The sequence below is a fragment of the Pezoporus flaviventris genome, unplaced genomic scaffold (assembly GCF_033815535.1).
Source record: "Pezoporus flaviventris isolate CSIRO_AGI_PZ_B2104156 unplaced genomic scaffold, CSIRO_AGI_Pfla_v1 ptg000047l, whole genome shotgun sequence".
Classification (NCBI taxonomy): Eukaryota; Metazoa; Chordata; class Aves; order Psittaciformes; family Psittacidae; genus Pezoporus; species Pezoporus flaviventris.
Window position 1 is genome coordinate 7,703,829 of NW_026892595.1, and position 130,951 is coordinate 7,834,779.

Genomic DNA, 130,951 nt, shown 5'->3' on the forward strand with positions numbered 1-130,951 from the left:
CTATCTATCTATCTATCTATCTATCTATCTATCTATCTATCTATCTATCTATCTATCTATTTATCATCTATCTATCTATTTTGCTTCTTTTAGCTGCTCATGGGATCTCTTTTTCTGAGCTGTGGTCTTCCTTTCCTCTATCCCCTCGTACTTCCCTTTTCCTGAATTTTGTTTCTTCTATCATGCCTCCCAGCCCCACAGCCCACCACCCTCTGGACCACCTTTGGGCCCCTCACTTCCTACCTGTGTTCCCCAGATACAGGCTGGGGTGACTGTGGCTGTCAGCAAGCAAATGCATGTTGTAGCTGCTGTGAAGGTTTGTATCTGGCAACAAAGTGGTTGGTACCACAGCCTGTATTGGTTGCAAATACACACAAATGTGGAACAATTCTTTGTATAATGGAGCAGTTGTTTCCATCAGAGATGATGCATTTTTCTCTTACGTATACATCGGTACTGTCCTTCAATAGTTAATTCGGGTTTTCTTATTTAAGATAGTACTTACAGACAGTTACTTATAGATAGTTTTAGTCCATGGGGTTTTTTTTTCCAGATCAGCTCATAAAACCCTGTATGTAGAGATCTACTCTACATAGTAAAATAGTCTTTTCATTTCTGTATATGAAGAGGAAAAGGGCACAATAAACTCAATGCATTTTAACAAATTGAAGAATATGACTCTGAAAATAGAGCTTAATCCACTTCCTAGTACAACTCTCCTTAAACACACAAAACCTGCTTGCTAATTCACTTTCAATCTTTTGTCAACATTTTTTCCATGGAAGTGGTTGAATTGATGAATAAAATTTTGTTTGCTGAAATGAAAATGTACAGCCAGGTGTTTGAAAGCTAATATTAACATGGAATGATATTGCTTTTCATCTTTTGTGTCTTGGCATTATACTTTAAATATAAGAATTAAAATCAAGATGAAAGAATCTGCTGACAATTTTTGGTCTCTGTTCCTTATACATATTGTGTGAAACATGACAGTTCACTAATAGCTCTTCAAGAGCCTCTCCTGTAATACTGAAAATAAGCCAAATGATAATTGTTAGTACCCTTCATTATCCATACAAAATTATTTCTTCATTTATTTTCAGCAGTGCAAATTTCTTTTGCCTGTTTTCGAGAACAGACAGACAAAAGAACTATCAAGAGACTTCTATGTCTCTTGACAGGTCAAGGATGTTACAGCAGCAGTCACTATCATGACAACAATTTACATGAGAGGTAACTTGAGTAACCCAAAGTGCTTAGACCCAGTCTTGGGTAATTTTCCTCTTGTCTCTGTTTCCTCTGCACTGCTTGTGTGACTGGCATCATGGCTCCCACTATCTGTTCCAAACTGCTAGCTATTAGCTTTTGGTTTTGGTGTCTTGGGACACCAGAACGTCCCCATGTTGCATAACCTGACAACTCCCTGCACAGAGGATTCATGAAGACTTTGCAAGAAAGCCTGTCACCAAATGCATGAAGTATTTTCTATTTACACACCCAGCGAGAAATTTTCTCTCATGCATGCCATTTTCCTACCTGACTTCCTTCTCTAAAAACAAAGTTCTGCAATATTATCATGTTTTAACTAACAAATCCTCAAGCCCCACTGAAACTCATTTCAGGTGATGAAAAATTGAGACCCTTGATTGGTTTTTGCTTTGCTCAGCAATTAAAATCCATTAAAATGCTGGGATTTTTCCTGTGTTGAACTCTAACACAGAAAATACAACAGCTGAGCAGCCTGGTGTCACCCTGTGAAGTCCAGTCAACTCCTCCTCCTCCTCTCATGACCCATGACTGAAATAGATGTTCTCTGGTGTAAATATCAGGTGTCCACTTGCAGAGATAATCACAAGCTAATCCACCAACAAGCGATCTAAATAGAGCAGATAACTGCTGGAGCACTGACCTGGGTCTCCATCCTTTGTGCAGCCCCCAAGTCTTAGGGGATGAGGAGGAAGAACCTCTCTGGAACCCTCATCCTGCCCCCATCTGACTGAATAGGCACACAAGCTGGAAAAGGCACCGGCTGGAGGAGAGGTAGGGAGTCTGACAGGCAGAGTGCAATCACATGAACCTCATTTCCTTTGTAAAGCAGACTCGGCCAAAAGTGTACAGACCCTGTTTTGTTTTTTCTAGAGATGATATTTTTTTTTCTGCAGCTGCTAGAAGCCTAAAGGAAAACTTCAGCTCTTTTGGACTCCTCTTTACCATTTGAGCACTTCTGTGTGTATTCAAATCTCATTATACATAGGCATTATGTGCTGGCTTGAACCAGGAATTCAGGACTGGAATGTGGTTGGATGCTGCTCTGACAGGACAGCAGCTGTGAAGGCGTTTGCCTTTGCTGTAGTGATGGGCTCCCTGTCCATGGGTGGAGCAGCCCATCAGTACCCCATCTAGGGTTTGTGCTCAGGGCCCAGCCTACCACCTGGCTCATGAAAACTGTAAGAAAGGCTGCTGCTTCTTCAGAAAACCAAAGGCTGTCGCCACAAACACCAGGGTATTGCATACTGCTTGCAAAAGGACCTGCCAGAGGGCCTTCTCCCTTCCCAGGCAGGAGGGATCATGCTGTACTTTCACCTCAAAACTCTTTTTAGTTGTAGGAATGCAAGAAAGATACAGAAATCTGCTGTTATTTGTAACCCTGCTCAACTTTTAGTTGTAAGGTGTGGGTGTAAGACACGCAGCACAAAACCACAGGCCATATAACGTACGTAAATGAGGCTGTGGGACTGAGTGTGAGTTGTGGAGAGGCAGTGTCAGTGCTGAAGGGGTGAGCAGGGACCCTTGATGAACTCAGAGTCAACACTGCCTACAGCATATACATGCATTTCCCATCCAGGTGGCTTGAGCAGGGTTGTGGTGGGCATGCCATCCATTCAGCTCAGCCAACCAACTCCCTTCAGGCTCCATCAAGCTAGGTGGATGACACAGAGTTTTTCTCCTTTCTTGCTTGCCCCAGAAGACACATTTTGTTCCTGTGCCAACCACAAACAAGAAGTGGAGTTTCAACATAAGCTCTTTGGTGAAATCAAGACAATCACCCCAAGTAAGGGGCATATAGTATACTCTACCTTACGGAGTGGAGTGCAGCTTTGGAAGGCAGTACCTTATCATAAACCAAGCTATTGTTTGTTTGCGTGCAAGCAGATTACTGATGAATCAGCTTTTTATGAATGCTTCTTTTCATCCCTTCCACGTCCCTCACCCATGTCTTGTTTTAAGACAGATGGTGCAACTTCCTTTGCGGCTACAGTTCCCATTGCTCACTTCTAGTCTTGCCGCTGGGGAGCACTCCCAGGTAGGGCAGCTCATAAATAAATCTTTGCCCACAATTGCTCAGTGACATGTGCAGCCTATAAACAATGCAGCAATGTTGAATAAGGAGCTAATTCAAACTGGTGACCCTAAAGCATGAACTGAATATACTGGATAAAGACAGCTGGGTTATAGGTTTTGCTACTTTTGTAAAACATGCTTTAAATTAAAATACATATATTAAATGTGAAATTAGATATGATTCAGAACAAAGCCCATGTTGAGTAGAAGCCTGAATTCCCAGAAACACAAGACTAGCAGTCAGCTGCTTAAACAGGGTAACTAAATCAATAAGCAATTGTCATTTCAGGATTAAAATGTGTAATGTAATGAAATTACAGAAGATCCTGCTTCAGTCTTATTCTGTTCCAAACTCATTGCTCTGAATCAGCATTTCAAAGTTTCTTTTTCTGACAGTAAAGAGGAGTGCAATTTGCAATATGTTTCTGCAAACAGCATATGCAGTTCCTCAGGACTTGCACCATTAGGGTTGTGTTAAAAAAGCCTCTATACTGCAGAGTAAGGATTTCTTTTGCAGTATGGAGCCCTATTAAAAGACAAATTTTTTTCCCTCTGAAGGTCATGGGAACTGTTTCCTATATAGTTCTGCCCAGGAGTTTCTAGTTAAATGGCAGCCTTTTTATTAAAATGTCTGTTTTCTGTCAAGGAAACTTAGCACATCTTTAACTGTCAGAAAACGCTATGCACACATGTGCTGTAGCAGAATGCAGAATTCATAAACACTTGCTAATAACACGCTCTGACTTCACAGATAAAGACAATTTTTCAAGTCCTGGAGTTACCACTGTCATCGTTAAGGAGCCTTGCACTTGGCCAAGAGCTGACCACAAAGTACTGCAGGAGTAGTATCCCCTCTTCCCTTACCTTCGGGTTTGGCTGTGGTACATGCCATTGCATTTATTATTACTATCATCTTATTTTGAATAATGCTTGTTATAGCAGGAAGATATGGGGTATCTTTTCTTAATTGCAAAAACCTCTCAAGCCAAGAGCCTGGAGTCAGAGTTTCCGGGGTCCAGTCCCACATCAGTACAAAGTCATTCTTCATCCTGGCAAGCCCTTCAGCTGTTCTGTCCTTCCTACACTGAAACTTAGACACTCCATCACCACATCTGAGCATGTCTCTCTCCTGACACCCTGCTGGGATTAGCTTCTCACATGCTTGCTTTCTTTTAGTCTCTCTTCCAACGTATACAATGATTTGAATTTTCTAACAATCCACACATGTTATTATACACTTAAGAGAAGGTAACATCAAAGAAACAGAGTTTATACCGAGGGCAGAAGGTGATGAGGTATTTCCTGGGGAAGTTCATACTATGGTCTTAGAGCTGCTAAATATTGTTGTTCTGAGGAGTTAAATATTTGGTAACCGTAGCAGTTTCTGTAAGTTTATGTGTGGTGTTCTTTAACCAATGTTTAGTATGCACTTATGAGTTATTTGGCTGGGAATTGTATGGCAACCCAGTGACAGGAGAGCAGAATAGAGACTAAATTTATGGTACGCACAGGTTTCTGAAGTTCCCACTTGAAAAGGCAGTGTTCTGCAGTTACAGCAACGGGGCCCTTTGGTACGTGCTACCCTGAGGTGCTCTGCTGAACCCACCTTTGGCAACTTCTGTCAAGCTGAAGATCATTTCCCTTTGAGTTTGTACAGCAATTCAGTAAAGCCTAATTATTAGTTAAGATGCTAACACTATAAATATTTACTGCTGTTACTGAGTTTCAGAGACAGCTACAAAGCTTGCAGCTATGTATAGCTGGAACTGGAAAAAGATGTTTTGTAACTGCAGAGAGATCCAAGAAGTAGCAGGAGAGAAGGCAGGAAAGGTGAGAGAGGTGCTGTACTTCAGCAGAGGTCTGGAGAAAAGGTCGAGGCAGGGAGTCTCTTGGTTTGTACAGACTGTCAAGAGACAGAAGGCACAGGAGCAATGAACAAGCACAGAAAGGGAGGTCAGGCTCAAACCATGGATAAAATCATGGAGGAAAGAGAAAGAGAAGCAGGAGCAGGCAGGAGCAAATATGATGTGATACTGAAGCTGAGAACACTCAAGCATCATCCTATAGATGGCCAGGTTCCAAGTACTGCCTTTAATATAGCCATTTGTGAGGAGGGGCATGTAGGGGTATATAGCCTGAGGTAGAGTAAGAGAATTTTAACACCACAGCGGGCTGTCAGCTTTGTAATCCTAAACAAAATTTCATTCAAAAGAGCTATATTCTCCCTTTCTCATTATTGCAAACAATAAGAGAGCTGCCCAATATGTATATGCTCCTACATGGTGGCACTCTTTGAGGGACACACAAGGAAATCATGAAACAGAATAAGCACTAGAAGGAGACAGATGGAGCTGCCTGATGGAGCAAAAGAAAGGAGCCCTAAGAATAACATGGGGAAAATGCAAAAGGAAGCAGAAAGCCAGGAGGAGTTGGAGGACACATTCAAAAAGGGATTCAGAGAGCTTAGAGAGCAAGCCAGGCTGGGCACTGGAAGCTGCTGTGTACCATAACAAGTGGGACTTGTCACTGGTATGTCTGGGATATTTCCAGGAAGCTTTTTTCTTCTATGGGGTGCTGAGGAGCTGCTGCTCTGGATCACTCTTGCAGTCCAGCACTTCCTGTGGAAGAACAGCCAGAAGCTATGGCCAGAGAGAAATGAAGTCTGAAGCTGACATTGAGGAAAAGTTGTTGCAAGAAAAGGTTTTCCCTGGAGCAAGGTTGGCCTATGGCCTCAAAGTCTAAATCCTTCCCATTGCTCTTTCAATTTTATTTGGTTTAACATTAGAATGTAAGGGATTATTATTGGTTTTAAAACCAATGCTTAATCCTTATATTTGAAAATCTCTTTACTTTAGAATAATACTGCATTCCCATTAATTACTGCACCAAATAAAATTTATTTCAAAGTTCAGAAACTATCAAGTACACACATTGTTATTGTCAGGAATATTGTCAGGAATTCCCACTTTCCCCCTCATTTCCATCTCAAAGTTGCATTCTTCTGCTGAAGAAGTAATTTCAAGATTAGTTGTAAGAAATATCCAAGATGATCGCTGATTGAGACACTACCCAGCCCTGTCTCCACAGAAGTTTCTGCTGACCTTACATGTCTTGCTTTCGCTTTATTGTTTAACAAATTTGCTTTTACTAGTAAGAGACACACTCACATTTTGTTCCGACATTATGTTTTCAACAAGATACTTTACTAATGCTCTGCAAGAAGATTTTTGATTCTTTTCATTATCTACAAAGATTTTCATCTGAAGTTGCTATTTTTGTTTCATTTGGCATCTACATTTGGGAAAGAGTCAAGGGAGGAAGTGACAAATCTATCAGCTTAAGACGGGAAGCCCTGTGATTACAGAGCTGCTCATATCTCGTTAGAAGTTGTTTTTCCCTTTGGCTATTTCATACTAACATCCTTTCATGGGATAGTTTCTCCATTCACATCATTAAAATATAACATAAAAATATTTATTCATCAAGCACTGACTGTAATAAGTCTAATCTTGCCTGTTCTATACCATGCTTACACAGCACCGAAACAGCCAATTTTAATGGGACAGGGAGGCACGACTGTATATTAAATATAACACAGCAACAGCAGACTTACAAAAGGAATGGATCAGCCATCTAACTGCTATCTTGCTTATAAACTATTTGCCTGGAAGATACTGTGTCAGTCTTGTGTACCACCTTGCATGTGTATGTTCCTAACTTATTTCTGTAGCATCTTTACTCCTTTGCCAGAGGCACAGAGGAAATAAGCAGCAATCATTCACTGTCTCCTTTCCTGTGAAAAACACGGTGTATTTGAGCAACAAAGAAAGGGAGCTTTTTAATTTGTTTCTCTCAATAGCAATTTTCAGGGTCTCAAGATGCTTATTACAGTAGAAAAGCACATGAGAGTAAGTGCACTGATTAATTTGTGCCTACCAGAAACCCTGGATAGCAAATAAATAATAATAACAACAACAACATTGCAAACCAATGTAAATACCACTGTGATTAAAAAGCCTCCCTCTAAAGCAAAAAAGTCAGAGCCCACAGGAGGAGTGTTACATCTAATAGCTGCCCCGAGTTGTACAGTACCTAACATCTCCTATCCAAAGCTCTCACCATTCCTCAGAACAACCTTCAGGAAGCAGAAGGCATTTTAATCCCCAGTCACTGGTCCCGAGAGGACCTTGGTGCCTCCATGTACCTCCTTTAACTCTTCCAGTTGCATTGCAACACTTAACAGGGGAACCACAAGGATGTGGACAATTAACAGCAAAGCTTGAAGCAAGGCTGCCTGAAAGAAAAGGGAGGTTAGGATGAGGGCTGTATTGAACCAGAGCCAGGCAGTCAAACCATGGTACTTACACAGTAAATAACTGCGATGACAACTTTGCTCACCTTTCAGCACTTGCTCCTTTTAAACAATTCTGTAGTATCTTGTGCCCTTACTCCTAACAACGTATCACCATGGGTGTTGACATTTAACCTGTTTGTCAACAGATCCATTTACATCTCATTTCACTGGCACCCCATGCAAGAGGCAGTAAGTGAAGAGCATTTTAGCACAAGTGATGAAAGATGTCATTGCTGGTGCCCTTTAGCACTGCCTGCACTGCCGTGAAGTATAGCTACCATTAGTAACAGAGGTTTGAATGTAATGTCTCCTTTCACCCAGCAAGGTCAAAAATTTATGGTTTTGACCTTTTCTCTCTCATTTGATGTTGGAGTGGGTTCGGGTTGTGTTGCCAAAGAATAACATCAAATCAAATAGAGTTGCTGCAGGTTCAGTGTGAAGTGATGCAGAGAAAGAATTCCACCTCTCCCTGATAAAAAGTACTTCAACGACTTTAATAACAAGGGCCATAAAATTTCGCAAACTTTACAGAAAATGTTGTAAGAGCGTTAAAACTTTCAAGGGGGCACACAAGAGAACGCAGTGATTCCAAGACGACCTACCTTTATTCTTGTCACTATATGGTTTCCCCAGGTGTATTTCTCATGGTCTCAAATATGTTTCAAGAAGAGCAAGTTTTGTTTTGGTATAAAGGTCTGCGTTTGTTAAACCAGCGTAACTTTAAAGTGGTGTGCTTTTAGCAGGCTGTAAACTGTTTTGACTCAGTTTGGGTTGGTCACTTTGCACATGCAAGCTAGAGAGGCACACAAGCCCTTGTGCTGCATTCCCCTGATTTGACCAAGTTGGCTTAGCCAACTACAGACTTCTGTCTATAAGCCTGGGAGGTTTAATGAACTCTTAAACTTTTCCCTGATCCTTGTTTTTAGGGCCAACCAGACTTGAACAATTTGTCTGAGTCACTTTTCAGCACTGGAGTCCTCTGATGTGCAAAGCTGCCATACGGTCTCCAGCACTCTCTTCTTGCCCCATCACCAGCGACTCAGCACGTGAGGAGCAGGAGTGCTGCTTTCCATACACACTGCTGACAGAGGCCAACTGCCCAGCCACTGGGGAAAGGGACATTTTAGGGACTGCTGGCTCTTCACTCACTAAGCATGACAGAGTTGCAAAGCTCACCCAAGATCAGTCCTGCAAGTGTTTAGGATTGGGGATTAACTCAACCCACTGCAGGCTCAGTAAGAAACTATTTTTCAAATAACAAGTTGCTCTGCAGTCTCGTTATCTGGAATGTTTTTTTTTTTTCTACCCCTCCCCGCCTCCTTTCTTTTTTCTCTGCAAAGAAGCATTGCTTAAATGTATGCATAATAACTGTGCAGAGATTCAAACATACCTTCTGTGATGCTGCAGTACTGCTGGCATATTGCATTCAATTTTGGGATAGTTTGGCTTACTTTTATTTTCTTCCTGGTTTCAACAGGAGAAATACATCACTTTGACATGGAAGGATTTAGAACAATTCTGGACACTCATAAAACATGCTGATATGAGAGATCTTCAGATAACCTCCAAATTTTTGTGCTTTTGGGTTTGTTTTGTTTCGCATCTGTAGATGCACTACCACAGCACCCTGGCTGCAGTACCACCAGTCTAAGTAAATGTAGCCTTCCTCGAAGATCATCTTTCTCAGACTTTCTGCTAGGATGCATAACTTCATCAATTCCCCAAGTTCTGGATCTGAGTTTGGGATTTCTACCAGAAAATTTAATGTCTATTTGCATTCAAACTATATATTTTAGCGTGCACACAAGCTGTCCTCTGCTGTCAGGGACTTTGGCAGGAACTGTTGCTTAACAGTGTCTTTGGAAATATAAAGTCATACATAAGCTATGAAATAGGTTGTTATTGTTATATGGATATTTTTAACACATTTGAGCATTGAGTAACTAATACAACATCTTTTTACCCTTATTGGCTAAACCCAGTATGCTTCCTCTCTGGCTTTTGTAGTCTAGCAGGAGATATAATTTGTGCCAGCCCACACAGGGCAAGGGGGCAAGAAATAAACTATAAATTGCATATCATTTTTTTGCTGCTTCTCACTGCTACAGTGACCTTTCTGCCTGCTGTGAAACTTCATGTCCAAATTTCCTCCCAAATACTACAGGATACTGCAAGTACTAACTAAAAGAAATGCAGAGAGGCAGGGAACAGAGCAGTTAAATGGCCATTAGCAAGGCTAACAAGACAAATAGGAATAGCTGTTACAACACAGGTTCTTACCCAAGCAAGACCACTATGAGGGAATATTACATCCAGTAATGTTCCTTGTCAGACTTAATGGATTATAAGTACCCAGGTTGCTCCTTATATAGATACTTCAAATTCACTTTGTAAAACCATGAGACAGATACACTAAACACCCACCTCTGGCTGCAGCTCATGACTGCTTTGCATACCACTGTGGTCCACTATGTCTGTGCTCAGCCCTTCATTGCTGGTCAAGAACATGGAGGCATGGAAACTCTCCTAACTAGAGGATAACTTCAGATATGTGGGTACTTCCCCAGGACCAGCGCAGTAGCCTGTTCTTTTTGTTACTACAGGTGGCCAGTGCTTTTCCAGGCAGTCTGATTCCTCCAGGGAATGCTGTATTTTTAATGCCACTCAATTTTCCCAGTGTTGGCTTTATATGGTACGAGTTGACTCCTAGAAACTACAAGAAAACAGAATCTTCTAAGTTTTGCTGTTCCTAAAGTGCTGCTAGATTGAGCCCTATGCATTGGATACTCTGTCCTCCCCAACCCCCCCCCCCCCGCCCAGACCACCAAGCCTCATGTCACATAGGGCCTTCTATGCGTGTTTTAACACTTCCAGGGACAGTGTTTCCACCACTTTCCTGGGCAGCCTGTTCCAGTGGCTGACTAATCTTTCAGTGAAGACAGTTTTCTGTGTTCGGTGTTTCGTGTTTTGTTTTTTTTTTATATATATATATATAAAATATATATATATATATATATATATATATATATATATATATATAACATTATTTAGTATTCTACCTGCTTGCTGGTTATCGGCATTTGGAACCTCACCACCACAGTATCTGCAGAGCATTGCCACTAGTACAAGAACATGACCCCATGCTCAGAAATACAATCTTAAAGAAAGGGTTACCTCACTGAATATTTTATGCTCTTTGTTTTTCTTTTTGCTTAGCAATTAGAAAGTGCCCTTTGTTTGTGTTTCGACAGAATTATTGTAGTAGGACACTACCAAAAAAGGCAAGGAAAGAGTTTCCATGCAAGTCAAGATTTCTCTTTTATTTTTCTAACAATGACAGAGTCACAAAACAGGAGCATGTCAGATGTGGGCAATCTGGAATTTGGTTAAACAGGAATGAAACAAAATCTGCAAGCGACAACTTGCTGTTGCAACAAGGATTACCTCAAAACCAGGAAACATTACAGAGTAAACCTCTTTTTGTTTGCATTTCAAAACAGTTGCTAAAATACTGCTTCTCAGGACTAGAAAGTACCCAGTGCATATATTCCTTTCATGCTCTCCTCAGCAGAGCTTCAGTATGGATTGGCCCCACTTCCTCACACCTGAGCTGCCATGCACATTTATCAGGGGTTTCTCCCCCTGTCTTTTGGTGTTGGTGTGGAAGGAAAAGGTGGAGCAGTTGGGTGAAGCCAGCTCCATCCCACTCCCCCAGCCACAGCCAGCCTAGCCCCTGAAGCAGACTATTTTCTCATTATCGCATGACTAATATAACCACAGGCACTTGAAGTGCATGGGAACTTTTCCAGCCAGTGTTCAGAGGGCAGCGCAACCTTTCTGCTGAGGAGGGTCTTTTCTACTTTTTTCCTTTCAGTAAGTAGTTTGCCATCACTGTCAGTGCAGCAAGACGGACCCCAAACCAGGCACCACTGGAAAACAGCTCTTCTTGAATCCTTCATATAACTTGAATTTCATGCCAGCACCACGCTGGTGACAGCAACAGTCCATGCATTTTCTCAGGCATGTTCAGCATGATAAGCTGTGCCAAAAATGGTTGAACTGATCATTTCGTGGTTACTGCACAAGAGCTCACAAGACAGACAGTGAAGCCTTGCTAGGCTATGTGATATGTTCCACAGCACAGTACCTGCAGCATGTGGTGGCAGCTCACAAGGCTGGTAAGAGCCTTTTTAACTCTTGCATGTACTGACACTGCCTTTTTGGGTTCTCCTCCAGTTAGTCAGGAGCCTGGAAGCCCCTGAGCAGGGTTAACCAGCTCCCTGCTGGGGCTCTCATTAGGAGCAGCTGGGGCATTGCTGTTTCTCCTGTGTCTCTTTTTCCATCTGTTTCTATGTTTCTGAAAAGCCTTGCCAAGAACACCCCAATTTATTCAGCTCTCAAGTCTGATTTGACTTGAAGCCTCTCAGCCCCCCACCCTTGGGTCTGACCAGATCATTGGAGCAGAAGTCACAGGATTTCAAAAAAGAAAAAACAACAGCAAGAAAGCTGATTAGACAAAACTGCTGAAAATCTCCAAGAATTAATGTACAAACTAGATGTGATAGCTTCTCAGAATGGCATCTTTCCAACTGCAGTGTCCATATCACTCCAGTCAATGATGAGACAGATTAGGCACTGAATTCCTGCCAGCTGATGCACTAGGGCATTCTTATTTATGAGAAATGTTGTAATTTGGTAGGGTTTGACCACTCCTTTGAACTTTGGATGTTCGCATTGCCTGATTTTGGCAAGTTTGCACCTCAGTGAATAGCTGTGTGCTGTTCAAAATCTACATGACCACAGCAGCGATACCTTTCATTTATAAATGTGATCACACATACTTAGGCTACACAAGGGCTGGTAAACAGAGAATGCAATTACACTTAAGCATGAGAGGAGACACAAAGCTGGACTAGACTGGGAGAAATTTGAGGATGTTTTGCATGTTTCAATTTCCATGCTGTCTGACAGAAAGCTTGATAAAAATCCTATGTCAACCACAAAAACTGAACGGCCAATTAATTACTAACACTGTTTCAAGTGACTTCTAAATGAAGGAGAATATGGCTGCCTTCAAGGCTGACATTTTAGGTGTGAAAATCAGTTTCACGTCAGAGGTCCTCCACTCTGCTCTGCTGGGAAACCTCTGCACGGCCAGCTCAGCTGCTGGCACTCCGCCTTGCCAGCTCACTGGGAATTCAGCTCTGCAAAACCCCCTGAAGGATGCTACTAGCTTCAGCCCATAGCTGATGCCTGCAAACTGGGAGCATCACTAGCTAGTCTGTAGGACAATTACACCAGTGAGCTTTACAGAAAAAAAAAGAGTTGAAACAAACCTCTAGCTGTGAATTCTCTATTGCAGTGATAGTGTGTGGCTAAAACCCCAACTATCAGTGGCTAAAAGGCTCAGGCCAAAATCAGATCTTTGTACTTTTGAAATACAGGGGAATTCATATTTAAGCCTTCAGGCCTAACTCCTGCAGACTTACATTTCCAACTAGATCCACCGTGTCCAATCCACAATAAGGAGAAAACAAGTCTTTGGCAAGCAAGGAGAGAAGTTCTTGTGACTGGCTTTCCAATTTTTGCACAATAACTTCTGAAAATTACAGTCTTTTCCCTTGCTTCAGTTTATAACTGGATTGCTGGGATAAAAACACAGATTTGGGATCAAACTCTGCTTCTTGCAGTAGAAGAGGTTGTTTTGTTTGACTTGTCTCCTATGGAGGTCGAAGAAGGGCAGTTATTTTTTCACAAACCTAAATGGGTATTGAACGATGGTTAAAATAGGAGAATACCCCCAGAGCTCTGGCCTCTCTGCATAGGTGCAATTCTGTAATTCAGCTGCACTCATTCCAGAGTTATATTAACCTGACTGCAGGTCAGCAGATGGCAAGCAGGACACAAGGGCAGAGTGGGACAGGAGAAGAGACCTGTTAAACCCTGAACTCGCAACCGGATCTCTGCCAGCGGCTGTTCAAAGACTCTGGACACTGCAGGCAAGCCGGGGGCAGGCAGGGCTCTGCACCAGCGCAGGCAGACGCTGAACCAGGGCCTTGTGCATTGGTTTATTTTAGAAAGTTCAGGATGCCGTTACTGAACAGCCTAAATATAGCTCTATCAAAATGGAAAAACAATCTGGGTTCAGCCATGTACAATCACAGACCTCTTCACACTTCAAACAGCAGGACATGCTGTACAACGTGCAAAAACTAAGGTCTTTGTGGGAGCTGAGGAGGAAGGAAGGTGCCAAAGGAGGGAGGGCAGACCCTGAGCACGAATCAGGTCCCCCTGGCAAACACAGCAGCAGGTAGGTGCAAGTCTCTGGGGCAAGCTGGCTTCTACCAGAGCAAGAAACAGCTGCACCGCACTGACCAACAAAAAAGAGAAATCTGTAGAGAAAGAAATGGTAATTACATGTTTCTAGAGCTCTGGTTCTCCAAAATCTTACTCTGAAGCAAGATGTGAAGGAAGTCTGTTTTTAACTTCTGCAAGCAGTCCTGGCCAAACATCTTCCCTCCCCCTTCACTACTGGCTAGAAATCCCCTTCATTACTCACACACAAACAAGGCTGTTGCCATAGAAGTCTTCTTGACTTGGTTAAAAAGTGATTCAAGAGGATCACCCGGTGGCTGAACTGGCTTATGCTGAGAGTAAGACAGAAGAAAACAGGCCCTCTCCAGTGGCTGGGGCTGTGGGGAGAGCCCCAGCTCTCCCGTTGCAGCTTGCCAATCTTGATCTCTGGTTTTGCTCAGAAAGTGAAGCTGAACAGGAAATTATTGTGCTGTGTGACAGAGCAGTGTATTATTCAGTATTAGGAGGATCATGTTCATGAAATGTTATTTTTCTACTTTAACAGTTAAACCTTTGGACTAGTTTTTTTAACGTAATTTTCATTTTTTGCAGTTATTTATGTTTTAATGCTCTCCTCCTCCAAAGGATAGCATCCCCTCCTGTTGCACTAGTGCATAAACTCTGTGTCTCCATGGCAGCCCAGGGGCCGAGGGAAGGGAAGGCACACACCAAGCATGTGGTAGAAATCATCCCCATGTGCCTCTTCACTACCAACTGATGCCAGGCTTCTGGTCATTGTGTATGGATTTGGTGACACAGCGTGAGGCATAGAGGGGGAGGCAAAAGGAAGGGGCCAAGTGGGCCTTTCCTCCAGTGGGCAGAGATGTGGTCTCACCTAATGTATCTTTCAGAAATGGTCTGTAGCAAAGTGCTGGCATTGTAAGGGGACGTGTGACCCAGAGAGTGCAGGATGGAATAATTCATCCATCTCCAAGAGTAAGGCTAAAATAAAATATACACTGCTCAGCTCATTGTAAACATTAATAACCTTCCTTGTAGATTTTCTGATGGGCTTCCTCTAGCCACTGCTGTGTGCTGGAGCAGTGGTTTGGCATGGCCATTGCAGATACATGCCCCTTTCTGGAATATTCACAAGATTAAAGGTCCCTCTTGCCTCAGAGGAATCACACTTCTTGCATGCTTGTTAGAGACAGAGGCTGCCAGACTCCAGAGGTGGCACAGCAGCAAGCCTACCCTGCTGTTCCCAAATACCCCTTTGCCAACAAAGTAGCCAGGGGTAGGATGCAGCATTCTGCCTTTAATGGAAAGTGAAGGATGGAGAGAAATCTGTTTGGCCTGCCAACAGGATGGGGTGATGGTGACACAGAGGAAGGAGCCAGGTTTGTTGGGGTGGATGGGGATACCTGGAGAAGGCAGGAGGACAGGCACATCCTCACCAGCTCCCCTCGGTAATAGCAACCGGCTGCTGAGCTTCCGCTGCAGGGTCTGTGGTCTGACCCTGCCCTAGGCTAAGCACACTGCAGTACCAGAGGTGCTGGGTTACTCTCGAGGAACAGGATTAAACCAGTCTTTTTATTAGTTAATAATAAATATGTTGGTTAATTAATAGTAACCTACTGTACCCTAGGTGAGACAAAGTTGCTGCAGGAGATGTTGCTTCTGGCTGTGTGACCGGAGGCTCTGCCACAGTGCAGGACATGACACAAGGAGGCACAGGAGGGTAGGACAGGCACTGGATATTGGCTTTTCCTGTCCCAGGGGCTTTGTTTGGTAGCTTCAATAGTAGAAATGTTTTTCTGTTATTTTAAAACACACCCTGAAGTTCAACATAAACCACTGTCACAGGCCTGAAGTTGAAAAGGAAGACAGTGCTCATGGTGTATTGTGCATGCATATGGATCTAATTATTGGGAGATCATTAACAAAACAATGTCTCTCTGCTGACTTTACTAGGTCTCCAAAGACGTCGTCTGAAAGAAGTATTTGACATCTTTAGAGTGTTAAGGCTACGGATTTTTCTTATGTTCTTTAGAATCTGAACATGTGGGATGCATACAATGCATTTTTCCATTCTAATTAGCATTTTCATTGGCTAAACTGTGCCTGGCCCTGATACTTTTAAGAGACCCACTGATTCCACATGCCACAAGAGCCACTGAGGAAAACATATGCTAAGACAGTGTAATTATGCAGGATCTTAAGCAGCTTCCAGTTAACCAGTGAATGGTGTAATACTAATCTAAAAGCTTTAACCAGTCTTTGATGGAAAATTTAACTGTTGAAAGAGGAAGACAGAGAGTGGAAGGGGGACAGAGAGAAAAGAAAAAGCCCTGAACAGACTTTGCAGAGTGGAGCAGCATAAGACCCACTGATCGAAAGCTGTTTGATGAGTTGAGTGCCATGATTTGAACAGAAGAACAGAAGAGGAAAGCTTGAAAGTTGTTCCCTTTGCAGATGCAAGCTCAAAAGATCACCTGTCCGCTTGGTATTTAATTTGCAATATTGATGTGCTAAGCTGCTCGCACACACAGTAAATCAAGGAGCAAAGAGCAGAAGGTAACAGCCAGCCCATACGGACAGCGACTTGCTTCATTTATTACTCCGGGAAGTGTGTCCATTTTGCAAACAGAAGTGGCATTTTCCTTGCTCGGTGGCACTAAGTGTCTTATTACAGCAGGACAGTCAGGGCAAGAGACTTATTGACAGCTTGGGTTTAAAAGTGCCCAGTGCCCCGTGACTCAGTGAAAGCCAGCCTGATGCAGACATGGCCACTGATACCTCTTTAAAGGACATGAATATACTACAGTGATGCCAGAAGTTCTCGGGCATTATTTATCTGGAAACGATGTTCTGAAAGGGAAAATAAAAGCATTTTGACAAGCTGTCCATGCCAAATGTGAAGTGCTTTGCTGTCTGCTGCAAGCAGGCAGGGTAAGAATGAGGAGGTACTCTTCCCAGGCCTGCTGTGAAGCAGCTGGGCTGTCAAACCCAGCTTTTGCCTGTGCTAAAACAGGCTAGAAGCTCAAGAGCTCAACAGACAGAAAGCAAGAGAGACCTGTTCTATCACCCACAACAGCACTTCTCCACTAGCACTTTTCAAGCAGCTAATCAAAAAAAACAAGTACAGACTGGTAAAACACTTGAAACATGCCATTGCCTTTGCATGTCACTGTCATCCATCCTCATGTGCTCCAAAGCCTACAATCTGGCTTTTAGGTGAGGCACTGGAAAAGCTATTGCTGGTGAAGCTGAGCAGAACATCATGCAGTGATGAAGCCCTGTAGGACAGCTCTGCCTTTCTCAGGCCAGAAGCTTCACACTTAATTTGCAAGGCCTCAGGACTGAGGCTTTCTGCTCTGTCCGAACTTTTCTTGACCTGCTTGCAGTTTTGGTTTACTTTGTTTTGTTTCATTCAGCTGTGGCAGCAAGTTTGCTAAGTGACTGCAAGTGCAAAGCTTATTTGTTTTACTTTTGTGTGTCTTTGCATGCTACAACCATTTATAAGCTTTATAGAGATTGCAGTTTTTCTGTGCAGAATGAGGTACTTATGACTAATAGAATAATGTAGTGTAGGGGAGGACAGGTCTGCTACAACAGCTGTTGAGAAGCAGGCTGAGGTGCAGAGAAGCACAGGCCTGGGACAATGAGAGATGTGGCACAGGCTGGCACTGGTGATCCCACAGCTATAAACATCTCTCCCATATCAGTTCAATAAAAGTGGAGCTAGACAAAACTGGTTTTAGGGTAAAAAAAAGAACAAAGAAATAGTAACCAACATATGTAAAAGGCACCACATACAGTAAATTCCAATGAAACATGGAGCTGCAGACAAGTAGAGAAAGATAAATGTGTAAAAAACCATGTTAGCTTATGAAAATTACTCCAAGTGGATCCTAGATCAAGGAAGGAAAAACCATCAACCTGAAATCCCATCCCTGGCAGTGTTCAAGGACAGGTTGGATGGTGCTTGGAGCAACCTGGTCTAGTGGAAGGTGTCCTGCTTGTGTCAGGGGGTTGGAACTGGATGATCTTTAAGGTCCCTTCCAACCCAAACCAGTCCATGATTCTATGATTCTACAAACATCAAGCTCCTCTTCACAAAGCACTTCAGATTCCCCCCATTCACTGCAACAACCCCAGCCCCACCAGACTGAGACCGTCCACCTCAGGGCACAGAGGATCACCCTGACACCAGGAAAAGGGGGAGAAATTGAATGTGTAAAATGATTTTAACTGCACTGTTATTCTTTCTTTTTCTGTAACAGATCTAGACTTGCAGTGACTCTTGAATTACTGCTAAGGTTTCTGCTAGTGTAAGGTGAGCTTCCTTTTCACCTGTAAACAAGACTTTTAACATAAAAAATTGCTGGAATTAATGAAATGAGGTGACATTGAAATGACAGAGGCCATGGATAGGAAAGAGCCTACTGATCTTCTGTGGGTTTGCTCTAGCTGTCACAATCCCTGTGACTGAACTGCGGTACAGGGTGACTTCTGGAGGTCAGACGAGGCATGTCTGGGAGCTTCACAGCACAGCATGTTCCTGGGTGAGGGACAGCTATTTCGGCAGAGAGCAGCAGCAGGGGCATGCTTTCACCCACTACAAGCAAATCACTGTCTTTCCCGGGAAAGGGAACAGGAATGGATCCCACCAAGGAAACAAGAATCTTGGTACAGACGAATTGCAACACACATTATTTATGTTAAAATACTGAAGATCAGGCCAGAAAATGCTATAGCCAAATTGATTTGGAAGGGCCAAGCTGGATTCATGAGGAGGAGGCTAGCAGAGGACAGTATGTGTATAATTTGTAACTTAACCCAGGCTGCAGTGGTATGCAGACACCAGCTGTCATACCCTCAGTAGATGCATAGAAAACATTTAACATGATTTAACAGGACTATCTGGATCAAGTGATGCTGAAGTTTGTTTTTCACAAGACCTTTGCTGATAGTGTTTTCTTTATGGACCTTTCCCTGCCAAACTGTCACTAAAACTCAGCAGGATGCAATTTCTTCTCCATTTTCCCTGGGAAAAGAAAAGTACTGCAGTTCAGTGGGTCTCTTCATTCTAGTAGGTATCAAGTCCCTGACAGTCTTTAACCACGTTCTCTTTCTTTTTTTTTCTTCACAAATGGGGAAAGGGGTATTTGCATCTTTTAGGTTAAAGCACCTGGGAAACACCAACCACAAAAACCCAGAGGCTTGGGAGGCCTGGGGAGGAGGGGTGTGTAACTTGCAATGCACTATCATGCAAACTGCATCAGCATAGAGCACCAACTACCAGTTCTGTAATCAGAGTTTTTATGAACTCCAGGAGTTGCAACGTGCCTTGGATGGATGTACCTGGATGCTGGATCCAAGTCCGCCTAACCAGCTCTGTGGCATGAAACTTACGGATATCATCAAGCTTTGGATCAATAGAAGCAAAAGACTCTGGCAACCCTTCAGATGGGCAATATTTTCAAAGGTCATTGCCAATTTTGCAATACCAGATTTTTAGTCTAATGTTCAGACCTATGGCACCTGCTTTAGATACACAGAAAAGCTGGTCTTTGCTCCAAACACCTTACTCTTTAAACACATGGATCTCATAAAGGCAATGCTGCTGCTAGAATTAATAGTCTACTAATCATGTTAGCTTTTACTTTTCAGCATATGCTGATGCCGTATTTCTGCGGCCAAGTTATCTATAACATGATGAATAGTTTTGTCTGCTTCTAATTTTCAAGTAATACTGGGAAAATTTTCGATTGAATCGGCAGAACTTGACGTTATTCTATGGTTTTGTTCTTAGCATTGCTCTCACAATTCAAAAATATTCCCAGTGCCCCTCTTTCAAACTCTTAATAGCAATGGGGGTGGGTATATCCAAGATTTCCTGTCTCCATCATTAAGAGTGGGACTCACTCATGACGTGAGTCAGTTTCCCATTACTTGCTGCAGAGACTGAACTACCTGTGTCACCAGCCCAGCACCCGGGCTGTTGTCACAGTATTTGACCCAGCAGTCACCCTGTGGCTTAGACAGGGACCATGGAGCAGGAGAGAGGCTGCTGCTGGAGAGTACCCCTCCCTGAGCCTTTCTGGAAACCAGCCTAACTCTGGGACCCACTGCACTGCAATATTGCACTTCCAAAGCAGCTGGTGGTGGGGAGGGCAGGCACAGTGGCTCTCCTGTGCTGTCAGAGGGGTTGGGAGGGTCTAGTGCCCTGCAGCATGTCCACAGTCCTTGCATGATTTGGACCACGCACTGTTAAAGGAAAATGCTGGGGCATGTTTTGCTGTAATACATTCCCTTTCCCATCCTGGCAAGATAAGTCGTATTGCATGGTGAGTTCATTATGTTCCATGTTTGTTGATCTAAGTGAGACAGAATGAGCTAAGACTGATTTTATTTGGCTGGAAAGGGCTGAACAGCAGCTAATATTAAACACCTCTCATGTGAAGCAGGAACATTGGTACTGAAAGAATTATAATGACTTAATGTGAACTTTAATAAAGTGTTCATGAATAATACATTTTAAATTATTACCTAGATATTGGCTGGCTGGAACACCAACCTTAGTCCATATTTCTCTGATACTATTTAACCTTGTCACCAATTTAGGGAATTAAGGCACTAGAAATCCTAGCTGTGGGGGAATATGGATAGACCTCATAGCATAATCCTTGTCCCACTCACACATTGTTTTGCTTTTGCTCCTATAAAAGAGGGTAACATATAAAATGAAATCTATGAATGCAGTCCATAAAATGAAGCCTATACTGTGTCTGTGGCCTCTCCACACGATGACATGGGGCTTCCACCAACCCAAGCCATGCACTCTCCATAGAAGGTTGTCAAAAGTGCAGGAGCCATTTTCCTGTGAGGCTGCAAGTACCTCCAGCAGGTGCCCACTAGTTCCACGTGTTGCTGGTGTGGCCAATAACTTCATTGTGTCTGACAGAGCAGACAGCAAATTCAGCCCATCTCCCTTTGGCTGTGAGAGTCAAGATTAGGATTCATTTGGATTAGGACCAGGATTCATCCCACTAGGCACAATTTTCCAAGCAGTGGATAGAGGAGGCAGGTAACACTGTAATACAGAGGCTTGTAAAGTGACACACTGGGCTTCTCTCCACTTTCCCTGTTGGCTGCTCAAGTAGCTGTATCCATTTCCAGTACCCAGCACACTCCCCATGCACCTCCTGCATGGCTGCTTTGTGCAGCCATGAAACTGCACCTCTAGCAAGTGTACTACTAACATAGGGTACAGCTACCCAAGCAGTTTTTTCTGAATGAAGGTGTACATTTACAATATAAGTGTAGCTGCTAGTGGCAAGTTCTCAGAGGCAGCCTCTTGCCTGGGAGAAAATTTCCCTCTATGATTAGGCAACTTTTCACTTACCATAGTCTGTGAATGGGATCTTGCTGTGGAAAACATGATGTGATATAAATGCACAACTCCACAGTCACTTGTTTGTATAGGTGTACCTTTAGAAATGAGAGTTGCAACCAGAGTAGACCTTGAAAAGAGCCCTGCTGCTGGCCAAACAATGCTTTCAAAGGACTTTCAAACACTGACTGCCTCATGTGGGATTTGTAAACTGTTTTGCTATATGAATCACTGCAGCACCCGAGCCTGGGTCTGGAGCAGTTTATAGTTAAAACACCATGCAGCTGTAATATAATAACAAAGCAGCTCCTCTGACTAAAACTGGCCGCAGTCCTGGGGGCTTTTCTCTTGCTTTCTCAGTCACACCCTTCCCTTAAATCTCCTCCTGGGTCATGCAGCTAACCCCAAGTTGAGGGCCTTTAATGGTTTGTCTAAACCAGCAAAATGAATTTCCAGACCAGAAGATTTAGGGTTTGATATATAGATAAAGAGTGAGCTTTAGTACTGTCTCAGTTTTGAATCATGAGCAACGCCTGACCTTACTGATGTGCCCCCAGCTGGTTTTCACAAACTGAGCTATCAGGGAAAATATCCATCCTCAGATTCCCAAGCATCATAAGTGTCTTGTGGATGTCACCAGAAGTCCATGCTTAATGCACACCCACACTCCTCTCCTCTGCCGGATCCCAAACCACTGTGGCCTCTCAGGAGCTTAAACATCTGCGGACTTTTTAGTGCTCTTGGGTACATCTATAGGTGATGGCTGTTGGATTTCTTCTGGCAGTGCAAACACCCAGAGAAGGCAGCCAGCAAGCACCTTGTGCATGATCAGGTACAGCCACATCTTCCCAGCCAAGCAATGCTATGCAGCACTGTACTTTAACTGGGATTGGGATTGGGGTAGGGCAGCAGAAAGGACATGTTCTTCTTTCATCTGATTTCATCAGGGTTTTTTTGAAGACTGAATTAAAGTAAGGGAATGCCTAGAAATACATTTTTGCAGTAACCCAATTTGAAGTTTTGAATTTATGTACATGGTCATTAAAAAAAAAAATCCTCTTTTTTAAAAAAAAAAAACTCAAAATCTGCAGAGAAATGTTACCCAAATTTCCTCAGATTTTACCCACACCAAAATTCCTGTCCAAGTCAGGCACTTTCAGAGAAACAAAAGCAGTTACAAAGCTGGATCATTAGCATTGTGTAGAAGCCCAGTTTCAGCTGTTTGTATTGGAAAAGTTCATGCTTTCTTTTTCTTCTTTACCAGTTCTAATAAACCGTGCACATAGCTTAGGAGAAGGAGATACTACAACACCCAAACTCCTTACAGTTCTCAGTGATCAACGATGTCTCTTTAGCAAGCCAGGTGTCTGGTTTTATCGTCTATCCAGATGTCACCCCACCATGCAGTCCACCAGGCAGTACACAAAAGTGCTTATGTGCTGCACTAGCTCTGCCTAGACCAGCATCCACTTTAAGTGATGAAAGTCCACAGGACCAGGTGTCTCTAGGCCAAGCATTCCAGTAAGTGAAATTTATTGTTTTAATATTCCTTTCTCCCATTTCTCCATCAAGGGATCTTCCATCACTAAATCAACATGACTCAGCCTGCTGCAGGAAGATAGAAAACAGGACAAGTGCAGGCTGTCTAAAAATAAAATGGAGCCAAAGAGGTCCTCTGCAACATTGAGCTTTACTAAGCACCAAGATGACTCAAAAGAGCTACTCTGTGAGGTCAACGGAAGAAGCAAGTAGAAAGAAAAGCTTGTAATTGGTGTCAATATTACAAGAATGGGTGAAAATCGTCCTGGACTCCATAGCTGAGATAGAAAACTGATGTCCTGCACACAGCAGGAGCAAGCCATCAGTTTTCTCCATCCCAGTGCCTTCGTCATCACACTGCCTGAGGAGAGCAGGAAGGTTTGAGGGTGAGCATTTGCCTTGTGCTTTGCCTTCTGTCTGTGTCCAAGGCCAGAAAGATAAAAGCATCTCCTGTCTCACTGTCCACTGGCAATTTCTCACTGCCAGAGAAAAATGAACTCTGACACACCCTGTCTTACAGATGGTCCAAATCTATCACTCAAGGAAAAGGTCACAAATAGCATCTTTAGCCTTCCCACATCAGCCATACATGTGGGAGCCAGTAGATCCACCATTCCCTGTATGTGGTCCTTCCAGCTCCTACAGGATACCTAGAAGTGTTCTATTTCTAATAATGCTGAAGGAAAGTAGTCTCTGATGGCATGCAGTGCACAAGAACATGGTAAAAACATGATCCAGAGGGTTTACAATCTCATTAAAGAGTTTAATTCTTTATACACACTGTAAAACTGAAAATCCAGGGTAGGTCCATTGAAAACAAAGCAAACCAGATAAATGTGAGCTGTTTCACACTGGGCTATGGGTATATTTATGTGGAAGGCTGAACAAATAAATTAGTGGTTTCTTTTCTGATAATGTAAATACTCCAAGAACACTGGAGATCCCAGTGAAGTCATTTGGAAGGGGTTGTAATGCAGTGCAGATGTGAAAGTGCTTGAAGGGAAAGAGGGAGCGTCCAAGCCTTTCCTGAGACTCTCCTAACACCCTTATGACAGTGATCTGCCTCAGTGTTGTTGTTGGCATGGCTAGCTCAGCAGCCGTCACAGCCCAGCTTCATAATTGACGATACAGGCCCAATTCATTAAAAGAAGATTTACTGGTGTTAAGAGGGTTTTGTTACAGATCTTGTTTTCATAAATGGGGCTCTATAGTGCATTATGTGTGTGATTTACAGAGGAAAGAAAAAACTCTGACTTATGGGGAGAATTGCATGTGAGCAAGTTTCTTGGAGTGCAAATAGTTTAGTATGGAAACGAGATACAGATCTAGGGGAGAAGGAATTCATTCTCCTCCTATCTGCTAGTGCCCCTGGAGATTCACAGCAAGACACAACCACATTGGCGTTGTTACAGTGCTCTGTACACCACTCTGCTCCCGCTACTGTCCTATGTGCTCCACCAGCTCCAGGGAAAGTGGCAAGTAGCAGGGGGGACCAAGCTCCCACTGCTCTCTGCCTCCTATGTGTAGTTCCTCCTGTCTCGGAGAACTGATCAGTTAAGTGATGAGGCCCTGCAGATGTTTTCTACGCTTGGAGTGACTTTTCAGCCTGACTTATGAGTACAGCCCAGCCTGGTTAGCACGGGGAGCTGCCAGCTATAGTGCAAGTTACTATGGGAGCTATATTGCAAGAGACATGCTAGACACTGTAGCTATGGCATAATAAATACTGTTTAGCAAATAGAGCAATATTAAGTAGTGTAGTCTTGGGCATGTCATGTCTCATTCTAAAATGGATGTTAAAAAAAACATGATTTCCTATTGCTCCCCTCTTCCCACTGACTACAAAGGGAGCTAGGGTGACTGGGGCCCAGTTGAGACAAAGTGCCTCTTCAAGTTCTAGTTAAGACTAGTTGCAACGTTCAGGAGCAGGTTGCCCACTTGGCTAAATACAAACAGCATGGCTATGTACAGTGCTGTCTAAAAGGCAGAAGCAACACAATGGCTGGATCCAGATGGGGAAATCCTGAGGACAGAGCAAAACTCTTCTCCTTCCATCTCCCATAAAATTGTTTGTGCCTATTAGCCTATATGCCTTTATGAGTGCAAAACAATGGAGTAAAATATCTTGTTCCTTTACTGAACCCTTTAGACTTTTGTTATTAAAAAAGCAGGTACATTATTTCGTAAAAAAAATCCGTGGAAGCTTTTAATTTTTATGGGTTTTGTCTCTCAAAATGTATAAAAAGCTATGGTATAATTAACAAACTTAGTGAGTAATGCACAGCTTAGTATCAGCCCCTGTGGAGCTGCTAAAATCCATGACAGCCAGGAGTTAACAGACCTATCATGGTCAACAAGGGAAATTGCTGTATGCTTTGATTTATGATGCTATAATTATTTTGCTCTTGCAATATCTGATATGCTGTAGTGACCTATGAGTGACACAGGGCTCTTCCAGAGGGTGTCATGCACACAACCAAGCAATTTCCCTGGCCAGATCTTGTGCATAAAAATTAATTTCTGGAAACATTCATTCATATTTTTACAAGTGATTCACTTACTATAGGGATATCATAAAGGCCAAAAAACTTTGTAGGCATTTTAATAAAAATAAAGTGTGAGGTGAAGCATTTACTGCCTTTAATTTAGGTTGTTCATGTTTCTCCAGCTATCAGGAGCTGGTTTCCAGAGGCCCTGCAGGTGTTCAAGTGCACATTGGAACTGTCAGTGTCTATTGTTTGTGCCAAGCAGTAGGTTTTTAAGCAACATTTGGAAATGTTCACAGAAAAAAGCAATTTTGGACTTGTACAATGGGAGTGATTGTGCACAAAAGCTGAAGCTAAGTTTCACTTGCCCAGTGGGAGACCAAGGAGCAAAACCATTCTTATGAGTCATAAATTCAGTCAACTCAGTCAGTGTCCAAATACTGAATACTTAGATATAGACTTCTCGCAAATTGCTTTTGAGCAGGGAGTTATTCACTGAGTAAGTTTGATTAAGTAAAAACGTTCTAAATGGTCATAACCTGCTTGTGGCCAATTCACAAAAAAAACCAAAACCAAACCCCAAACATATATATATAATATCAATCTTTATTTTGAGAAGTTTATACTGTTCTAATCACATGGCAACGCTCAGATATATGCAACCAGTCACACCCTACTTGCAAGCCATCAGCAAGAAGACACCAGGAAAATCAGCCTTGATGCTTCAAACCCATGTTTTTAATTTTCAAACCTCTAAAGAAGTATGAGACAGCCACAAGCTGGCTGACAACAAGCAGTTAACTTGGACAGTCCCTGTGGGAGTCATTTCAGAGACCCACAGATGATGGCTGAAAAACATAGTTTTAGATCAATCATATTTGACAACCCAGTTTCAGGGCTGGGCTTGTTCTGTGTTGGAACTGTAAAGTCAGAAAGAGATTAAGAATCTTGCCTAATAGGTGGCATTCCAGACTGTCAGAGTCATGCTATCACACATAAAACTTCTATTAGATGAACGATACAAAGGTTGCCCAGTATTCAAATGCTAGGCACTGCCAGAAATAAGGTTATTATGCTCTGTTTTAGCACTTTAAATGACACATCCATGTTATCCTCCTATGGCAGTCATCACTGTAGTGTCTGTCCCCCACAGAAAACAACTATTATTTTCAAGACAGTCTGTGAGATTAGCATTTCCATGAGTGAAGATCCCATCTATACTTACCCATGACAGCCAGAGCTTGCCAGGAAACATATTGCTCTGTTTGAAGTGTTTCTCACCTGATTTTTCAGGATTTTTAGACATGGCACCTTATCTGCCCAAAGCACAGCTCTCACTGGCTTTCAGTGGCATGATCTACCTCTTCAAAGACTATTTGGACAATGTGCACTGTGTCACCTGGGGACAGAGAGACAAGCACAATCCAGACCCCAGACAGCCTGGGATGGTACTGCCCTTCCTATCCCCAGTGCTTCTTTTCTGCAGTGTGCACTTCCCTTCCGGTTTTGCTCAGAGAAGATGGACCCTGGGAGGTCTGTAAATGTACATTGAAGACGCCTCTGGTGTTTCAAAGGTTGTTCTTTTGCTCCATATTCTGCACTATAGCCAGTTTTGCCACATTGCAATCTCTCTCTGGGAGAATGAAAGAACTGTCACTCATCTCATACCCTACCCAAAAAAAGAGCACTCAAAAATTTCAGGCCATGATTTTTTTTTTTTTTTTTTAAAGTTCATTCTTAACTTGGATCTTGGAAGCAGCTTAAGCTGGATGTCTGGCATGGAAAATCTCCCGGCCAAACATTTTCAAAAGTTTGGCAAAATCACAAACAAGGAAGACTGGGGTTTTATGAAGGGGAAACTGTTCAACACAAATAAAATAATAAGTAGAGCTGCTAGATCTCTCAACAATAGGTATAAAATCTGTAAGAGTTTCTCCACATAGGGTTCATAGCTAATAAGCCAAAGACTGGTGTTTTATGAAGACCTAGAAGGACCACAGAGAATCCTCCGTGTTTTCCTGTAGACATTCACTGAGATTAGACTGACACCAAGAGTTGTACTGAACTAAGTCCACAGCCAGAAAGGGATAGTGTCTCTTGGTTAAGTGAGCAGCCAGTCTGTTGGAAGCACTAGATTTGTCTTCCACACTAACCACCTGCTGAACTAATTCACGGACTATAACTGATCACTTATTAAATCAAGGTGACAACAAATATTCATACAGATTAGCTTCTTTCTTCTTACAGATAGTTTATTCAGAAATGTTACTGCTCAATTGCAGAAAGTCCTGCTCAGAAGAGAAAGGAAAAGTTTTAGTTTGACACTGGCTTTCTGTGTGAGCATTGCCTCTCTTTACCTGTTTTCCTGAGGGCTAAAATGTGGGAACTGAAACAGTGACTCAAAAAGGGTTTTAGTTTTACCTAACACAAGATAGGTAGGCTTAAATACTTATAATACAAAATACTGTTTCAGGTTCTTTGCTTTACGCTCAGCTCTATTCTTTTGGATCTAGTTTAGAAACAAGTTTTCCCTAAAGTCTCTTGCACTGCAGGAAAGAAGAGCTCCCTGAAGCCGGTTTGTGTAGATCTTTAAAATAATACTGGCTTACACATTAAAAGACAGACACAGCTGCAGTGAAGGGCACTGGGCTTTTGATCTTAAAAAAAAAGAAGAAGTTGGGTTTAAAGAACATTCATTTTATGCAAATAAATCTGTGCAGAAAAACAGAGTAGGAGAAATCTGTGCCCTTTAGAGACCTGGGAAAGCAGCTGGCCTGGCTCTGCAGGAAGTAGCCTGCAGGTGCTGGGAACTGGCCAGAGGGCAGGACTCTCAGCTGCCAGACTCAAACCTGGCCTTTGCCTCAGCTGGAGCAGGAGGATGTGCTTGAGGAAGTGGGGCTCTTATGAAAATTGTCCCTGGAGAGAAGTTCACCTCTCCTGGCTCCAAGTGCATTAAGGGAGCTGCTTGGCTTTTCACATCTATCAGATGCAGCTTTCTACCAGGCTGGATGTTGTGTTTGTCTTTTCTTGTGAAATAAGCCTTAATTTTGGAAATGTTTTTTCAGAAGTAGTGGCTGGCTCAGAAAGAAGTCAGATAAATGCCTGGGAGAGCTGCAGAGGAGAGTCTGATCTGTTACTCATTTGAAGCAAGAGGAGCTTCTACCTGCAGGACTTGAAGCCTTTTCAGTTTATTTTTCTTTTTTTTGTCCTGCTGCCATGACTATGGATTTTCTCCCTCTTCAGTGTCTTTTGTATGAACACCCTGCCTTATAAGCAATATTAGAAGCTGGGAGGAGAAGTGGAGACAAAAGGACTGCAGTTACCAGGTGTTTCTTCCCAACCAGGCAGAGCCAGACTGCTTGACCTTCATCTCCCTCTTATAGCCTGTAACACCAAAGGGATCAGTGTAGGTAAAGAATGCTGTGTGCGTGACTTGCAAAGGGCTGGCCATTCCAAGAACCGTGTAATGAGCTGAGGCTGACACAGCATTGATAATGTGACAGCACAGCCTTGTCTTTTGTGTCACCACAGAGAATGAGATGGACCAGAGCATCTGCCCATCTCCCAGCTAAGACAGGAAAGAAAAGATGTGTAGAGAGCTGGAAAAACAAACATTTTGAGGAAAACAGGTAAGAAAGAATGAAAACCACACTCATAAAGATGTAGTGCTAGTACAACCTTTTCTTACCTTTGGGTCTCAAAATGTTTCACTGTTTTATAAGATGGGAAGCACACAAAGCACATTGCCAAGTTCATAGAACCTGTTTCCATCTGAATCAAGGGTGAAAAATTACCTTCAGGCTACTGCATTCTTGAAATGTTTTTTTTCCTTCCTCCCAGCTCATCTTGTGACATATTTTAATATAAATGTCCCCTTCCCCACAACTAGGGTTAGTGGAGTTCAAAGGTGGGAAGGAATCTAAGGTATACTTGGGATGGAGATGTATTTCAGGAAAAATTGGGTTAATTTGGCAACATTTCTTTCAAACTGAGAAAAATGTATAAGTAATGGGTGAGGTTACACAACAGCCAGGCAATTAATTGTTCAGTTCAGTGGGTGTTCCCAGTCATCCTGAGGCCCATCTCCCCATGAAAGAAGACAGTTTTCCTCTTCCAGCATCAATGCCTAAACCATTCCCAGCTATTCTTTAGCCATCTTGACACAATCAACAATGAAAAACAAAACCAACCTCCATGGATTTTCATTTTACTCACTGCCCTCAAGCTGTTTTCCATACAAGTGTGAAATGTCAAATTTGCCTGCAGTGGGTCTGAAACCACAGATCAGACAATTCAGTTGCAGTATCAAAGTCAAATAGGATTATGGGTTACACATCTGGGACTGGGGTATAGGATGGTTGGCATGAAAAGAGCTCTGGAGTTCAGGCTGCTAGGATTTGGCAAGTGGGAAGCAACTGTGGTTAATCCAGTTTTGAAAACAGCCTCTTGTTGCTTTGCCTCCATGAGAACCATAAAACCCCAGGTTTTTTGAAATATTCATTGAAAATAAAAATCTCCACTGCCAGAAGAGTCCAGCAGTCTGGAATATGTAAACCCAACCTCATAAATTGGGTATGCACCAGGCAGAGCTTAGCAGCACTTGGAGCCCACCAGCTCCCACCTATCCCATCTGTCTCCCACTCAACCCCAACCTATCTCTGGATGCTTCTGCAAAATCCTACTACCCTACCACAGCCTGATCGCGTTTCAGCTGTCGCACAGGCCCCTTTAATCACAGGGAAAAGGTGCCTGGAAAGCACACACGCCCTTCTCCGCTGCGCTCTTCTCTCACACTGCTCAGTAACCCTAAGACCAGGGAAGCACTCACAGGGTCAGGTTGGCGAGCTGCTTGGGCAGGCAGCAGCTTGGGTGGACACCTGCCGCAGGGTCTCTCCTCCGCCTAGTGCCAGGTCAGCTCCTCAGGGACTCCCAGTCTTCCTGCACCCTGTACCTCAGCTCACGGATGTGCCTTGGTGGGTTGATCCCCAGCACCCCGACTCCAAAGACTCTCCCTTCGCGGCTGGCAGCACCTGGCGGGACCGGGCCCGAGGCAGCTCCCCCGCTGTGGGGCTCCTGGCAGCAGCGCGCCCAGCAGGTGGCGCTGTTGCAGAGGCTGCCGCCAGCGGCCGGCGACGCCTACGGAGGGCCGGCGGGACGGGGCAGAGAGGTCCGCTGATCCTCCACCGGCCTGCGCAGCGCGGACGGGGCAGCGGGGGGCGAGCTCTGCCCGCAGGGCTGCAAGGGAGGGCTGAATTTACCTGTATTTCCCGCTCTGTGGTACAGCCTCGTGAACCTGAGGGACAGTGAGCAGGCTGTGCAGAGCAGGGGTGCCACAGCACGGGCAGTAGCCTCAAAGACTCGACAAACCGTGGCCTCTTCTCATCACGCTTTGCCTTACGTAAAGAGCACTAATAAACCAACAAAAAACATGGGGTGGAATTCACTGACAGACTTCTGTGGAAAGCAAACAAACAAACAAACAACTATGGTAGTGAGGCACTGGAACAGGCTGCCCAAAGACGTGGCGAATGCTCCATCCCTGGCAGTGTTCAAGGCCAGGTTGGACAGAGCCTTGTTGACATGGTGTAGTGGAAGGTGTCTCTGACCATGGCAGACGGGTTGGAACTGGATGATCTCAAGGTCCTTTACAGCCCAAACCATTTTGTGATTCTGTGGTGCAAGCCAGAGGACAGCCTTCCTTCAAATGAGAGACTCACAGCCCCCTGGGCACAAAATAGCACCCACAGGGCACGGGAAACCCTGGTGTTTGTTCACAGGTTTTGGGCAGGGCACATCTCGGGAGGTACCAGGGCAGCACTGTGTGGGGCAGCAATGGCAGCCAGCTCAACAGTGTTGTGGTGGTGTTGGGGCCATGGCACAATGGCTGTGTCTGTGAAGGGATCTGTGGGGAAGGGGCTGCAGCACCTCCTCATCTCCACTTGCCTGCTCCGTATGAGGAAGTGAGATCTGAGTCCTGTTGAAGGGGTCAAGCAGGAGGGGAAAGGGCTGACTCCCTGAGGGCCATGAATAGTTGTGCCCTGCTGTGTAAAAAGAGGGTAGATAGCGAAGAGGGAACAAGTGCTTGACAAAGGTCACCCAAAGTTAAGGAGACAGTTCACAGGGTGAGGAGTCCTTGAGGAGAACATTCTGGAAGGAGGCCTGCTGATGCTTTCCCAGGGGTTTCCACTGAAGAACACAGTCACACCCAACTGTCAGAACATGAACAGTGGTTACGAATTGCCTCTAAAGGGGACATGCAAACCAACAGCCACAGTCCAGTGAGGTTTGTGGGCTGACAGATCAGAGGCCAGCTGCAGGTATTTTAAGCAAGTGACCCTCCTGAAAGGAGCTTGGCTTTCTTACTGGCCTGCCTGCATGTAATTGAGTTTTTTGTTTCCCTTGAACTCTCTGTTTCAATGCTCCATGGCTATTATGAACTCCTTCAGCTATTTATGTGGTTCAAATGTACTGACACTGCCTAAAAAGTTCCTCAAGGCAGAGTTTTAGGAAATTGGTCCGAAGTCTTAGAAACTGAGTCATTGGGGATGGGTCAAACTTTGCTTTCTTCTTGAGCTGCCTGCTGTGTGTTTGTCAGATAGGGATTGAGCTGAGAAAAAGCCTCAGAGTTCAAACGCCTTCCCTGCTGCAGCAAGGTGGAGCATGGCACAGGATGCAGCTAATCACAGATAACAGCTGTGTGTATCAGGGGTCTCCATTTCCCTCTCCATTCTGCTTGCTCTACTCCCTGCCTCTCCCACGCAGGCTGAGTGGAGGGAGGCCGGGGTAGGATATGGTTTTCAGACCCATTAACAGCTCTTCAGCCAGCTAATGTCTGTGTCACAGGGCATATCCTGCTGATTCAGCAGTAGAGGGCAGTCCCTATCTCAGGGGAAAGGAGAATAGAACTAAATCTTTGCTTCAGGAGGCATGACTTACACCTTTCAACCCTGCCTGGGGGAAATGTGGACCTCTGCTACAAAACTCTACTGCTTCACTCACATAGCCAAACCCGTGTGATTTCTAAGCAGTGAGCAAAACTCTACAGATATATATGGAGTCACCAACATTAATCAACTACTGAATTATAGCTTCAGCTGGAAGAGACAACTGTGCTCTGTAGAGCTGCGCACACCAGGCTTTGGTAGTTGTGAGGGGAGAAATATAGAGGTGAGCAGATAACAAAAATTAAAAATTACATTGGTGCAGGTGAAGGGGGTTTCCAAAGAGCATTTCAGAAGGTTTGGAATGTATCTACAATTGTTTCATTACACCCCCCCCCCATCTAAATCTGTTCTCAAAAACATTATCATGGGGTATTAAAACCCCAACAGCACAGCCAGTAAACATTTAATGATAAAAAGGCACAATGTTCTCCATGAACATCCCCTTATTACAAGAGTTGATGACATTCATTGATTCTGTTTTTCATTTCTCAAGGGGAATAAAAGATGATTTTTACATAAGGAATGTTTCTGTTTAAAATCTGGCCCAGGAGCTTGGCAGCCTCCATTTGACTGTCCTGATTCACCTCTCCACGGTGACTGTGATTTCTGGGGGGGCAGAGGAAAAGGTCTTGTATTTCTGGCATGGTGCTGTTTTCCTTGAGGGGAACTTCAGCTGAAGTGGCTGAATTATATTGAGAGTGGCTTAGGGTAAGGAGCGTGTTGCAAGAAAATGGAGGTGTGTCTGCACCGAGAGGAAGAAGGAGAGGAAAAGTAATGCAGAATGGAAAAAAGGTTTTGTGGATACTTTTCAGCCTCGGGCACTCAAGAGGAGGCTGAGAAGGGAAGGAAATAAGAAAAGCAGCATATCATGAAGTGAAGAGAGCGGTGACATTTTACAGCAGCCAAAGATCTCCACAGTGTTTGTACTCCTTTCATGTGGTGTTATCAGAGTCCTTTGTGAGAGTTTATTATTGTGTTCTCCCAGACAGCAAGCAGACAGCCATCCTGTGACCCACATCCTGAGTTTTACAGCCCTCCTTGTCCTGTGCCATCTTGGGTATTTATAGTGTGACCCACCACGGGGAGAGCAGAGGACTTCCTTTATACTCTAAACATTATGCTACAATAATAATGAGAAACTGGGACAAATGACAAGCCTCTATGCTCACAGAATGTCATAACCCTGCTGCTTCAAATGACTCAGGCTGGCTAGGCCACCATGCTGTTTGCTCAGTGGGTTTCAATTTACTCGGTGCTGTTGCTACTACAGTGAAACTGAGGCTAAAGGCTGTACCTGGGGCAGTACATGGAAAGAGTCTAAATACTCCACAGGTGAAATGGAGTAGGCAAGGAAGAAGAGGAGAGCCTGAAGCTCCCTAGTTAGGGCAACATCTGTCCACCCAGCCCTTCCAAAGGACTGGCTGTTAAATCCATGGCAAAGTGAGCTACAGCTAACTGATGTACACTGCTACAGAGCAGCAGTGTAGCACCTCAAAGAGATTTAAAGTGGTTTGGTTTGTTCGTTTGTTTTTTCCTATTGGTTTGCAAACATTTTTTGTGATCTTGCTTATGGTTACAAGAAGTGTTCTTATTTCAAGGGGTAAAGGAGGGAGTTGGCTTCCTTTCTGCATCATCCCCTGAGATATGACACTTCCCAGGCTGGTGTTGGCACCTCTCTGCATAAATGGTGCAAAGGGATTCCCAGGGGGCTGTTTTCTTTCCCCCAAGAGAGGGAAGATTCAGAGCAGAACACAGAGAGAGATAATAGCGTTTTAATTGAACCTGGGTATGCATACCATTGTTACCCATAAAAGGTCAAATGGGCTCTAGGGCTATGAGGGGTCAGTGAGAGAGATAAAGATGAGGTGTGTGTAGAGTAAGATAAGAGTGAAGGGTTGTCTGAGATTAGCCAGGGATCAGGCATGTGTGGGCTAGTGTGGCTAAGGGTGAGTGAGCTGGTGGCTCTCCAGCTAGTGCTGGAGAGGGGGTGAAGGGAAGCCCTGCAGCTGGGAGGGGTTTTGGTTGACTTAGGAAGAAACCTTCTGAGTGAGGGCTGAGCAGCATCTGCTCACACTTAGCCACTTCTGTGTTTTCCCACTTTCTTTGCAGGCCAGGGTGGGCCTGAGCACCTACAGATTTTTTCTGGAGGGAGCACAGACTATATTGGCCAGCCCCTGTCCTTGTCTGGTGGCAGACAGCAGAACATCTGCCTGCCTGAAGCATTTCATGGAGGTGTTTGCCAGGTAACATCCAAGAGCAAAAGTGATGAGTGGCTCCTTGCTGGTGTGGGCTGGCATCAGTCTTGATATAGTTGCCCACCTCTTTGAGAAAGGGTGAGTGCTGGTGAGTGGCAGTGGAGAAAGGTCTCTGCCCTCCTGCCTTCACCTTTCCTACTGGGCTGTGTGTGTAGGTTCCCAAAAACATGGCCAGCCCCTTGCTTTGAAGCATCAGGTCTCTGAGTAACAGGACGATTTGGTCCCTAGATCACCCTCGGGACTTCGTCCTTTTGTAGCTGATACCAAATGGCCAGTTCTGTTACATATATGGATACTCCTGGAAAAAGTAATGAACAATATGTGTGAATTGAGGCAGGGACCAAAACTAAGTTGAAGAGTAGAAACAGAAAAACCACTCATCAGCAATTGGAAAGAATTGAATACCTGCCTTCTCCTACCAGCAGAAAAACATAGGAAAATCAGTTTCTCGACTCACATTCAGTCAAAGATAGGATTATGCTGGATCAGAGATTTTTATGCTTCAAATGGTGAGGAAGGAGAGGGTATAGTGAGATCAGATTGGGTGGATGATGGAAAGAAAAGGAAAGCAAAACTGCTACAATGATTTCCATTTTCAGCCTTCTCACATCTATCAAGTCTTCTGTTCCACAGGTTTGTTGATGACAGATGAGAGGTACCAGGATGAATCAATTGCTTCTACACAGCAATGTACGTGAGCATGACAGTAAGGTCTAATCTGCTTGTGAGCCAGTGACAAAAGACAGAGCTGCACATTCTAGCTATGAGCAGCCTACAGTTTTGCCTGAAAAAAAAAGATATATTTTTTATATTAACTTGAGAACTTAGCTCTCTTGAAGTCCTATCAGCACAGATGCAGAGCGTGCCATTCTTTACTGCAACATAGCCAAAGTAAACTATTCCAGTGCCATATCAACTTGTGCGAAGGGAGTGGAAAATACTCACATGGAGTGGAAAATGCTCTGACACTGTAGGTTTACCCAGTGCAGATGGCTTGTTGCCAGGCAGTAAAGGAGGAATCGACTCTCACACAGAAGCAGAACATATCCTAAAGGTAGCAAACAAACAGAACACAACTTGGAAATAAGCAGCCTACAGACTGTGCTGATCCAAGAAAGAGTGGATGTGGAAAGTGATTCTTTCAAGTAAACATGATTTCTGTACCTGGTGGTGTAACAGACCAGCAACAATGTCAGGTTTTGAAGCAGCAGCCCCCCAGAGAATACTGCAGCCTTTTAACTCTTCACCAATATATTTAACTTCCTCAAAGGCAATGCAAACACCAGAGCACATGTTCCATTTTGTCCCATGATAACATCAACAACAACACAGGGGAGCATATCCATGCAAAACCTTTATTTGGAGAATGTCTCCTCTTGACAGTGCCCCTCCAGTTTACACATAGGCCCAGAAACACAGTACTTGCATTGTGCAGAAAAAAATTACAAAAATATTCTTAAAACACGTTCATTTTCTGATATCATGTAAATACTATTGTAATTGCTTACCCCATTTCCTCTCTTTATCCTTTTAAATCAGCCCTTGGGCCAGTTTGAGCAAAAAACCATGGCAATGACATAATATTAATTTTGGAGATAGGCCACAGTAACTTGAAAGCCAGTGTGGAGAATTATCTGCATTGTAGAAGGACAAAGACACAAGCAGACTGATGTACTGTCTAGCACACATATCTCCTTGTTTTCCTTCCAGGTTAGGAATGGCTTTTAGAATGGTTCTGATTATTTTCTGTGATGGTCCAGAGCTTGAAAGAAGGCTGAGATTACTGCTGCTGAGGGTGGAAAGTTCCTCCTTCATTTTATAATCTGTATGTTATTGAGGTTTCTCTTGGCTGGGAAATCTCATTTTTATTTCTAATCTCAGCCATGTGTTGGTCAATTGTGACTTATGTTCCCTTCACCCTCTCCCTGCTGTGCAGCTCTGCAAGCCATATTGCAAACATATTTTTCAGCATGGGTGGGAGGTAGTATTGTGGTTTTGGGCTTTGCTATAGATATCAGAATTTCCCTTTTTCTTTGTTTGAAATATTTTTTCTTTAAAAATAGAGTTGATGGTAAACAGCTTTCATTTAGTTCCCAGGGGGAGGTGCAGCGAACATTTTCATGCAAGTTTGAGTAAGAATTAAATCACAATTCCCCAACTTTTCTAATTAATTCAGTGATACAGTCATCATCTCATGAAATCTTCAGCCTGATACAACATTGCGATGATGCATAAGAATAGAGGTTTAAACTTTGTAGACTCCACTTGCAGTTCAATCTCACTCCAGTAAATTAGGAGTGCAGCATCATGGCTTATTGCCAGTTGAGAGAAATTAGGGTATTGTCTGATCCTCAACGAAGAAAATACCAGTGTCCTCCAAAAGGACAGCTTTGCAGAAAGTATTCAAAAGGCTGACAAGCTGTCAATCCTTTCCATTCCATTTAACATGGGTTTGTCTCTCTTCTTTGACCTGATGGCTCCTGCCAAGTAAAGATTCATTTTTTACATGTACTTGCCTTTATCAGATCTTGAGCCTGGACAGAAGAACTCACTTTGCAATTGAAAGAACTTCTGCCATTTAAAATGCAAGAACATTTCTCGATCACTCCACTATTTTTTTCCTTTGAAAAGGGGCAATGAAGAAAATACCAATATTTTAACCCAAAGAGAAGGTCAGATGCTATAACATTCAGCTGGCTGTCCATGTGGCAAAGGCAACAGGATATCAGCCCAAGATAATAATATTGATTTTTGATATTAAACAAACACGTATTTTACTAAATTCCAATGTTTAAATAAGCTTGATGGGACTGGTTATTTTCTAAGGGTGGCAGATTAATTCAGTCATTCTTTACCACTTTCAGCATATGGTGTCCTTCACATTTTTCAAGATTTATTGAATGTTTCAGCACACAGACTATTTGCTCCCAACATCAAAGGCCGAATCAAGGGAACCTGATAGGTTTGATAGGCAATACAGTGGTTTGCAGTAAAGATTAACCTGCTGTCAAATGTGTGGTATGAAATACAACAGTCCTTATGCCTAGGGAGTTAGTAGCTCACAAGCGATGCTTAGTCAGGCATACCACTGGGCATTTCAGTTACTGATGATCTTGAGTCATTGGAAGACATTTCCTTCCTTTGCCTTCCCCATCGTACCTTGTTCAGCTCTGATGGCAGCAGGTTTTGAAACACAAACTTTTGAGCTCTTCTCAGACCACACTTCTGCCTAGTTCAAAACACCTCTGGTGAGGAGGCTGCAGTGGGGTCTGAAAACAATGATCCCTCTTGGAAGCATACTCCTAGTTCATGTTCAAGGAACTGCAGGAGGGAGCACTTCCCTCTTCTGAACCAAAAACCCTGTCAGCCTGGGCACCTCCACCTGCTGCACCCCAGTCAGTTCACGGCTGGGGAGAGAAGGCCTTGGACAGGTCAACAGCCCTGAAGCTCATGGGCGACTTCCTTCTCAGACAGAAGAGCCTGAAAGTTTGTCTTCATTGTTTATCTATCTTCCTAGCACCTTAGCACTGCCACCAGTTTCTGTGGCTGTCATTAAGCCCTTAAGCTGATTGTTCATTCTGGATTTCAACATGGAAGGAGATGCAGGTCCTATTTAGCTATCCCTCCCCTGAGGAGTCTCCCCATTAAACGTTTTTAAAATGCGTAAACCAGGCCATTTTCTTGCATGAATTTCTATGAATGCACTTGAAACCAGTGCCTTCGCATGCAAGCCTTTTGATAACCTGTCATCTAGCCCCAGCTTCCCCTGCTACAGCAGTACAACAGCACAAGCTGGATACAAAAAACCTTGTAGCAATGTGATTTCTGAGGTTCTAGCTCTGCCTTTCCTCCTGAGAATACAGGTAAATACAGAGTTCTTCAATGCTGCTCTGCAGTCACAAGACTGTTGCAGGACGCACGGGAAACAGCCTGCCACATCCTCCTCTGCATTACCGGCCTTGAGCTCCTGCCCTTGCCATTACCAACCCCAGCTGGTTTTTAATTCTATCTGATATAAAAAGAGCTTTTTGTTGAATGCCATCTGCAACTGGAAAAAGGTTTCTGGAAAGGTGTTCAGCTGTGCTGCCATCCAGCCCATTCTGATAGTTGTCATTTTAATTATGGCAGAGGTACTGTAGAAACACTCAGGCACAGTTATTCATAAAACTATACTCCATGTATTTCTCAGTTGCCTGTATCATAGTATAATATGAAACAACAAATGCTGTTAGAGGAATACACCATTTTTAAAGCAGTACTGACTCCAGTCTTTCATCCACTGACCAGTCACATACTAATGCAGCTTACTAACTTCCTCGGGTTTAATTTCTCATTCTTGGCCAATAAAATCTTCCCTGAAATATTGCTGCTTTCTATTTCTTCTTTCTTCTTCTTCTTCTTTTTTTTTTTTTTTTAAGATCTTGGCTGTTTATGTACATTGGAAAAGTAATTACTTGACATGAGGGATGACAGGCACGTTGCAGAATCAGTTAACCCCCTCTCCATCAGAACATACAATGCACGGAAAAATCTTGTTGCACCAAGAAATGAACTGAAGGTAGGCCGACTGGTTATATGGGACAATTTACAGTTCTCCAGAAACCAAGGACAAATTAAAACTTTCAATTTATTGCTAGGCATCACAGATTTACTAATAAGTGGGATGATGAAAGTTGAAGCAGTTCCTTCTCAGAATTAGTTTTTTTTTTTATGGGCAGAATTAGGGAGGAGGCTAGGGTGGACAAAAAGTGCTTTGTATCTATTTACTAGTGCCTAGATGCAGAAGATGGTGATGAAGAAAGGTGTTTGTCAACAACAACAACACACACAAGAGTTAATAAAATAAATTATAGACCACATTTTCTTTTCAAACAAGCTTTAAATAGTCCATATGTAACAGAATCATGTGTTACAGACAAGAAATTCTTTCTGCCAAAACACAGGATGAGTGTTTTTCCCCATCGTTCTTTCAAAATTACAAACTTAGGAAAAATATTTCAAGAAACTAGATTTTTAAAAATAAAATTATGCTAAAAAAACAGAAAAGGCCAGTAAAATAGACCGGTGAAGTACATGAACAAGTCATTAGAAGAATGTCAGGACACGGGTACTTACAAAAAAACCACACAGGAGTGGACATAAAGGCTTTAAAGATACACATACTATGCAGGCTAATTTAGAAGGAGCAGAATGCATAGGCTTTATTGTAGCTTCTGTAATTCATGCATTTGTGTGTGCAGATAAAATACACTTAAAGCCATGTATTTAAATGCCATCAAGAAGACACCTGAACTCTCCCCAGCAACATCAATTGACTTCAGGGAAGAATTAAACGCAGTTCTGTTTATTTTTTATACACTGGCCCAATTCAAACCCATAATCTGTAAGAAAGAGAATAAAGTAAAAGAAAGAAACCAGGTATTTTGTCTGAGCCACTCAGAGACACTGGGACTGAGATCCAAACCCATGTTTTCATCATGGCTGCCAAGGAATATAATGGCAGCAACACCAGCCCAGACAGTTCTCAGCTGTGTTTCAGAAAGTGGTTCCAAGAATGATCCAAAGGTTGAGCGGGGAAAAAACACTGTAGTACATACATACATAGATGGCTCTTTTTAGAACAAAATAAGGTGGCACTACTGCGTATGTGGCAATATGGAGTGTGCATTAAGATATACAAGTGAAATCTGCTTGGGGCACCTTCACTCAGAGGGGTAGGTCTTAAAATATAACAATAATAATAATACTTCTTTATACTTGCCACTTGTTAGCAATTGTTTACATCGTAGAAAAATAGATAGTATTTTGTAACAAGAAATATAGTTACTTTGTTAAAATGGGCTATTTTAAACCAGCTACTATTCTTTCATATAAAGAATTTCTAAACAGCAAAACAAAAATAGGTAATACTGAGTGCAAAACAGCCAGTGGTATACTTTGCATTGGTTTGAAACACTAGTTGCCAGCTACTATAATTACACATTCTGTACACTGTACTACAAAAGTCTTCCATCTTTTAGAAGCTTTGGGGTTTTTGTTTTTCTTCTCCCTAGGTGGCAAGCAAGTATTTAATCTGAGTAAATTCAAACTCTGGAAGTTAGAAATAATTTCACAATTGGTCTTCGCTATCATTCTCTCACATTCCTTCTCTGACGTCGTGCAGCAGCACTTTCTACTTATGGCCAAAAATCCCTTAAGTTAAACAAAGTTTAGACTGTAGATACTTAGAAGTTTAGCTTATAAATTCACATTCTTTAAAAAATCATTTCACTAATCTCCCACGTTTACATTTACACCAAAGAGAAAGCTCAAAAGCCTCACTTCATGCATTTCATTGTCCCCACTGAAGACTGAAATAGAGTTCAGATAAAAACCCATTTCCAACAGTTGGAATTAAGTTTTAATGCTACAAAGCCAGATGGTTCCAATGTATAAGTCAGATTTTGTTGTGGTCTCCGCAACAGGTTCAGATACAAATAGCTAATTCCTAGTGGCAGTGGTAAAGGCATTATCAGTACACCATGAACACCACAAATGGAGGCAATTTCCAAGCATCAAAGAACAAAAAAAACAAACAAAGAGCACCCAGAAAAGAAAGAAAATACATCAGTGAAACATTCTTAGTTGAACAGAAGTCTCTCTATTCTCTTCATTCATCTCACACCTTTTCAACTTTGGTGGGGTCATATGTATCTGAAAAAAAACCAAGAAAATATTGTTAATAATGTATCGGGAAATCTATTCAATGTTGCTAGCTGTGGAAATGAGACATCTTTTCCCTAGTTTTTATTTTAGAAAAGAAGCTAAAACTGGACTTACAGCCTTAAAGATACATGCTACATTCCTGACCCAAATTCTATATGCAGTCAAGTGTAATTTGGGAATAACTTGGATCAAATGCATGGAGATAGAATTTGGAAAGCCTTGGGTGGGTAGGAACATGTGCACTGAATGCTAAGTGACTACTTCTAGTTTTCAGATGCTTTGAAAAGGAGAGAAGACTTAACATTTGCCCCCCCCCCCCCCCCCCCGCCTTGTACTGAACGCTAAGGACAAGTAAATGTTTTAAGCATCCTAGCAGGGTGTTTAAGACTGGCTGAAGAAGTGATGATGCCATCCAACCATCAGGGTCTTTTCATTCAATTGCAAATCCTTGGTTTCAGATTAATTCAGCAGAATACAGGAAAGCACAGCTGTGTTGCATCACTATGGCTAGTCTGTCTCACTTCAGTCTGCAGAACTGCAGCTCACGTTTTGAACATTATTCACTAAAGCACTTTACTGGCTTACTAGCACTGCTCTTCATTTTCAGCCCACTGCTTATCAGTTCACAGGACAGACCATATGTTGTTTTTCTTTTCCTGAATCACCAAACATACTCTTTTATCAGATTTTTTTAATTGGATTTATCCCAACATTGGCCACGAAGTGAGCAGACAGGAGCCCTTTCCTTCACCTTTGTGACTTTGGGTAAGGATTGCACTGAACAGGCTTTGCCTTGTGAGATATGCCCTCCGCCATCATGCATGCATCTGACTTATCCTGGGCTCCTGGGGATGCACAGTCACAGCATGGAGGAAGGGCCTGGACAAACCAGCACTGCAGCCCATGCTACCATGTGCTACTTGCTGCTTAGGCAATTTGGGCATCTGTGTGAACCTTAAATGTCCCTCTTGTAGGCTGTACTCCCACAGCACTTGTGTTTAAACAGTTGAGCGTGAAAATAGTTGCACAAATAAATATCACACTTTGGAGTAAAACAGTAACCCTCAGGACTTCTATATTGATGTGAGTGAATGTCTTCATTCAAACAAGCATAAAGATCCTCAGAGGGAAACTTCTACTCCAGTGTGCAACTGTCCATCTGCAGCATCCAGACTCACATCAAGGTGGGGCTGGCTAAGGAAGAACTTCTGGATTTGGCCCCAGTGCGTGGATTCCTATTGCAGGATCCTTTATCACTGCTCTTGCCTACTCTCTTCAAATTGCTAGGTCAGTCAAGAAAGGAGTCTGTGCCAGCAACATCGTGTTTTCAGAACTGCTTATCACTATAAAGCCTCCTCTGGCATTTCCGAACTTCAAAAACAGATGCCATGTGAATGCAAAAAAAAAAAAAAAAATCAAGGAGAAAATGTTTTCGAGGGTTAGTGCACTCCAGGATAACGCTGCATCTTTCTAAGCGTAATGAACTGATTGTGTGGGAAGATGTCTCTAAAGCAGTAACATCTTTTTCACTGTAAATATTTTGCCATCTAAACTGCTAGAATTGTTCTGAGTGAGGTTGACCTAACAATAAAAATGGATTTACATCCAGAAACCTGATTTTCCTAAGGTCAGATGAATTCACACTAATAAAACTCTCCACAAAACTGCAGGTGCTCACTGTTTTGGGGAGTCAGGGGGGCGGGGGGGGAGACAATCAGGCCACAAGACATGGGAGTCTCTGTGTGGCTCAGTTTATTCCTTGGAAGCTGACCCATGCCCTCAGCACCTAAACCAAGGACAGAAATGGGCCAGGCTACGGCCCAGGCTCACTTCAAGGGAGACAAACATTGGAGTTCTAGCACTGAACAGAAATGTTTATTCAACATTTGGTTAAGCTCATTTTAAATGCTTTGTACAGCAACAAAGCCAGATCAGCAGCCTCATGGAAGCAGTCTTCAAACAGCAAAGGAGAAAATATATCCACTGCATTTGGAAAAATTTGGTGATGTTCTTCTAATGGCAGTATTTGCATAGTAAGATGAGCTTCTTGCACTGAGTTTCATCAGAGCTTTTACTCTGAGATGACTGTTCATATGCCAAGCTGCATTATACGTGTGAAAGCCTGTTTCTGTTAAGGGCTCTAGCCTCTATGATGGGCCCATTCTGCAATTATAAGAGTAGCATCACCCTACCTCACTCCAAATAGTATGGCCTTTGGCAATACTCTTTAAAAGCTATGAATACAAAGGTTTTCAACAAGAAACCTGGAGAGGGGCTTTCTCCATGGGCATGTAGTGATAGGACAAGGGGGAATGGCTTTAACCTGAAAGAGGGTATATTCAGATTAGATATTAGGAAGAAGCTCTTCACTATAAGGGTGGTGAGACCCTGAAACAGGTTGCCCAGAGAAGCTGTGGCTGCCTGATCCCTTGCAGTGTTCAAGGCCAGGTTGGACAGGGCTTTGAGCAACCTGGTCTAGTGAAGGTGTCCCTACCTGTGGAAGGGGGGTTTGAACTAGCTGATCTTTCCAACCCTGACTATTCTATGATTCTATGATTCTATGATCTTGAAGGTCCCTTCCAACCCAAACCATTCTGATTCTATGCTTAATTCTCATTTTGTCTGTCAATGGTACCAGTAAGCTAATCTGGAAGTTGGAGTGAGAGTTAACAGAGGAAGACACAATATTAGGCCTTTCTACAAACATGAATCTTCAGTCGTGCCTCATTAAGGTGAGGTGAAGATCCTGTGACCATCAACAATTCAGGGTCTCTTTGGATGGGAAGAGACCAGTGGTGTAGATGCTTTCCCCTCCCATGTGAGTGTGTGCTACCCTGTGGTACTGGATGTGTGCAACAGGAAGGGACATCCACCACGCTTATCCAGGAATGGGGAGGGCTGTTACGTCTGTGAGGGAACTGCTGCAACAGGAACACACTGCAGAATACAAGCCTGGCATTGTCAGCAAGAGGGATAAATTTAGACCTAATTTACTGCAGAATAAATCTCCAATAAACACACATTATCTGTTTTGATACATCCCTGAAGTCATGTCACCATAGCAGTTATTTTCTTCACTCCAGCAGAAACCCCAAGGGAGAAAAGCATAAGAAATTCATGTAGGGCATACTAGACCTGATGGGTACAAGAAAGCTGAATTAGCCTGTTTGGAAAATCTGCTCTTGAGAAATACAGTTCAGAACAGAAAGAGACATAGAGCTGTGAGACAGAGAAAGAAGACAAGAAGGGAAAGGCTGCAAGACTGCAGGAGTCAATACTTAGAACTAATACAAATATTTCTCTTCAGATGGAAATACATAAATCCACTTTAAAGTATGCTCTATTTAGTTTCTGTCCCTCTGTGCTAGAAGACTGTGAACAGATTTATATCGGTGAAGTTTAATGAATAACCTGTGCAGATTTCAAGGGAAAGTGTTAGCTGTTACAGAGAGGACAGTAAAAGGAAGGAGGAGATTAATATTCATTTAACAACCTTCACACCATACATTTGCTCACTCCAATTAATTTAATGGACTAGACAGGTGGCTTGGGAGATTTATCCTTTAACACAGATCTATGGCAACAACTGATTTTCAGTGTTCAACACAAGGCCATATGAAAACCATTTTGAAGACAGAACAGCTCATACACTTTGGGGATGCATATGGACTACACAAGTTTCTATACTTTTGAGAGATGAGGAACACACACCAACCCCCCCCCACAAAAAAAAAACAAAACACAAAAGGTGTTCACTGAGAAGGTCAACTTTCCATTTGACCTGGGGATAACAATTATTCCCAACATCTGAGCTGGAAAATATTCATGAGAGAGAATTTTCCAGGCCTCTCAATGCAGCCATTTCCCAGGGGCTTCACAGAAGAACATCAGACTTTTATTTTTAGTTTCTTCTGAACTCTGATACAGTACGTGTCTACTTAAGAGAGGGAAAAAATGGGTATTCAAGGAGAGGCTATGATTAAATCATCACATTCCCAAACACTGGCACTAGAGTGACTATCTTTCAACTCTGCTGTTTGAAGCTGGCTGTTCTCTGAAACAATTAGACAGAGATAAGACCTCAGAGGGCGCTCCAGTCTCTGTGAATGAGTTTCAGTATCACAAGTGAGTTTTAAAGTACCTTTTCCTAAAATGCGGTCAGAGAACACTCATCTCTTCCACAGGGAGAGCAAAGGTGTGACAACCAGATGGGGGTAGTACCACCTACAGCCTGTAACTATTTGAGCAGCATTATGTGGGCATAAGCAAATCGATCATGCCCATTACATAAGAAAACAGCATGCACCCGGATCTCCTGTAATAGGGTCTTACCTAAAGAAAAATCTTTGTTGATCTTCTTCTTGTCCATTCCACCTAAATATCCGTTTTCACTGAGAGAGATGACACGCTTGGAAACAGCCCCTGAGCTTGCCAGTTTGCTTCCTCTTTCCTCTTGTACCCTCGACAGCTTCTCCTCATCCACCTCCTCTCCTGAGTCTGCGCTCTTAATGCTCAGGCGTCTCATCCGGGACACAGAGTCAACTTCTTTCATTCGTACTAAGCGATCCATGGCAGTCCGGCTAGGTGGAGAAGTGAGCTTGCCTTGGAGTGTCTCTATCACTTTTGAAGTGCTTCTCACTCTCTTTTCTGAATGTGGATACACAGTTGACTTGCAAACCAAGTTTTGGTCCTCACCTTGGCTGGGACTCGCAGGTTGTTCAAGAACTTGCTCTGTTACCTGTGGTTTAGCACTGGTTTCCTGGTGAGCAGTCTTGCATTCATCAGGGTATAAAGATCGGCCTCCTACTCTGACAAAAAGAGCACTTTCTGTCCAGCCACACTTTCGTCTGCCTTCGTAAGAACCCTCTTTTTTTTTTCCTTTGTCACTTACTGCGCTCCCCACTGATGACCCAAAGTCCTGGGCACCATTTGCAGGGCTAGTGCTTGGGTGGGGCTCAAGGCGGTCATCTGGAAGGAGAGACTCCACTGCTATATCTATACCTAAAATCCTTGCAGCTCTTGCCTGCAATGACTCATTCACAGGGATTTCCACTGCATTTGCATTTGAAGAGTAATCGGAACTGTTAGCACCGGGTCCTGGGGCTACATCAAGTCCCACTGACCTCAAATCTGGCTCTGAGCGTCCATGGTTCCTCTTCGTTAGTGACAAGCATACTACCGAGCCTCTCTCTAATACTGCATCATTTGTGGGAGTTGCACCTTTGCTCAGCTTAACAAAGTCTAGGTAATTTTGGTCTTCACTCATAGCCTGCAAGACAGGGTTATTGAAAGGATTACTGTGACATGAACTGCTTGGGCTACTGGACAAAACTCTCTGGAGAGGCTCCATGTCAACTGGCTGCTTGCTTTTTATGTTCTTGGCTTCCCCCATCCTCATTTCTGTTATCAGACTTCCATCTGCTGGTCTGACTCCTTCACTGCTCCCTCCTGGCTGCAAAGAGCCTTGAGAACCAATGCTGCCTGGCTCGCCACCATGCTCCGTCCCCACACTCCAACTTTCAGACTTACTTTTAACTCTTCCTGACTTAAATACAGGCCCTTCTGGCACAACCATTTCCGATTTCCCACTGTGTTTTGGCTCCTGGTTCAACTTCTCATTTCTGGAGGCCCTCCTTTGCCTAAGGGCACCTGCCTGCAGGGAAGCCACAGCACTTTCCAAATCTTCTTCACTGCTTGTGCTCTCCTCCTGCTCTTGCAGCTCCTTGTTAAAACTTTCTAGCTCACTTATTGCATCCCAGGGACGGCGACTTACAGGCTTCAACAGGAACTGACCAAACAGCTCTTTACTGTTGCAGGGAGCACCTGGTTCTCCCTTAATTACATCTCCCTTGGAGAGAAGGCCAGTTTCCCTCTCCTGGGCAGACATGGGCTGGCTCCGGAGCACTTTTGGGGAGGGGGCATGAAGGACTGAGGTGGCAGTCCTGGAAAATGCACTGTTGCTAGACTGGCTGAGGTACATCTGACCCTTCATACCGTAAGTGCTCTGCCTGCAGCTTCTCTCATCAGAAGGTAACTCTGTCTGGTTTGACCCTATCGTGGATAGCGTACAACCTAGAAGCTTTGGAGACAGTGGTTTGTTACTACTGGGCTGCTCAGGCTCTGTACCATGGAAAAATTGCGGGCTTTTAGGTTCTTCTGTGAAACTGGTCTGTGTCTGCTGGTCTTTGTACTGATCACCTGGCCAGGAGCCAGAGTATTTGAGCTCTCTGTGTTTTGCAGGCTGAATAAATCTGAGGTCATTCATTTGTTTGAACTCTTCTGGTCTCCACAGCTCTTGTTTTTGTAACTCATTTTTATTGGTCATGCTTCCTGTAAGCGCTTGTAACTCCAAGTCCGTTGAAGACATACTTAAGAGACTTTGTTCTTGCAAAGCCCCATTGTTATCAAACCCATTCTTACCAGGGCTCTGGGTTATGTTGTTGTTCCTATCTGTATCTGGCAGATTGGATTCTGATTTAACTGGGATAGATACCAAACAAAATATAGTTTCATTCATTTTTTTCTTTGAACTTTTTTTACTCTGCATCCCAGTTCCAGGTTCAAACTTTTTCACTTTTGTAACAGTCTCACAGGTGCTGTCCATATGTGAATTTCTTACAGAAAGTTTGCCTTTTGTGTACTCCACACTGGCTTCGTTACAGGGGCTGTGATTAGTTGTGCTACAACCGTCTCTTTGGTCCAGCAAGGCACAGTTTTCCTGATCTTGGATGGACGGTGCCAACCATCTGTTGCTATGGGTGGAGCTGATGGAAGTTCTTTCGCCCTTTGCAGAATTGGACAAGTTTGATGCATCCAGAAAGGCACTGTTGTACTGTACTTCAAGATCTCTCTCTTGCAAAGCACCAGAACTGGGACTACGTGCATTTTCAGTGTATTTAGTGTTGTCCTGAAGACTTTCAGGTGGTGCAATTTTAATATGTCGTATCCGAGGATCATCAAAGGGAATATACTGAACAGAACGCAGGTAGTCAGCAGAGCGCCGTACATGGCTTTGCTTCCCGTGAGGAAGATGGTTGTCTTTGCAAGGGTCAACCCCTTCTTCAGAAGTATTCATGGCTGGTCGTTGGCAGGGGACAACCCGCTCTGCAGGACCCTGCTGATTGCTGCTGGCATATGTGTCTGTGTTAGGCACTTCACTGAGAGGATGCGGGGTCACGTTTTGGTGAGGTGGGGATTTGTAAGAAGGAGGAGGTACATAGACTGGGGGCTCCAAACCAGAGTCATGAATGCAAGCCTCTTGCCTTGGCTCATTAACTTTGGCTAAGTAAGAGATGGGTTCATCTTTCTGGTAGTGGTCCTGGAAACCCACAGCATGGGCAGGTGCTCTGGTCTGCCGCTGCAGTTCATAGGAGGGAGGCTTGAGAGGTTTCCCATACTTGGGTTTCACCAGGGGAAGGAGATGGCCTCCTGTTTCGTGGGGCTTGGCTGGTTCCACACTCAGTTTGTTTGGGGGATACGAGGGGGCTTTATTTACGCTGAGTGAGTTGTTACTGTTGGTCAGGGAGGGCATTTCCACACACCTCATGCTCTCGGGTGAAAGGACCCTTGGCAATGATTGTGATTTCCCCTTGTTGCGGGTGCTCAGTACATTGTCTCCCAGAGTCAGTGAATACAGCTCTTGAAGCAGCTTCTCCCTGTCACCCTCAGACATTTGTCTCCCTACCTTTTTTGGCTGGTTCCAGCTTTCCATTCCCATACTTTGCCATCTGCAGTCACTGGGCACTTCACAGCTCTCCTGCAAGCCACGTCTTCTGCTGTGCCCTGAACCTGTGCCCACCTTCAGCTGACTCTCCTTGGGGTGCTGGGGTGCCCCCGGGGCTGCAGCCAGGCCTTTCATTTCCACACCGGCTTTCTGGGAATAGCTCAGGAGCACACTGAAGTCCTGTCCTCGTCTTCTCCAGTAGGCAAGATCTTTATCAGTCTTGGGCTGGGAAGACCGTGCTAATTGAGGCCTGTCATACACCCTGAAAAAGAAACAGTGTCACAGGCCGTTTGCACAGATGCCCGCCTTTTCTTTTATGAGTAAAGCACATTAGGAGGTCAAATGTGGAGTTATGCCAATGGGGTTTGTGTAATCTATTTGCAATCAGATGATATTATGACTTTAATGAGAGGATTTAAAAGTCAGTCATTAATGCGAGTAAAGGAAGGGACCAATGCTCTGCTGGCACATTGTTAGCTATGCAAAAAGCCGTTAGAGAGAGAAACAAATGCACACAGTTACATGCTGTGCAAGCATGCACAGCCCTCCTCAATGGACACCATAAAACCAGAAATGATTGTGCGAAACTTATTTCTGCACTCTGCTACATCAAAATCTATAGATGTCAAGGGGACTACTGTGATACACAAGTTTAACAGTAATCCAAAAAGCAGAGGTAAGTAGAGCAGATAGAGGGCTATTTCATAAGATATATTCTGTAAGAAACACGATTTGCATCCTACTGCAAGAACTGAAATTTTACATGTTGTTTCCAGTGTTGTTTCTTTTCATTTTTCCAAGGGAATAAATTCCTTCAAAATACTTTGGATTAAATGACACATGCCACAACAACGGTGATGCATCAGCACAATTCTGATTAAGGGGGAACCAATATTTAAAATCTAAAATACCTCAAAAGAAGTATAAATTTCCCATATAAAAGAGGGATTAACTCCAGCAATCCATTCCTTTCCAACCCTAACGATTCTGTGATTACTGAAATATGAAAGACATGAGTCATTTTACTATGGATTAAAAATCCAGAACACAGATTTACATGAACAGAATAAGCTCTTTGTGTGTTCTGAATGGTGTAAACTGTTTTACATATTACTGTGGAACAAAACTGGTACCCTTCTATATAAATAATTAATTCATCTTCTACTTGAACTGTGTTCTCTATTCTTGTACCTGAGGTGTCCAACAATATAACTGCCTTTACACTCTGTGGTTGCCACCAGCATAAGAGTGGAAAGAAAAATCAAAATTGACAGAAATAGGACAAGTATGTAGATAGAACCCAAGAATTTCTTTCTCTTCCCTCCACCCCAAGGTATATAAACAGTCATCTGGCTCTTTTTTACTAAAAAAAACCTCATCTATTTAAATAGTAGTTTGTAAAAACTTAATACAACTCAAAATTTAGAATGAAAATTAAGCAATCCAAACCCACAGCAATTTTCTTTTGTGTATATTAACTTCATCCATGACTATAAAAGTTTAAAAACCAAACTGGGATAACGAGCATCTTGTTCATATTAATTCAACTGGATTAAGACTTAACATCTGAACAAAATGTTCTGCTGCTAAAGCGCAAAGTACAGTTCAATTGCTGAACCTCAGGAAGTAACAGACATAGAATCATAGAATCAACCAGGTTGGAAAATACCTTCAAGATCATCAAGTCATCTTCATTAATCAGTGAGATATAACAGAATACCTGCTACATTGGAAACTTGATTGCAGGGACAACAAACATTTCTGTGCCCCTCTGCATGTGGAGACACTGACTTGAACAAATGCTGCCACCTTTTGAGATTATCAGATCTACCTATTCATCTCATCCCCACATTGCTATGGCACCATCTGTATGTGCGTTTACAAAACAAGGTGACAAACAGTGTCTAGCACTAGCGAGGAGGGAATGGAGAGATTGCTCCTTCTGTTTGATTTTATCCATTATTTTAAAAGGGTCTGCAGAAATTGCAGAAAGTACAGAGTCATAGATTCCAAGATCAGAAGAGACTGTTATGATTATTTAGTTTGACATCTTGCCCAACACAGACCATCAGACTTCCCTAAAATGATTCCTGCTTCAGTGGTAGCATGTCTTTCAGAAAAGCATCTACAAATCTTGATCTTTATATTTCCAGAGATGATGTTGCAAAGCTTAATTCACCATCAAAAATATCAAAGCAAACCCAAATTCTTATTAACCTAAATATAAAAACATCCAGGGAAGGAGGTAAGGTAGACAATAATATTGAGATATGCAACAATTTCAACTAACAGCATGGGAACGGAATGGGCTACCTGTTTAAAGGATTTAATAGGAAATCAGGAAAGGGAAGGAAGCATTACTCGACTCTTTCCTAGGAAACCACCAAAACAGAAGAGTTTTAGTTAGTTTGCTTTTTTAAAAAACAAACAAAATCCAAGCTCAGTCATTTATTAAAGTAAATTAGCCCAAGTTAGGACAGCTTCAGTTACAGAAAGGTTGTGTCTCCATTTATTAAAAGCTGTTTAAAAGATTAAATTTATTTTTAAAGATTAAAATATTAATAACTAGGCTCCAGTAATTAATTTTGGAACATGATACAAACCACCACATAACATGTACCATGTCATCATTGCAACATGAGTGCAGAAAAGATATTTAAAAGGAGGTATTCAGAGCATTTTAAGCCTGATCTTTTCTATGATCTATTCACAAGATGGACAATATCAGTCTCTCCAGCTCCTGGCTCAGGTGCTAGAAGTGGTTACAGCCAGCCTGTATTGTAGGCAGCATAAACCTCTGGAGAGCAAGGCACTGCACTGTGCAGTGGAAAGGGGATGCTCCACAGCCTTCCAAAGGACACTCCTGCTTAGCTCCAGCCTGAAGGCTCCTCTCCTTCCAAGGACGGAAAACAACTCCTGCACATGTGCACACTGCAGGTATGGCAGTGGGGCAGCACTGCACAACCGCACTGCTTACGGCCACTACTGCAGCAGAGTGCCTCCTTCTGGGATAGATGACACTTTCGGGTCTTGGGTCAATGAAGTGGTGGGAAGAAGAATCCAAGGGGCACCCCAAGTTCAAAATGCTCCACTACAGCCTCATCAATGCTACATTTTTAGATGGCAAACACCAGTCATGCTGCAGTCTTCATGTCCAGGACATATTATCAATGAAAAGATCCCAGAGCTCCTCTTAGCAGTAGCTAGTCTCTGATTATGCTACTACAGAATTCTGTGTCACCCCATGATGTGCCAGTACTGATGCACAAACAAATGCACACCTGGACACAGCTGCTTGCAACTGCTTCACAGCTGTGAGGGGTGCCAAGGAGGGAGCGGTCCCATGGGACCAACCAGGAAGATGTAAGTGCCAGTGACAGAGAGGTCCCATGGGACCAAGGAGGTAGATTTTAACATCAACAACTGTTTTCTAACAGGCCTGCTTCTAACGAATATCAAGTTTGCTATCATGAAATGCTGTAAACTGAATCTGTATCTAATGAAAACTGCTGAAAATAACTCCCCAAACTATTGCTAGCTTTCTATGAACTTTAGGTCTTTGCAAGAAATGAGGCCATCAGTCCACCCTGCACTATCTGCACTACCTGTATTTCACCAAGCTGCCATACTCAGAGCAATGGGTGGAAGCTGCCCAGTTCCCCTAGGGTGACTGACCAGCAGGACCTCACATGATGCACATAATGCGGCTAGAAGTGAAGGAGTATGGCACAGGCTTCAAGTCAAAACCCTGCAGAATGAGGCCACTGTAGGGCTTTTGAGGGAGTTTTTGTCCCTGTTTTTGGCTTCCTGTATGCAAATAGTAGGCAGTAGGCCCCCAGTAACCCATGGTGCCTGAGCTGCTTTGTACCCAACCAAGAGGCACTGTTCAGAAATTTCCAGGATTTGGCATCAAGGGGAAAACTTTTCAGAGGGCTGCTTTGGACACTGGCAGCTTCTGTTCTGGTTTGGGAGCCTATCCTCACATCAAATTTACCAAGCCCTAGCATTGGGAAACACCAGCACACTTTTCTAATTTTTCCAGCAGGTGATCTCATTAATGATGTCTATTTCTGCCTAAATTTGCTAGTTACCAACATAGTTTCTCCCACACAAACAGCTGAGAAAAGTGCCTTTTCTCTCCACTCAGAAGAGAAGCAGGAGAGAGTTCTATGAACCCTGTCATGTCTACCAATAGGGTCAGCTTTCCCATCTTTTTTGCCTCGTCTCCTTTCCCAAACCTTTACTGTGAGACCTCCTCATGCTCAGTTAAGGACAGTGAGGACAGCCCTCCCATCATCCGCTTCACTTTGCCTGAGGAACAACGGGACGGAGCAAAACATTACTTCTCAGCTCCACCAGGGTGCCAGGCAGCAGCAGCGGGCGGTGTGATGTGCCCACATGCAGTTGCTATGAAGCCTGTCTCCTCCTCCTCCTCCTCTGCAAAGTTTCATCAGCATAACCACCACAATGAGTGGAGACAACAGCATCATCTCCTGCCATCATGAAACACCCTGAGCCCTGCAAACCTGTCTGCGTAGGCAGCAACGAGGTGGGCAATGTCACTCCCTTCTGTGGTGCTTGGAAGGTGATTAGCTCTTCTATATCAGTGAGTGGTATGGGCAAGAGTACGGTGTAGATAATTCCCTGGCTGAGGAGCCCGAGTGATGCTCCAGATTGCCATGGAGCTGGGTCAAGGTCTGTGAAGGCAATTGGGACACACTCTGCCTCTTCTGGGCTTTTCCTGCTGTGGTGCAGCACTGGGAAGGCAGTGCCAGGAAACTGCTGCAGGAAGCCTGCAGTGCCCGAAGAGCAGTGTCTTCATGCTGGATCTTTCTGGGTGGTTGTCACCTCTTCAGGCCTAAATGGCTCCCAGATCTCTGCAGCGTGCAGTTCTTTCCCAGCCTGAGAACCAGGAATCTATTTCCTACGACAGCACAGAAACCAGACAGTGGGAGAGATCAAAATCCCCAGTGGAATTCACCATGGCCTACCTGTAAAAGGCCAAAACATTCCAGAGTGGGTCCCCTTCCCTTCAGTTTCAAAACAGCTCACACCTGCATGGCAGCCCTGTGCCTCAGATGTGCCTGAGGGTCAGGAAGGGGCCTGTCACCCTGGCTGGAGCTCGGCAATTGAAACACGGGTGCTGCAGCACTGAAGCTGCAGCCAGCTTTCCTGGATCTCTCCCAGAGGGCTCGCTCCTCCCTTCCTGTACCAGCAGCGCAGTGGCATGCTCTGCACCAGAGGTACTCTGCACACCCAGGGGTGGCAAGAAAGGCACGGCTCAGACAAAGGTTTTCCCTTGCTCATAGCTGCTAGTGCCTTGTAAGAGTTCCCAATAGGCTCTCTGGGAATCGGAGTTTGCTGTGACAATAAGAAAAGAGTTCTATCTTTATGAAGGTGTGACACAGCCACTTCCAAGGCTGTGTTCCCTATATAATGTGGAAAAGACATTTTAAAAAAACAGACTATAGTATTTAACTACGCTGCAGACTGACAGGTTCCACTCCTTGCATTTTGAGTCTTAGAGACGTTTAAATTGTCAGATTGCATTATTTTGTATTTAGCCATCATGAGCAGTTACAGATACCTCTGCCATGTCTGAAACACGGGGCAGATACGTGATCCCCCAGAGATGCACTCGGAGAAGAGGGATTCAGGGAGGCAGCAGTCCTCCCTTGCCACCATGCACCCACACAGGCTCTACCTTACAGGGTGTGGGAGCAGCAGCACGGGAGTAGCTTCCAGCCTTGTACAGCCATATATCTTCTTCACACCAGTTTTTCTCCATACTGTAAACTCGGTTCCAAGGCCAAGCACCACCCCTCCTTGGCCCCCCTGTGCACCCTCTTCCCCTGCTTCAATACCTTTTCCCCTCTCATTCTTTCTCACTGTCTTCCCTCACTTTATTGCTGTCCAGCTTACTTTACCCATAACACACCATGAAGAATCCTCCTCATTACCTTTAAACCTGTGTCCTCTCCTTCCTTCTGCAGAAGGGCTGGTTCCACCTGGGGACTTTCATCACGGCTGGGATGTGCTGCCCTAGGACTGCTTTGCAGAGCTCACATCTCTTCCTGCCCATTATCCTAGCTGGCAGCCAGGAGCCATTTCTGCTCCAGGCAAGCAGAGTTGCAAGCAGAAGAGACATGAGGGACAAGCCCAGCAGTCAGGGCCCACATGCCTTTGCCACATGAAGGTCTTCCTAAGAGGACAACCTCCCAAGGCAACAGCGTTTTGCCCTGCTTTCAGTTTCAGGCCCACTGGGCAGGAGGAAGGGGCTTTTCCTTGTAAACTATCGTCACACGTGGGCTGGCTTCCAGTCCTGCTCTAGCCCCTTTCCTTTGTTCATCTGCAGCACTCAAATAGCTGCAGAACAATGGCCAAGCAGCGGTGTGTACACACAGCTCTTCCTGCCCAGCCTGCCCCAGCCCCAGCACGCACGTACTCCGTGTTAAGCAAGCCACGGTTGTACAAGCACATTTTATGGAGTGACGACAAGAGCTTCCACTGGCTTGGAGTGGTTTTAAAAAGAAATTCACAGGCACCTTCTCATGTTTACTCCACGAGAGCAGGCTTAAAAAACCAAGAAAGTCCTTGGTGCATTTAGGCACACCCTAATGTGTTCAGCACGTGGCTAAATCCACAGCAAAAATCAGGGTGTGTATATGGCAGAAGAAGAAGCTTCAGTTTTTTAAAACTAAAGGAAGAGCTTTTGCCTCCCTCCTTTTTTTTCACTGTACTTGGACTGAGCTTTTCTAAACCCATCAGAAAGGCCTTTCTAATATAGACCACATCAGTAAATTAAATATTCCACTTCCCCTCACCCCAATATTCTCAAAGGCCTACCTCTAAGCAGAAGATGAATGGATGTGCCACTGCTTCGTGTGGACTTGCACTGCATGGAAATGGTCACCAGTATGGGAGCAGAAAAGGAGTACAGGAAGGCGGTGTCAGAGGTTAGGGTCATGCTTAGTTAACTGTCAGCACCAAAAGGAAGAGAAAGCAAAGCCATGGCATGATGCTGAAACTTACCCCCCTTCTGAAGTATGAAAAGTGGACAAACCCTGAAGGTCATGGTGGTAACCAGGACCTGCTTGCCTCCCTTGGCTCCCATGGCTGCTTTCAGTGCCGCTTGAGTTGGTTTTCACCAGAGGTTTCTTGCTGTAAGCCCCAGCTCTTGATTCTGCCTCAAATCCATTCAGCGTTCTCTGAGCAGATCTGTTCCTTGTGATTTCCTGCCGGTATCCATCATACCTGTTCTCATATGAAACAGGGGGATTTTTTGACAGCTTGTATCCATGAGAAATAAGGAGGTCCTCGACACTGAACATGTTGTGCTGGTTTCACTCACAGCTGTGCCATCAAAAAGCTCTTTCCAGAAGGATCCATCACTGGAAAACAAAACCATAAACAAACAGAAGGTTGCTTTAAACAAGGAAAGATATCTTTGATCAGCTGATAGGCTACTGAAGCTGAAAGTCTCATTCTCTGGCTTCAGTGTTCTTCAGCATCAAACAGATGAAGCAAAGTGCATGCAGATTCTGACAAATCATGTGCCGACCTTCCCTAGGCAATACACCTCCATGCAGTCAGCCCAGCAGCAGATGCTGCACTGCTGCTGACTCAGCCTGTTCCACTGAAGAATTCACTGGTGATTGCAGCTTTCAGATGTCACTAAGTGATCTCATAAAACCACTTTGCACCGGAGGTAAGCTCACACTTTCTGTAAAAAACAATTTTTTTCTAGTCATGGAGAGGTGTATTCTGTATTACATTTGGAGTTGCTGCAGGAGGGGGTGGATTACAAGGCAGCATGCCTCTCCCTACAGCTCTGCATATTCTATTAAGAAAAAAATGTTCACATGAACAAGGACAAAATATGCATGAGAACAAAAATTAATTTTATGCAACCACATGAGAAACCCAGGTAATATCATGCATACCCCAGCTAAACAGTCTGGTTTTACAGATTACTTTGTTTTCAGCCTCTTGGTCTCCTGGAAGGAGTAATCCTCCAGAGTAATAAGGAGTAATCAGTAATCCTCAACTAGAATAATACAAACCCTAAGACTTCAAGCACAGTCTATTTTTACAACACAACTGCACTGTGTAAAATGATTGGCAACAACCTGAGATGATCGTGTCTGTTGTGTCTCAATGACTTCCAAGTCATGGGACAGTCATGACTTCTCTTCCTGGTCAGCGGGGCTGACCTCAATTCTGCACTGCTAGAGCAAAGATCCAGTAAACTCAGTTAGTTGGCTGGCAACAATCTTTATTTTCTAAATCACTCTCACATCTTTATGGAATTATGGCAACTATAGAATACCCATTCTCCCAGAGTTTCAAAATCCTTGAAAGATAATGATCTATTCTGTAGGTTGTGTGTAATGATGGACCCATTCTGATACATTCCTCCGTGCTTGGGCTGTATTACTAGAATCATAGAATCATAGAATCGTTAGGGTTCAAAAGGACCTTAAGATCATCTAGTTCCAACCCCTCTACCATGGGCAGGGACACCTTATGCTAAATCATATCACTCAAGGCTCTGTCCAACCTGGTCTTGAACACTGTCAGGGATGGAGCATTCACAACCTCCCTGGGGAACCCATTCCAGTCCCTCACTACCCTAACAGGAAAAAATTTCCTCCTTATATCCAATCTAAACTTCCCCTGTTTAAGTTTTAACCCGTTACCCCTTGTCCTATCACTACAGTTTCTAATGAAGAGTCCCTCTCCAGCATCCCTATAGGCCCCCTTCAGATATTGAAAGGCTGCTATGAGGTCTCCACACAGCCTTCTCTTCTCCAGGATGAACAGCCCCAACTTCCTCAGCCTCTCTTCATACGGGAGGTGCTCCAGTCCCCTGATCATCCTCGTGGCCCTTCTCTGGACTTGTTCCAACTGTCTCATGTCCTTTTTATGCTGAGGACACCAGAACTGCACACAATACTCCAGGTGAGGTCTCACAAGAGCAGAGTAGAGGGGCAGGATCACCTCCTTCAACCTGCTGGTCATGCTCCTTTTGATGCAGCCCAGGATACGGTTGCCCTTCTGGGCTGTGCGCGCACACTGAAGCCGGCTCATGTTCATTTTCTCATCAAACAACACCCCCAAGTCCTTCTCCGCAGCGTTGCTCTGAATCTCTTCTCTGCCCAACCTGTAGCTGTGCCTGGGATTGCTCCGACCCAGGTGTAGGACCTTGCACTTGGCATGGTTAAACTTCATGAGGTTGGCATCAGCCCACCTCATAAGCGTGTCAAGGTCCCTCTGGATGGCATTCCTTCCCTCCAGGGTATCAACCGAACCACTCAGCTTGCTGTCATCGGCAAACCTGCTGAGGGCGCACTCAATCCCACTGTCCATGTCAGTGACAAAGATGTTGAACCAAGACCGGTCCCAACACCGATCCCCGAGGGACACCACTCGTTACTGGTCTCCAGCTGGACATTGAGCCATTGACCACAACTCTTTGCATGCGGCCAGCCAGCCAGTTCTTCATCCACCAAGTGGTCCATCCGTCAAACTGATGTCACTCCAATTTAGAGACAAAGATGTTGTGTGGGACAGTGTCGAACGCCTTACACAACTCCAGGTAGATGACATCAGCTGCTCTACCCCTGTCCATCAGTTCTGTAGCCCCATCATAGAAGGCCACCAAGTTGGTCAGGCAGGATTTCCCCTTAGTGAAGCCATGCTGGCTGTCACCAAGCACCTTGTTGTTTTTCATGTGCCTTAGCATGCCTTCCAGGAGAATCTGCTCCAAGATTTTGCCAGGCACAGAGGTGAGACTGACTGCTCTGTAGTTCCCTGGGCCATCCATTTTCTCCTTCTTGAAAATGGGGGTTATATTTTCCCTTTTCCCACTCATCGGGAACTTCACCTGACTGCCATGATTTCTCAAATATGATGGCCAGCGGCTTCGCAACTTCATTTGCCAGCTCCTTTGGGACCCGCGGATGGATCTCATCAGGACCCACGGACTTGTGCACGTTCAGATTTTTAAGATGGTCTCGAACCAGTTCCTCTCCTACAGTGGGCCCAAGGTCTTCATTCTCACAGTCCCTGCATCTGCCTTCCAAGACTTGGGTGGTTTGATCAGATCCTTTGCCAGTGAAGACTGAGGCAAAGAAGTCATTCAGAACCTCAGCCTTCTCCAAATCCTGTGTAGCCAGTTCTCCTGAGAGCTTCCTGAGGGGGCCTACATTGTCCCTAGTCTGTTTTTTATTTGCTATGTACTTGTAGAATCCCTTCCTGTTATCTTTAATACCTCTAGCTAAGTTTAATTCTAACTGGGCCTTAGCTTTCCTAACCTGGTCCCTAGCTTCCCGGACAACATCCCTGTACTCTTCCCATGCCACCTGTCCTTGCTTCCACTTATTATAAGCCTCTTTTTTCATTTGAATTTTCCTCAGCAGCTCCTTATCCATCCAAGGAGGTCTCCTGGCCCTCCTGCTGCACTTCCTTCTGGTTGGGATGCAAAGAAGAAAGAAATTAAAACAAAAGGTGGATAAAGAAGTGAAACACACAGAAATAGATCAGTTATGTAAAACAGTTAAGATGATCTTCCCCACACGAAGAGTTCATTTAACATGCCTGGTGAGTACTCTGTGTCCTTAGAAGTAGTAGGTCTACCTGAGGACCAGGAGCCCAGCATCGTCAGCTAGTCAAAACGAGATAGTCTCTGCAAAGATCCTGACAAACAAGTACTTTATACACTGGTTTCTAATGTTCTTCATGGGCAAGAAGAAAGAACTCTGTTCACTGATGTTTACAATTATTTACTTGAGATGAAGCAACTACTGATTTGGCTCCTGTGCATTTATTAGTACTAAAACTCTCAAGCTACGTACACACAGAAGTTGATTGGATGGCTTAGAATGTAAACCAGCTTCTGTGGTGCAGCACTCCATATATTATGGCCACTTTTTGCCTACCCAGCACCCCAACCATTTTCTGCTCCCGCCCTGTCTCCAGGATGCTCTGCAGACTGTGGAGCCGGTCCAGCCAGCCACTCTGGTCCAGCCTGGTATGCAGCTCCTAGGCACACTGGGACACTCTAGCCGCCTCTGCCCTGCACTGCCCACAGCACTTGCCTGAGGAGAGCCCACAGCATGGAAAAACATGCACAGTTTTTATGCAGAGCCACAGTTTAACTGGGAACCTGGAACGCTGCAGAAGTGGCTTTTCAGCTTGAGAGCCTTAAACTGGTTTGTCTCTAGAGCTTTATGAATCTTCTCCCTTTTCACACACGTAACAACTACACACCTTTTAAAAAAAGAGATTATTTGTTTATTTAAAGCTCTATGCTGAAGATATTTTAGGAGTATCCCTTGCTAGAACAGGATTCCAAATGCCTAATAAGCGTTCTGAGTAAGCGAGCCAGCAGTAAGTAAAAGCAGGCAGAAAGCAGAGAGGAGCAGGACACTTCCCTCTTGGAAGAAAGGAAAAGCTCCGTGCGTTATTTTTGAATGCTGACATAAAAGGCTGATTTTCCATCCACTTGCTGCCCTGGACTGTGATAGGAGCCAGGTTCGAGCAGACCAAGGGGAACAGCTGGCTGCTAGAGCTGTTCAGCTTCTAACAAGAGAAAGATCCAATGTGACCACCATAAACAGCAGAAAACAGAGTACTTGCAGGTGCAAGGAAGAAATGTGCTTTTCCTGCTATTATTGTCAGACTGGCTTGGAGCACAGCTTAACCCCCTCTCTCTGCCTCCCACTGTAGTCATGGTGCCATCAGAGAGGCAAAAGCAAGTGGATAAGTAACCTCCAGCCTGTGGGGTTTACTCTGAACCTCCGCTTGGTATTGGTAGTGAGGTGCAATGGTGTGGAAATGCACCATGAGGAGCCAGTGCGACTGTCTCTTCCTGCTCTGCAAATTTACCATGTGTGGAAGGGAAAGCCCTGTGGTGCTATGGGTGGTGGGAAGGCCTGGCTGGGAGCAGGATGCTATCATTGTGCCTGTCACAGCTCCACAATGGGAACAAGGCAGAGAAGCCTGCACCCCTCTGCCTGCCACGGTGCCCTCAGCACCAAAGCCCCCAGTGAGCTCTCCCCAGACCCACCACATAGAGATATGCTCCATGTCTATGGCACAAGCTGCCAGCAGCTGGTAGCAGTGGTGGGCATGGCCACTGGATGGGACGCTGTTAGGACGCATAGAACCAAGTATTGGTTTGGGTTGGAAAGGACCTTAAAGATCACCCAGTTCCAACTCCTTGCTACAGACAGGGACACCTTCCACTAGGCCAGGTTGCTCAAAGCCCTGTCCAACCTGGCCTTGAAAACTGCCAGGATGGGGCAGCCACAGCTTCTCTGGGCAACCTGTGCCAGTGTCTCATAACCCTCACAGTGAATAATCGGCTTGTGCAGTCATGGGGAGGTACCTTCCCCCACATCAAACCTGTCCCGGGCAGCAGAGCCAGAGGCCCTGCTTGAGCAAACCCTGCAGGACATCAACCATATCAGCACATAATGTCCACAAGGACGCCAGCCAGCTTTCCAAACCTGGCTGCAGTGCTGGGATGCTCTTCCCACCCTCCCTTAGATAAATAAATCTAAAAAATAAAATCAAAGGCATTGGATTGGCAGGAGTAACAAAACCATCGCTGCAGTGCTGTCTTGTACATACTCTGTCAGACTGGACCAAAAGAGTGTAGGCTGAGCAGAGCTGCTAATTTGAGGGAAGATCAACAACGCTGGAAAATAGTTTGTTTTTCCAGCAGTCATTTGTTTTGTTTGCCAATGACATCAGTGCTTTCTGATAGGGTTTGCTTCCTGAGGATGCCTGCTATCTTGCCAGCGTTTCCGACTTGTCCCCAGCAGCCGGTACAGCTCCTCATAACACTGGAAACAGGGGCCAAGCTTTTCTCTGGAAACTTCTCAGCAGCACTCTTGGATGCAAAGAAACAAGCATGAATGGCGGAAATCAGCACCAGCCCCCTTGTATGCGGACACAATGGGGATCCACAGCCTCGGCAAGCGGGACACAATGAGACCACCAGACGGAAACATCGTCAGAGCACCTTGTCTCGGGGTGCTCTGTCCAAAGCAGGGATCTCATCCTGGCCCTGAGAAAAGCCACAGTACTCCTGAAAGACACCCCGAAGAAATCTGGTGCTAGAGTTTCCTCTGAGCTGCTTCTAGAGCCCATTCTCAGTGGGGGAAGCACATTGTTTTCTGTCGATAGTCTGCCTTCATCTGCAGGTTTCTTTAGTGGCAGGGGTTCCCAAGCCTTATTATTTTGGAGGGTGGTGGGGGTACCACCACTACATGTACGATGACCAGTACCAGCGATGATGAATGCCAACACTTTCAGCAGTGGCAGAAGCAGCTCTTATGTCCATGCTCTGAAATGGTTTGCATGCCATTCCCACTCTCCCCCCTGCATGATGTTTGGAGCAGTCCATCCACCCTTTACAATCATAGGTTGGAAAAGACCTTTAAGACCATCAAGTCCAAACTTTACCCCAGGACTGCTTTAGTCCTGGTTCCAGAGAGCATCCTGGCACAGCATCCATGTACTGGGTGGGAGACCAGAAGACCTGTCTGCCCTCTGTTCTGTCTCCCCACTCTCTGCTACTTGAAATAAAGTAGAAGGTGGCAATCCTTCAACTGTTTGAATACAGCCCCTGAAGTCCTTCTGCCACATGATTTGCCTGCCCCACCTCTGCAGAACTATTTCTAACATTTTTTGTAAGTGATTCTGTATAACTGCACAGAGGAGAAAACATTGAAGGAACATGATTCATACTGCAAAATGAAGCATACAGACATCATGAATTGCCAAAATCAAGGCACCCTGCACGGACACACAAGTTGCTGCAGTTTGTAATTACATGACTTCAGGCTACTGAATTCTGCAGGACTCATACCTCAGTGGATGTGCAGGCTAGGTGATGCTAGTCTTCCTGGGCTTTATCGACAGCAGCTACCCAAACACTGCTCTGAACACAAAGTTACTAACAGGCTTCTAAATTACAAAGTGCACTATCTAGATAACACATTAAACTAGCTTATCTTCACTCACGTCTGGGTGATATTATTCCCATTTCATATCAGACATGTGCCAGACAGAAGCATTTATGCAGACAGACTAATGTGAAAACAACCCTCTCCATTCTAGGTACCCAGTCTGAAGTGCTTACAACCTGATTATTTTAAAGCCGTTAGCCTTAAAAGTAAGCTAGGTACATTCAAAACAACTGCTGCAAGAATCTAGTGCCTCTCCACATCAGCCCAGTTGTGGTAAGTCAAGCTATCTGCACTGTGAAGACATGGGATGAGCCAAAAAACTGGCTGCAATAATTTATCTGCCGTGCTCTTTTTCCATACCTGTGCCCATCAAATCCAGTACCAATGCTTTTGTCCAGGCAACCCTATATCCCTCCCACCTCTGCTAATTCCTCACCACCATGCAGCCCAATGCATTTCCCACTTCCCACACCCACCTGTCCTCACTGCCCTGCAGATTCCCTTCCCTGCCTTCCCATCTCCTGGTCCCACCAGTCCAGCCACTCTTCCCACACAGCCCATCACCACACTAGCAAGGGGTAAAGTTTGCCCTTACCTCTTGCACCCCTAACAGCTTCTCCTGGTTCACATCCATCACCCCAATTTCCTCCTTCCCCTCCTGATGACCACCTTCTGTCCCATCGACATTTCCAGCAGAAGCACCTCTGCGACTGCTTTCTGCTCCCATGTGCAAGACCCCGTTTCACTTGTACCTGGAAAATGCAGGAACCATCATTATGGAGACAATCCAGCTCCACTGCCACAGCCCCGGGCAAGGGCACCATGCCAGGGCTGTGCAGGGATGCTCTGCTCACACAATGTTGGAGTCATTAGGGCACGAACGCTGTCCTTGCACAGGGCTGGGTCACTGGTGGGCTGCTCAGCACCAGAGGATGTGGAGTTCTGACAGATGGGAGAGAAAAACCTTTGGAAAATGGAGCACCTAGAAACAGGCGAGTCTGCCGAGAACATGCGCAGATGTCTCTGAGCCTTGTCACCACAGATCCTGTTCCCGAACACTGCAGGTCTCAGCGGAACAGCTGGAGGATTTCTTTTCTCTACCCTTTTTAATGTGGGCAAACCAACATTCCTTCTCCTCCCTCCTCCCCCCTAATTTAGCATGGAAACAGCAGAATTGGTTTAGCTGACAATATTAAAATAAATTTTGTCTGTGAAAGAGGCACAACCTGAAAGTCTCAGATCAAGCGATAAAAGCCTGACAGACTACAGCAGTAGCAAACAGGTTCTTGCGGAAGAAGTTTTAATATGAGATGGTACTACTCGCTCAGTCTAAACATAACCCCGAGCTACATCTCAGGAGAATACCTAAGTCTTTGGCCATTGTACTTGCTCCTGTTTTCTCACTCTGGCTTTGCATATGTGCATATGAGAGAGCTTATCAAAACCAAACACATTAAATGAGGCTTTTACCTTCATCATTTCATCTTTTTGGGGACAATAAACTCAGATGGGACTGTAAATGGCAGGCAGCCGTGCATGCAGCTGCCCTGGCATGCTGTGCCCCTGCCTTCCACTGCAGAAACCACATTCACTGGCTTGCAGACACATGCTCCATTGGGAAAGATAAAATTCATGTGCTTGAAGAGCCGTAAACAGCAATGTTCACTGTGATCAAATATTAGATATTTAACACAAAGATAGTCTAGAACACAGGAAAAAAGAGATTAGAGATATGTTGGGTGTATTCAGCTTGGCAGGGCTTAACTAAGCGTAGGCTAGGAGCAAGGAAGGAGCAGGGAACTAGCCAGGGCAGCCTCCAAGCCATGAGTAAATATCTCCTAGAAATTCTCAAGGGATGAGTGAAGGGCAAATATATTCTCTAACTTCAAACAAAAGAGGGAAGAAGACAGATCTGAGATATCATAGACCAAACAGCCTGGCTTTGATATTGATTCAGACAAACTATTATTCAACCCACTTGTAAATACTTATAACAGGTGTTGATTTATCACAAAGCAGGAGGGAGTGAGTGTGTGATCCAGGAGGAGCAGCGGCATTTCTATCACCCTGCTTCCTGCCCTGCACTGCAGCTGCATCCACTCCCACATGATAAAGTCATGAGAAAACAGAAAACACAGACTTGTCAAGAACAAATGAAGTCTAATCAATTTAATTTTCTTCTTTGACAGAGTTGGGAGCACAGTGGGTAGGGAGGAAAAAACAGTAGAAGTCGCACATTGGAAAGAGGAAAGCTTTTGATGGATGCATGTGATAGCCCTACATGCAAACCAGGCAAATACAATTTAGGTATAATTTACTCTTGGTGGGTATACAAATGTTTCACATCTGTACTCGTAGTTATTAAATTCAATGTCAACCTGAAAAGGCACATAAGGGCTGTGCCTGGGGTCTTGTTCTGTTCAGTATTTCCATTAATGACTTGTAAATTAGAATAAAGATTACAATTACAAATCTGTAGGGAGTGCTTCCAGCATTTTCAGGGATTCCAATTAGAATAAAATCTTAATAAATTATAGACCTAGTCTGGAATGACTGACTGAGATACAATACAGGCAGGTGTAAAGCACCATGCCGAAGAAGAAGGATGCGACACAGAAGTGCAGAATGGCGTGGTACAGCAAAAGAGTCTCTGGGGCTAGGGCTGTAAAGAGAGAAGACATCAGGAGTAGTGCAGGGCTTGGTACACACAGGTGAAGAGGCTTGGAGACAGATCAAGATGAGCTTCACATGTCAGGCTCTTGACTCCTGTCAGCCCTATATTCAGTTTTTGGGCCCTACCTCAAGCAAGATGCTGCTGCCTGCTCCTTGCTCACAAGAACAGTAAGAAGTTTTAGAAGTGTGACCCCTGGAGAAGAAGCTACAAGAAGTGGGCTTGTTTAGTTGGAAGGGAAGGAGGGAGGAATGAGGGTGAGAGAATGAGAGATGATAACAAGTTTTAAATATGTCAGGCTGCTAAAAGGCAGTGATAATCTTGTCCTGCTCCCTGTGGCTGTGGAAAACTGAAGGGACTGGTTTAGCATGCAGCAAGGGAGATTTAGGTTAGATATTAGAAGGACCTGTCTAGCCATGATGATAGTGAACCACTGGTAATGCTAGGAAGTTCTGAAGCTCTATCAATAAAAGTTTTCAAGAACAGGCTAAATGAAGATCTGTCAGGGATGGAGCAGATGAAGCTAACTGGAGGCTCAAGAATGGGGTTCTGACCAAAGGACTCATATCAGATCATGGACACGCACCAGGCAAGACTTCAAGAAAGTTCCCATTATGGCCAACACCATACTGAGGCCTTCAAAGCCACTAGTACTACACACATCTCTGCTAACTACATGAGACAAAAACCTGTCAAAGCCATTGCTGGAACATAAGCCAATTTATGTCTTCCAAGGCCACTCTCTCCTATTCATCTCACCGAAATGAAAAAGAAATCTGTGAATTTCTGTGTTTAACCCTCATTACCTGCGGGCAGGAGTTCATATTTTTTCTCTAACACAGAGATTTACAGTCGGTGAAAATTACAGCACACATCCTCTTTGCATTCTTTGAGCAAAAAGTCCTCACTGAAATCACCAAGGAACTGTGCCACAGAATAAATTAATGATACAACGTGTCTCCAATAAAACTAGGAAGTGGGGAGGAGAAGAGGAGTTAAAGAGTTTATTTAACCCTCAGAAGGTAGTTATTCCTGCCTTGTATCTCACCAGTGCAGATGTATCAGCAAACACACTGTGGCATGAGAGTGAGTGCAGAGCATCTCCTGGGGAAGGCCTTAATGAGCGACGGCTGCTCTCCAGGCATTGCCAGCCCTGTTTGTTAGGAGGTTTCAGGTCATATTTAAAAGTGTGCTTTCTCAGATTTGCCAAGAAAAAATGGTAGAGAGCTAGTCTGGGTTTTCTTAAATAATGTGGGTGTTTGAATACTGGGTTCACACAGTGCTGAAACATGTGTCTGAGAGGGTATGGATGGGAGTTTGTATCTGCAATAAGGTTGATTTTTAAATTTGCCATGGACCAATCCAGCAAAGAGTGAGCACTGATTCACTGAGGCTCATAAGCATCCAAATAGAAGTAAACGCATTCATGGGAGGGAGGAAATGTCCAAGCATGCACAGATACCGCTGTTCATATTAGCTGGTTTTCAAAATGTCAAAGGCTTGCTTCCACCGATGACAGAGCAGCACATTACTCCACTGAAATCGGTGCAGACTTTTTTTAGAGAAGGAGCAATTGTTAAAGAGCGCTCACTGCTACTCTGTGCTCCAGATATATCCAGTCCTTAGACCAATTGGCAGCATATGGTGGATTTCCTCAAATGACAGCTTTTGTTTGTCACAACAGCAGAACAAAATAGTACATTTATTAAATAAAGCATAATTAGCTACCTCTTTCCCTCCCAAAAAGGGACTGCAGAAGAGGATATTCTTTAGGACTCTGATGATGTTTCCATGCTGCTTACAATGCTTTTGTATGGAACAAACCACTTCAGTGAAACAATGCACATGGAAACATATTTGATGCTCACATCGAAAATCAAGATGTTAAGGGCTAATAATCCAACCTAAAATATCTATGGTCAAGGTGCTCATAAGCTACTCCTATGCTAGGACTACATAGATCATTATCATTGTCTGCATTTTTTTGAACTGAAAAGTATTCTGTCTGTAAAAACCAAAGAAAAGTATTTCAACAATAACTGTATTAAATCTTTCTTCAATAACTGCATTATATCTTTCCTCAATAATAACTGAATTGAATCTTTCAAAGTAAAAATTGTTAATACGGGATCTACCACATAGTTGAATTTCTTTGAGGTGACAGTGACATGACTTATAGAGCCTGGGCCCTGTGATCAAAAGGATTACACACATTAGCATCCTACTAATCACAGCAGGACAGGCCTGCCCATCAGGCCAGGACTCACGGAGGAGAGATCCGTAAACAAACACTTTCTCCCTCTCAGAAATGTGGCTGGGAGCAGAGGCGCTCCAAGGTTGGTGTGGTCTTCTCCTCTTTCAAAGAGATAAGGATTGTGTCTGCTGGAGTAAATAAATTCTCAGCATAGTCTTAAACTTCTGTTTGTTTACTCATTTTCAGACATTACCATCCTCTCCTGTGTTGTTATCCCTTTTATATTACCCTTGTATGTATAATCAAATGCCCTCTCTTCTGGATTGACCCTCTGTTTCTTCCTGTATTATAGATGCCTTTGATCTATCTTTCTTGCATCTCTGTGTCCTGCCTTGTAGTCTCAGCAGGATTTCCCCCGACCCTTTGCTCTACTAGAAAATAAATGCCAAAATAGCATTTGTATGCATTAGCATAGAACAAAAATAAGACAGATGCTCAAGAAGACTACACGCAAGCACCGCTGCGCTGCTGAGGCACTGAATGTGCTGGGCAGGGCTGTCTACTGGCAAGGCAAACCCAGGCTGGTGAAAGGTGGCCCAGCCTCCGAGCATGGCTGAGCTCCTGGACCAACAAGGCAAGCAGATATCATAACGACGGGGGAAGAAGGACCATCCTAAAATTTCAGATACATCTGTTAACTTTTCCTCCTTCATCACACACTCGGTGACTTGCAGGGTGCCCTTGCACTTCCAAAAAGCAGGATTCAGACTTTAGCTTTTTTTTCCCTTTTTTTTCAACCAGTTTTCAGAACCCCTTCCCTTGCCTCACCATTTGAGATGGTCCAAGTTATGGCTGACAAATTCTATTAATATGCTAACTGTAATACACCTGTGTGACAGAGAGGCTGCTGATGACTTTTGTTCTCTGCAGGCATCGCCAGTACCAGAAAAACTGAGAGTTATCTGTAGCCAGATGTGAAAAGATGCCATCAGTTCATAAAGAGACCTTAACAATTGCATCAAGACCACCAAAAGGCTGACCAGCCCCTTCCTTCATAGCTGGAACTGGTGAGTAAGCTTCCCCAGCATGCTTGAGTCCACTGGCTCTTGAAACAAAGCACAATACCAAGGTTGCAGAAAGTGAGATAACCCTTTCCACTCAAGAAGTGGAAAACAACATCTGTTAAAAACAAATAAACCGGTGCAATAGCCTCAGCGAGAGACCCAGAGGATTTCTGAGATGCAGCTCATGGCTTGGTCAACACATTGTGAACAGCAAATTACAAGACAATTGTTTCATACCAAGCTCTCCCACCCCTGAACTCCCTCAAGGTTAATTAGGATGGCCTCTGGCCAAATTAATTAGAAGAGAAGATTTGGGCAGGACTTTGCTATGCGTTCGTAACTAGTTCCAAGGTGACTGAGAAGTTCAGAAATGCCTCACCTTCCAAATAAAGCCTGCTTTGCAAAACTCGAGCTTACATGTGCCATGTCATTTCTCTGACTATCAGGAGAAACACTTAAAATAATGTTTCCTTACTAATGGCTAAGGCAGAAAAACTTTCTGCATCCTTCCCACCAAACAATATGCCCTTGTTTATTTTTTGTGTGCGTTTTAGGTCATAACAGGCCAGTGAAATTATGCATGTAAAGAACAATATACTACTGTAATATGGTACTTGATACACACAGCCTGGCAGACTCTGAAAGATCTCTTTTCCAAGATTGGGCGCATGCATGTTGCAGCTGGGAGCAATCCTGAACATCACTGTTGGAAGGGAGGATGAAGAAGCAGATGTAGCCTTTGAAACAACAGACTCAATTAGTACTTGAGTTGGTATTATAACATGCTGCGGTGGCACAGCTCAGGAGACCACCCTGCCTGGAGGGGGACAGCCCAGCGCAGCTTCTCTGTCCTGTGGCAGCAACCTGCTTCAATCTCCTCTAGACTCCTGCTGTCCTCAGCATCCTTGGCTAAGGGAACAGCCGGCAGGACCACACTTTTTTCCTCCATGGTGAGTAGTAGAACGGCAAGAGCGTAGTCTATGCACACAGTCGGCACAGAGGCAGGTCTAGCCTCTGTGATTACAAACTAAGCACTGGCGCAAATTGAGGCTCTTGCAGTGGCTGCACCTCTGAGCTACAGAGCCCTTCTCTGTCATTAATCCTATATTCTTTAGTTTGAAGCTGGAAGGCTGCTATTTTCCACGTCTGTTCCCCACAAACAGCAACAGAGCTTCTGGGTAGAATCAGAACTTGCAACACAGAGAAAATGCTTCAGCTCCTGCAAAGAAGTGCAGCTGAATACTTTTCAGCAGGACACAATTCTCAGTGTCACTAGCCAAGATTTAATGTCTTGACTGCATGGATCAGACTGACTACTCGGAACAGTTACATCGTTATTTTCACTTACAGACACGGGCTGGAGTAGCTTAACATGTAGGGTCCATGCCACTCAAAAGCCATTATTTTCAAGTCATTATTCTCAACTTTTTCTCTTTTTTTTTTTCCTCAAAAAAGGAAGGAAGAAACCCCCAAACCCTTAATAGATGCAAGAGTCCTTTGGCACAGATCCAGCGGGAGACTAAGGCCGTAATTTGTAATTCTGAGGCAATTATGAAATGACATAACGGCACAAATCTCCTTCTGACATAACAGCTTTTTTTCTGCATCCCCCGCAACATTACATGGCTTAAAACAACCGCTATAAACGAAATAACCTCAAAATCCCTGTGACTGCTGTGCAAATATCGAAGTAAGACTAAACACCAAGAGGGGCAGCAGCTGACGTTTCAGACCGTGCTGCCCCATCCTGGTCGGTTCAACGGGAGCCACACCGAGTCGCAGCCGGCGCCCCGGGCGCAGGGGAGCACAGCGACGGGCGCTGAATGAAGGTGAGGGGCTCCAGCCGCGGCACCCAGGAATTTCCCTGGGACTCCCGCGAGCTCCAGGGAAACTGGGCCCTGCTCAAGGCTGGGGACGCGGGCGAAGGGACAGGGGCGATGCCGGGAAGGAGAGGAACGAGCAGGTGCAAAGCGGCCAGAGCAGGGACGGGCACCGGGGGGACGCGCCCCGCGGTGCCGCGCATCGCCCTAGGGCACCCCTCCGAGCCCCGATGCCGCTCTCGCCCGCTCCTCCAGCCGCCCACCGCGCCCTGCCAGGACTCACCTCTCCGGGCGGCCGCGCGAGCCCCTCGAGGGTCGGCCGGGGCCGCCTCGCTCAGCGGCCGCGGCAGCCGGGAGGCGCCGAGCCCGCGGCGGGCGGGGAGGGGCGGGGCAGGATGAGGGGGGGGCGGGAGGAGACAAACTCGGTCCGCCCCGTCCCGCCCCCCCCACCTCCCCCCGGGCGCTCTGGCGCTGCCCCGGCCGCCAGCGGGGAGCGTCCCAGGCGGGGAGGGGCGGCTGGGGCCCGCGGGAGATGTGGCGGCGTGCGCTCTTCTTCCCCGTCCCTTCCCGCGGCGGAGCCATGCTTCAGCCTGGGGAAACAGCTCCTTGCCCTTAGCGAGCCCGAGGCACCAGCTGACCAAGCAGGCGTTACACGCTGCCTTCCCACACTGGGATCCGCTGATCCTCCTTTAATCCGTCCCTGGAAACACGTCGGCCTGTGCACGGAGGAGGCGATGCTCTGCGCCCGTGGTAAAACGTGTGTGAGGCACTTGCAAGATGAAAAATGCAAGCCTTGGGAGGTCCGGTTACCATCAAGTACCCACCCGTCACAGACACATGAGATGGGCACTTAACTGTGAATCACAGAACCATAGAATGGTTTGGATTAGAAGGGACCTTAAAGCTCATCTGGTTCCAGCCCCTCTAGGCAGGGACACCTTCCACTAGACCAGGTTGCTCAAAGCCCTATCCAGCCTGGCCAGGTCAAGGACATGTCCAACAGCAGACAGTGCATCCTTCCAAAGAGATAACCCAGAAGGGCCTGACTCGTAAGCCCACACCAGCAGTGGCAGTTCTGCCAGGAACGCGCTCTTACGTGGGGCAGGTTGTTTTCTCCATACAGTTGAACAGGCACCTCCTGCCTCCCTGCTCTGCAGCTGAGCTCAGAAAGACAACTTTCTCAGCACAAGGAATATCTGCAGAAGGGAAGGCTGGGGTCCATCAAGGGTGGAGGGGGGCCAGAGGAGACCCTTTCAAAGCTTGCCGTGACTGCTGGCACTTGGCTGCAAGCCCAAAGGGCTTGTCCTCATCATGGTTTTCACGGTGCAATCTGCAAGCCTTTCTGAATCATAGCTGACTGCCTGCTTCCCCACCTCTCCAGTCCCTGGCATTTATTCAGCCTTTAGAAACAGGTGAATAATTTGCAAATATGTTTTGGTTTAATGACACTCTCAAAAATTATGTTTGTGAATTATTTACTTCAGCAATTTCTTAGGCCCGTCAACTGCTCACCATGCCTTAATTCACTTTTACCCTAGGCTATCAAAGTGCTTTACATGTGTTCATACACTGAGTCCTATTCAATATGTGCTCTAGTTAATAATGGGAAAACAAAGGTATTAAAGTTACACAAGGTCACAGGAGGATTCTATAGGAGAGCCCAGAACTCAGTACAGGTTCCCTGATGCCCCGGTTTTGTAGGGTGCTGGGAATAATTGTCATTGTCCTGCTTTTCTACAGACATCTTTTATCTTCCAGCTATGAGGCTCTGAGCCTGCAGCGCTGACACAAGAAGCATGCATCAAGGGTAATGCCATCAGCAGCAGGGGGACTTCCAGCAGGACGCCTTACACTTCATCCCTGCAGCATTCTCAATGGCTTTGCTGGTTGGGAAACCCCTGTATTTTCCCATGGTAAAACCTTCTGTCTGACACAGTCAGTCAGTAGAAAGTTTGGGTTTTGTCACAGAGCAACTTCTTGTGGGTGTGATGATAGCACAGGTTTCCATGAAGGAAGCTGTGCTGGCACAGGTTACGGTTCGTTATTTAAATTTCTTGACTCTGACAGGCAAATTGGGAGTTGTGGGGGTTTAAATACCTGTCTCTATTGTCTTGTATGAAAAAGATTTCCAGGACAACTTTTCAATCTGCATGGCTGCAGCTCTGAGCTGTTTGCTCTCCTTGGCTGTAGGAGACAGTCCTCTTTACATCCCTCCTTCAGAGCAAAAAAGCTTTTGCTCCCTGTTGGGTAAGTATGAGGCACCGTACAGAGCAGGTCCTTGCTGCTGTAGCTGTCAGCTCTCCATTGGGAAAGCTGCTTCTGAGCTGCCTTTGAGCCAGGAAGAGAGGAGGCAGAGTCTGAAGCTGCCACTCCAGTGAAGGAAAACTGGATCATTTACTGAACACTGTAAAGGTGCACAGGAGAGACATCTTTTTGTCTGGAGGAGGTCATGGGCTGTGAAGAGTATGATAAAAGTGCAAAGGACAGCCCACCTCAGAGCTGCCTCTCTGAACCTGGGGTATTCTTTTGTTACACTTCTGAGCACGCTTTGTGGGCTGCAAAGGGATGTACAGCCCTTGGAATGACTTTGGAGTGCTGCAGTCACTGAAGATTTCCCTTGAGTGAAGTCAAAAGAACAGTTGAGAAGCAGAACTTTCCTCCTTAAAAAAGAAAACAGCCACCCATGCTTCTAGCTCTCCTGCTAAAGAGAAAAGCCTGAAAACCTGAGCGGAAATCATCTCCATGGTCAGACACCAGAAAGCAAATTGCATGATTTTTGAAACAATATCTGGGGCATCTCTCAGGCTGGATTCACAGTTAACTACCAATGAGAGCTGGCAGCCCCACCTTGTGTCCAAGCAGGATTGCCCAGAGGGCTGGTGTAACACATGAAGCCATTGGTCTGTGATTTGGGAAGTCTGGGTGCTGTGCTCCTCAGTGACAGCACAACTTTCAGAGGCTCCCTTTGCTCCTGCTGCATCTTGCCCACTCTCTGTTAGAGAGCAAACTCTTTGGGCAGATGTTGCTCCTGGTTTTGCCTTAGCTCAGTGCCCACATCAGTAAGGCTGTGGTCTCAGGTGGCTACTACAATGCAGAGTGTGACTGCCAGGAGAAGGGTGAAGATGAGAAAAAACAGAGGAGGCAGGAAAGCAATTCTGCTTTTCAGTGGTTGGAGTAAATGGTGCACAGCCTGCAGCACTGCTCCCCAGCATAGCCCACGATCCTGTGGCTGCCTGGGTAGATTTCCATCTCCTGGCTCTTTCTGGAGAAGAGGCCCATTGACAGATAATCTTCAGTTTAGAGCCTCAGCTTTGAAAAGGCTGGAAGTATTAAATGTGGCTACAAGAGAAGCATACAGATTGGGTTTGTGGAAGAGAAAAGAGTGCTAAAGCTTCTGTCCTGCTACAGAAGATTCCTGAGATGCGTGAAAATCGGTGGATGGGGGAGGGTGACAAGGTCAGGCAATTGAGGAGAGAGCTGTTATTGCCCCTCTGCTTTGCATGGCTTGCAGGGGGCAAGAAGAAGGTCAAAGAAACCATAAACCAAAAGCTGCTGGTGGCTCTGTGGTGGCATCAAAGGTGAGCATCTGCACAGGAGCATGGAGGGGCTGCATGAACCCAGCAAGTGGCAAGGCCATCCCATGTGTCACAGCAGTCGGGTTCAAATCAGCATCCCATGGGACATGGTAGAGTGGGTCCACATGCCTATGCAAGCGGGGAACACCAGGGCTTGGCTCCTAGGGAGATGAAGAGCAGCGCCTGCAAGTCTGAGTGAGTGGCCGTTATGGACAGAAACTGTGGAAAACAGAAACACAAAACATGAGAGAGGCAGGCCAGATGGGGGAAATACAGATGAATTAATGCACAGGGAAGGGAAAAGGAAAAACACACAGGCACGCTGCACGCCAGCCAGCTCTTCAGCAAAAGCACTGCTGCGTGCCATTGCTGTGATGAGTGAATGGGAAGTCCTGCTCTGCTCGGTGCAAGTTGCTGCTGCTTTATGCCTTTATAATTCTCTCCGGCCTCAAAATCTCCCTCCCTGGGAGTCCTCTGTTTATGTTCTATGTCCCGTCATCAGCGTTGCTGCAAGGGGCCAGAGCTTTCGTGCCATTCCTGCTGAGCTTGTTGCAGGCTTGGAGATTCATTTCTGGAGTAATCCTGCATTAGTGGTTTTTACATTGAAATCAAGCAGATTTCTTCATAATTTGGTGTGGTTTGAGTGACTAGGTACTTTAATTTTTCCCCAAAAGACTGTAAGTTTTTGTCTTAGATCCAGTTGCCGGGAATGTATTTAAGAACATACACTGAAATCACCGCATACCTGAAGTTTACCATAACTAACTAGCCACAGATGTGCTACTAAACCTGTGCTTATTTTTTCCTCTTCTCCATCCTATATGGCATGTTAGAGCCCTGATATATTAAAATTTCTCAGAACAGATGCTAGTAATAAACAAAACAGCCATTACCCTTTTGCAACAAAACATGTCACATTACCTATTCACCGGTAATCACCTGTTTATGGAATTGGCACCTCTTCTGTGTTTGGAACAGAAAACCTTCAGATATTTTATTGCTACATGAAGGAAAACATTGCTGTGGAAAGGGGATGTTTTCATTTGCCAGTTCTTTGGTGCTTCTTTTGACCTGGTATTTGGGGATTCAGTTCTCAAAATACCTTATTGCTTTCTAAGCATCCCAAAGAAACAGATGGGATGGATGTGTATTGAATAGAGGGAAATAGCTCATAGCGCCAGGTGGTGACCATTCTGCAAGGACGATGTAATACATAGCAGTCATGTAATACACAGTGTCTGTGCAAGGTGTTGGGCCACAGGCTGCTGGGGAGGAGGAATACTGCACTGTGATGGAGAATATTTTCCTTTAGATGTAAGGAAATAGATGTTCAGCTATGCTTTCCTTTAGATATACCTCAGAATCCTAAAGTATGACCACAGTGTGCTGGAGGGAGGGAAAAAGGGGGGGGGGGGGGGGAAGCAAAAAATGAAAGACTGGTGAACACAGAGATAGGGTGCACTGATTACGGTGTGTGTTCCTGAACATTGTGAACACTGCTGAAGAGGCTAAGAGGTGTGGCACACAAATTACCCTTCAGAATTTAGCTGGTTTACATTTGGGAAAATTAGGTAGTGCTTCCAAAACTTCTGAAGTGCTAAATATTGTTAAAATAATCCTTACAGCTCTTTACTCAAGGACTTGGCTCAGGATACTCAGCAAATATTAATGATTTTCTCATCATAACACCCAGGAGAGATGGGAAGGTATCACAGTAATTACCCTCGTCACCCAGCTGAGGAACAGAACAGTCAACCCTCATTTTTCAGGAGAGTTTCCTGACCAAAATATTTGTACAGTCGTTCAGCTGAAAAGCTCTCGGGAAGGGCTGGGAGCTCCAGCTGGCCTCAAAGCAAGGCATCAGGACTGGGGAGGGAGAGGATCACCCCTGAAGGTAAGGGAAGATGAAGGGGAATAGTTATGCAGTAGCTAAGCATGTTGGTGTTGGATCCATCCTATTTTTCCTGTTTAAAATATGGATGCTTACTACTCTAGAGAAGGCTAATCACTATATTCATGTAATTCATTATGTACAAGGGTACACAAATGGTACAATGCAGATTGTTACGGCAGCTCCATCGATCTCCATGAGGATACATGAGGAGGCTGAGCTGTGGCTGCCACATTGTCATTCCTGCTAGTGATATGAGCTTCACTCATTAAGGAGTGAAGTCTCACACACAAGGGAAGTGTGGTCATGGCTGAGAGGTATGCAGCCTGGAAGCAATCTTTTCCCAAGCACAGGCAAGGTTTTAGCTTGATTTCTCTAATCAAAAAGAGAGGGTTAGCAAAAGCTGTGAACCCCATTAGCATCACCATGTAGATTAGTGCTGGTGGAAAACACACTTCAAATGAGGTAAAAGAAGAGCAGGCTGTGCTCAAATCTCATGTATTGCAATCAGATGTTGATCTCCATGGAAATACCCACTTCCATGGGCACTTCATCATTACTTGTGAGTGCTCAGCAGCTCGCAGCCAACACTAAGCAGCCCGTTAGGTCGTGCCCGATACCTTCTGTAGGTCTAATCAAGCAGTAGGATCCACCCTGTCTTCCACCAGATTTCTAGCTACAGCTCAGTACCGTTCTGCTATGACTCGGTTTAGTGAGGCAAGTTTAGATATTGACCTGTTGGAGTTACAAGGAAGGATGAGAGCAAACTCAGGTTGCCCACAGGCATTAGCTAAAATTTCTTTGCCTTTTTCATAAAAATCTATTGCAAATAAATTACAAATCTACTTTGAAAGAGGAGAAAAAAAAAAAACCTTCATCTTAAAACAGCTGCAAATGGATTCTCAGTAATATAAATTTAACTCGCAAACACATAGCATGTGCTGAGCAGCTCTCTAGGAGAATAGAGTCTGAAATAGCAGGGCACCTGGGGGAGGAGATGCACAGGGGGCCAGGTGATGAAAGTATGTGAAGTAATATAGAAACAGCAGAGGTGGTTCAGGAATGTCTCCCCCCTTTGCTGAGCATATGTGTATGAACAATTAGCTGGAAGATGGCAAGTACAGTATGGATAAAAGGATTCTTGTTTGTTGCCACTGATATAGCTAAGCTGTGAAAAACACTGCTGTAAGATAGAGCTGAAGCCCCCAGGTTTATGAGGAGCAAACAAAAATATATACCAATGGCAAAAGTAGTAAATATCAAGAAATAGGGTCTGGAGGGAATACACTATTCAAAATCTTCAAAGTTCTTTGACCAGACTGTATTTATTGTCAAAATAAAGGAAACCTGCCCTGGAGTAGGTTACCCCCTTCCCCCAGCCTCTGCAGCAAGCCCTTCCTTGGGGAGCATGGGTTCGCACTGGGGAGAGGGGAGTATCATTGAAATGGTGTGTTTTAATGCGAAACCACAGCACACCATAACATGTCTCCTCTTATAAATGATCTGTGGCATAGTTCCTATTAGTTCCATAAGAAGTGAAGTAATAGTTATTTAACTCATCAATTTCAGCTTTTAGCTGTGGTAACATTGATTTTTAAATCTTACATTTCAAAAGCCAGCACTATCATTTCTGAAACACTGCCTCCCTTCTGTAGATCTACATGAGCTGGCTTTATGAGATCAAGGGGAGAAAACTATCTATAGTAGGTTGTTTGTTTTTTTCATAAGAGAAGTTGAGCACAGTAGCAAGGGCAGAGCATGAAGAAAGGCTTGCCTGTAACCAAAGTACTCAAAAAGTTCAACAAGAGTTTGCAACACCCCTTCATGCCAGCGCATTCCCACAGAAAGCCTCACCCAGAAAGCTGAAATTGCAGTCCTTCCTGTTAAGGAGAAAAAAATGTGAGAATGGCTTGTAATTTTTGAACCAGGAAAGCTATCTTTATCTTCCAAAGAACAGCCCCTTGAAGATGTGACTGTCATCCAGGGTTAAAGAGCAGGCAGAAAGCCCACAGAGGGATGGGGCCTCAGCAGCTCAACACCCAGGCCCAGGCATTTGTCTCCTCTGGTGAGGGGATGCTCCTGTTATCTCTCTGATGCATACCAGTATCACGGCTTTCCGTATCCAAACACATCTTGACACTGGAGATTACACAGATCCCAGAGCTCTGGAGTGAGGCCAGGGACATGCACCCGCCCCAGATCATCTCATCACCACAGGAGCAGGCAGAGGCAGCGTGAAGAATCATTATCAGAGAGCAATGACATGTCACGGCTGTCTTGAACGGACCTGGGGGTCAAAGGATTATGACTGAAATCCATTCTTCATAGAACAATCTTTTCCAAATGCCTTACTTATGAAATGACACAGGGAGTGTGCTGTTATCTGTGGGGTGGTACAAAACCACCTCTGTTTCAAGCAGGAATAAAAAAATAACTGAAATAGAGCTGAGCAGAGCATCCCAATTGCACAGTCATGCTTGTCAAGTTGGTTTCCTCCCCCCTCAAACCCACTGGTGGACAGGTTTAGAGGACTGGGTGGGGATGTGTCTTTAACCCTACAGTAACAAACTTGCCTTGTGCATGTGTATTTTAGTCTTGGATTTAACTCTTATTTGCTCCTGTATTATTTTACATCAGAGTGTGCACTTCTGCAGTTTCTGCTGTCATCCCCATTTCTTGCCTGCTCTCTACTGGAAGTGCCTCTGGAGGGAATGGAAAGGAAGCTATTTTCTGGAAAAGCTCTTTTGCCGAAAAATTATCTAAGCAGCATTATGGAAACATGTTTTTTCTCAATAACCTTTGAAGTTACAGCAACTGTGCAAAGGATTGCAGCACCAACACCAGAATGTCCACCTGCAACGTAAAGGTTTGCAGGTCTCTAGGGACTATATTTGGAGTCGAAAGTTATTGAAATCTATTAATTATCTTGTAGAAGTTGATAGTGATGTTACAAAGAAGTTTTGCTTGAAAGACAGAGAAATCCAAGTTCTCATTCCAACATGCTTTTCTTGTTAAACTGAATTCTTCCATTTCCCTCCTTCTATCCAGGACAAGAGGAAAACGGAACCAAGCTCCAAAATAATAGAAGTTTGGGTTATTTTTTTAGTCAAAGCCTCATTCAGATTAACCTGAAGGTTTCCATGTGCATTTTATTGGGTTATTTTGTTCTAAGGCCACCTTCTGTACAATATATGCAGCTCACAATTCACTAGAGGGCTTCCAGACTCATTGGTGGAAATGATGCCTCTACCTCACCGTATTTTCTGTCTTCAGATCAGAAACAGCCACAATAGAGCCCTAAATTTATTACATCCTTTCTTTCACTGGCTCAAGCTTAACCCCCAACATTTCGGCACACTGCAACACTGTGATATAGGCTCTCCTTCAGAGGGATGCTCCTTTATGGGCTGGGGTGCTGCAGGACATTTATACCCTGCACATTCTTAAATCTCATCACCATCCTGTCCAAAAACAGTCACCCTCTCAGGCAAGTCCCTGCGCTAGAGGTTCCACATCCATCTGACCAGATGGTGTGGGACCTCACAAGACCTCCCTTTACTTCACAAAGGCTCTGGGAGAAGAACAGCAAGCCAGTCTCTAAATGAGCTGCTGTTTGAAAGGAGATTAAACCCCTCCCTGCACATGCAAGTTATAGTCAGGCAGACAACATCAGAGAAGCCAAGCTGCATCCACTCCGAGGAGAAAGTTAAAACAGAAATGAGCCTTCTTACTTCAGCTCTGCCTTTTGTTGTGCCCTGCAGACAGCCTTTACCTGTGACCATGTATCCTCCAAAGTCAGAGTAGTCTTGCTTAAAGTGAAACCCAGCACACTCAGGCTTATCCTTAAATTCCCATCATTTCTAGAAGAGCCTCTGTCTCCTATTCAACATGAACTGAGTGATCATGAGCAGCACCACAAGTCATGTAGGTACTTGACACATCTCGGAAGCGAAGCTGGAGTGAGTTGCGGTTACTGCATAGCTCAGGTTTCAAAAGTGGCCACTCCATATTTGCGGCAAACAGTCACTACAGACATACCACTACTACTACCTTAATACACTGTCTTCCTCTACCCACCAGGAGCCACCTTCCTAACAATGTCAGATACATGGATGATGGGAGCTGCAAATCCATTTCAACACCAAGTCAGTGGTCCTAACCTGGCTAGGTTTCTGGAGTACACTAGGCTGATGGTTTTGCAATGAAAGCACTGAGGAAAGTCCTGCTGAGGGGTGTTTTCTTGTGGAAGTCATGAAGGAAACAGCTTGGGGCAATGACACCATAACCCAGTACAGCTGTTTCTGCAGTGATCATTTGTTCACATCCTATGATGCATTAAAAGAGCAGCTTGGAACACTTCTGTTGCTGCTTATCCTCTGACTGGGCTGTTGTTAATGCAACACTCACCCAATGAAGTGTTTGGGATGAGGTCCAAAAAAGCACTTAGGTGCCTAAATCCAAGACAGTGATTCACAGCTGCCTAAGGACTTAGGTTCCCCCTTTTGTTTGCCCCATCCCAGAACCTCTTTAAAATCCTGGCTTCTGCAAGGAGGTGACTCTAGGTGCTGCCATCTTAGCAGGGCTTGGCCAACAGAGCCTGCCTGTCTGCCGTCCAGACCTGCAGATGAGATGGTCACGTTCAGGATCGCTCAGATGCTCTGTGGCTGTGTCCTGAGCTCTGAATTCATAGCCATAGCTGCTCTTGCTCAAACTGTGCCTGGTGCTGCTTTTCCCTATTGGTATAACCACCACAGAGGGGGAACTACTAGATAGATAGCTCTTTGCAGCCAGATAATCACAGCAAGCATGGCACAAGAGTGACTTTATGCTTATGAGGGAAGAGGCTGCCATTTTCCCCCATGTAGCACTCCGCTTCTCCCACTGTTTAAGAGGGGCAGAAAGCAGATGTTCCCTCTTCTGCTCCTGTACTGCTGATGGCCTGGCACAGAATGATGGAGACAGGTGAACTCTGCAGTCTGGTGGATGCTGCATGTGTGGAAGCTGGACGAGTCATGGGATGCCAGGCTCAAAGCCACTCATACTGCCATCAGACAATAAAGCTGTACAAGAGCAACTCAAAGTCATTCCTAACATGGTATAAAATTCCTCCATTAACCAACTCTTCTAGTATGTTTCAGAGCGTATCTGTCCTTGTGCCTCCTCCTAAAGACAAAGCTCAACAGTTACAGAAATCTGGTTACTGAACTCCAAGGAGTTTATAGGGAACAGGAGGGAACGTAGTTGCTCTTCTACAGCTTATTCACCTTGCTTCTGAAAAAGCCAGTTACCTCCCAGGAGGCTCTTGGGGTGGATGATGAGCTGAGGCGTGTGTGCTGGGAACTCATTAGTTGGGATGGCAGCACCCTTTTCTGTAGCACGAGCATCTGTTTGGGTGATCCGACATACACCTTCCAACCACATTCACATGTCTTGCCATGAGATCGTTAAGCTTTGCCAGGTTTCTCCTCTTGTCTGATAAAGCAGTTAGGGATCTGTATAACAGACATTTGCAGTTTTCAAATGCATGTCTCAGGTAGGGCTCTACGTGCACAAGCTGTTTTCCTCATTAAGTCCTTCAGTTGCTGCAGTTTACCTAAATCCATGCTGGACTGAAAAAGGCTTAATCGATGTAACACATTCGCTCCTGGTGATGTCAGGGAGCGGCTATAGCAATCTAACAGATGAGCTGAGCTGATAGCAAGTAAATTTGGGATGACAAGCAAGGTTTATCATGTTAAACCAGATGCCATCAGCACCCTTCAGTCCTGCAAAAATGCTCTAATTCTTCATAAAGCTATTACTGAGACATTTAATAAAACCATGATATCTGAGCTACTTCCTGCTCCAGCCTTCTGCTGCTGGCTCTTCTTCCTACAGTCAGGAGGAGAGCTGGATGTGGAGGCATGTTTCTGAAATTATTTCAAAGATGAGATTTGGTGTCTTCTCTGCCTACATGCGTCCTCAGCAGGAAAACTGCAGAGTGGCAGAAGAGAGAAGATGAGGGCTATTACAGGGTGGAAAATGAATCTTCTGTGGATCTGTCCATGCATGTGTATCTGGCTGGGCTCCGGCCTCCAGTCATGCTGCGATCCCTATTTCAAAGGGACCATAATTCCTTCTCAGATTACTGGCAGAGCAGCAGACCTGGCAAGTGAGCTTCCAGGAATGTCTTATCCCTCACAATCCATATGAAATAGGTCCAAGTAGTAATATTCTTGGAGCTCCAGATACACAGATTTTGCAAAGTTTGGGAGCAGCAAAGCGCACTATTAATAAAAGAGTCACAGTGCTCTTGGTTTTGTTCTCATTGTGAAAATTATAAAGCAGAAGTTTTATTTTGTCTAGGTCAAAGTCTCTGTGCTTCAGGTTTAGCGCTGTCAGAGGCTACTGAGCAATGGGGCTTCATTCAACAGACATCAGTATCCGATCCAGGAAGTACCATCAGTCTGCTCTGGTGAGTTCAGTGGAGGAGTGAAGAGGAAAGCTTGTCTGAGGACCCAGTCTGTGCTATTAACACTACTGCAGCTCAGAGTAGTTTACCAAAGGTGTCTTGGCTTAGAGGGAAAAAATGTAGGCTTTTGGGGATGTTTACAAGCACATACATGATTGTATACAATGGTAAAATCTAGTGTTACCCCAATTGTCATATTTGGTATTCTAGCAATGCTGGCTTATTTTAATGGTGTACCTTTAACAGGGAGAAATAAAGGACATATTTTGAAAATACTGGGAACCAGGTACAAGAAAGAAGCTGCTCATAACGGGTTTTTTTGCTTAGCCAAACATTGTGAAATGAAGTTGGTGCCTTCTGGCAGTATGAGCCTGCTTGGGAAGGGAGAATTTCTCCTGATAATCCATACATTTTCCCTACACATTTTCAACGGGCAAGTCTCAGTGGCTACCGTTAAGAATCAAAGTCTTCGTGCTCCAGAGACCAAAGCACCCACCGTTTCCCCTCATTTGCAATTTAACAGCTTTATCGTTCACACTATGGTGTCTCTTTTAAAGGAAATCCGGGTGGAATTAGCTAACATTAGATTTCAGGTGCAATGGGAAAATGTGCAGCAGAACATGTTTGTGATAGAGGCAGACTTTTGTGGCTAGGTACACTGCAGTGGACGTCGCTGAAAAGGGCAGCTTTTCTGCAAAGTTCTGTTAGATCCCCTCAGCAGGAAACAATTATCCATAATACCAATTTCCTGCAGAATTTCACAAATCCTTCCCTACAGGGATTTCACCTTTCATTGCTTCCCCTGCACAGCACAGAAAATATAACTGCAGTGGTACAAAATCAGATCTCAGGAGTATATTTTTTTCTAATTTGGAGCACTTTGGCATATTCAGAGCTACCATAGACCAAGATTTCCTTGCAGAATCTACCTTTTTCCACCTCTACGGACATTTCTAGGGGGAGGGGGGAAACAAGGACTTTGGCTGTGTGGTTAGGGATGCAGGTAGGATGACCCTGGGAACACAAGACATTTTCCTGTGCCTAGTACCTGGCAGCCCAGCAGCTGCAAGACCTGGCCTGCTGACTGACGGGTACAAATAACCAGTTAAATGCTTTAGCTGCATTTCCCATCAAGAGGGTGCTTGTGAGGCTGTGCTGTCTGTCCATCTGACCCTGGCAGTGTGTTGCTTCACCAGCCACTTTCACCCAGTCCTGATGGCAGGGATATTTCAAAGCCATCAAGTCCCCATGGGTTTGGGACAGGCAATGAGCTGGGTCTGTTCCCAGCACCAGCTGCCCTTGACCCAGGCAATTTCAGAGGGGGCAGCAGGAGCCAAAGCAGTGTGAAGGGTCAGACCCTGCTCAGACTCAGACCAACCAAACCAACCTCACAGTCTCCTACAAGCAGCTCCATCACTGTTCATCCCCGTTTGTCCCGAGCTGTTTATTAACTCCAGCCAGGATGACCTGATAACTCAGGTAAGCCGAATCTGATTTTCCAGCTGAAGGAGCCCTCAGATCTTTACTGTTTCCATTGAGATTTCACTGTAGAAAGCACATTGCCCTGAGGCCTGATCTTCAATGCCAGCAGCAGACAGCACTGAGCGTGCCCAGCTGCCAGCTAGAGGAAATTCAGACCTTTGCTAAGCTCTGTCTGTGGAATAGGGAGGAGAAAGAGTGGGGCAGCAGCTCCTGGTCATGCACCCAATTGGGCATCTGACCTAGTGTGTCCCATTGGTGCCCATGGTGACCCAGAATGCAGCTCCTGCCCTGCATGTCTGGCATGGGGAGATGCTCCCCTTTCCAAAATGCAGGCTGTGCCAGAGGGACATTGGTGGTGAGGTCCTGGTGCCACTCAGGTGAACTGATTCAGCAAGGCATGGGGGAAAGGCAAGAGGCACCAAAGCAGCTGCAGAGGCTTTGAGGGTAAGAAAGCAGTACAAACAGGGAGAAAAAAAACAAACAGAAAAGACCTCTCTTTAATAGTTTTTGAGTTCTTAGGTTCCTGGTACTGAAGATGGACAAATAAAATTCATTTTTCTCAAGGTATTTTGCTTTTAAAAATGGAAACTTAAAATACAAGTGTTTTTTTAATTAAATGGGAAAAAAACTCAAAAAAAACCCAAACAAACAAAGCCAACAAAATTTGTTCAAAAATGGTTTTCCTGCCAGAAATGACTAAAAAAACCCCAATGACAAAACCTCTTATTTTAGGAAGAATATTTTCAAGTCACAAAAGTCCGAGTAGTTCTGCTCCCCACTGCAGATGCTTTCAGACATGCCCAAAGCACCTGCGTTTGTATATGGAGCTGTGATTTGCTCTTCTTTGGGATGCCTTCTCTTCATTGTTTGCCTTGAAGCTACAGAAGAGCTGTCTTGTTTCCTCCTCAGCAGAAGGGGATACAATGTACAATGTTACTGTCCAAAAAGCATTAGTGGAAGCACACAGACTCGCAACACTGCAAATTAAAGCCATGAAGTAATTCTGCCGGGCTGTTGGTATAATTTTGCATTCATCCCTGATCATCCATTTGTATTCGTGGTCTTTTTACTTGCTAGAATTCTCTAGCAATCTTTAATGAAAAAAGAAAGAAATTCATTTCCCACTTGAGACCTCAGAGGAACAGGGTAAAAATGTAATTTGCATGATAATCAAGGCCTCCTTCAAGGGTAGTGTAGGATCTGGATGAATTAGCCACAGCCTAGCACGAGTGGGAATATCCATCAAAAGTTTGCCCACTTAATTCAGAGTCCAGGTGATCACAAAGCGCGTGTTTTGTAGAAGCCAGCAGAGCAGCAGCCAAAGTGAGTTGTTACAGTGAGCTCTGCACACCAGAGAGCCCTGCTGAATGGGTATAGGGGAAAACAAGGATCATCACAGGCACTAGCACCCCTCCCTAGACTGCAGCTGTCCAAGCGGAGAAGCTCCACCTTGCCCTTATCCTCCCCTTGCTGAAGTCTGGGAGAGGGGTTAGTGGCACCAGGTCTCAGCGCCTTCATAGAGGATTTCTAATTTTCAGCCTCAGTGTTTAGTTCTTATTTTAAGTTGGACACTTTTGATTCGGTTGCTGCGTAGCCATGATGTCCCAAACATGCCACAACATTTGCAAAATTCAACAACAGCCAAGTCCTTCTTTGACTCCAAGCAGTCCTGGTTATTTCTGAGTGCAACGGGAGAAGCAGGGATCCTGGCCTTCCTCTGCAGTACATCCCTGAGGAGGATGTAATTACTGAGTTGGGTTTTGTAGTCTTTCTGCTGGGTGCGCTCTGACTGACAGCCCGGGCCAACCCACACTTCTCTCCTTCATAACAGTGGAAGCTGATCTGCCTGCAGTGCCAATAAAAATAAATCATCTGGTTGCCTTATGCTCTGTGTGGATGAAAGCAGTCATCAGTGGTCTGTGCTCTTGTGTGCTAACTTTACGCCCACGGCATTCTTGTTTTTAAATTAAATTGCAGGATTTTGAAGAGGCTACTATGTGCTGGAGGGGGAACGAAGGGCTGAGGCTCTGCGTGGACGAATGATGAGGTTACAATGCATTCATTGTTCAGTTTAAATAATGGTTTTTCAAATTAGGCTTGCGTGTAAGAGAGTAATGTTCTCATTGACTAGAGTGATGCACAATAGACCACCCACAATTTGGGAGAGCGCTATGAGTTTGTCCCTCTGTGGGCAGGCATCACTTAGTTTTCCATCCTGATTCTGTCAATGTATTTTCAGCCTGGACTTAATCATTCCTTCTAGATGAGCTGGAAGCATCTCTGGATCACATAATTTTCCATGGTGGCCTCGTATGCAGTTAAAACATGATTTCAAGTTGAGAGTCCTCAAAGTCCGGAGTGTTAAGACCTGCACCACCGATTCAAAATCCAACTTCAGCATTTTCCACTCATTCAGTGTGGGAGTAAATCAGGATTTATTCTGAAGACAGAGATTTACATCACTTTAAAGCAGGAATAAGGGAACATGCCTTATGGGGAACCATGTGGTAGGTTCTTCTTTTACGATATACTGGAGTCTCAGCTGTTTTGCAGTAGTTTTGTCACCATCACTATTACCAGTCCCCCTACTTTCATAACAAAGTAAGTGTGCAAGCAGCCAAATACGATGCATTTTGTGGAGGCATCACTCCTACTCAGGTTGCATTGAGATAAAATTATATAACTTGAAGCCACCAGTTGTATTTTCATCTGGAACCTTCTCCCTTCCCCCATCACTTGTAGCAGAGATGCTTGGACAGGTCGTTATTTATGTCGACGCAAACTGGTGGTACCAGGCATATCTCTGTTGTAGTGAAGGAAAGTGTTAGCACCAGCATCAATGCTCAGCATATGTATGTGATGAGATAATAGACATCTGGCACTGAGCAGCTACTGGGGCTCTGTAAATGCCTTGTTTTGTAGTTTTGTGCAGAAAAGCTACCTCCAGCACTGTATATGACTGTATAGTCTCAACTAAGAAATTATAGATTGCATTGGTCCTTACAAAGCACTGAGCTGTGCCATGCTGCTTTCAGGTCCCCAACTTAGAACCTGTGCCCAATGCCCCCAAGGACATTGGTGCCTGAAGAGGACCCAGGAAGCTCTCAGGTGTCTCCGGGCTTGCTTGTAGATCCCTAAGGTTTGCTTTGCTTCCTGACATCCCAGCATCTTGGCCAGGTCAGGCAGCTCAGCATCTGCCTTCAGGCTGGATGTCTTCCACCTGAGACACCCCACATGGCTCAAGCTGCTTGGCCAAGTTTTCCCACATGAGAACCCACAGTCATGGCTGGCAACCCACTGTTGTGAGTTGTGCTCACTGTTCTCTGGGCCCGGACAGATGTCAATGCCACATCTCCCACTTCTGGGACAGGAGAGGTGAGTGTTCAAGTCCCTGCTCCAGGTGCAGGCTTTGCATTGCATTCAACTGCTGTTTAGGGTGCACACCCTAAAACCCTCTGTTATTAACTCAAGGTTGGCATATAGCTAATCTTACTCCAAATCAAGATTACAAATGCTGCTAATATTCACCACTGTTGAGAAGAACAAGAATAAACAGATCATTAGGGAGTGCTGTCACTATGGCAAACCCACTGCAGAACATATAGCAAATACAATTCTGTGATGGGGCATTGCCAGCTCAAAATCTCTCGGGATTGGTATGGGACCAAATTCAACCCTCTCTTGCACTGCCCTAAAGCTAAACTGTCTTGAGTTTGCATCCCTGTGGCTTTATGTGGTAAACTGGTGGGATATTTGATCTCCAGTACCAAGAATAGGAATGAAATGTCTGATTCCAGTGCCTGATACTCTGCAAATATCTATTTGAGTCGCCAGGTCTGAGTAAAAAAAGAAATTAAATAGAGGGATGTGGAAAAATCTCTTTATGCCTATAAAAGGATCACTTCGAAACCACAGGATTTTGTATAGGAACCTTTTTCCTTAAATAGTAGAAACAGTTGCTGTGCATTCCTTTAGTGTAAAAAATGGGGTTTAGAGGAGAGCCGCCGTGTGCAGCGGCAGTTTCCGCTCCTTCCATCTCTCCCTTTCCTCTCCCTTGCCCCACGTGTACCTTGTCTTAGCCCCAGAAACTGTGTTTGTAGGAAGCATGAAAACAGTGTAATTGCAATATATATATATTTATACACACAGATATAATCAAAACCATATATATGTATATACTGTGTGGTGAAAGAGGAACTGCATAGTGGGATTTTCCTGAATTCCTCAGGAAACAGCTTTCTGTCCCATTTTCCCACTGTGATAAACAGACCTTGGCAGTGAATTTTGCTGGGTGGCTGACACCCCATCGCAGGCTCCTGCTGCAGGCTCACACCTGCTGCAGCCTCCTCCTGCCTGCCACCAGCCAGAAAGCAGGGGTATAAAACCCAAAGCTCTTCAGCAGCGCCTGTACGAGGGCAGTGGGCCAAATCCTGCCATGCAAAACCCTGCTGACATCATGGGGATTAGATGGGCTGCTAATCAGGACAGCGGGATTTATGTCAATCTTTTACTTCAGATGCAGTGCAAGTCCCCCAGCGGTCAGTGTGGGATGGCCGGGGTTGTGAAGGGACTGGTCTCCCCAGGGATGAGCAGCAACAGGGGTGGTGCTGGGCTTTTGGGCCTTCCAAGGCAGCAGAGGACAGGACTGGGGAGAAGGTTGCTGTGACTTTGGGGTTCAGTGGCCCCTTGGCAGCAGGTTTGTGTGAGAGTGGGGAAAGGAGTCAAAAGGTTTCCATCTTCAAACTGGAGACGGGCTCAGCTGAGACTGAAACCTTTTCAGGCGGCTGTTTAGAAACCAGGGTGATGGTTTTAGTGCTTTGTAAGAGGAGTCTCATGTGTTCACATTAACATGATGAAAATATCATGCAGAAGCATCTGCAGGGACTCAGTCTGGCTGCAGTCCATCCCTCCACCACATGCCTAGGTCAGTCCTTACAGATGTCCGGATAACCTGTTCTTAAAAGCCTCTAATAGCAGAACCTCCATAGTCTCCAGAGACAAAGTATCTCTGTGTTTTACTGCTTACTATTAGGAACATTCCTTAAATCTCTCTTAAATCTTTCTTAACTCCCTCCCAGCCAGATCCAGTACACACCCTCATTGAAACTTTAGCACGTGGCTGCTATCTACAGCAGGGATGGAGAGCGGTTTATTTACTTTCTTTTTGCTAAGCCCCTTCTGTGCCTGAAACCTATTACTTCTCCCTTCAAAAACCTGTTCTTTAATCAAACTCAGTTTCTTTAGCACATACCCGCATACACCTTTCTTGAAGAATAGCATTCCTATCCCTAAAAATATCTCTAGGTGAAGTCTCACGCTAGCAGGGAGGGGGGGAGCTGAACAGAGGGGAATTGCCTTGCCTGCCGTACGTACTCTACAATGGAGTTTGGGGGCTTTTTTGGCAACAGTATTGACATTATAGGCACTCAACTTGTCAGCCATCACGACCTGCGGGTCCTGGAAACCAGCAGCCCAGGCAGTCAGCCCCAGACTGGCTCAGGGACACTGCAGAGAAGTGTGCATTCATCTTCCCCCTCCCAAAATGCATCTGAAGGCTTTTCAATCCCTATCTCCAGTTTGTCATTCCTGCAACCTACAGCCAGCACAGCACCTGCCAGAGCTGCCACAAGCACATTGTTATATTCTTCTATTGCCCAACCTGTCAATGAAAATGTTGGTTAGTTCTGGGACAAAGGGAAACCTCCACGGTCCCATTCTAGGTGCTCCTTTATTGAACATGGATATATACAACTTTGTAGCGGCTTCACCCTTCTCATAACAGTTTCACTCCAACACCATTTCTGCTCTGTGCTCATGAAAGGGATGATACTGTCAGGCTTGGTAGAAACCAGGAGGAAAGGGTGCTGGGGTGAGAGTGTACCCACTTTCCCCTGCTCTAGCAAACACCTCCTGAACATTTTTTAATGTGACCTGGCAGCAGACCAGGGTAAATGGCATGTTCTTTTTACAGTGTGTATTTCAGAGGCTTAAAAGAGCAGTCAGTCAATTAAATGTTATAAACGAGGCCATTTGTCACCAGCACTTTAGCTTTTCTTTTAAAGTATAAAACGAGATAATGAGCAAGGCTTGAAAAAATCCTTTGTGGTGTTGGGAGCCAAGGGCACATGACATACAGAATGGATTTTCTGCCTCTCCCATCATGAGAATGCGATCTGACAATACTCCCCCTCATGACACAGAAATCAGAGACAATGTTAGGAGGGGAAGAAAATCACTGATGGTTGAAAAAACAGTGACATGTTGCAATGAAGATAAGAAAAGAAATGCACTTAGTTAAGGGCAAATCTACCCCATCGCTAACTTCCCGTGGTAGGTGCTGGTCAATAGGAACACTAACACAGAGACAGCTGCATAGCTTACAAAACAGCCTAAAGTAGCACAGTTACCAACACATGACTAGGATGTGATCTGCAGGGTCCTGCACCCTGGGAGTCCTGAGGCTCTGGGGCTCCAGGCAGTGGGGTGATATGCCTCCTGTAATGTCCGTAGCTACATGCAGCACATGAGGACACCCCGTTCACTGACAGCCATGTAAGCAACACAACACAGGTATGTAGCCCACAGGAGTGGTGACATTTAGGTGGTGTGCCCATTAGTGTGGGTTGGTGTCTATGGCTGGAGGGTAGAGGTGGTGCTGGATCCAGAGTGGAGTGTTCCCACCTCTCTTTGAATAAATGGCACCTTTCTGGCAGGTTTCCTGAATATGTTTCCTTCTGTGCATTGTCGTTTTCTATCTGTGTGTGTCTAGGAATTAGGAAACATTTACTCCAATGTACGAAACCTCTCTACATCTGTGGGGCATGAATATATTGACTGTATTGACTGCATTTCACATTGGCGTGTGCCAAAATGTCAGTGTTGCTTCGACACCCTTTTCCCATCTCCCCTTTGCATCTACCCACTTGTGCTACCACAGTAGGAAATGATTTTGTTTTTAAACTTGTTTTCTTAATAAGTCATCAGTTTATACTGATTACATTGAGGCAGGAATGCCAGTAAGTATAGTTGCGCACAAACACAAACAGATGTGTAAGGAGGTGAGAACCACTGACAAGTTTGTCTCTGCAACCTATGTTTTATTTATGTCTGTATTGTGCTGTCTTGGCAGCATTTCATTTATTCCTGGGATGAAAATCTTGCCTCTTGCAAACATGGACAGCCTCACACATGTAATAAGTAATAAATACAGTACACAGAAACATGTATTTTAAGAAAACTACCCAGATGCACCAACAGGAGAGATTGAAGTAACTCAAAGGACAAAGAATTAAAGTCTTATTAAAGGAAAGAAAGTCCCAGTCAGGTACCAAACGACTAAATGCCAAACATGCAGTTGAGCCAATGACAGCATCAGGTTAGCCTAAAGTTATCAGCTAATAGAGAACTTTGGTGGGGCTCTTGGAGGAGGACTGCCCTCCTCAGGATTCCAAGTGACCAAAGGGCAGCAGCGTGCAGTCAACTGCAATCACGAGCTTTCCAGCACTCATGGTGGCTGCCACATTAGCAAGGTCTGTGCCCGAGGGGATGTTTCAGATGAGGTTTCAAACAATAGGACCAGATTCTGTACTGTATGAAACTGCTGGTCTGTCTGTCCCTGCCTCCCCTGGAAGCAGGCTCAGCCATAGCCCATGGGTTGCCTCAGCAATGGCTTGCTGAGAGGGTGGGATAATCCTGCTGAAGCCCTTGGTGGGCTGCCCATTTCCTCTCCTTCCAACTCACTTGCTTCCAAAACAAAATCTTGTTGCAAAGGCTCAGGCCCTTTCAACTCTGCATTCCTGCCTGTAACATGATCCTTTTTGAAAAGGAGGTGAACTGGTACAACTCAGTGAACTCAAAAGGGAAAAGATCCCAAATAATTGTTGGAAATGATCGGAAAGAAATATCTCATAAACCGACATCCTAAACCAAACAGAGAACTGAAAGTTTCAGAAGCAGTTAGCTGTGAAATGGTGTGTTTTCAGAACCACAGTGACTTACAACAGGCAATGGAGGTGTGGGAGTCAATGCTAACGCCTTTCCCTTCCTCACCCTCGGGCTTGCTGCCTACACTGCAAGGCGGTTAGGTAAAGGTGCTACCACCATGCATTTCACCAGCAGTGTGAGAGACCCACCGCTGAGGTATCTAGCTATGGCTCAGGGAGTGAATGCTCTATCCTTTCTGCAGGAGAGGTTTTCTGGCATCCAACCTCATTTGTCTGGGTTAAGGAAGGAGGATGTGGAGAAGGAGGGGGAGGCTCTGACTCCCAAAAGTTAAAATTTACAGCTTCAAGAAGATAGTTTCTTTGCAAACGCTTTCCATGGTTTCTTCTTCCAGTTACCTCTACGGAAAGTTGAGCATCTTTAAAACTTCATTAGCCTCCCTTAGGGAGGCTTGTTTTCAGATCCCTTCTCAACCTGATTTGGAGCAGCGACATCAAAAGCATGGCAAATCTTGTCCCCTGTTAACTTGGATCCATTTGGAGCTGGTCTGGGCAGTTGGAACGTGCCATAGTGTTCAGAGTCTTTCGAAATATTTACTTATCTGACTGACAAGAGAGTTATTTAATAAGTTATGATGTCTGCAGTTTTGTGTAAACAATTTACAGTGCCATGATTGATGCTGGGTGCTGTTTGGAGAGCAGCACGACTGCTTGTATATACTGGGCTTTGGTTTGGAGAGTTCAGCCCTAGGACTGAGCAGTATTATACCTAATAAATAACAACAGTTAATCATTTGGACTCATGCTGTTTCAGGGCTCATAAAGCCACAGCAGACCTTGGCCATACAAACATCAGGGACCTCTGCAAGGCTGCCCAGTACAGCAGTTACAGTGCTTGGTTTTGCTTTTGCCCCATGCTTATGCTGTACACAGCCCTTCAGCACTACCGGGCAGAAGGGAACGGCTGGTTTTGTGGGTAGGACAGCCAGCACGGATGTGGGGCATTGCACTCCAAACCCCTTCTTCAAATCTAGGATGGTGGAGGTCGGGAAGTGAGTCTTACCATATCCAGAAGGCAGCTTCAACCCCTGCACAACTGCACTGAAAGGAGTGGGCTTGCTTCTTCTGGTACCGCTTCAGTTCATTGTACTTGAGTGGGTTTCCTCAGTCTTGCATTTCTCAGTGCCTTACTTCAAGACCCCAGGGGCTACCAGGATGGGATTTCTGCTTCAGTGCTTTGGATCACATCACCAAAGCTCTTTTCTGGGTGAAAACCTTCCACTACAGGTGTGCAGGATCACAGAAAAAAAACTATTCCTTGATAGAAGAGCTGTTCCCAACTCCAGTGTGGTGCCACAAGTGTGATTGTGTGGCTCATGGGTGCATGCAGCCCAGCTGGTGAGCCATAGCTACTGCATAAAAGCACAAGCACCCATGAGACACCAGAGCAGAAAAGAAAGGGCGTGGACTAATGTCAAACTGAGACGAAGTCAGAGGTTTTGGTTCAGTTCAAACTGGAAACAAGTTGTTTTAATTCCGAACAATCCAAATATTTTGTTTCTGGAATTAAGTGACCTGGACATGTCTGAAACAACATTTTCAGGATTGTGTAGCTCCCTCAGATTTTCTGCAATTTGACTTTCTGACCTAATTGTGTATAAAGACAAGGGTATGATTCTCAGAAGTTTTCATTAAATGGAAATGCTGGGCTCAGTGCAGCCCCATGCAATGCAGGAGCTGTGTAAGAGCTACCACTGAAAGGCAGATGCTTGGAAGAAGAAAAAGCCGTTTCTTGCTATGAAGCAGTGGCTGAGATTGACTAGCAGTAGCAAGAAATGGTAAAAAAGAAACAACAAAAAAAAAACATTAATAACTTTTTTTCTGGAAATACTCTTTCAGACACATTCACTGTCAAAGGTCTACTCCAGATGCCGTGAATAAAGAATGGGAGGAAATTGACCCTAACACTGACACAAGATGGCTGAGTGTATGCAAGCTGGAAAAAGGCTCCACATGCCCACACAGAAAAATGTACTTCCTCTGAACAGAGCAAAGTAGTGGAGTATTGACTTGCAATTACTGAACTGTGATATTACATCCATGTTGCTGATGATGGCCTTGTCTGGTGGAGAGAAGAGTACAAGGAGGTTTTTCCAGTTCCAACTGGAAAAGGAAAAGGTTGTCTGAAGCAGACTTTCCACATACTGCATTCACCATAGGAGAAAAGTAATACTTAGTGCCCTCATAATGTTCAAAACTGTTTCTGCAATCAACCTCAGCCATCAGAAAAGGCTGACTGATCCCCCAGATTCACCAATCGCAGTTACTCTCAAATGGATATACCCTTTCATTCAGCCTGTTGAAATTTGCACTCCAAACAAGAAGGATCTTGAGCAAAACTCATCCTGCTTCTTCCTCCCAAGGGACCCTCCAGAGATGAGCTGCACTTAGCAAAGCAAGTGAAGGTTCCAGGGGGACCTGAGGGACAGCAAGCTGATGGCACCACTCTCTGTCTCCATGGAAATATGCCTTGATGTAATCAATGATAAAGAACTGGGACAAGAATAAAAATGATTCAGAGAAGCTGTGGTACTTCTCCCCTGTTTAGCTCCTGCGATTAAACCCACACAGAGCCTAGAATGGGGAGATGAGCTTCAATCATAGCTAAGGAACAGCATAATGAATTATCTCTTTTGCAGTTACTTCAGCTGGTGAGTAATCCCATTTCTACCCAAACCCATGTTGACTATGGAGATTTTGCTAATATTTGATTCATCAAGATGCTGGAGGAACATGGAAATGCAGAAGAAGGGCCGTAACTCTCTACTGCTTATTCTTCAATACTGATAATCTTTAGGAAACTTCTTAGCAGATAACATTAATACAACAAATACAATCCAACTTCAGCTAAAATTAAGTACAAACAAATGGCCTTCTAAGTGAAGAGTTTGGATCCTCTCTTTTATGTACAATATAAAAATCTTTTATTTTGGATGCTTAGTCCTTCTTAGATCCGTGGACTCCAACTGAATAGCACAGAGGGTGTTGTATGTCTTGAATGCCTTTTGCTCATAAAATGCCCAGAACTGCAAGGTATAATTTAAATACTATGGAAAGGTGTCAGCACCCTCAGCTTTACCTCCCTGGCTGGCGGGAGCTGCATGGGGTTGGCATCTCTGTGTTCCCAGCCTCAGCCGTTGCGTGTGAGTACCAGTAGAAAAGATGGCTTTCCTGCACCTGAAAGGAGCCAATTCCTGGAAGTTACAGGGTTATTGAATTCCTGGGACAAAAGCAGTATGACTGCTAAAACTCTGCCCTGCAACTCTGGGAGCTGCTGGCACGATTTGAGGGCTGGGTCTGCAAGCCTTGTGGAGCAGGCACTGGTTTTCTGAGCCACGGGATCTGCAAACCTGGCAGAAGGAGGTGCTGGCTCACAGCATGGCTGAGAGGCAGGAAAGCAGTTCAAATACATTTCTTTCAAAAAGTTGGGGTCTTTCATGAAAGGCAGTCTTGTACAGCAACCTATAAAGGGCTCAAGAGATGTTATTGTTTAAATAAATATTTAAGGGAGATTCCTCAAGGCCTCAAGGGATGTTATTGTTTAAATAAATATTTAAGGGAGATTCCTCTAAATTTAAACACAGCAATCTGTAGCATGTGGAAAGCAGCAGCATTTGATTACATATATGCAAGAAGCCAAAGCAAATCATTATGAGCAAAGGCAGCAGTAGAAGAGGAGAAAGCAATTTCAGTTGATTGTTTCTCTGAGATAGGTTACTGACAACATCATTTCTGCCTAGTGCCAAAGTGCTGCAGGGGTACAAACCCTGGCAGTCCCAGCAGTGGGTGCACTGTGCAAGAAAGCCACTCTGCAAGCCCCTTTGGTGTTTTGTTGGATGAGGTGGCTGAAGACAGAAGTAAATGCAGAGTTTATCTCCGCAGGTGCTCAAGGAGAAAGGGACAAAGGTGGGCATGGCTCATCATGCATGACCCATCACATATGTTGGCTGGTCTTTGACAGACACACCATTATAGAATCATAGAATGGTTTGGTTTGGAAAGGACCTTAAGATCATCTAGTTCCAACCCCTCCTGCCATGGGCAGGGTCACCTCACACTAAACCATGTCACCCAAGACTCTGTCAAGCCTGGCCTTGAACACTGACAGGGACGGAGCATTCACAACCTCCCTGGGCAACCCATTCCAATGCCTCACCATCCTTACAGTAAAGAACTTCTTCCTTACATCCAATCTAAACTTCCCCTGTTTAAGTTTAAACCCTTTATAGCCTTGGTACTGGAGGGCTGCACGTTGCAACACAGTTCACTTCTAAACCCTGATGATTTGTTTGAGGCTTAGGAATGATGACTTGGGTTTATTGTGCTCTGTGGCTAAGAGCTGGAGTCACCTTGTATGGTGATCTCAGCACAGCCAGAGCTCAATGCTGTGCACCGTCAGAGGTTTGATACAAGGAGGTGCTCTTTGCCCTGCAGGTAGGGAATGTCAAGGGCATAGAAGTCCAGCCAGCAGTAGCAGGAAAGAAGATAAAAAAGGAAAACAATCAGTGCTGAGGGACAAGAATTATAAATAAAAGTGAAAACATGCCAAAAATCTGTAAGAAGTAAGAGAAAACTCAGGGAGTTTGAGGCTATGAGGAACCTCTGTATGTCATGTCTCATACATAGATTTGAACTATGGGATTTGCAAGGGTGTTATAACTGAATTTATAGAAAAGGACTTGAGGGAACCCATGGCACTTGTCTTGGGGTGGGAAACTTGAATTTATGCCTGGGTAGGGATCTCCCAAATGGTCTTCACCAGTGGAAGAGGCTAAAATGCTCATTTTCACCTTGTGCTAGTCTCCTTCTTTTGAAAAAGGTAAGGACTTTGCCTTATCAGAAATCAGTTTTTTGTTTCTGAAACAACTGTGTATTCACTACCCTTCTGAATTTAAGTCACAAGCAATTTAAGTGCACTACATGAATCATTCTTCCAAAGTGTCCCTGAAATTGGAGGATTTTGAAGGGTCATGCAGCCCAGGTGACACATATTTCATGGGTGCATCTGAAGACATGGCAAATCCCCTGTACGAAGCAGTACATGTTTTGTGTAGGAGAACACTGTTCGGGTTATCAAGATGATTGCTATAAGAGTACTCAGCTAGGGCTGTATCTCGGTAGGAGACAAAACCTGTGCACCCATTCATGAACAAACTTCTTTGATGCTTCACCCAATCCCATGTCCCTGCACAGCAGAATAACATGAAGACAAATTTATATCTGGGGTGTAAATGCAGTAAGGTACAAGCTTCTCTCAGGGCTGAAATCAATCTGGTTCTCTCCAGCTACAGCATCTGGAGACCTCAATGTTACTGTACAACCACCTTTAGAAACCCAAGACCCTGTCATAGCTCAGGACAGAAGACCTGGCGCACACAGTCTGTGGAGACATGGGGGCCTTCAGAGTAGGTCAAAGCTGTTCTTCTTGGAAAAAAAAGGCATTAATTTCCAAGACAAAATAGTTCATGATACATGATTATTTAGAAACAAATGAGATATATGAATTACACAAAAGCCCCATTTTATTCATTGAGGAAACACAGAATTAATTGCATGTACTTTAATTTCCAGCAAAGGCTAAATCCCAAGGCACAGTGTTATGATTGTTGAGCTGGTCATGTCACGCATACTGGTTTAAATCAGAGCAAACCTGTAGGAAGGGCATGATGGGATAGAGCCAGTAGCTCTATCCATGATGGGAATAGAGGTGGGATAGGAGCAGGGTCTGAGTCTCAAGCAGGTCAAGCAATGAAGGTTTTGGATTAGCACTCAGGAGATGACCTCACTCTTTCCCTGGGCTGTGTGCAGTGAAATGAGCTGGCTGAACCAGCCAAGGTTGCAGATTAGGGACCGGCAGCTTCTCCAGAGCTGTGCAAGAAACATTATGCACGGACCTGACTGCTTCATTTGTGATGTTGCTCCTCGCTCGTAATCATCACTTCAAAGTTGTAACAGCAACAGCTCCCTGGGGCTATTTCTACTGTGACAACTTCCACAAGGGCATTTCTGGTCCTTTAACTGTCAGTCTCCACCTATCCCCTCTCATCCCACATCAGATTTTAGGGCACTGTTTGCCACAGTGTCCAGACAAGCACTTTCGTGTTTTTTTTCAATGACACTTAGGGCAAAAGCCTGTAAGCTTCCTTTTTCTTCCTGTTTCAATCCTCCTTAAAACTCCTTCTTGTGATCTTTGTGCCTACACCATCCTGCACAGCTGAGTCCCGGTGCATGTGTGGGCCTCCCAGGAGCTGATGAGGATGATGAACCTTCACTGTCTGGCTTTGTGGCAGAAGAGGCTGTAGAGGGTGCTCCATAACCCATAGCCACAGGAGTGAAGGAAGCCACCTCTCCCTGTCTCTCCAGCAGCAGCAGGAACAAGCAGACCGCAGCTCCCTACCTTTCAATGTGGAAATCGCGTCAAGTGGCAAAATGGAAACACTGAGATTTCACCATCTGTCTGCAAATGCTGCATATGCATTGCATACAGAAATAGGCTAGAAGAATACTGTTAAGACTGAAAAACCCATGAAGTAAGAGATGCCAGAATTAGGCCTCCCTTGTGCTATGTGTTATGATCACTTGTTAATTAGATGATCCCACAGTATTTTACCAGAAGTCTCAGCTTTATCCCATGGTACTGGATGGACTCTCTTCAATGGAGACGATGCTATATAGAATTTTGTTTTTTTTTCCTTAGTGTTCAGTGTGGTCCTAGGCTTTATTTGCTATGCAAGACCTCCTCTCAATAAAAATTACTGATTTTCCCAACACTGGGAAAATTTCTGTAGCACAACTCCTTGTAGTACCTGTGTGCTTCAAATGTGTCTCTGCTCTGGTACCTCTATCAGAGGTGTGTTGGTGCTTTAGTCACCTGAACAAAATGGAAGTGGAGAGAAGAGACAGGCAGGCAAGCAACCAGCTTAATCACATCATGCACCAGTTTGTCAGGGGTCTGGCATGGTTGCCCACCTCAGCTGTCCCCCACCACAGCGGTGGGTCTTCCCTGCAGCAAGATCTATGCCCACATCTACCCTTGCAGGCTTCATGGGTCCCACAGCCCAGTGCATCAAGGTCAGGAGCTGAGACCAAGGGGTGACCAACAGACACAGCTGGGGCTGTGCAGAAGTGTTCAGCTCCAGGCAACACTGGACATGCTCGAGGCAGAGCTCCCACCAAGTCCCATCCCAGGAGCAGACATTAAGTACCAGGGTCCTATGGCATGTGCAGAGAAGGGGGCACACCCCACAGTTACTGAGTGCAGACTGGGGAAAGCCTCAGTAAGACCTGGCACAAAGGGCCCTGCAGGGAGAGTGGGACGAAGCCTGTTCTGCAAAGCAGCATTCATATTCCCCAAAAGAGACCATGGATGGGGCAGCTCAGGTTTCATGTCAGGTTCTGGCATGTCCATATGCTTCCTTTGGCTCACACCTTGACACATACCTTCCTGCTCCACTCCCAAGCCTCATATGTACCAAGTACTGCCCATCCCAGTCCCAGACGATCCTTCGGCTTTAGCATTCCAGTACCAGACCTTCCCTTAGCCCAGCATCCCCAGGGTGCCTGGCTGCCTACTGCTGTGCAAGGAAGGTGTCAAAAGAATAGTGGTGTTCCCTGCATGGTTTTCCATTGCCCAGTTCCTGGGCTTTGAGCAGCATTATGGGGAACACCCAGCTTCATCCTGCTCCTAGAGCTGGGAATGGCTCTTGGGCTACAGAGAGGGGACATGCGTAGCCCTTGGGCTGCAAGAGGGGAACACAGGTCAGTCCCTGCAAAGCTGTGGGGAGGCAGCAGCATCTCCAGGAACTTGGTAGCATGGACGGGGAGCACAGAAGCATTGGGGTCAGCACTAGGAGCTGCCAGGATGCTGGGCTGAGCTTGCTCACATGGGAAGGAATCTCAGCAGATTTTGAGTGCTCAGCCCTAGCATGCCCCTAATAAGTTGCTATTTTTTCCCTTCAAAGCCAAATTGGAAGAGATTTACCAAGTAAAAAAAAAAAAAAAGGAAAAATTGCAGCCCTAACACAAAGCTGCCAAATTTCAGATCTCTACTCCAAAGCACAGAGGGATAAGAACTATCCAAGGAAAGGATCACCAGGTTCCCCCCTCCTGCTTCTTCTTTTCCTTTTTTTTTTTTTCCAGTTGGACAACAATGCCTTTTTCCCTGTGCTCATTCTTGGAAATAGCTGGACAGTTTTGGCTGAAATTTTCCAGAAAAGAACTTAGCCCAAAGCAGACAATCAAGTTGAAAGAACTCAGTCTGAGCAGTTCAAGTCTGGCAAAGTTATAAGCAACTGTGAATGCAGTCATATAGCAGGAGACATATGAGCAACCTTAATCACAGGAGCTGCATGCAATCCCACCTTTGACGCATTCAAAGTTATAATAGCTGATGATTCTTCTCCATTCAGGTGCGTCTCATCACGACTCAGATATGTCACCAGTAAAAAAGCTTCAACTCAGTCATCCCACTGAGCCTTCCCACACCCCTTCCTACTCCAACAGCTCTTCCCATGTAACAACTGGTCATACAAAAAAAACAGCTCCCTCGCTTCCAGTATTTGCATGTGAGTTTTGGCTTCTTGGATAGAGGCTGCTGATGCTAAAATGGGATAGCTCTCTGAACTAATGTATTCAAAATTAATAAAAGAAATAAAGCAACACACTCCCCTGGCGGGTTCCCATGCATATTTTCCATAAAAGTTCATTTTTCCGCAAGAACAAATTCTAAGTTTGTGGGGGATTTGCACTGAATCTTGATATGGAGCTTAGAATTCTTGGCACTGCTTGGGACTTTAAAATGACATCAGCTCCACTTTCTATATTGAAATTTTATAGTTGCTGCCTGACCGCATTTCTCTGTTGTGTGCATATTCTCTCTTCCCCAAGCTGCCCCTCTGCCATGACATGCTGTAGATGAGTATCATGAAAAGCTATGTATTTGTATTCCTTATAGCCCTGCTTGCCCATCCTGGCACTGGGCACCCAAGTGATGATAAAGCTGCATTTCTTCTGTGGACAAAGCATCATTGTTGGCTCAAGGGATGAGGGCACTTTTGCCAGCCGAGAGGATTCCCCCCAGCATGGCAGCTCTGTGATGTGAGAGACCTGGTATGCCAGGCAGGGCCCTCCTCTTTTCTCTGGAGGAGCAGAGGAGCAGAGTATGTGCTACCAGGGTGGGATGGCAGGGACCATCTCTGACCATCTCAGACAGGGGAGGCCAGTTACTGCATGCAGGATATAGTGAAACCATCCCGTCTTACTCAGGGAAGGGAAAGATGAGTGGAAGGAAGGGGAAGAGGAAAAGGAGCATCTCTGAGTGGCACATAAGGCTTTCCCCAGAGCTGGCAAGGTAGCACCTGGGGCAGCATTTGTTCAGTGCTACACTGGTGGAAGGAGAATACAAGTGCCCCCCAACACACACACAGACACACACATGCTGCCCCGTGCCTAATTTTAAATTAATAAAAGCTATGAGTAGCAGTGTTTCTGTATTATCCATCAGTGTGACCTGCTGTGTTTGAACACCCCAGTGCAGCAGGACTGATTTGGTACTCAGGAGCAGCACGGGGAGAAATGAGAGTGTTGGGGCTGGGAGAGTTAACAGTCTCCAGCACTGGGAGTTTCAGTCCTACAGGCATTAGCACAGACATCACGCTTGTTTCCTGGACTTCAAATAGAATAAGGATTCAAGCAAAAGATGATGATTTCCTACGTCTCCTGTGACTTGGAAAGCAATAAGAGCAAATAAAATAAAGGCAGTTAATTATCTGGCACGCCACATCCAAACATTTCTGAAAGCACTGTTACTGTAAGAGTCACACTGGAACAGCATTAGCATATACTCTGTAAACAGACTCAGTGCCATCCTCTGGCACAGCCTCTGCCTCCCGCACAGGGAGTACAGCAGCTGGACAAAACCAGGAGGGACTACACCTGACAGTCAACAAAATGCCAGTTGTAGTCTGGCTTGATTACAGTAGTACCTGGGCTTGTTATTCCTATACTGCCTACATGCTCAGCCTCTCTAATGTGTGACAAGAGCATTGCTGCTGCTTGCTTCTCTGTGCAAGATTATCATTTCCTCATTTCACTATAGTATGGAAACAGCCACAAATTAAGAGTTAAAGACTATGAAGCTATTTGCCAAACACTTCTTCCTCAATAAGCAACAACATTTTTATAATTGCATTTGCAACAGCATTTTTGCAATCACATTCATACACTCCTTTACAAGCACATGTAACCATATACAGAACGCAGAAAATCTTTACCTTGTGTGCCCGGAGTAGGGAGCCTGGTTTCCTCTCATGGATCAGAAGCAGGATGAAAAACAAACCTGAGAGAAACCCTTAAACAGACTCATCTTCTCAGAGTTGTTTAAAACGCAAGCCTGTTCCTGCTAGCAGCTCTAAGTTTGTGCTCTGAATAGAGGCTGTGTTATTTTAACCACAGGATTTCTAGTCATGGGGGAGGAGAGATGGATTAGGTACGTTTGCAATCTAATGCTTCACATTTACCTCAACTGAAACAAACTACTTTAAGCCTGATGTAAATAAGTGCTGCTAAGATATAAATTTCAAGAGTCCACTAACCAATTATGCTTAAACTAACATGCTAAATATGTGTGGAAAATTCCAGAGGAATAAGATAACATACTTTTGTGTTCTTTCCTAAATAAAAGGCATGTGTGGAATTTCATGCTAGATACTATGACAAGTGAGGGGCAGCAGATGAACTGTGCAAACTAACCTATGTAAGGTGGCATAACTCATAAAACAATATTCCTAACACCTGTTAGCATCGATTTCAGCAGGCATCCCAGCAATTTGGGGGTTTGTGGCTTGTAAGAAGTACAAATATGAGGGATTTGAATCTAATATTTCAAAAGAGCAAATAAAGCTCGTTAAGGTAATAATGCAAGATTTTAAAAGGCCATAAGGTCTGTAGTTCTGTGGGAGCACAGCCATCAGCCCAGTGAACCAGTGCCTTCTCCAGCAGGGATGTAAGCTTGATACCCTCCTTGCAGCTCGTGGATTGTTACAGTTGTTAAGTTCAGGCAAAATATTATTCCTAGGACACTGGTTTTGAGGTTTTGTTATTTAATCCAGATCAAACTCTGCCCTTATTTCCTGGTTTATGACACTTTCATGCCACAGCTGCTGTGGTTGCAAAGCATGGTTAGAGTCTGGGCTTTCAGGGCCATCTCACACCTGATGGAAAAGAGACATATTAACTTTCTGGTTTTACACATCAGTAAATAATATGCTGTCTTAAACTTTGGGCTGAACTGAGGAAAAAAATTTGGATGTAAAACACTAGAGAAGAGGGGACAAATTCTAATTTGTCTTTGACAGCAGAGGCTTCAGGAACACAAGTTTAATTCCATTTTGAATAAAACCTGGCTCTATAAATAACATTATCTTACACTTACATAACGCTCTTCATCCCAAAGCATTCCCGAGCGCTTTGCAGATGTAATCATACCGCCTGAAAGCCCTGCACAGACCTCCCACCCCGACATTGAAGAGCGCGGCAGCGCTGCCCACTCTGGGCAGGAGGGAGGCAGCGGAGCATCCAGTGGCAGCTCAGATAGCTCCTGTCTGTCAGCAGGAGCCAGCAGCTGGCTGTTGCATCACAGCCAGTGCCCTGCTCTTGAGGTGCTGGCCGGGAACATGGGGTCTAATTTTATTGAGTCACCTGGGTACCGCTGGCTGCAGGAGAGTTCATTTGATGTACAGGTCTGGTATCTTTAATAACCAGCAGTGGTTAAGAGCCTGTTGCCCAGCTCAGCCTGCAGGTTCCCAGAACGGACTGGGGCATCTCCGGAGATGCCAGCCTGCTTCCCAGAGCTCAGGCTGAGCTCTCTGAGCTACTCCAATGCTTTTCTCTGCTTCCTCACCTGAGCTTGAGGTTTTGCAGAGTAAGCAAGTAGGTTCCCAAGCATCTGTGTCGTGGTCAGGGATGTGCACCTGAGCTAGAAGCAAAATGTTCCCAAACCTCCCATCAGTATGCCTCTGGACCATCAACCAACTTCTCCTTTCACCAGTCGATCAGCAAACTGCACCCCGGCTTGCTTTCTTTGACATTGCTCTAATTACCATAAGATCAATTCCACTGATGTTTTCCAGCTACAGCTTCTACCTCACCTCTGCATGGGACCCCGTAAGGAAAGCAGGCATGAGCAATGCTCTTGTGGCAGGGGCAGGTCTTGCTACAGCCCTGCTGGGAGGAAATCTAGCTGGAAGAGTCCAGGTCTCCCAGTTTGCAGAGGTACTGGTGACAGGCACCAGATCTGTGCACCAATACTGCAAGCTGCTGGAGAGGACTTCAGGAAGAAAATAACCCATGTTGTGCTTCTGTGCTCTCTGCTCCACCTGCATGGAGGATCTTTGCATGCACAAAGGAAGTTTCTATGCTGCAGAGTGGTATATTTTTTATTTGTGCTTAGCTGGCTTGATAGGAAGCAGCATGAGGAAGAGAGGGCAGCAGCAGTTGCTCTGCAGGTTGACCTGAAAAGAGTCCATTTTCCAGAGAAGCTAAAAAATAACAGTGGGAGAAGAAAAAGTAAAAATAATTTTGCATTAAGTGAAAGCATTTGATCCTAACACATGGTTTGGTTTTTCTAGTGTATCTCTTGGGTCAGGCTGCACTCCAGTTACAAGAAACAGCACTTTAAAAACAAACATAAAGGAAATGAAGAGTTTGATTTCTAAAATGTCAAGGCAAGACATTTCAGCATTGCACATAGCTGCTGTTTCTTTGGGATGCGGAGAAAAATAGTAACAGAGGGATGGTTTAGTGGTTGTTTCCTTTCTCCTCCTAGGCAAGTCAACAGATTGGACCCACATTCACAAAAACCGGTTCCTTCAAGTTGCGTTTTTTACCTCCCAAAAGAAGAAAATCAATCTGCCTGAAACTTTTGCCAGATTTAGGCTGACACAGCAGCCAGCATTGGAAGGCGAACACCTGCCTATTGATGAGGTTTGTTATTTTCTTCTCATGCCTTGAGGCAGCTCAGACCTGCTCCCTGCTTAACATGTCCTCCTGCTGCAGTGCTGACCACAAACATGCCCGCTACCTCCAAAACAAAGCAACAAAGTCAGCGCCACATAGTTTCCTAGAGCTCTTTCCTCCTCCATCCAACCCTAACATTACAGATTTTAGCTGGAATGGCTGTTTCCCAAGTGTAAACAGCAACAAATTATTCCCAGTCTGTGAAAGGAACATTCCTTTTTAGCACTCTCTGTGCGATGCTGGATATCATCTGCACCATAATCACACCAGGCTGAGGTCTGTAAGCTGTGCTGCTCACCTGCCTTCCATTAAAGCCTGCAGAATAAAACACAGCCCATGCTAGAACTATTTAGGTGTTCAGTTTTGCGTTTTGGTCAGCGCTTACATGAACCGAGCAACAAATGAAAGGAACTGTAAGGCACAATGAAGTAAAATTTTGCAGCAGCAAGAACTCCCACACTGGCCTCCCCTTCTGAGATAACGACGAATTCATAATAAATGTTGCCAATAGGAAATTACATGTTAAAGGAACCTATCTTGCATGTTTTCTCCTTTTTTTTTTTTTATAAAGTGAACTGAGAATTAGAGATACAAAGCTTCAATTTCTTTTGAATCAGGGAAGCACTTCTAGAAGTGACATTGGCAATCCACTTTGTTAAAAGATCTTCCATTAGGATCCGCACAAAATCATGGGATTGACCTGGAAAACACCGGCTTCTGAAAAAACAGAACAAAACCACACATTGTGAATGGTAGCAGATCACATTTTCACAGTTCTACCCTGCCATTTTGACATCTGGTACTTACTTCTGTTGTAAAAGAAAGCAAATGTTTTCTTTAATGAAAGTACTCTGGAACCGAAGCCCTGTACCATGATACGGAGATACCAGCCTGTACCATGATACCAGCCCCTCCCAATTTCAAGTACCATAAGACACAAAATTGTGATAGCTATTGAAAAAATTACAACAGCAAAAGCTGATTTAAGCTGATGTATCTTGAATTATTTTCTTTCTGTGTTGCAGTGCTTGTTTCTATTCTATTTATTTCTAAAATTATGTCAATGCAACCATCATTGAACATAAACCACCAAATGATGTGACAAGCAAAAACTGAATGAGCTTACAGTTAAGTGCAAGTTAACCCAGGGAATTCCACCAAAGAGCTTCCCCTTAAATAAAGTGTAAGCAGTTCTCAGTTATAAGCCCAAGACAAAACACGTGGGCCCTGGGTTTGGGTGACCCTGGCTTTGTGGCTGGCACAGGAGGGGCACTGGCAGCCATTGACCCTATGTCAGCATTGCCTCCCATCTCCACACCCAGCAAGTCTTACCCCTACCATAAAGAAGTTGCACTCACTCAACATGAAGCATCTCCCCATTAATGACATTAGGAACCTGAACTCCGTGGTTATGTGGGACACTGTTTGATGCAGGCAGCCCCAGGCACAGATGGAGAGGTGACAGGTCCAAGGGGACATGGAATGGGGGTACCCTCCAGCCTAGGCCCAGGTGGTCCAGGTCTGCTGTGCAAGAGCAGGGGCATGCTTGGGTGGGCTGAGCACTGTAGCCAGGCCCTTGCAGGCTTTGCCGCGGTTCTGGCGTGATGAACAAATTCATATCAGTCTCCACCTGGAACAAGCAGTGGTGCAGGAAGGTTTGTATTTCACCACTGCCCCAACAATCAACTTTGTTTCACATTGTGGAAACCTCTTGTGTTGAATTTTTGTACATGAGTGATGGGCAAACCCTAAAGTATAATATAAACTAACTGTAATGGTGCAGGCTGTTCTTACCCTGCAGTGGTGGATCTCAGGGAACTCCAGGACTCTGCAGAGGAGCAAAGGATTAAATGACTGAGCCACCAGGGACCAAGCATGAGCCAAGGACCTACTGGGACTTCAACGGAGGTGACCTGCTGTATTCAGCATGTAATAAGGAAAACTGTGGTCACCTTCAAGCCTTGGGGTATCTCACAGCTGTCTCAGGAAGGGTTCAATGGCACAGCCCAGGGCTGCCGCAGGACAAGACTCACTTCTAACAATTTGAATGGCCAGTACCAGAAGTGTAAGCCTGCCCTGTATCCGCAGTTGCTTAAAGTCAGGTGGGAGTTTGTGTTGCTTAGCAAGATATTTTGGTTAAATTAACAAATCTAGAGAAAATAAGGATAATTATCTCTTAACAAATGCTGCCCCACTTCTACATACCATCTTTCAGCTTTTTCTGGCTTGCTGTATTAGACAGAATGAGAAAATCTATGTGGATCTCAGAAGGATGAACATGCATTTCCTGAAGGGAGCTTTTGGATGAGATTGCTGAAAACCATGCTGTATAGACAGCTAACTTTCACTGGGGAAAACACTGAAAATACTCCTAGAGAAGATCCAGGTTTGCTTAGCAATAGAGAATTGCCAGCAGCAGTGCCCAGTGAGACCCTCCACTCCAGAAGATGTTACCCCCAGTCCTGCCAGATGGGTAGATGCAAATGCTACAACTGAATATGCCTTTTTTATGAGGTGCCTTCTGAGGTCTCAAGCATATTAAATCCCAACAGGCAGGCTCATCTGTCAGCAGGGAGCATTTGCACTAGATATGTGACTCCTGTAAAACTGGAATTTCTGCCCTGGAGAACTTGTGTTATTAGAAAGTTGTGCTGTTGAAGGGGGAGCTCTCTGCATCTCCCACACTGTTTATATACTCATCTTTAATGTGGAAAGGAAGATGACTTATTGTGACATTCAGAATCAAAAACGAAGACAACTGAGTTCTGATTTATGAGATGAATAGTTTTCTCTGCATTAGCAAAGGATTCACGTTCTTGCAGTCAGTTACGTGTATCTTCAATAATGTGTTACATAATGATACCCAAACCAAAGCAGCTTTTGGGTGCAGCAGGTATTTTTAGGAGCGAAGCCTCTTTGAACTCCCCTGTCTTATACTGTACCCTCTGTAGCATGAGGTGCTCTGCACTTGCACTAGAAGCCATCATGTCAGTGCTTGTCAATGACCAGGAAGGACCAAGCCAGACTGGGCAGCTGGAGGCCTCTCCCACTCTTGTGCTTCTTTCTGAACTCCTTCACAATATAGGCTGTATTGAGTTTCCATGGCAAGGGTTGGGGGGTAAGGGGGAAGAGGGGCTACAGCGGTGGCTTCTGTGAAAAGCTGCTCAAAGCTTTCCCTATGTCTGATAGAGTTAATGCCAATCAGCTCCAAGATGAAGCCACTGCTGACCCACAGCCCACAGGTTTCTTTCCCACAGACCAATCCAGCTGCAGGTTAAAATCCCTGGTTTAGGAAGCGCATTCAATAAGATGGGAGCGAATAACAGAGGTCCTTGTTCAGCTGGAGGTGTCAGGGCACATAGTGGGTAAAAGGAGAAGCAGCAGACTGAGAGGAAAGGAAACCAGGGGTTTGGAGTAGGGACCTCAGAGGTCCTGAAAATAGAGGCTAATGAGGAAAACAGAATTAGCAGAGCTCTTTGCTGAACTCAAGAAGATGTTGATGTTCAGGCTAAGCATGTGGCAGTTCTTGTTCGGTAATGACAGTGGCTCCTCTTTTCTCTCACACCTCTGATTGCAGGAGCACAAGGACCTCTGGCAGGTCCCTGTATCATGGACTGCGACATGAGCCACATTAGTGGAAGATGTTATCATGCCGCTGATGTCTGGTGGTGGTTATGGGGTGTCACTCACTGGCGGAAAAGCAAAATGCAGAGCCAGCCACCGGGAAGGGAGCAGGTCCAGCCTGATGGCTTTTCCTCCAGGAAAAGGACTAAATGCTGCTAATGAAAGTAAGGGTGGGTCTGACCACCAGTAAGGATGGAGTCCTGTCTTGTGGCCTCTGTGGCTCCTTGGCTATTTCTATGTGACAGTTCTTGATATTTTAGCAAGGCAGGAGGCATCCGTGCAGTAGAAAGGAGAATAAGTCTAATTTTAACACATCCAGAACTGCAGCCTGTATCTTTTAGAAAGCCTTTGTTCCCTACCTTGCTTTCAGCTATTTACCTGTGATTATTTCTGTTACAATTAGCTGTCCAGGCTGCAGTGTGAAAGCCTGCCTGAAGGAAACACTGAGCTAGAGAACCTACTGAATAAGAAGGGAGGATATGAATGTTTTGCAGAAAGTATGGCACCACACCAATGCTTACCTGTCGCACTGCTTGCAGAGCAGCATTTAAGTTTTGCCATTGTTTTTTTTTTGCCAAAGTTATCCCGTATATGCTGTGACAAGACCTGGGGAAAGATGCTTCATCAACCTGCTCACAGGGAATCTCCACGCCTTCAGCATGCCTAGCAGGAATTTGTTCAAAAGTCACAAAGTGTGCATGGATGATCTAAAATCCTACTGAGCACTGAAGCCCTCTGCACTGCTCAGTGTGAGTAGGACCAGGTGGGGCTGCCTCTACCTCATCACAATCATACCAGCCCTGAGGACATTTCCTCATAGAGAGCTTCTGTCCTTCCCTACAGCTCCCCCAGGAAGCATGGAAAAGCTCCTAAGGAATTGCAGGATCTGCTTTGAGCTCTTTCTTTTTATTTTTTTTTTTGGTCTAAAGCAGGACAGCTAAGCCAAGGTTAAATCTAGTGCTTTCCAGACGACTGAGAGGCCTGAGTAACATACTTTGTCTCAGAGATCAGGATTTGATCCCCAGATGTACTGCAGACTCCCTGTATCACTTTGGCAAGTCACTTTGTGATGGATTTTCATATGCTTGGCACTAAGGCCAAGTCATTACAATAACTATATAAGGCAAGATCCCCAGAAGAGCTCATTTCCCCTTGTCCGGAGTTCTTTGGAAGAATTAGCCCATTATTTTACTTCTTACTAAGTGGGAGCTCAGCTCTTCTGAAAACCTGACTGTGCTTGGCAGCCCTGAGTTCTTAAGAAACTCTATCCCCACACCTCTTCCTCCATTCCCATCTGCTTGTTGAAAGAAACCATATTTCCTTGGAGCCCTTCTTCTGGCTTTCTATTCCAACCATGAGTTCCTGATGGCGAGACCTCTCTCATGTGAGGTGTCTCAACCTCTGGCATGGCGGGGAATGAACCTCTGTCACATGCCTGCCTGCCACTGTTACACAAATATACATCATTAGTAACAGGAGTCAAACTTGAAGAAGCAAACTGTACAGAGGAAGGACACTAAAAAGGGAAGTGAAGCACCATGTTAGATTCCTCTTTGATGCACTTTAATCTGTTTTCTCTTGCAAGATTGTGGGTGTTTGGGACTTATTTCTGCTTTGTACACTTGGGAGATTAGAAGACACGTTTCCTGGTAAAGGCAGTGTAAATCCTCTTGGGGTTTCTAATGATGAAAATGAGTAAGATGAGCATGCTCTGTCTAGAGTGAGCCTCAGAAGGAGCAAAACACCACAACTTCCCAGGAAGTATAAAGAAAGTGAGGTTTTGCTCCTAAGGTTTGAATCTCTCCAAGCTGAACTTTCCTCAGTCTTATGGCCACAGTAATTCTGCTTGATTTTTTCCTGAAACTGGTGTTCAGCATGGGATTCCTCAGATGAGGGAATGGCTTCTTTGAGCTATGGAAACTTGCCCACAAGCAAATCTACAAAGGTAGTTGCACTCAGATTAGACACTGCCCCTAGCAGATCAAAACTCATTCCCACCTGTTTGTATTCCAGAAAACCAAGCCTCACACTGCTGATGTGGATCACTCACTGATTGGCAGTGCACAAATATGGTTAGTGGCGATAAAGAAAACCAAGGATATTTTTGGCAAAGTTCTGATAATCAGACTTGGATTTGTGCTAAGATCCAAGAGCTCACAGCAACCCTTCCCACCGAAAATTACAAGAAAGCACGATAAAGTTAAGGAGAGTAACACAGAAGCAGCAGATGAGCTTGCAGCTCCATCCTTCACAGGCACAACCTGCAGGGCTGACAAGATCTGAAATTTTGAATGCCTTGTAGAAAGCTGTAAGTGGCAGTGGCTCCTTCTAAACCAGGGCATTTGGCACTTAATGGGCCAAATCCTGCTCTGAGGGCAGCTCCACCTGCCCTGCAGACCATGCCGTGGATGTACCTGCATTAGCTGCCAGGGATCTTACAAGGGAGCTGCTGCTGATGGAGTCAGGGTCTGCCTTGTCTCATGGCCTGTTCCCAAATGCCCACAGCAAGCCAGGAAACTCACAGGAGGCCACAAGTCTTATTTTGGCCACTGATCAATTCAGTATGAAGAAAGCATCCCAAAGAGCTTAGCAATTACATCAACATTACAAGTCTCCAGAAAGCAGAGCTGCACTCCTGTACTTGCCCCTCACTGCCATTGTAATGCAAGTTTTCAGTGCTTAATTGCTATTGGAAATGTGGTCAGGAAGAACTCCTGCACAGTGACAGCAATGCAGTGAAACTTCCCACTGAATACAAGGGTTTATGAAGACAGGAGTGGGAACATTTACCTGAGCAAAACTAAGGTGCAGATATCGTAGTTGCATGCACTACCCCCTCATATGCATGCTCCTGAGTTTGAAGCTGGTTTTATTATACTTTAGGTGATGAAACAGATTGGTCTCTACTTACCTCCTCCCTTGCAATGCACTTCAGATCTCTACAAAAAGCAATGTCATGCTGTACGCAGGGAGTGGCCTGGATACAGCATCTTTTGATTTTAGCTAATCTCTTCAAATCTATTTAAGACAGGAGCATTTTGAAGCTCTTGCTCTCTGAGAACTACTTGGCAGCTCAAATTAAATGAATTAGGCCAGGCTCCAGAAGATATGACATTGTCACAGCAGGGTTTGCAGCAGCTCTAGCCAGCATCCTGATTCCTGTTTGCATATCGGGCAAAAAGAAACACGATGCCCTGACAACAGCCACATGAGATGAGTGAGGTTTCACAGGAGTTTTCTTCTCAGAGCATGACCAGCTCTCTGGGCACAAAGCTGGGCTGCTGTGCTCACCACTGCTTGGTGGGTCCCCTGCATAGATGTGAGCAAGTTGGAGCCGAAGGGCAGCAGGGAAGAGGAAGGCAAGGTGGTGGACTGCCAAAATTCAGGCCTATACAGTATGTTCCATTATTGGTCAAGTTTCTCTCTTTGAACTCATTAAATGTTTTTCTTTTCTTTTTTGCTTACATCTCCTTTTGAAGGAGGTATAGCTGCATTTCTTATCAATACCCAAAACTAAAGTGGTTAACCAGCGATCATTCAAGTCCATCTCCATGCATTGGTATTCCAGAATAACAGGAAGGCCATGAACAGGGTTTTTTAAGGATTCTTGTTTGAGGAAGGGAAGAAAAACAATCTTCTGCTCTGGGAAAACTCACAGGATTTGAAAAAGCTAAGGAAAGCTCTGCCCTGAGGTGCCTGCTCAGTTTGCCTGCAGAAGCCCAACTCCCCTAGGACAGCTGCTCCGAGGAAAAGAAGGAGGGGGCCCTTAGGCAAAACCAGCTCCTGTTCTCAGCCCTGCAGCTGTGCAAGCTGCTGTGGAGAGCTGGGGCCCTCGAATGTTGAGGGAGTTTGCAGCGAGAGCCCCCCTGGCAAAACTAACAGGTTTTAACACCCCTGGCTGCTGCAATCTGTCAGAATCAACACATTCCTGCAGAACATCCCCATTTTGGACAAGTGGCATTTTCAAAACGAAAAAAGACATTCATCTGGAAAACATCCAATCGGATCCACTCCTCATGATGCGGTGCACTAACACACTACTTGTGCACTGGAAGCTGGCATAGCTTTCACAAGGAAATGAATCTAGGAGGAGCCTTAACAATGAACCACAGCCAGTGTTGTTAAATTAAAAGTAAAATTCTGTGCATTATCAATCCAGGCAGTGCCATGAATATGACTGTAGCAAGTCCACATCAGCTGTTGTCATAATGATGTTAACTGATTGATTATTCAAAATCCCATGGAAACTAAGCTGCGTAAAACCAAACCCACTCCTTCTCCCATTTAGACTCAACTGCTAAGCAAAAGGGCAGAGAAAAAAATGCATGAATGAGACACTCAGAGTCTCAACTTACTTTTTACTGCCCCTTCATGCCTCCTACAGAAAGGCGACATAGTGTGGCCTGCATCAGTCTGAAGATAAAAATTATTTCTGAATTTAGGAAACCAAAGACTAGGGTGTTTTGTTTCTCTTTATTTCCTATGCATCTCCTGATATGAGGTTAATCATAATACTTTTCAGTATGTTGCACAAACATGAGTTTTAGGCTTTTTGAGTGAAATGCTTTGTTTGCTCCATTTTACAGATAAAGAAAACAGAAACATGGGAGGTTAAACTGTTGGCTTTATGACATGCTGGGTGTCATGGTCACACTGATGACTCAGATTGCAACGCTTGACCTGTGCCTAACTCTTCTGACTCTGCTACCCAAGAAGTTCACAGCACAATAATTCAGTTGATAGGTCTGGTGTTGATGGTCTTACCAATGCCTGCTCAAAAACACCGGCAAAAACCAAGTTCACAGAATTCAGCATCAAACTGATGAGAGTCCCTGCCACAGCCAGGATCCAAGCACTGTCCTTCCAGTGACCCTGCTCTTTTCACAGCTTCTCTTCTCCATCTGCTGCAGTCTCTTGCTGTTGTGTTTTGGTGTCCTTCTCCTTCATTGCTCTCCCACCACCAGTCCCTTGAGGATCTGAGAAAAGTCTGGGAGGAGTTGCTAAATTTTCAAGAAGCTAACTGTATGAAAATGCAAATCTTAAAAATTAAGAATAACTCTCTCCCTGCAAAAATGTGCCTCCCATCTATCTGAGTGACAGCACTGTGATGCTCGGGGGATTCTGTGTTCACACCTCATGTAACAGGCTCTGGCTTTTCTTTAAGGCTCCAGTTCCTGAAAGAATCTGATTATGTGAAAATGCCTAAGTTTATTTAAGGAAAATGTTAGTAACTCTCTTTTTGGGAGAAAAGCTCAAAACTGAAACTGAGGGGACCAAAATCCAGGTGGCAAATTAAAAAGCTGTTGGGTGATTTCTTTTAGCTCACTCCTCAGCTTGCCCTCATTCGTGAGGTGCTCTCTCACTTGTGAGCCCCTCCTCTGCTTGTTGGGAAGCTCTCTGAGCCACAGGTCATGTGCACTTCTTCCCTGAACTACAATTAACACGATATATTCATCATAAGTAAGCATCAGACTAGACTGCCATGCCGCTGCTGGAGCTGCCGTGATGGAAGGGACTTGCACAGCCTGAACCAAGGGGAGATGGCTGCACAGGGGTGAAGTATGAGGTGCAAGGTGTGCAGCAGGAGCACTTTGAACTTGGCAGGAGCCCACTTGGAGAGGGCAGTGGGCACAGTACAGGAGTGTGCTGAAACACAAGATGCCCAGAAGAGATAGCAAGGTCACACTTCCCTGAGTATCCCATGGTGATATCCAGTCCTGAACACCAGTCCTGCCTTAGGTATAGCCGAAGTCCTATCCTCTCACCTGTAAGAGGAGTCTGTAATACAGGAGCATGTACGCTGGATCCTCTTTGTCCCATTTCAGCCAGACAAAGCCAAATCACTAATTTTCCCCTGGAGCATTTTCTTTTGCGTGCTCAGACACCTCAGACAGGTCACCATAGAGAAAAGCCAGTAGTAGATGCAGTCTAAGCAGATGTTGCCATTAATGTGACATTTATCTTTGGACCAGCATGGTGCATATGGTGCACTGGTGGCCTGTGCTGTGTTTCTCATCAGGCTCCCTGCTGGGTATCTCTATTAAATGCTGCCTGCTGGGCTTCCAGCTGCATGGTACAAAGGCAGGTCTGCCCTGTGAGTTGTGCCCACGCTGGGGAGGCTGTGCTGTGGCAGGGAGGGGAGCAGCCAGGCTGCATGGGGGGGTTCACACCACCAGCTCCTCCTCAAGCTGTGCGCCAATGGGACTTCCCTGTGTCATTCTCAGCTGCTGTAGCTTTAGTATCCCCAGTGATGTTGGTCTCATCAGCCACAAGAAGTACCTCACTGCAGAGAAGATGAAAATCCTGATCATTTCCTTGCACAGATGCTTTTTCACATGAGATTTCCTTGTCTGGAGCTTGGCCCTCCACTCTAGTCGCACAGGGGCAGGATTAGCTGACCTGCAGGGCATGCTACAAGGCATGTTTGCTTCCTGGGGCTGTAGAGAGGCATATAACAGATGCAATTTGCAGCATGCCCAGCTAGGGGAACGCAGGACTAGAAACCAACACTAATTAGTTGCTGTGGGAGTTCTTGAAGCTATGGATGGAGATAGCTTCTCCTGTGCACTGTGATGCTGCACTTAACCACATGTCTCCCTGGCCAAGCAGCTTAATTTAGCTGCAGCAGCATCATGGCCCCTGAGCGTCTCCTGTTGCTCACAGAGCTCCCCATAGCCCTCCTGGGGAGATAAGGCTGGAGCAAGTGCCCCAAAAGCCAGAACTGGGAAGTGCCATGTACCCTTCCAGCCTCCATTCATCAGTGGTGGTTTTGTTACCTCATCCTCCGAGCACTTTGTGAATGCTGATGGACCACACCACCCTGCAGGTGAGTAGCTGATGAGAGCAGAGTAAATGACTGGTTCAAGGTCATGCCAAGAGACTGTGCCTGTAGCCCCAGCTGTGCTGGGCTCTCCAAACCTTTATTTGGTGCATTAGATGTAAAGTTGTCCTTACTCTTTCCTGCAAACTTGGAGCATTATTGATCTAAACCCTTTAACTTCCCCTTCTCCTAGAGAAGTAAATTAGCAATGATTTAAAACAAACAAACTCCCTGGAAATATGACCCAAGAAGTTTTGCCGGTTTAGAAGCAGACATGGCAAGGCTGATCAACAAGAGGAGAGGGTCCAAGAAATCAAGTTGTCCCTCTGATCACATCTGTAGTGAAAAAAAAGGATGTTGGGCACCCATGGGCCATCCGTCCCCTTCTGTTCGTCCCCAGCACTTAGGGAGGGGGCCCTGGCTGGCTTCTATTGCAGCTATACTGTGGGATGGTTGTTCCTGTTTTGATGGCTGTTGTCCCCTGTTGATGAAATGATGTTTCCTTGAGTACTTTATTTATTGATCTTTAATACAGTAATAGTTTTGAAAAATAAAATTCCTCTTAGCAACATCAGCTTTTAAAACTACCAATATATTTCAACATACGGTTGGAAAATATCAATGTAATGAAAATATTGTGTTTGAAAGATTATAACCACCACCATAACTTTGCTGAAAGAAGAGCAGGTAGGTATTTTTGGCCTGGCAGTTAGATTCATGGGACTACCTTCCAAGTATGTATCTGATATCTGCAGTGTGACAGTGCCTTTATAGGCAAGGTACTCGTTCCAAAACACTGAAGGGACTTGCCATCACCCAACATAGTTTTTACTTGCTCATATTGGAGGGCTGACAGCAAAGCAAGAAAGATTTTATTTTCCCCTTCTTTGTCCTCCTAATTTAAACAGGAGGAAGCTGTCTTAAGATGACTTCACTTCAATGTGAGACTAGAAATTGTTTAAATGACTGCAGTGAGGAAAAAGAACAAAATAACAGGGAAAGGACACCAGGGGAAAATGATGCAGAAAGCAAGCTACATTTTCTTTTTGCTATTGGTGTAATAGCCAAATTACACATACATGCTGTTGATAGTGCTTTGGAAACAGAAAAACTCCATCCAGCCACGCTGGTAATCTCATCCCTCTTCAGAGGGTGTTTTGGAAGTAGGACTGGTTGAAGTCCTGCTGGCAGCAGTGGGAGGGAGCAGCAGTGGCAGATTGCAGTGGTAACCTGGTTGCTGGTAGCTTATATATGCACCTCACCTGGGCGTCAGGAGGTTGGTACAGCTGCTTATCATGATGGTTAACCCCTGCCAATCAGAGGTGGGATGCAACTCATCTCAGCATCAGAAACCGAGTCCTGTGGAACAAAGAGCTATCTCCTCCTGGTGCATGTCCTCATTTGGGTGGACACCAGACCCTGCCAAAGCCTGATGGGGCTGAAGGTGGGTTTGTTGCAGGGCAGCCCAATAGTCAGATATTCAGTCAGCTGAAATATGCTGCCAACCCCATGGCAGGTGAGCACCGCCTGCCTCCACTCCTTTCCTTACAAGTGCTACGCTCAAATGAGCACAATGCTTGCCCTTGCTGTAGATGAACATGGGGCCTAACCCTATGGTTTGGAGGCTGACCCCAGATTGCCCATGTTGGGAATCTCCCATGGCACATGCTGGGGACCCTTCGGAACCTGGGAGTGACCCGACATACAAGGCGTTCTTAAGTATTTCAGACAGTGACTGAAAATCCATTTGTTAAGCGTTTAGAAGACGTCAGCTAATAAAAGCAACTTTATTCATCACTTATACTTCCAGTACATGTAAGTATATATGTCTTTCTGAACCTATCAGTTTGGAGCTGCTTTTGCTGATGGTTCGGCTCTCAGGCAGCATGCAGCACTGCACTATAAGAGGCATTGAGTGCTATAACAGAGCGAAGAGTTATTTTGGTAATTGTCATCAGGCACTCGAAAAGTCTGAAATAGCTTCTTTGCGTTTTGTTTTTGGTGTTTGTTTTTTTTTAATAAACTCTGGAGCACAAGAAAAAGATGGAGAATGTCAGGTGGAAGCGCAGGGTTCCCCTGTCTGGACTGGGCAGGGTGTCCATGGTGTGTTATCCGTGGCTTCACTGCCTGCCCAGTGCAGGGACCGCACGGGCTCACTTGCACCATAGGATTCATGATTTCAACCAGGAACTTATCCCAGTTTTACTGGGATAAGGACTGAAGGAACAAGGGTCTGTTTTGACAAGGGTGGTATTTAAAGGCTGCCCAATGTACTGACATGGAGAAGAAAAAGCTACTTACGTAAAGCCATTGCAAAAATTGAAAACAATTTAGCACTAATGCCTAGATTTCACTTCACACTCTGCAGGGATGACGGAGAAAAAAGCTCTGTGCTCTCTCAGTTTTCCATTTAAATGGGCAGGTTTCCTTAGGAAAAGCCTTTGACCTGCTAATAGCTAATACAGAAACTCTCCACTTTCTCTTAGCTTTTTAAAGCTGCTCTTCATCTCTCCCTTCTGTTTAGATATGCAAGGGGAATTGACGAATATCCAGCTACAAAACAATTGCTTAAGTCTGTTATATTTAGGACATTACAGCTTTGCCTGAAGGAGATTTTGCAACAATTTTGGTTCTGGCAAACAAGTATGTGGGATCTCACCCACTGACGGACAGGATGCCAGTATTATTTCACTGGAGAGTGAATTTTAAGTCTTTTTTCTCTGTAAGATAAGAATTCAGCTAATCAAATCTGGAAAATGCAGCAAAACTCGGTTGGAAAGAAAAATAACATGCCTTTATAGTTAATCACCCTTGAATCCCTCCAGCGTAACAGGTTTCCTAAAGGTCTTGCCATAATTACACAAGCTCAACAAAAGCCATAATACCCACGTAAGGGTGGGCAATATGGACTGCTTACAGAAATGGTGTACAAGGTGTCAGACAATCATTCACCAAGCGCTTCTTACACTGCACAAGTTGATGGAGCAGAGAAAATCTCATAAAGCCACCCTCTGTTTGTGGCTCGGGATGAATATAAACAATAATTGGTGAGGTGTTGCAAGACACCCACCTGAGAATACACAACAAATTAATACAAAAGAGACAGGGAAAGAGTGAAGCAGCTGCAGAAAGAAAGTGGGTCTCGAAATAAAATGTGTGGTGGTGGGAAGTCAGTGCTACCACAGCACAAGGCACCATGAAAGACAAAATGTATGCGGTGCTTTGTGCTGGGTACAGTACAGGGTACACATAAGGAAAGAAGAGAGAGAAAGCAGCGAAGTTCATTGCAAAACAGGGAACATGTCCCTTGGAAGGCCTTTAAACCATCCAGAGAGACAGGTTTGCTCTGTGTACTGCCATGGGAGACAGTCTATCAAATTCACTGGAGAAAAACCTTATCTACTGTCTGATTTGTAGCGTGACCTTGAGCTGAAGTGTGTGAACACTGGCACAGAAATGGTTTCCTCCAGTTGCTGGAAGTGTTGCAATGGGAAAAGCACTGAAGAAGTCATGGACACTCAGGAAACCCCCTCAGGGGACCTGGCAGCTCCAGCTTGGACCAAAGCTTGGAAAACTGAGGTGTTATTCCCAACTGCCAGTAAAATGATGTGTGGCATTGGAGAAGGCAATCCACCCATCTCTGCTTCACTTTCACCATATATAAAATGGGAATAATTACCTTTTATGTACTGTGCTTTTAGTTCTACTAGTGAAAAGAATAGATAAGAGTTCAGTATCAATCATTATTATCATTATTAAATAAGCAATTAGTTACAGAACAGCCTAGATCTTAAAAGCCTTAAATCAGAGATACTGACTTTCTTTCTCTAAGCTGCCTGGCATCCATCTGCACATATGTGATGTTGCAGAATTCTGTTCTCCCTGTCATGGACACAGGACCAATGGACCTGCTTCCTGTGAGATGGGAAGCACCCCAAAGCTGGTCACATAAGGCATAAGGATTCCCTGGGGAATGTGCTAATGTTGGTCACTCTGGAGAGATAAAGATAAAAGCAGGTGCGCAGGGAACAGCCTTATGCTCTAATGAAGGGCCAGCATCTAGCGAGCGGATTGCAGGAACAGAGTAATGAGGTGCTCTCACACTCTCCCTGCTGATGGGATTTCTAGATAATCCATTTAGCAGGCCATGAAAATCCTCTCTCATAAATCAGCATGCACTGTCACCTACAAGCCACATTTTGATACAGTCATTTTATGAAGCACTTATGAGAACAATCACAGACTGAAGTAATATAACTGACCTGACTCTGCTCTTGGTTTGGATTCAGCCTAAAGCTGCTGCATCATTGGTTATCTGAAAGAAAAATACCATTGACAGTTGGGATAGATCCATATGTCCTTTAAATTTATGCTGTTAAATGGAAAAATGAAAGAGTGTTTCCTTCACCTCTGTGGAAGGGCGTTTCTTTACCCTGAAAGATAGGCAGAGACACTTCTTGAAAGGTCTCTAGTGATATCTGAGGTTTGCTTTTAATTCACCCGCCCCACCCCCTTCTGTCTGTGCCACTCTTTACAGCCTCACCAAAACCATCTGCCTTGTCTTGGTGTCTCAGTGCCTGCAGTGAACACGTTCATGCTCTGCTCCTTGTACCAGAGCAAAGATGGATTTTTTAAAATATGTTGTCTTGTAGTTACAGCTTCACTCTAACACCCTCCCCAGGTGAGGAGGTGTGATGTCTTTATACAAGCATACCTCAAGCCTTAAGGTTTATCTTTGAGAAAGAAATGCATAACAGACTTGTATGTAACAATGCAATTTACTTAGCAGATATTATCCTTCTTAAGGCCTGTTTCATATTTCAGGATCAATGCTAATTACACACACAAGGAAACGATTGGAAGACTAACCATAGGATCAGATCTGGGATCTGTATTATGAGAAGGTGACTGGAGGAATGCATTACCCCAAACTTGTGTTTAACAGCTGTTGGACTAGTGGAGCTTTCCTTAGCAAAGGAAGGAGCATCATTGGGAACCCTTCACTGCTTTCAAAAGTTTTGTCCAGTAGGTTCCTTGATTTTCTTTTAGCTTTACCTCAATAGGTGTGTTTTTAAAACAAAATAACTCACCTTCACACAGAATAGTGATGAGGAATATACAGAAAAAAGTAGCAACAAGTAATTGCAGACAATTATGGTTTTGTTTTAAGTGAATTTTCTGATATTGATGAGCTATACAAAAGCAAAAACTAAGACACAGATGAGGAAAAGCCAGTGTGGGATGAAATAATAGTAAAACTAATAGGGAAAAACTTCAACAGAAGCATACGGATCTCTGTTAAAAAAGGCCAGGAAGAAAAATATCAGCATTTCTGTGACAGTAATCATAAAATCATAGAATAGTTTGGGTTGGAAGGGACCTTCAAAGGTTGTCTAGCCCAACCCCCTGCAGTGAGCAGGGACATTCTCTTATATTAATAGTCATACAATCCACTTGCACTTTTGAAGCAATACAAATTTGCAAGCAGATAGAAGTTTCTCCCTGGCCACATGGACCTGGGCAGAAAGACAGAAGGGTTATGCACACCATGTCCCCACATCTGGGCTATGGGACTGGAGGCTGGGTGGGCCAGCCAAGGTGAGGTCCCTGGTACAGCAGGTACCCTCAGCCTGTCTTCTGCTGGGCCTCAGAGCATGAGCTACGTGTGAGTCAGGGTCAGTCAAGCCCCTTTCCTCCGGAGTAAGTACTAAACCCCTGCAGTTAATAGGGCAGAAGCTGGTAATGCTAACTCATCACCACCCCATTCTACAGCGGAAGGGGTACAGGCCTGGAAGGGACAGGACTGGCAGGGACAGGGCTGGCTTTCTAAGCTGGATCTGCAGTTTGCTCTGAAGCACCTGAAGCTGCCCGGAGCACTGAGATGTCAGCAATCTCACCAGAAGACCTATACAGATATGCAAACCAGCCACTTATGGAGCATTTATTGTCCTTTTTTATTTACCCCCACCTGCTCTGAACGTTGCTCAGCTGCTTTACAGTGGCAGCAATTCCAGCCCCTCATTTAGGGACTGTATGTTTGCATGCAGGCTGGGCTATGGTGTAGGCAGGTACTCCTGCTTGGGAAAGCAGAGGAAAACTCTTCCTCTCCTTGGCTCCCAGGGGAACGCGAGGCACTCTGGGGACCGAACAGAGACACAAACACAGCTCCACAGAAAACAAGGATTGCTCTGAATTTGCAGAAACAGCAAAATGTCTCAAGAGCTGAGGGGAAGGAAAATGAAACCCTCTTGTTTTGGCCTCAGTCGGTCTTAGATTGCTTCTTGTCCACAGTGTCCTGGAGAAAGGCCTGTCAGAGAAAAGGCATTTTTGGGTAAGCTGAAAGTACACATAAATGGTGCAGGCAAAGGGTGTCCAGGAAAAAGCCTCTCCAAAAGGAAGACCTGGAACAGAGTGGAGAGGGGAAATGGCAGCCCAGGGGAACAGAGAGGGAGGGATGCACCACCACTGCTCAAGTGCCTGTCACTGGGGCAGAAGCAGTGTAGCTGGAGCCAGTGCTGCTGTTGCTGCAGCTGCCGAACTGCCTGCCTCTGCTGTGCAGCACAGAGGAAGCCAGATGTGCACTCGCTCTGCCGGCAGGAAGACAGTGTTTTCCTGCAGAAACCATATTTCACAGGTGCTAATCTCTGCTCAGGGCTCACCCTGACAAACCGAGAAGCTCTTCCTTTACTGACTATTCTCTCTGACAGCTGAGGAAACTCTGTTCCGGCCTTGAGTCAACAACGTCTCCCTTTCTATTTCATGTCTTCAGCATGTTGTGGTGTTTTGGACAAGGTGGTTTTGCGTAGCAGAGCTGTCTTGTGAGGCAAGAAGAGACATCCCATGCCCTGGGAGCAGGTTGCGGCAGCCTCATTGCAAACACAGAGATGCTAAATAGACCCTGGAGCTCTCTTTAGACAGAGGCAAGGCAGTGAACATAAACCCCGGAAGAACAATGATGATGCTGCACCCTTATCATGGATAGGGAGCTTACTCCCTAGCTCGGGCTGCTGTGTGAGTGGGATGTTCTGGGATCTTGTGAATCATAGTAGCAACCATTGCAGGAAGGGTTTGGGAAAGTGTAAAAGCTTGAGGAAGGATGACGGGTGTAACTGGAAGGAGTGATAACTCTGCTTTGTAAAACAGTGTCTGAGGCTTTCAGGTTGGTTTTGGAGTTTGTCAGAGATGAGTTCAGAGGTCTGGGATCATCTCTTCCCTGGGTGGGTCTCATTTGACTAAGCACAGATATATTTAAGCTTATTCTTTAGACTTTCCTTGAAGTCAATGCCAGAAATAAGCACTTTAGGGGACTAATTCTCCTTCTGCTGAAGGAGAGGTCTAAAACAGGTGACAGAGATTGTATCCTCAAAGTACGTGGTTCCCTCATCTCAGTATAAAGAGCCTGTGGTGACTTGCTCTGCTGCAGATGCCCCCACTGTAGCTATCCAAAGGAAGGCAAGGCAAAGCCCACTATAAGTGATGCTAAAGAGAATAAAAATGTGACCATGGAGCTCACCAAACTGGAACACAGTGTGCAGCAAAGTCTGGAGCTGGATGTCAGAACATGGGGGGTTTAGATCAAAAGGAAGGTGTTTTAGGAATGACATCATTAACCAAACACGTGAATGGTTTAGCATAGGCTGGGGTGGATTTTCAAAACCCAGAAATTTTCCTACAATGCATTTTTAAACAGAAATACTCTAGTTCAAAGGCAAACTAATTCAGAGGAGCTCTGGCCTGAGCTGCTTGGGAAGTCAGAGTAAAGGTTTATAACAGTGTCTTCTGATCCTGTATTTGGCAAATCTAAATGACAAACTGAGGACAGGTTTCACCAGCTTTCATACATTTTTTTCATAAGGTTTGCAATTTGCTGCACTACAGTGATGAGAACTAGATCTGATAGGCATTAGTAATGCTGAGCTCACAAAGGCTCCGTTTGCAGTATCTGCCACTCCTTCACCGGGGCTGCTAGAAAGAAAAATAACTCCTTGCTTGGATTGTCCAAGGCTGCATCAGGAAAGCAATTATTTTGAAAGGGAAATGACTAAAATCAGTCAGAGTTTTACTCCAGAGAACAAAACGTCCACAATTGAAACTGGGATGTTGTGAAAAGGCTGGGGAATGCTTCACTTTTTGACTGAGCCCCTCCCTATTTTTTTCCACGTAGGTAGTTACTGCTCACACAGACACAAGAATGGCACAGAACTGGACTCAGAAAACAGGTGAAGCTCACAGAAGGTCAGGCAAGCATTTTTTTTCTAGGCCAAAACACTATAGGTGCATTATTTAGTAAGACTGAAGTGAAGAAAGTACTTGAGCCAGAGCAGCCTCCCCACAGCTCTCGCCATGTTTGGCTGGTCTCTGCCAAGGCACGGTTCTGCATTGCACCATGTACTGCTGCCACATCACGTTAGTTAAGCCTTCCTAGAGAGGTTCAAAGAAACAAACTGCCAGCTCTAACATGAGCTGTCTCCATCTCATGATTTTCTTGCCTAAAAGCAGGAAAAGAGAAGGGTTTGTGGCAGCAGGGGCATCCCTCTGTTTTAACCCTTAAATATAACAAAGTGTGCATGAAAGATTTTTGTTGTGATTTTCCCTTTCTTCTGCCTTTTGAAATAGTTTTTGGGTCCACTTGAGAAACACATTTCACAAATTCTCTTTTTTAAACTTGAATGCGTGTGTATGTATAAATATATATATAGGCATATTTATAGATAAATGTATAATTATACCTATTGCATAAAGTCTCCTGTTTGAAGACACTACCTGGGACAGGAGCAGTGTTTGTGATCCAGTGTCTAGCAGGAAGGGCTCTTTAAAGTCCTTTTGGAAGACTCCTAGGCTTCACTGTGTACAGAGAGATACTACAGTAGCATAATTGGATGGGTTGTTTTCTTGATGGCCAGCTGGGGAAGTACCGAGCCACCACACCTGAATGCTACACAATCCTTCCCCATGTGTATGGTCACACTGTTTTTGCCCCTCTCCTTTTGGCTGTCAGTGTTTCTCCAGCCTTGTATCACCTCCTCCCAGGTATCTCCATGTCTCCCCCATGACACCCTTATATGGCACAACTTCCCCAGACCTGCACTCTGTCCCTGATGTATGCTTACTGTGCCTAATCCCCCATATGCAAATTCTTCAGTCACTGCTGCTTGCATTGTTATTTTGAATCACTGAAGCTGGATATTAAAGGAATCTGTTTAATCTTTAAGTCTCATCCCTCTTCCGTATGTAAAGATCAAATCCCTTTTGAGAGGACACACTAAACATTTAATGTTATACTACACTTGATCTTCACCAAAACCCTCCAAGAAGGTATTTGTGAAATCTTAGGCTTAATTAATAGATGCACTTTTGTGTTGGTGGGGTTTTTTTGTTTGTTTTGTTTTTTTGTTTGTTTGTTTTTCTTTTTTCTTTTTTTTTTTTTTTTTTGGTTTTGTGGGGTTTTTTTGTGGTTTTTTTGGTTGGTTGGTTTTGTTGTTTTGTTCTGTTTTTTTTAACTTTCCTACCTCCCAAGAAACAGCAAGTCAGTATTTAAAAGGAAACAAATAAAGGGAAGCACCATGGTGAACGAAGAATGGAAAATATCCTGCAGGGTATCTTCAGTGTATGTGTGGTGCTGCTGTTTGTCATCTCCTTGTGTGCTCTGTGACATGGTGCCTGGCACAAGAGTCCCTGCCTGTGGGTGGCCATAGTATGTCAAAAGGGACAGCAAGGAAACTGAAAAATCAATGAAGAAGCAACAGGATTCATCCCCAGTCTCAAAAAGAATGCTCAGATCTAGATGTGCTGGGAACAGCACTGTCCCAGAGATGGGATGCAGCCTCCACTGCCTGCTAGCTGCTGGCAGAGGGAATTCCATGCTAACTTCAGCCCGTTTCTTATCTTACTGATGTTAGGGTGTTCACTCCCTTGCAGAGAGATAGCAGAATCCCTGTGCTTCTTCTCCTTCACCCTGTGTAGGACTATGATGAAGTGTCTGGGAATGCTGGGGAGCAGGGCTCTACATGGCAGCTGGAGAAGAGGCTGCCCGTCCCCACCCCGCAGCTCCACAGCCTCAGTTGAGCTGGTGCAAATGAGCCTGGAAAGCATCACCATGATCAACAGCAAGGGTTGGTTGACAGGAAAACACCCTGGAGCCCCTGCGCTATCACACACACCGGTGAGAGTTCCACTGCCAACCTGTGAGAGGAAGCTCCACTGCCAGAAAGTGCAGCAGGAGATGAAATAGTAGTTTGGGGCTATGTGCCTAAGGAACTGGCCTGACTAAAGAAATCTTGAGTTTGTGCAGCTTACATGAAAAATAACACAGGGAGAATTTTCCCTGTGAATATTGTAGGTCTGATTCCAGTTTTCTTGGCTGGACCTCTCATAAGGAAAAGGGGTAAGTTTTCAGCAGGAGCCTGCTTCTCTGCAGACTGCAGCCATGAGTTGTGCAGAAGGATAAGCTGGAAGATTTTGCTTTATGTTCTCTGTTGAGTGAACAAGGGCATAAAAGTACTTTCTAACCACTAATGAGAAAGCCAGCAATCCCTGTAGTCAATGAACCATGGAGATTATAGATGAGAAAGATCAGTAAAATTAGGTCAGTTGGCACAACTTTGTGTCAATGCCAGAAAATCTTAATTCTAAAGGGCTGGCTTTAAAGCAAGGCAGGCATACATGTTTCAGCCATACACATTTCTGTGCATTTCAAAATACATAGAAGTTGTAAGGGGTCTAAGTCACCCCTGAGCATCCCAGTCCTAACATGCGCAGTCCTACTGAGGTCTTGCAGTGTCTGCGGTGGCAATCACCACAGGAACTCAGGAGTCCCCATTTTGCTGCAAACATTTGTTTAACCTTGGCAAGTCACCCTTATAATTTTTTCATTCTTGTCTATAGAAGGGAGCTCATGTGAGAACCACTTTCAACACTGTGAGATATTCCACTTTTACAGTTAATATAACTACCTGAGTAGTTAACATACCTACTCCACTGACCTAGCAGATCTGCACAAAACTAGATCTTTGTGTGATACAGGCCTTGGATACGACTTCTCAAATTCTTACATCTTTTGGTCTTTAACTCATGGTAATGGTTGTCTGCCGCTGGAAAAGCTCATTTCGGGGGAAAAAAATCAGGGATCTTATTCTCCATAGCCCTGGGGAAGACAAGGATACAAGGTTGTCGGTATAGGAGATACAAAGAGAATGAATCCTTCACTGTCTCTCCTGCTGTTTCAAGTGTTGTGGGAAGCAGGACTGGAAGTAAACCAACCATTTTCCAGATTTCCAGCCTCTTCACCTCACTTCAAACACCAGGGTTTTCAGGGTTTCCAAGCCTAAACCTAAACCAGTTGTTCTCCAGTTGGTCCTGTGAGATGCTGAAGGACAGGCCAAGCCCAACCTGTGGCTCATGGCATCCCTCCAGATGACACTGGCTTGAGCCTTCCTATTGCATTGCCACCAGATCAGCACATTTGAATGAATCAGTGACAAGAAGTCATAGGATTTTGTTCATTGGCCACTTGTTTTGAGTTTTCCGTCTAAACTCATTTCCTTGCCACCTTCTGCCCTGTCTCCATGTGGTAGAAAAGCCTCAGACTGGTGATACCCAGGATGGTGTTACCCAGGCACAGAGCTGGCAGATACTTTTGCTGGTGGCAGTCCAGCCTTCCTCCTCTCTCAGTGCTCTCAGGGCACCTTTTCAGCATCTGCTACCTCCAAATATAGGTTTCCACACATACTGCTGGTGCTAATATGAAACATCAGGGTCGCTCCAGCAGAAATTATAATTATCCCCTCCAGTTGAGTGATGATTTTAGTATCTTCACAGTGGGAAACATATCACTGGTAACTGAAGAGCAAACCTAATAAGCAGCAGAAATGTCAACCAAGCCAATGTCCTTAGCTAGCAATGAAGGAGAAATGCCAGATTTCCTCCTGTGTAAAGGAGGAGCTGCATAAAGCCCATGTACGGTACCTAGTCCCCAGTGGGACCAGTGACCAGAGGTAATGTTCCTACAAGTATAAAGCATTATGTCTTTGAATGGGGGCAAGGCTGGTGTGCAAGGAGCATCCCTAAGGATGAGTCTGTCCAGCACAGCACAAAGATGAAAAGCATTATGTCTCAGTCAAACAAAAGGAAAGAATTGCTAGAATCAAGCTTGCTGATGTTTTCCGCTCATATAGGGGCAGAAACATTAATCCCATGACAGTCTAGTGCTATGCAGGAAAAATGCATTTTCATTTTGGGTGACAACATCAAAAAGCCCAAAGCAAAACAAACAGATGAAAAGAAACACAATGGACTGTATAGAAACATGCTGGGCTGTTTCATATTTTTAACACCCATCACATGCATTGAGCTACCTGCCCTGCATATACTTTGGATACTTTCAGTGCTCACATACTAGCAGATCTGCAGAAGCCAAGCCAGCACACATGTCCAGGTGTGTGCCACAGATTCCCAGGGCCATGTGGTACCCAGATGCAGAGCGCAGTGTCTCACTGCCCTGCGCAGACGTGGTGTGCTGGGGCAGCTCCTGCCAGCCCTGCTCTCTGTCACAGAGTGGTGATAGCCAGCATCAAGCCTCCCTGTCACCAAAAGGGCTCTGGTCACAGAGGCACGTGGCTTTGGGCTGTGTAATTTGTTGTGCCTCATGTCTACCAAAGCAGACAGTCTTGGCTGCTTTTAGAAATGCACCACTGTCTATTTCAGGGCTAGCAGATGCTGCGTGCAATGTGCAGGTGTCCTCTGGGCATGAAGGGCCATGAGGAAGGTCGCTGCAGCTGGGCACAAGTTCCATGACACTCTGGGGCTGCACTCAAAGATCAGGAGAAAAGCCACAGAACTGGAGCCCTCTCCAGTTGAAATTTGGCTTTACCCCTGGCCAAGAGCCCCAGGCACTGAACAACAGCATGGAGCTGTAGGCAGAACATGAAGGGCAGGTGAGCCCAGATGTGTCTGTCTCCTGCCTGCGCTGCTTTGCGAGGAGGCTCAGTGGCATCTTCTGCTCTGGTCCAGGGGCAGGCACCTGCAAAGCATGGGGCTGCCATAGCCAAGCATGGCCTTTGTGCTGTTAAAGGTGGGATTATTTCAGGATGCTTTGGTTAACAAAGAGAAATTATCAGGAGCAGGCTTTTCCCAGCTGGGAGGCAGTGCGGGAGGAAGCGTGGTGGTGACTCACACAATGCCATCCCAACAATCGCAGGAACTTGCTGGAGGAAATGACTAAAATAGCTATGTGGGGCAGCGCTGGAGAGCTGCTGTGCACAAATAACCAGGACGTGAAAGCTGAACTGCACAAAGTGAGGGAGAGCAAGGGGGGAAGGGGACACAGGAGGTCTCAGAAAAGGATGGTGGAGGGAACGGCTGCCATTCTCCATGCTGAAGGACCCTCAGTGGTGATGGCTGGAAGATCAGCAGCAGTGCCAAGGAGGACCATGGCCTTTTCCAGGCACCTTAGGGTGGACATCACAGGTCACCTTCTGCTCTTATTGACCTGGGACTAGGCAACTAGTCATTAGCTGTCCCAAAAAGCAGCCAAGAAAATATTTTCTTCTCCCTCTTCCCCTTTGGAAAAACATGGCCAGAGGCAGTTATATCAGCCCGACTGCACCAGGAGGAATGTATTTTCCATTTTGCTGCTTGGAGAAAAAGGTGCAGGCCCCGTCCCTTCCCTTGTAGGGAAGGCAGAGCTGCCGCAACAGCGCCATGTGTCCGGAGATCCCAGCTTGTTCTGCTGCCACATGCCTCGGCCTCAAAAGCATGAGCGCCTTTGTGCAAAGTACACAGGCCTTTGCAGAGTTTGTATTAAAATGGTGGCTCTAATAAACAATCTCCCTGCAAAACAAGCAAACAGAGGAACGGCACCACGGCAGCCTTTGTTTTTGAAAGAGGTTCTCCCAGTCGGCTACCACTGAGATGAATTTGTTTCTTCATCACAGATATTCCTATATAAAATATATAGTTTATTACCTTTGATCTCCCACATGCAGTACTTGTAGCCAATTCCAAGTTTTATACAGTTAAATACTACCACATGCTTCAAGAGCTCAGTACAGCCTTCCCTATAAACTAGCATAAATCTGCTGAACTGTGAACTGCTTCTTGCCAAAAGAGAGGGTGTGCCTCTTGCCCAAACTAAACGCCTTTCTTCATCTCTGCTCTGCTCACAGTTAACCTGCTGTGTAGCAGCCTGGGTTTATACAATACCTATTACATCCCTTACAGGAACACTACAGCTTTCCAGAGACTCTGGAAAAATGCAGAATAAATACAACAGCCCAAATCTTTCTTTCTTTCAGGTCTTTCTGACCCTGGCTAATCTGTCAGCATCCTGGTTACATTTATTCGTTGAAATACTTGAAACTTTGGGAAAAAAACAGGAAAGGGGGGGGAAATCTGTAGGACATAGAAGACAGCTGGCCTCTGGAAACTCATCCAGCCCTTCTCCATCTCATCATCCACAAGGCCATTTCAAGCACAGAAATATCATTCATAACTGTAACAGCACAGTTCAGTCCCAGAGCATCAAACATCCTTGTCTTTGTGGGGAACTGCACCCTTCAGTGTCTTTGGGAGGGCTGAAGGAGAGGGCTGGCCTGGGCGGCATGGCTTCATTCCTGCTGAACACAGTCTGCTAGAAATCAGACTGAAGAAGAGGGCAGTTTGGTCCTCGGTTACTTGAAGACACGTTGCTGACGGACATGTACTTGGCCTAAAATAGCACATTTCCAGGATGGCAAGGAGAGAGCAGTTAAAAAATCCCACTGGAGGGGAAATTCCTGGGCAAGCTAGGGGTGACGAAAGCAGTCTGGCTAAACTTAGTGGACAGCAGGAGCCCAGCCTGTGGCTTGCTTTCTGATGAGGGCCTGTTCATTTGCCGAGGTCACGGCCGTCCATTAACGGGCACTTGCCGAGCCGAGCAGCTCCAGAGAGGAGCCTTCAGCACCGGAGCCAGGGCAAACCTCGCGCCCCGCAGCCTCAGCGCTGAGCGGAGAGAGCGACCCAGGGAGCCTCGAGCCCTCGCCAGGCCTCGCCCAGGGACTCACAGGGGGCGGTGCCAGGAGGGACGGCCCCGCCCCGAGCGGGGAAAACCCGCCCCCGGCAGCGCGGGAGTCAGAGCGTGGCGCGGGAGTCAGATCGTGGCGGGGAGGTTGGCGGCGGGAGCGGGAGCGGGCGAGGTGGGGGGAGATCGGGTGAGGGCCGGGGCCCGCTCTGGGAGCTCTGCTCTGGCTGCCCCGGCGGCGGCAGCGTCGGCACCCGGCAGAGCCCGTGAGAGGGGAGGCTGCAGCGCGGAGCTCGGGGCGCAGAAAGTGCGTGCCCTGTGAGCTAGTAA

The 130,951-nt window shown here is 45.0% G+C and overlaps 1 protein-coding gene across 6 annotated transcripts; it reads right to left on the minus strand.

Moving 5' to 3' along the window:
- Positions 1 to 39,456: 39,456 nt before the first annotated feature.
- JCAD (junctional cadherin 5 associated) lies at positions 39,457 to 102,593 on the minus strand. Of its 6 annotated transcripts, none has more exons than XM_061468161.1 (5): positions 102,440 to 102,593; positions 56,393 to 56,432; positions 56,074 to 56,295; positions 45,651 to 49,303; positions 39,457 to 41,306 (listed from the first exon to the last, which is right to left on the minus strand). In XM_061468161.1, exons 2-5 carry the CDS (start codon positions 56,428 to 56,430, stop codon positions 41,272 to 41,274), a joined length of 3,948 nt encoding a protein of 1,315 aa, XP_061324145.1. In that variant the 5' UTR covers positions 56,431 to 56,432; positions 102,440 to 102,593; the 3' UTR covers positions 39,457 to 41,271. The 6 variants fall into 6 exon arrangements, with proteins under 6 accessions (XP_061324145.1, XP_061324146.1, XP_061324144.1 ...); XM_061468162.1 differs by lacking the exon at positions 102,440 to 102,593 and adding an exon at positions 71,053 to 71,169; XM_061468160.1 differs by having other exon boundaries at positions 56,074 to 56,432; positions 102,440 to 102,585.
- Positions 102,594 to 130,951: the final 28,358 nt, after the last annotated feature.

Bases quoted from the DNA above. Each gene is read 5' to 3' on its own strand.
- JCAD (XM_061468159.1), bottom strand. From the start codon at position 56,372: ATGTTCAGTGTCGAGGACCTCCTTATTTCTCATGGATACAAGCTGTCA. The intron at 49,304-56,073 runs GTAAGTTTCAGC...TTTCTTTTTCAG, and splicing joins TTTCATACTTCAGAAGGGGG to GGTGTATGACAGGCCTCAAT.